Raw genomic sequence first — 144,179 nt, 5'->3', positions numbered from 1 at the left:
TCAGAAAGCTAGTACTTCCAATTAAACCTGTTGCACTATAATCTGCTGATTATAGTGTATGATTTTTAACTTTGTACACCCAGTCCAACACTGGCACCTCCGTATCATGTTAATCAATAGCATAAGCTAAGTGTAATCTTACTTGGGACTGATGAGTGCTGGGTAGAATATTCATCAGCTGATGATTTTTTTTGTTAATTAGTACTTACAAATGAAGTTTATAACTCATTGCATAGTATGTTTATTAATACAAGTTATCATATGTCTAGTTGGAGAGGGAAAGAGGGCAGTTATTGGTAGCAATGAATGAAATGTCAAAGTGGGAGCCAAATTGGAGAATAGCAATGGTATGTGAAGCAAACAAATACTGAGGCAAGGACTGGTAGTTGCATGATCAGAAATTGTAAGGGCAGAAGATTGAAACAGATGTAAGAAAACGGAGGTTGGCAATTATGGAGAAAGGATTTACAAAATGACACTTTCAATAATTCTGCAACCTTTTGAGTACCAACTGATTGGCACTCATCAGTCTCCCACACAGAAAAGGCATGCAACACCCATTGAGAGAAATTACAGTATTAAATCTACCCCACCTCAATCACTATCCCTCAAGTGCTAACTAACAAATTTTCAAACAAATAATTAACCACGTTTTTAACATATCACAAAGAAAACCCAGTTCTAGTTCAATGTTCAGAATAAAGTCTTACATTATATATAAAGCCACATCTTGGACACATGGATGGTTTATTAACTGCACAAAATGAACCGGCACTTCTAATACATCCTGTACAAGTAAAACACAGAAACACAAATAAGTAACTAACACAAATTGTGAAAATTTTTAAGTATAAAACTATTGTAAAAGAAATTATTTTATTCTGGTTTTCATAAAAGATTACAACTTAGTTCTCCTAGCACAGCATAATTCTATAGGAATGTAAGAGGAAGCCAATGCAACCAATTCATCGGCCACTCCTTGACATGATGTTCACTTTTATTCACTAAGAAAACACTAAGGAAGAAAAAGTACACTTCTAAGTAACAAACTATTACTGTCATTTCAGGCACAATAAGTTTCAATAGTTCTCCTCTGTTCAGGACTGGGTGAAAAGATGTTGGAAGTGATGTTGGATTGCTTCCTTATAAAGCTGTTATTCTGCAGGGTGTGCATACTAGTGCAGTATTGTCAATGGTTTTAAAAGGTAAGGAGGATACTTTCTAAGTTCTAGTTTCCTACTAAGGAATGTTTAGTCATGGTAATTTTTAGTTTGTTACAATAAAAATGTTTGTTTTAGCTCAGGAAACACAGGATACTTTCCAATGATTTCATACGGTTGCCAATACCAGTTTTGAAAGGGGAGGGGACAGCAAACTTATCGAGGTTTAAAAAATCATGAGGGCCAAGGATAGGATGTATAAAGAAGGTCTGTTTTCCTTGGGTTGGGGTGGGAAAAGGAGTCTAAAACTAGAGGGAATAGGTGTAAGGTAAGAGTGGAATGATTTAAAAAGTCCCTGCTGGGTAACGTTTTCAGAGAGTGGGTGCATGTATGGAATGAACTGCCAAAGCAAGTGGTGGAAATGGGTACAATTACAACACCATTTAAAAGGCATCTGGGTGGGTACATGCATAGAAAGGGTTTGGAGGTAAATGGGCTAAATGCTGGCAAATGGGACTAGGTCAGACTGGGATGTCTGACCAGCGTGGACGAGTTGAACTGAAGAATCTATTTCCGTGCTGTGTGACTCTGACTGTTGCCAATTCAAATGAGTTTTCTGGAGCCAATCCCTTCCCAAAACATTGGGACCTGGCCCTTGCACCACCATAAAAGGGAAGTCGAACTGTCTGTTGACCATGTGCAACAGGTTACTGCAGTCCCAATAATACTTGAGGGCTCCCCATTGTATGTGATCAATCTCTCCTTTGTGTCTCACAAGCTGTCCCACTGGAGATTCCTGAAGATTCACTACCCAACAATAGACAGAGGGACTAGAATCTACCTTCATACCTAGATAATCCTGAAGATTTTTTTCCTAATTGAGGCCACATTCGAGGTGGTGATGCAATTTAACTATCCCTATCCTCTGTCTGATTTATTTTGAAAGCCCAAACTTGTGATAACTTTGCCCTGGGTGGTAAAAAGATTTGCCTGTTTTGGTAGTCTTGTCTGAGGTGAACTGTGATCTCAAGTGCAGTATGGATGCTACTGTTCTTCATTGTATTATGGAGAAATTTCCCATTGATTTCTGGAACCTTTCAACGTTCAACTCCGTCTCTTCCTGGTCAACAAATAAAAGCTGTGATATTATCCACTGGGGACTTGGATCTATGGTATGGGGATCACTTAAGGTTGAGGACACTATTGTATGGTTCTTGAAGCTCTGAACCCCTTTTCGTACATTTTTGCAAGGGCCAGTTTTGTGACTTTCTGGAGGTCAAGATCCGATTCCATCAGTAGCTTCCCTTTGGTCGCAATATTATTAAATTCCACAAACTAAGTGATCCCTTAACATTTCCCAAAGTCTGGCTAAAAGTTTGGGCCCTACAGGCAGATAGAACAGTGACTTATTGTCAGTGGTCCCCTTCCATTCAGTTTGCCTGAAAAAAAATTCATTCTTTTGTCATACAGGAGCCAATCCTCCACATCATAAGGTTTCCCCAAATAGCAGCATTTTCAATATTGCCCTGATACCATCTTACAGGGTTTGTTTAAAGGCAAGGATGTCCAAAATTCCTCTGGACTCATCACAAATATAATAACTCAGGAAACACACCTGGAAAGGAATATCTAGCTTGTAGCACAGTGGTAGTGTCCCTACATCTGGACAAGGATGCCAAGGTTCAAGTCCAAACTGGTCCAAACGTACATACAGAGGAATCTCAATCCGGCAGGATCGCAAGATCCCAATGCTTGGCTAAACTATTATCTGGTATTCAATTATCTGACAAAATACTCCTGCCCGTGTTGTTGGGGTTCCGCTGTAATAACATCTGAATGGGTTGATTTTTTTTAAAATTCAAATTGTTTCTAAATATCATTTATTGTTGAACTCCAAATAGAATCACTACTTGTGGTATACATAGGCTTGTCCCAGCATGGGACAGACAATTCTGCAGACCACTTTGAGTCTGTTATTTCTTAAATCTACATCCAGAACTGCTCTTACACAACTAAATTCCCCCCACTCCCCAATTCATTTTTCTTCTATTAACCACCATTACTAAGATGTCCATGTTTCCAGTTGAATAATTTACACGCAAAGTCCATTAAAGGGCAATACAAACCATCAAAAAGATGAGGGAGAAGTAAGGAAAAAGTGGGAAGGGGCTAAGTTAAAATTAAGTTTGAAGGAGAAATAAAGCGCTATATACCCCATGCAGTGCCCATCCCCCTCTAAACTGGGTATTTTTACATCCAGAATTGTTATGACAATAATTGAATAGTATTTTCCCCCCATCACCAAGGTATTTTTCCCTCTTATAAAGGAAAAGGTAAATCTCACTGCTTCCAATTGAATAATTTACATGCAAAGTCTGTTAAGGAAAATGTAAATCAAAGCTGGAACTCATCCTCTGAACCCTTAATAATTTTTTTAAAAAAACAGGACCCAGGGATAGGTCTGTAGAACTGACTGCTCCGAGCTGGCATTAGCCTATGGTGTCAGACAGGAAGAGGAAGTAGGTTGCTACTGCTACCATGGCCATCACCACCTAGGGGAAGAGCAGATGCTGGGAGCGTGGGGCCTACAACTGAGAGGAGAAAGTGAGGACTGCAGATGCTGGAGATCAGAGCTTAAAAATGTGTTGCTGGAAAAGTGCAGCAGGTCAGGCAGTATCAAAGGAGCAGGGGAATCAATGTTTCGGGCATAAGCCCTTCTTCAGGAATGCCCGATACATCGATTCTCCTGCTCCTTTGATGCTGCCTGACCTGCTGCACATTTCCAGCAACACATTTTTAAGCCTAGAACTGAGACGAGAGCTTGAAGAAGGAGTTGGTTGTAATTGTGTTTGCAGGGAAAGGAGAGTGAAGTAACTCCATAGCGGCCAGTATTCTGCCACCAAGTCATCCTTTATTTACATATAGACAGTCCTGGAATTTAATACTTCCTCAGCATATTTACTGTGGAGATGAATTACAAGCTAGAGAACTTGGAGAAATAATGATACCTTGAAAAATGTCCATATAGAGGTTGTAGTGCTGGATATCTTAAAAAAAAGTGGATAAATTCCCCGGATCTGATCAGGTGCATCCCAGAACTTTGTGGGGAGCTAGGGAAGTAATTCCTGGGTCTACTATTAAGATATTTGTATCATTGATAGCCACAGGTGAGGTGGCAGAAGTCTGGGAGATGGCTAATGTGGTGCCATTATTTAAGAAAGGTGGTAAGGCAAAGCGAGGGAACTGTAAACCAGTGAACCTGACGTTAGTGATGGGCAAGTTATTGGAAGTGACTCTGAGGGACAGGATTTGCTCATATTTGGAAAGGCAAGGACTGATTAGGGAAAGTCAACATGGCTTTGTGTGGGGGAAATTATGTTTTATTAACTTGATTGAGTTTTTTGAAGAAGTGACAAAGAAGACTGATGAAGGTACAGCAGTGGATGTTGTCTACATTGACTTCAGAAAGGCGCTCGACAATGTAATACAGTAGACTAGTTAGCCAGGTTAGATCACATGGATTCCAAGGACAGTTAGCCATTTGGGTACAATACTGGCAAGAGCCAGAGACTTTGATATGGTACAGGTGGATCAAGTGATGCATTTCAAAACCAGTTCTGTGCCAGATATAGGCTTGATTGAATGACAGTGAATACAACAAAGTGGCTTGACAGGAGACAAAAGGTGGTGGTTGAGGATTGTTGTTCAGAATAGAGGCCTGTGACTAGCAATGTGCCACAAGGATCAGTGCTGGGTCCACTGTCCATCACTTATATCAGTGATACAGATGAGAATACAGCTGGCATGGTTAGTTAGTTTGCAGAATGATACCAAAATTGGTTGGTATAGTGTAAGGTGAAGGTGATTATCTGAAAATACAATAGGACCTTGATCAACTGGGCCACTGGTCCTAGGAATGGCAGATGGAATTTAATTAAGATAACTGCAGAGGTACTACATTTTGGTAAGACCAACCAGGGCAGGACTTATAGGCTTAATGGTAAGCCCCGGGGAATGTTGACGAATAGAGTCTGTGGGGTACAGATACATAGTTTCTTGAATGTGGTGTCGCAGGTAGAGAGTGGAGGTGGTGGTGTTTAGCACACCTACCTTCATTGGTCACAGCATTGCATACCGGAGGTGGGACATTATATTATGGCTATCCAAGACATTATACACAGTATTTCAAATGTGGCCTTACCAATATGCTTGCCCTGCTGTAGAAAGGATGTTATTAAACTGGAGAAGGTGCAAAAAAGTTTTACAAGGAAGTTAGCAAGCCTGGAGGTTCAAGTTGTAAAGAGAGGCTTGATAGGCTGGGACCTTTTTTTTCCCCTGGTGTGAGGGGTGAACTTTATGGGGGTTTATGAAATCTTGAGGGACACAGATAAGATGAATGGCCAAGGTATTTTCCCCAGGATAGGGATGTCAAGCTAGAGGACATAGGTATAAGGTGAGAGAAAAGGGACTAGAGGGAAAACTCCCCTCAGCCCCCCAACACACAAACACACACGCGCATGCACGCACACACAGAGGACAGTGCATATAGGGAATGAGCTGCCAGAGAAATTGGTAGAGGCAAGTACAATTACAACATTTAAGACATTTGGACAGGTACATGGATAGGAAAGATTTGAGTGATATGAACTAAATAGGACTACTTCAATCTAGGAAACCTGGTTGGCATGGACAAGTTGGGCTAAATGGTCTGTTTCTGTGTTGTATGACACTGATCAACTAGGCTGGGAGAAAAGAAACGTTCTTCTGTTGACAACACCATCATTAATGGATAGGAGTGCAGATCATGAGCTGCTAAGTTGTTGATATTGACACTAGATATCTTTATTGTGAAGGGTTGTGTTCCCTAGGAATAAACTCAATCTAATTAGTTTAAAATGTTATGCAACAATTTGGCTTGTTTACCTACCTGACCTTTTGGCATCTGAGCATCTTCAAAATTCAAAGAATAAGCAAGCTTCACCTCACTGTTAAGAAACCATAAACCCATACCATTTATATACAACATTTCAAAATTGAATACAAGAATTAATATGAATTCCTCGTTCTAACTACCAAAAGAAACCCCTTCAAAACAAGAAGATAGCATAGACCTGAAACTTTTGTCTTACTTAAAAGCAATTGTAAGGCACTGCATTCCAGGATTCCAGATGTTATTCAATTCAAACTACTGGGCTTTAAGTAAAACATCTCTTACACGACAGTTAAAAAAAATCAGAAAGAAACAAATTCGTATAACTCTAACTCTACTAAAAGACTTAACATAAATAAACCACTTAACTACTCATCAACTGTTCCAATATATCAACATCCCATAAACACATCTTTGGCAAAAGCAAATTCAGCAAGTGTGTTATTCCCACAATCTTCTCATTCTAATCCAGCAAAACAAAATACTGAAGGAAACAAAGTCGAGCAGCAGACAAAGATCAAGCTTTCTACAGCAGAGTGCTTCTCTGCCATTCCTAGATTTTAAAAATCCATAACTCATTGACACTTTTCTCAAAGCCCACTTTTCCACAGCAACTGTATCTCGCAGCTTCTACTCTAAAATGCAGCTTCAGCAACTGAAAGCAAAACTAAAACCCTGGGTCTGTGGGGGCCTGGCTCGATCTACACATGCTTCTTTGTCCAATTTTAAAACCCAAAGCTATTTACTCTGTTTTCCTCTGCACCAGGTTTACAACATCTCTCTTCGAAAAGAAACAAGTCAAAACAAATCTCTCTTAAAAGGCACAATTTGACACAACTCACTGTATAAAAAACCTTGTCTCATAACATTTTCTCCTTTTGCAAATCACTTTAAATTCATGTTCTCTGGTTCTTGATCCTTTTAACACAGTTTTGTCCTGATCACTCTATCCAGCCAATGATTTTGATCTGATCTGATCTTCTCTTAGCCATTTTCTTTCCAAACAAAACGCTGCATCTTCAATCTATTTTCATTAGAGAAGTTCCTCGTGTCTAGAGCCATTATTGTCAATCACTTCTGTGCAGTCTTGTGCATTCACATCCTTCCTCCTAGATGGCACCCACACTGCACACAATACTTCAGACATCTAACAAGTGGCTGAGATGATTCAACATCAGTTCCTTGCTCTTTTATTAAATGCCTTGGTTAATAAAAGCAAGGATACTGTAGGCTTAATTAACTACTCCATCCACCTGCCCTGCCACCAATGATTATGCACAATACACCCATGTCCCTCTGCTCCCAGTACTCCCTTTAGATGCGTATCCCCTATTTTACATGGTCTTTTAGTGTTCTTACCAAAATGGATTTCAACACTTTTCTACATTGAACGTCCTCTGCCACCTATCCACCCATTCCAACTTGTTTACATTTGTTTAAAATTCTGCACTGTCGTTCACAGTTTACAATTATTCCGAGTTTTGTGGCATCTGCAAATTTTGAAGTTTTCCCCTGCACACTAGATCACAATCATTAATGTACATCAGCAAGATCCAATACTGATCCCCGAAGAACTCTACAAGCTTTCCTCTAGCTTGAAAAATATCCAATGATCCACAGTAAATGCTGACACGACAGTTATTTAGTAACTCAACCATCTCCTGCTGGTCCACATGTAGGCAGCCATGTTGATCTTTAAGGGGCCCTATTCGCTCCCTAGTTTCTCTTTTGTACCTCCCTTTGATGCAATTATAGAATCTCTTTGGATTCTCCTTAACTATTTATCAAAGCTATCTCATGTCCCCTTTTTGACCTAGAGTATACTCCTGCTGTCCTTATACTCCTCTAGGGTCTCACTCAATCTCAGCTGACCATAGCTGGTATATGCCTCCTTTTCCTTGACCAAAACCTTGATTTCTCTTGTCATCCAGCATTCCCTACACCTACCAGCAATATACCATCTCTGAACTCTGGTTACCTCATTTTTAAAAGGCCTCCCACTTCCCAACCATCCCTTTACTTGCTCATAACCTCCCCCAATTAACCTGTCAACGATCCCATGTAATACCAACAAAATTGGCCTTACTCCCACTTAGAGCTCTAACTTTTTGATTAGGTCTATTCTTTTCCATAACTATTTTAAATATAATACATCTATGATCACTTGCACCAAAGTGCTCCCTGATTTTCACCTCAGTCACTTACCCTACCTTATTTCCCAACTGAAGGTCAAGTATTGCTCTTCTCTAATAGGTACATCCATACATTGATTAAGAAAGTTTTATTCTACCTACTTAAATTCCTTCCCACCCAAGCCCGTAATGCCATGACAGTCCCAGTCTATGTTTGGAAAGTTAACATCCCCTACCATCGCAACCCTATTATTCTTTCAAGTATTCAAGATCTCCTAATTTTCTGCTGACTATTGGGGGGGGGGGGGGGGGGGGACACCTATATTACAATCCCAACAAGGTGATCATCACTTTCATATATTTCTTAATACAACTCATATTACTTCACTGGACAATCCCCCAGGTCATCCTCCCCAAGTACAGCTGTAATGTTATCTCCAACCAAAAACATCACTCTCCTTCTCCCTGCCACCGCCCCCCACCCACCCGATATGATCTATACCGTGCTAGTCCTGTCCATCCCAGAGTCACTTTTCTGTAATAGCTATGACATCCTAATCCCACATTCCCAACCATGCCCCAAGCTCATCTGCCTTACCAGGCTCCTGCACCCAGGGCTTGACAATTCCATCCTTTTTTAATTTGCCTTAATTGCTCAAGCTATTGGGTTTAGGAGTTGACATTGTATAGAATATTGGTATGGCCTCTTCTGTGTACAGTTATGGTCACCCTGCTTTAGGATGGACGTTATTAAATTGGAGATGGTGCAGAAAACATTTCTGAGGATGTTACTGGGACTGGAGGGTTTAAGTTACAAGGAAAGGCTGGATAAGTTGGGACATTTTCCACTGGAGCATAGGAGGCTGAGGGGAGACCTTTTTAGGGGTTTATAAAATCATGAGGGGACATAAATAAGATGAATAGCAAGTGTGTTTTCTCCAGGGTTATGAAGTTCAAAATTAGATAGCATAATACTTTCTCCTCTCACCTAAAAATTAAAGGGACCTGAATGGCAACTTGTTTACAGACGGTTGTTCATATGTGAACTGAACTGCCAGAGGAAGTGGTAGATGCAGGTACAGTTACAACATTAAACATTTGGACAGGTACATGAATGGAAAGGTTTAGAAAGATATGGGTCAAATACAAGCAAATAGGACTCGTTTAGTTTGGAAAACCCGGTCGGTATGGACACCAAAGGGTCTATTTCCAATACCAAATGGTCTGTATGACTCTATGGCTATCACTTTCTATTTCCTACCAATCACCCTATTTTCTACCATTTTATTCTTTAGTCCATAACTTTCCTCACTCGCCTGTTGTGTAGTACTGTATCAAATATCTTCTGGGAAATCAATTAACACCATATCAACAGCATTACCCTCATCAAGCCTTTCTGCAACATCAAACAACTTCCAGGTTAATCAAGCATGAGTTCCCATTCAGTAGTCCATGCTGAAACTCCACCAATCAACCCACCTTTTTCCATGTGATTACTAATTCTATCTCAAAAAATGTTGTTTCAAAAAGCTTCACCACCCCTGAAGTTAAACTGACTGGTCTGTGATTGCTGGACTTTTTGTTACCATCTTTTTTGAAAAAGGCTTCAATGTTTGCAACTCTCCAGTTTTCTAGCACCTCTACTTGGTCTATGGATTATTGAAAGATTTAGTCAGTGCCCCTGAAAATTCCACTGACTTCTTTCAATACCTTTGGATACACTCATCTAATCATAGTACCTTGTGAACTTTAAGTACCAACAGTCGATCGAACAATTCTTTAATTTTGAATCATTCTAGAGACAGATTTCTGTTTAAACCACTCTTTCACTATTTATCTGCCCAAAGACAACTTTGGAACTCTATGTTGGTTATCAATCTTTTCTCAAATTTTGCTTCTTCACCACCTCTGAACGTTCCATATTGCTCTTGGTTCTCAATTGAATTAGGTACCTGATTTTGTCATGAGCACTTTTGGTTCTTAATTTCTAGATCCTGTGTCAGTCAGTGGGCTCTGGATTTGTTTGTCCTACATTTCTCATTTGAGAGAAGTTACCACAACTGTACCTGAAATATCTCCTTTTTGAAGCTGGTCCAATAGACTGTTTAGTTACAGTTTATCGTGCCCAGTTCTGTCCTTGCTCCATTGAAGTCTGCTGTGTGCAATTCTGGTCTCCTTCTAATAAAAAGAATGTTGTGAAACTTGAAAAGGTGCAGAGAAGATTTGCAAGGATGTTGCCAGGGTTGGACCTATAGAGAGAGGCTGAATAGACAGGGTCTATTTTCCCTGGAGCGGGGGCTGAGGGGTGACCTTACAGAGGTTTACGGAATCATAAGGGCTATTGATCGGGGAAAGATCTTGTCTATTACCCTGACATTTGGATGGGTATATGAATAGGAAGTGTTTGAAGGGATATGGGCCGTGTGCTGGCAGGTGGGACTAGATTGGGTTGGGATATCTGGTCGGCATGGACAGGTTGGACCGAAGGGTCTGTTTCCATGCTGTGCATCTCTAGGATTCTATGGGATCAAGGACTAGAGGGCATAGGTTTAGGGCGAGGAGGGAAAGATTTTAAAAAGGATCTAACTGGCAACTTTTTCACACAGAGGGTGGTGTGTGTATGGAATGAGCTGCCAGAGGAAGTGATAGAAGCTGGTACAATTACAACATTTAAAAAATGCACCTGGATAGGTATACAAATAGGAGAGATTTAGAGGGATATGGGCCAAGTGCTGGCAAATGGGACTAGATTAATTTGGGATACCTGTTCGGCATGGACAATTTATATTTCCATGCTGTATATCTTTCTGACTCTCAACTAATTTTTCTCACTCTGGATTATCTAACATCATTCTCTGCCATCACCCTGAACCTTTACAATTGATCACTGATTAGGTCAAAGAGCAAGGTCACCTAGACATTTCCCAACTAAATATTTCCCACTGACACTTGGCCCACATAGTTGCAAAGAACTAAGTCCAACAATGCATCCTTTCTTATTGGACTGGATACATACTGCTGTAGGATGCAATCTAGGAACACTTAATTATTATTAGCCCTTATACTACAAGTATTCCAATGAATATCTGGATAATTGAAGCTCCACATTATAACTACACTACATAATGTTCAAGTGCATCTGGACAATATTCAGTTTGGGCTGACAAGTATCAAGTAACATTCACACTGGACAAATGCCAAGCTATTACCATAAAGTCATAGTGTCACAGAGATGTACCATGTTCAACAAGAAACAATTAAACCTAGACTCTTTGACATTCAATGGTGTAACCATCACTAAAGCACCCACCATTCAACAATTCTTTAATTTTGAACCCTTCTGGTGACAAGAGATTTCTCCTCTGTCACTATGGCTTGGGATAGTTGGGGATTCAGTGATGATAACACCATTGACTAGAAACTCAAGTGGACTCACCACGTAAACACAGTGGTTACAGGAGCAGGTCAGAAGTTAGGAATATTGTAGTGAGTAATTCACACCCCAACCCCCCCCTCCCCGCCCCTCCCCAATTCCCCAAAGTCTGTCCATCATTACAAGGCACAAGTCAGGTCTGTGATGGAATACTGCCCAATAGCCTGAATGCATGCAGCTCCAACAACACTTAAGAAGCTTGAAACCACACAGGACAATGCAGACCACTTCACTGCTGCCGCATCTACTCCCTCCACCAATGCTCAGTAGCCGTGTGTACTCCCTACACAATATACTCCAGAAATTTGTGAAAGATCTTTAGGCAGCATCTTCCAAATCCATGGCTGTTTCCATCCAGAGGGAGGAGGGTAGTAGATACAGAGGAACACCACCTCCTGCAAGTTCCCTTCCCTGACTTGGAAAATATGTCATTTCTTCACTGTCACTAGATCAAAATCCTAAAACTCCCTACTCAATAGCATCGTGAGTTAACCCACAGCACATAGACTGCAGCGATTCAAGAAAGTAGCTCACCACCATTTTCTCAAGAGCCACTAGAGTCAGGCAACAAAAATACTCACCTTTCATACCTCAACTCTCTCCTGAACCAATATGCTATCCTTCCTCCTTTTATTCCTTTTCTAAACACCTTGTATCCAGGAATATTTAACAACCAATCTTGTCCTTTCTTGAGTCAGGTCTCTTATCAACACAGCATATTTCCACAAGACACAGTCTGCATTTGTAACTCCCATCTTACTTACAATACTATTTATATTCACATACATGCAGAGTAACCCTGCATTAGATTCTATTTCTTTCTGCCTTTCCCTGATTTCACTAGCTACTGTTATTTGCTATTCTACTAGTACCAAACATACATCATAGAATTTTGTGCTCCCAGACCCTTTCCAAATTAGTTTAAAGCCTTCCCATAGCAACCCACAAGGGTTTCAGTATCAGCTCTCTTTCAGGTTCAACTTGTCCAGTTTGTACAGGTACTACCTTCCTCAGAACCAGACATTGAGTGTCAGAAATCTAAATCCCCTTTTGCACCTCTTTCCAATGCTTTTTAAACTATTTAACTTTTGGGACAACTTAAGGAATAGTGGGGATTAAGTTTCAGTACACTATCACCATGAGCTATGGCAGCATGAACAAAGGATGTAAGCAGTTGCTACCCATAACTCCTTTCAATTAGATATTAAAACCTCATGCATAAAGTTGGACTCCCCACTCCAAAATCAAGAATCTAATTTTCCTAATTTCATGTGTTTTCCCAATTGGCTTGTCATTGTGCGTACTGATCAGGTCCCAGCAACACTGCAGCCCTGTTTTTCAAGTTTTATAACTGCGCTTCCCAAGTCCAGATCAACTATGTATAAAGAAAACAAAAGTGGTCCAACACTGATCTTTGGAATAAGTCACTTCCATTTTTTCCTAATACGATGAAAATCTTCTATTCTGATATATCAAAGAAATTGTCTGCTATTAAAGAAAGTGGGCACTATAAGTGATTAGGAGATCTAAAAAATAAAAAGCATGAAAGCACGGGAAGGGTTAAAGCATGAAGACTACTGGCAATCTGTGATCTGCGGAAGGCAAGATGGGATAAGAATAGTGGAATGCTCTTACACCAATTAGCAGAGTAAGGTCACTATGGCAAGATAAGATAACAGTTGGTAGAGGTAGTTTCCCTGTTCAATGTCATTGTGCCAAGATTGAGACCATAAATATTTGGGACATATCATTAAATATGTAATAAATAGTTTGCAGAGTCAGCTTGATACAGGAGATTATTGTAATAGATGGAATAGCTAAATATCTATCATGACTGATTAGGCTGGAATGGAAGATCACTGTAGCAGAGGTGATAATAAATATCTAACCGTCACATTAGAATAACATTTAGTAGAATGTACAACTAAAGAGATAATGGGAACTAACATCACCGGTTTATTGTGTAGCTAGAGTGAGATATTTTGATTAATATAGTTGGACATGCTGATAAGCTAACAGAAACATGATTTAAAAAATATAAAAACCACGGACCCTGAGATTCATGCATTCGAGAATCTGCTTTCTCAGTGTCACGGTTTTTGTTTGCAAATAAAAGATCAACTTCATGAAGAATTCTCTGCGTCTCCTGGTGATTCTCTACATTTTCTCCATGACAAATTTGGCACTACGAGCAGGGTCGTGCAGAGATCCACCCAGAAAGAGGGCGGCAGTAACGGCGCTTCTCGGTCCACCTGGGGCACTCCCAGGATTGACAGAATAAGGGTACCCAACAAAACAAAAGGTTAGCATTTTTGCTATGAATTTTGACTATCTTCTGTTGGCTTGGAGTGGTCCTTGGGGACTCTGAGGTGCAGAAACCTGCCAGAGCGTCTCTCCGATCCAAGATCCAAAGGCGAGGGGTAAATTGCGGCTAAAGGAGACTTGGAGAATTGGTCAAGAAAACTGTGCAGTGGGGCAAGGGGAGAGTAAGAATAGATTGTAGCAATTGTCTGAGTAAAATTCCACATGGTGAATATAAGACCCTATAGATATCACCTTGCAGGAAACGAGGGCCTGAACAAATAGGGCAGAATAAATAAGGGGAAATTGTTTTACTAAAAATGCTGATAGACCTGTTTAAAAAGCCAGCAGATTGGCAGTGGATGATTAAAAGGAAAATAACAGAGAATAGTCATAGTGTTACTAGACTGTTGAATGTTTTAGGTAAGGCCTGTTGGATAATTAGACTTTTGGAAATGAACAAAGGGTCTGTTTAGGGAGAGCTCTGGCAGAGAGAGAGAGACTTAATTGTTTGTTGGTGGCTAAATGTTTGTGTTTTATTTCCCTGGAGCTCAAGATCCAGGGCATTTTGATTTTATTTTCCACAGTAAGAATTTATGGTAGTTTTTTTTTGAGAAAGAAATTTAGACTGGTTTAGGCTCAATGAATGAGAATAGGTTGTTTATATTGAGGATATTTAGGAATTGATAGATTGGTAAGGGACAATGGCAAGTTATAAAGTTAGGGATTGCTCATACAGTTGACAAAGCCCTACCAGACTTGAATGGTATGAGGAAGTGATTTATGAGAGCATAGATAATACATTAGCTAGACTGAAATATATGTTAGGAGAAAGTGAGGACTGCAGATGCTGGAGATCAGAGCTGAAAATGTGTTGCTGGAAAAGTGCAGCAGGTCAGGCAGCATCCAAGGAGCAGGAGATTCCTGAAGAAGGGCTCATGCCCGAAACGTCGACTCTCCTGCTCCTTGGATGCTGCCTGACCTGCTGCGCTTTTCCAGCAACACATTTTCAGCTAAAATATATGTTAGGATGGATAAAGGGACTGCAGTTGAGATAATGAGCAAGAAATTTCCAGTGGCAAGAAATGATATTGTAAAAATTTCTGAGAAATGGGAAAAAAGAACTAAGGATCTATTGACTAAATGGCTAATATGTGCATATGTGGAATGAGATGGAAGGACTAACTAAGAACTATAAGCCGAAAGACAAATCTAAAAATAGAAACTAAAGGAGGGATCAGGAAATGGAAATATTGAAACTTTTCAGGAAAGAAGGTGACGAACTGAAGGTAGCTTGTCAGGTACCCGTGGTGACTGGGAAAGCTACAAAAGGACAAGCTGAGCAGATGCAGGAAACAGAAAAGCAGGAATCAGCAGTCTCCCCCTCCCCAATACCCAGATGTGGAGGAGTTCAATAGACCTCCTCCCTACTCGAATGAAGAGGCATTGAAGCAGTGTCCAGTAATAAAGGGAACAGTAGAAATACAGGGACAGTTAGAATGGGATGAAAGTGTGGAAGACCAAAATGAACTGAGGAAAACAAGAGAAAGAGAGAAAAGGTACAGGCAAGAGCAAGTAGAATCTATACAATGAGAGCAAGAAGAGCTGAAACATCAGATTAGTGTGCTGCGTGGGCTAAGGGAACAAAAAGCAATTGAGGAATACTCATGGCGATATAAAAGGAGGGCTGAAGAGAAAAGCAGTGAAAGTGACGCAGAGCAAGCAGAAAGGGATGATGAGAGACAGGGAAAGAAAATGGCCCCAGTAGCTAAAGAATGAGAGGAATTAGAAATAGCTTTGGACTCAGACCCCAAGGGGGATTTATTGACAACTAGTGTAGGTAAAGGGAAAAAGGGCCAACAGGGAAGGATGCTACCGCTCCTTATAAAAGAGGAGAGAAACCCACAATACATTCCTTGGGGAACGCAGGATCTAGAAGGACTGAAGAGTGCACTGCCCAGTTTACATGAGAGAGCAGGAAGGTGGATCAGGGCTTTTGAAGATGACACCACAGGGCGGTTGCTGGCTATAAGGTGACTTGAAGCCACTGCTGGTGAGGTTGGTAGGAGTCCCAAAGTTAAAGGAAATAACGGCCTCAGCCCATTTGAAAAATGCAGCAGACAATCCAATGATTGGGGTCGGGTTCAATCAAGTGAGGCAGAATGTATGGCAGGCCTTAAGAGGCTGTTATCCACCCAAAATAGATCCCCAGGCTTTGAGAGGGGATCCACTGGGAGAAAGTGAAAACCCAGCTGCCTACTTAGAAAAACAGTTGAAGTGAAGGCTAGTAACAGAGCAAGACATCGAGACTAATCAGTTGCTAACCACAACATTACGAAATTCCATCATTGAGGCAATGCCCTCCCAAGTCAGGTCAAGACTGGAGGAGGTGGTGGGTCTGACATCATCAATGAGCCATCAGGGAATTTGGAGATCATGTAGCTCATGCAGTTGAAAGGTTTCAAAAAGACAAAGAGAAACCGCCTGAACAGGAGGAGGAGGTGTAAAGGAAGCTGGCACAAATGCAGCTCAAACAGCTTAAAAAGAAAGAAAAAGAGAAGGCTAAAAAGATGTTGCCAGTAAGAACCGACACAGTAATCAACACTGGCGTGAACCAAATGCCAGCGCAAGGGGGATCCTATCAGGTAGCGGACAGGGGCCAGGAAGTCCCATGCCAGCAATGGAGATTTTTAGAGTAGCTTTCTCACGTGATGTATCCAGGGCAGGGCAGATTTAAACAACAGCTTAAACAGAACTGGAGTCCTCAAAGACAGGGATGTATGAATGGGGACTAAGGTACATGGTAAATAATCAGGTTCAAGGGGGATCAGAAATGATGTGCTGGGGATGCCATCGACCAGGCCACTTTAGGAGGAATTGCCCACAGCAGGCTTAGAAGGAATGAATCGCCAGTGGCCACTTCCCAGACACTTACAAGCCCAGCTGGACCTGTTAACCCATATGGAATGTGCTAGGGATACCCTGAGAACCTGGGTGGGAAGGGGAACTACCCTGTAGTAGCATGCGAAGCTGATCAAGAACCAGCAATACAGTAATAATATAGAATAGCAGCAGACACCGGTGACGATAGATCCTGGAGCTACATACACTTGTGTACAGCCGCAGTATGCCTCTCACCTTCCAATGTCAAGTAAATTTGTTAAGACTGTAGGGTTCTCAGGGAAATCACAGTTAACTCAATTTGCAGCAACAGTAAGAATAGAAATGGAAAATAGGGAGATAGTTCTTCCAACGTTAGTGTCTAAAGAGATGCCACAACTTGTTAGGTCGGGATGCTTTACTACAGTTAGAAGTAAGACACAGCTGGGCTTGGTCATAGAAAAGGCCAATACAAAATTAGTGATGCAAGAAGTTAAAGATGTTAATGTTTATTGGATAGGGGATATAGCAAGTGATAGCTGAAAATGAGTTGCTGGTTAAAGCGCAGCAGGTCAGGCAGCATCCAAGGAACAGGAAATTCGACGTTTCGGGCAAGAGCCCTTCATCCTGATGAAGGGCTTATGCCCAAAACGCCGAATTTCCTGTTCCTTGGATGCTGCCTGACCTGCTGCGCTTTAACCAGCAACACATTTTCAGCTCTAATCTCGAGCATCTGCAGACCTCACTTTTTACTCTATAGCAAGTGATATTCAAGACATTTGGGGGGATGTAAGAATAATAGGTGGTTATGGTAGGGGATTTTAACTTTCCAAACATCAACTGGGACTGTCATAGTGTTACGGGTTTAGAGTGTGTACAAGACAATTTTCTGATTCAGTATGTGGATGTACCTACTAGAGAAGGTGCAAAACTTGACCTACTCTTGGGAAATAAGGCAGGGCAGGTGACTGAGGTGTCACCTGGAGCACTTTGGGGCCAGTGACCATAATTCTATTCATTTTAAAATAGTGATGGAAAAGGATAGACCAGATCTAAAAGTTGAAATTCTAAATTGGAGAAAGGCTAACTTTGACAGTATTAGGCAAGAACTATCAAAAGCTGATTGGAGGCAGATGTTTGTAGGTAAGGGACGGCTGGAAAATGGGAAGCCTTCAGAAGCGAGATAACAAGAATCCAGAGAAAGTATATTCCTGTCAGGGTGAAAGGGAAGGCTGGTAACTATAGGGAATGCTTGATGACTAAAGAAGTTGAGGGTTTGGTTAAGAAAAAGAAGGAAGCATATATCAGGTACAAACAGGATAGATGGAGTGAATCCTGAGAAGAGTATAAAGAAATTAGGAGAATACTTAAGAGGGAAATCAGGAGGGTAAAACGGGGACATGAGATAGCTTTGGAAAATAGAATTAAGGAGAATCCAAAGGGGTTTTACAAATATATTAAGGACAAAAGGGTAACTAGGGAGAGAATAGGGCCCCTCAAAGATCAGCAAGGCGGCCTTTGTGTGGAGCCACAGAAAACAGGGGAGATATGAAATGAATATTTTGCATCAGTATTTACTGTGGAAAAGGATATGGAAGGTATAAACTGTAGGGAAATAGATGGTGACATCTTGCAAAATGTCGAGATTACAGAGGAGGAAGTGCTGGATGTCTTGAAACGGTTAAAGATGGATAAATCCCCAGGACCTGATCAGGTGTACCCGACAACTCTGTGGGAAGCTAGAGAAGTGATTGCTGGGCCTCTTACTGAGATATTTGTATCATCGATAGTCACAGGTGAGGTGCCGGAAGACTGGAGGTTGGCAAACGTGGTGCCACTGTTTAAGAAGGGTGGTAAAGACTAGCCAGGGAACTAAAGACCGGTGAGCCTGACCTCGGTGGTGGGCAAGTTGTTGGAAGGAATCCTGAGGGACAGGATGTACATGCATTAGGAAAAGCAAGGACTGAATCAGGATAGTCAACATGGCTTTGTGCGTGGGAAATCATGTCTCACAAACTTGATTGAGTTTTTTTGAAGAAGTAACAAAGAAGATTGATGAGGGCAGAGCAGTAGATGTGATCTATATGGACTTCAGTAAGGTGTTCAACAAGGCTCCTTATGGGAGACTGATTTGCAAGGTTAGATCTCATGGTATACAGGGAGAACTAGCCATTTGGATACAGAACTGGCTCAAAGGTAGAAGACACAGGGTGGTGGTGGAGGGTTGTTTTTCAGACTGGAGGCCTGTGATCAGTGGAGTGCCACAAGGATCGGTGCTGGGCCTCTACGTTTTGTCATTTACATAAATGATTTGGATGCGAGGTACAGTTAGTAAGTTTGCAGATGACACCAAAATTGGAGGTGTAGTGGACAGCGAAGAGGCTTACCTCAGATTGCAACGAATCTTGACCAGATGAGCCAATGGGCTGAGAAATAGAGTCAGCTTGAGACGGGAGACTATTGGAATAGATGGAATAGCTAAATATCTATCATGACTGATTAGGCTGGAATGGAAGACCACTGTAGCAGAGATGATAATAAATATCTAACTGTGACATTAGAATAGCATTAAGTAGAATGTACAACTAAAGAGATAATGGGAACTAACATCACTGGTTTATTGTGTAGCTGGAAAGAGGTACTTTGATTAATATAGTTGGACATGTTAATAAGCTTAAAAATGTGTTGCTGGAAAAGCACAGCAGGTCAGGCAGCAAAGGAGGAGAATCGACATTTCAGGCATAAGCCCTTTATGCCCGAAATGTCGATTCCCCTTCTCCTTTGATGCTGCCTGACCTGCTGCGCTTTTCCAGCAACACACTTTTAAGCTCTGATCCCCAGCATCTGCAGTCCTCACTATCTCCATGCTGATAAGCTAACAGAAATATGATTTTAAAAAAATATAAAAAACTACAGACCCTGAGGTTCATAGGCATTTGAGAATCTACTTTATCAGTGTCAGTTTTTGTTTGCAAATGAAAGACCTACTTCTTCAAGAATTCGCTGCATCTCCTGGTGATTCTGTACATTTTCTTCCACCAGAAAGTGAGGACTGCAGATGCTGGAGATCAGAGTTGAGAGTGTGGTGCTGAAAAAGCACAGCAAGTCAGGTAGCATCCGAGGAGCAGGAAAATCGACGTTTCGGCCGGAGTTTTATTCCTGATGAAAGGCTCCTGCCCGAAATGTCGATTTTCCCGATCCTGGGATGCTGCCTGACCTGCTGTGCTTTTCCAGCAACACATTCTCAACGCTATAAGTTATTGTCGCGGTGGTTTCCCCTCCAATCATTGTGTAGAATTAGCATTACGGACTTGCTGGTTGTCTAACCCCCTCAGATCGAGCAATCTGATTACCTAACGTTCACACATGGCTCAAATGAGACCCACTCAATTAGGTAATAGCTCCATCATAACATTTCAAAAGTACATTATGGCAATTACGTCCACGTACCTACAGTCTTTAGCCAGTGTCAAACAGGTAAAATACAGAATCTCTGATAAAAACACAAAAGCTAACATCATTGTGTTGAATAATATCCAACGCGAACAAATTGAATTTATATCTGCAACGGCCAACTCCGCTTTTTCCCGCATTCCTCTCCGAGCCCTGCCTTGAACTACAACTCCGATTGGTCGCTTTCAAAGCAACGGTCCCGCTCGAGAGCCAGCACGTGAGGCCACTTCTTCACTGCTTCGTCCAACCGCCTTTGCAGGCGCTGAGCCACTCCTGAAAGGGAGTTGGCTATGCAGCAAAACAAGGGAATATTAATCAAAGTGTGTTACAAATTGGTATAGACAGTTTGACACAAAGGAAATGGAAGTCAGGGATAATGACGTGAGCATGTAATACTGGGTTGGGGTGAACTTTCCTATTTTCCAGATAGGCCAATGGGCTGAGAAATAGAGTCAGCTTGAGACAGGAGACTATTGTAATAGATGTTGTAAAATTGTAAAATTCTGTAGTATTTTAAAAAAAGAACTAGAATGACCGTGGGGCCGGGTGTTAGTTACATTTGCCTCAGCATGTGAAGCTGTTAAGTCATTCAAAAACACCATCTACTTAACCACTCCCCTCCCATATTATGTCCCTATTCTTTATTTATTTCCCAAAATTCGATCAATTACTGTTTTAACTATGCTCACTGGGTCTCCATATTCCTTTGCAATAGAGAATTACAGATTTATAATTCAGACCAATTATTTCTGCTCAACTCAATCCAATCTCAGCTGAGACTGGCCCTTCTAGACTCATTCCTGAAGAAGGGCTCGTGCCCAAAACGTTGACTCGCCTGGTCCTTGGATGCTACCTGACCTGCTGCGCTTTTCCAGCAACACATTTTCAGCTCTGATCTCCAGCATCTGCAGTCGTCACTTTCTCCTTCTAGACTCATTGGTCAGGGAAAATATTCAGCATCTAACTTTGTCAATCTCTGAAGAATTTTTGTTTCACTGAAATCACCTCATTCTTCTCAACACAAGGGAATATAAATTTAGTATGTCAATCTGTCCTCATCAAACAATCCTTTCATCCCAGGAATCAGACTCTTGAACCTTTCTTTGTTGCATTCACTCAAGAATGAGTTATATCCATTGTCGGGTAAGGAGTCCAGGGGGTTCACAGCTGAATATCCCAGGATTTAGATGTTTCAGGTGTGAGAGAAAGGGATGTAAAAGTGGTGAGGGAGTTGTATTACTGGTGAAGGAGTATCACAGCTGTACTGAGGTAGGATATACCAGAGAACTCATGCAGCAATATGGGTAGAATTCAGGAATCGGAAAGGAAATCACAATGCTGAGGGTATACTATAGGCCTTCTAACAGCCAGCAGAAGATAGAGGAGAGAATTTGTGGACGGATTTTGGAAAGATTTAAGAACAGCAGGGTTGTTGTGGTGGATAGTTTTAACTTCCCCTATATTGATTGGGACTCACTTCGTGCTAGGGGCTTGGATGGGACAGGATTTGTAAAGATCATTCAGGAGGGTTTCTTGGCACAGTATGTAAACAGTCCAACCAAGGAAAGGGTTATACTGGACATGGTTTTGGGAAATGAGTATGGCCAGGTGAGTGAAGTTTCAGTGGGGGAGCATTTTGGGAGTAGTGATTATAATACCATGAGTTTTAAGATACTCATGGATAGGGATAACAGCAGTCCTTGGGTGAAGGTGTTAAATTGGGGGAAGGCAAACTACAACAATATTCGACAGGAACTGCAGAATAGTTGAAAGTGGATAGTCCAGATGCTGGAAATTAGAGTCAAGATTAAGAGTGGTGCTGGAAAAGCACAGCAGGTCAGGCAGCATCCGAGGAGCAGGAAAATTGATTGGAGGTGGCTGTTTGAGGGTAAATCTACATCAGACATGTGAGAGTCTTTCAAATGGCAGTTGATAAGAGTTCAGGAGTGGCACATTCTTGTGAGAATAATGGATAGGTATGGAAAGTTGCATGAACCTTGGATGACAAGGATGTTACTTCTTGGGCAAAAAGAAATAGGAGCACTTGCAGTATCTAAGGAAAGTAGGAAAAATCTTAAACAATGAATTAGAAGGGTTAAAAGGAGTCATGAAAAGTCTTTAGCAAACAGGATTAAGGAGAATCCCGAGGCATTTTATGCATATTAAGAAAGCAAGAGGGTAGCCAGAGAAAGCGTTGGCTCACTCAAAGACAAAGGAAGACATCTATGTGTAGAGCCAGAAGAGGTAGGTGGGGTCTTAAACAAATACTTTGTGCATTCACCAAATAGAAGGAATTGTGGGAGGATGATCTCAGGGAAGGGAGAGTCAAATTTCAAACCAGGTTGCTGTTAAAAAGGAAGAGGTGTTGTGCGTCCTAAGAAGTATTAAGGTAGGTAAGTCCCCTGATCCTGATGGAATCTATCCCAGAATATTGAGAGAGGCAAGAGAACAAATTTCTGGAGCATTGGCAGACATCTTTGCATTCTCTACAGCCACAGGTGAGGACTGGAGAATAGCCAACTTTGTCCCATTTTTAAAGAAGGATAGCAGGGATAATCCAGGAAATTTCAGGCCTGTGAGCCTCATGTCAGTGATAGGGAAATAATTGGAAAAGATTCTTAGGGACAAGATCTGTACGAGTTTAGAAGCAAATGGACTCATTAGCATTGACAGCATGATTTTGTGCAGGAAAGATCATACCTCACTAGCTTGATTAAGTTTTTTGAGAAGACAATGAAGATGATTGATGATGGAAAAGAGGTTGTCTTCATGGACGTTAGTAAAGCCTTTGATAAGGTCTTTCATGGCAGACTGGTATAAAAGGTGAAGTCATAGGGTATCAGAGGTGAGAGATGGCAAAATGGATATAGAACTGGCTTAGTCAAAGGAGACAAAGGGTAGTGGTAGAAGGAAGCTTTTCAGAACTGAGATTTGTGACTAGTGGTGTTCATAAACCTTGCTTGGGTTCCACATTTAAAAGATCGTAGACTCCCTACAGTTTGGGGCAGGCCATTCAGCCCATCTAGTCCACACCAACACCCCAAAGAGCATCCAACCAGAACCATGTCCTACCCTATCCCTGTAACTCTGCATTTTCCATGGCTAATTCACATATCCCTGGAGACTACAGGCAATTTAGCATGGCCAATCCACCTAACCTGCACATCTTTGGACTGTGGGAGGAAACTACAGCACCCAGAGGAAACCCACAAAGACTGCTAACCACTGAGCCACTGTGCCATCCCTGTGTTCCACAGGGATGAGTGCTAGGACCTCTGCTGTGCGTGATCTCCATAAATGATTTGGAGGAAAATGTAGTTTGTCTAATTAGTAAGTCTGTGGACAATACAAAGATTGCTGGAGTTTCAGATGATGAGGAGGATTATCAGAGGATACAAAACGATATAGATCAGTTAGAGGCATGGTCAGAAAAATGGCAGAATGGAGTTTAATCTGGGCAAATATGAGGTGATGTATTTTGGAAGGTAAATTACAAGTGAAAATTATGCAGTGAATGGCAGAAAGTTTAGGAGTATTGGTATGCAGAGGGATCAGTTTGTGCAGGTCCACAGATTACAAAGCAGGTAGATAACAGTAAAAAAGGCCTATGGCATGCTTGCCTTCATTGGTAGGGGCATTGAGAATAAGGATAGATAAGGTATGCTGTAGCTTAAGTTTTTTAGGGCACACATGGAATATTGCATAAGGTTCTGGTCACAACACTACTGGAAAAGATGTGGATGTTTTGGAGACGGTTCAAAAAAGGTTTACCAAAACATTCCCTGGTATGGGGGATTTTAGCTATGAAAAATAGTTCAATAGAATGGGTGTATTTTCACTGGAACGCAGGAGGTTGAGTGGTGACCTTAAAGCAGTTTATAAGATTGTGAATGGTGTAGATAAAGTGGAAAGTATGATGCTTATGCCCAGGCTGGAAGGGGTCAACTACTAGGGGACACAGATTCAAGGTGTGGGGGGAGAAGTTTAAAAGAGGTGCACCACAAAGAGTGGTGAGTGCCTGGTACGCTCTGCCAGAGGAGGTGGTAAAAGCAAACACAAAAGCAGCATTCAAGAAACACTTTGACGAATACATGAATGGGAAGGGAATAAAGCGATACAGTTCCTGCATGTGAAGACAGTTTTAATATGGAAGAGCAAAATGTGTCAGCAGAGTCTTGGAAGGCTGAAGGTCCTGTTCCTGTGCTGTATTGTTCTTTCTCCTTTGAACCCAAAACCACACTTCATGGTCTTTTGTGGCCATATACAATTGCAGTTAATCTAACACCTCAATCGTTTTTAAATAAAAGAGTTATTTACATAATTCCCTGTCATGTCTGAAGTTAGTTGCAATTATATTTATATTTACTCCAAATGGGCCTTCTTTTAGCTATCCAGACATGTTTGGCCAAATTGATAGCAACAGACCAGGGTAAATGAGAGCTAGCACTGCTGTTAATATCATTGGCTTCAACAGCAATCTATCAACTTCAGTGACAGTCTACCAGAACGGAATTTTCACCTAGAGAGTTTAAGTTCAGCAGTGGGCCTGGAAGCGGGATTCACTTATCTCAGTGGATGCCAACATTTCTCGAGTGATTTTCTGTTTTGTATGGATCATCACGTATTTTTGCACAAAAGCAATGGCATACCGGGGAGATATTTAGCTTGATGAGTACATCTACCAGAATAGACTTTAGATACAACCCAATGAACACATCTGGTTGTGGATTAGCATCCATCTGAAGATGAAACATTCTCTTGATCTTCCTAAACCCTGCACAACCCAATCACATTTCTTCATTCCTCGTACAGATTGTCATTCCAGTCTCTGACATTTAGAGAACTGCGGCTCAGCTCCATGCAGATGATGAGACTCTGTACTTGACCATAAAACACATATTGAAAATACTGTGGCAGGGGAAATCAGAAGGCTGCCAGAGACTATCAGCTAACTAGAGTGTTGGGTAGAAATATCATCCAAGTTCTGTCTACTATTATGGCACGCAAATTTGGCTGCTTCCATTGAAAAGATGATGGCCATCTTTTAAGACCCATTTCAAGCACATCATACACAGTGGCTGCTGGATATGTGTTCAGTTTTGCACAATCCATTGCTACATTACATTCCTATTCCTCCCTATGGATGAAGTACCTGATTGCCGACATTATTTGGTACTCTTGCTTGTGGCTGAGCAGTTATTTGGTTTTGATTTGACTTCTGAGTGTCTCTGGCCATGCACATTTCTTCCTTGATGCGTTGTGGAGCGTCTATAATTTTATGCTCACAAGATGTGTTCCCAACTTTTCTAAGACTGGCTTTTCCACTGAGGTGCTGGTGTCTGAAATAGTGGCGTGTACAGGAGGCAGCCTTGCTGAAACCTCCTCTGAGGACTCAACACTGTCATCCTCAGAGGCCAAGTAGGTGGCTTCTAGCAGAACCAGGCATTTTATGGACATCAAATTGGTACCACTAGCCAGACTGGTGTTGTTTTCCTTAGAGTTGAGGAGATTGAGAGGGGACATGATTGAGATGTGTAAAATTATGAGGGCCATAGATGGGATAGATTGAAAGAAACTTTTCCACCTTGATAGAAGGATCAATGATCAGGGGACAGATTTAACGTAAGGGACAGAAGTTGTAGAGGAATTGTGTGGAAAAGCTTTTTACTTAGTGAGTGGTGGGAATCTTGAAGAATCTTGCAGAAAGCCTCATAATATTGAAGAATCGTTTGGATGTGCATTTGTGATGCCAAGGCTATAGGCTAAGTGCTGGAAAATGGGATTAGAATAGTTAGATAGTTGCTATTAACCAGCACAAACTCTGTAAGCCAAAGGGCCTTTTTTTGTGTGCTATTGATCTCTATGATTCTATGACTCAGGTCCCTCTGATTCACTATGCCAAACCAACAGTCCAAATTACCCAGGATAGGACAGATGCATACTGCCTTGACCACCTTTCCATTATTGGATGATAGTGCTCCACCCTTCACTGAACAGTGTGCTTCTTTTACCCAGGACGTTGCCCAACCTACCCAGCCATTGCTCCCCTTTTCTCCACTAACTCTCTCACCATCTGTTTTTTTTTCGCTGTATCCCTGCCCTTTGGAACCAGTCAGCCTCCTCCCATTATAGAGTCATAGAGATGTACAGCATGGAAACAGACCCCTTCGGTCCAACTCATCCATGCTGATCAGATATCCCAACCCAATCTAGTTCCACCTGCCAGCACCCAGACCATATCCTTCCAAACCCTTCCTATTCATATACCCATTCAGATGCCTTTTAAATGTTGCAATTGTACTAGCCTCCCTACTTCCTCTGGCAGCTCATTCTATACATGTACCACCCTCTGTGTGAAAAAGGTGCCCCTTAGGTTTTTTTTTATATCTTTCCCCTCTCACCCTAAACCTATGCCCTCTAGTTCTGAACTCCCCTACTCCAAGGAAGAGACTTTGTCTATTTATCCTATCCATGCCCCTCATGATTTTATAAACCTCTATAAGGTCACCCCTCAGCCTCCGATGGTCCAAGGAAAACAGCCCCAGCCTATTCAACCTCCCTCCATAGCTCAAATCCTCCTGGTAACATCCTTGTAAATCTTTTCTGAATCCTTTCAAGTTTCACAACAGACCAGAATTGTTTGCAAAAGTGGCCTAACAATATCCTGTATAGCCGCAACATGACCTCCCAACTCCTGTACTCAATACTTTGACCAATAAAGGAAAGCATGCAAAACTCCTTCTTCACTATTCTATCTACGTATGACTCCACTTTCAAGGAGCTATGAACCTACACTCCAAGGTCTCTTTGTTCAGCAACATTGCCTAGGACCTTACCATTATGTGTATAAGTCCTGCTAAGATTTGCTTCCCAAAATGCAGCACCTCGCGTTTATCTAAATTAAATTCCATCCGCCACTTCTCAGCCCATTGGCCCATCTGATCAAGATCTTATTGTAATTTGAGGTAACTGTCTTCACTATCCACTACACCTCCAATTCTGGTATTATCCACAAACTTCCTAACTGTACTTCTTATGCTCACATCATTTATATAAATGATGAAAAATAGTGGACCCAGCACCGATCCTTGTGGCACTCCACCAGTTACAGGCCTCCAATCTGAAAAACAACTCTTCACCACTACCCTCTGTCTTCTACTATTGAGCCAGTTCTATATCCAAATGGCTAGTTGTCCCTGTATTCTATGAGATCTAACCTTGCTAACCAGTCTCCCATGGGGAACCTTGTCAAACGCCTTACTGAAGTCCATATAGATCACATCAATCCTCTTTGTTACTTCTTCAGAAAACTAAATCAAGTTTGTGAGACACGATTTCCCACAACAAGCCGTATTGACTATCCCTAATTAGTCCGTGCCTTTCCAAATACACGTACATTCTGTCCCTCAGGACTCTCTCCAACAACTTGCTCACCTCCGACATCAGGCTCACTGGTCTATAGTTCCCTGGTGTGTCCTTACTACCTTTCTCAAACAGTGGCACCACATTAGCCAACCTCCAGCTTCCGGCACCTCACCTGTAACTATCGGTGATAGAAATATCTCAGCAAGGGGCCCAGCATTCACTTCCTCAACTTCTCACAGAGTTCTAGGGTACACCTGATCAGGTCCTGGAGATTTATTCACTTTTATGCGTTTCAAGACATCCAGCATTTCCTCCTCTGTAATATTGGCATTTTTCAAAATGTTACCATCTATTTCCCTACATTCTATATCTTTCACGTCCTTTTCCACAGAAAACACTGATGCAAAATACTCGTTTAGTATCTCCCCAATTTTCTATGGCTCCACACAAAGGCCGCCTTGCTGGTCTTTGACGGGCTTTATTCTCCTGAGTTACCCTTTTGTCCTTATTGTACGTGTGTAAAACCCCTTTGGATTCTCCTTAACCCTATTTGCCAAAGCTATCTCATGTTCCCTTTCTGCCTTCCTGATTTCCTCATAACTATACTCCTACTGCCCTATTAAGTGAAGTAAGTTTCTCTCTCATACCATTTTACTCCACTGCACTCAATAGAACCAAGTGCACTCCCCTGTGTTACCTTTTGCTCCATTTCTAGGACCTGCACTCAACTCAGTCAGTCCATGTCATTGTAGAGATATATCAGTAAAAACCTGCTCTGAAGTGCCAGAAGGAGTTTCCACCAGCTAACATTTTATTTATTTACATTTGGGCACTTGAAAGCCTGTTTTTACCGAAAAGGTAGAATTTAATTGAGTCAAGGTACTTCGTTCCAGTGAGTACAGTTTATAATGAGATGCAAATACATTCCTTGAACCTTCAGTTGGGAAGGCACGCCAACATTTTAAGATCAGATTTTAGTCATCAACCAGGACCTCTATAACTACATGGTGATTAATTAACTCTCTTATTGCACAATAATAAATCTAAAATACCTTGATTCCAAGTTGGTTCCTCAACATACTGATCTAGAAAAATATTTTAAATTCTTTCTATAAACTTGTCTTCCACAATATGACTAAACATTTGAATTGCCTGGAATACATATAATTTAAACTTGCCCCACAGTACTGTATTACTCTTATTGCATGCACCTTTAATTTTATGATTCATATTCTAACACAGTTTTTTTTAGAGGGGCTAGTCTACTAATTGTTTTCTGGTCCCATTGTTTTTTAGCTCAAACAAAACTGATTCTACCTCTTAGTTTCATGAAAAAAAAATCATTTTCTCTGTCAAAAGATAAATCTTTCATTGCCAGGGCAATACCTCTTTCTTTTTCATTTTGCTCATTTTTTCTAAAAGTCATCTATCCTGGAATATTTAATTCCTAAGCTTTGTCACTGTACAACCATATCACTGCAATGGCTATTAGATTAAACTGTTTTATTTATTTTTGTATTGATTAGTTTGCTTATTTTGTTGCAAGTGTTTCACAGATTCATATGTATTGCTTTTAACTTCAACTATTTATTCTTGATGTCACCAGAATCATGATGCCACTAATGTCCCAATATCTTTGCTAAGCTCTCTGTTCTTTGCAGATTCACAGTGCTTATTTTTTCACAAATTGACAAAGGACAGTGGCATGGAGCAGTGAATGCTATTTTTCACTCTGGAGGGAGGAGTAAGTGGATAGTTTTACCAACAATTTTACACAGACACCATGGACTGAAAGGCCTACCACTGTTCTGTATCATTCTACAATTCTATGATCTGAATTCAGTACATTCACATAACTGGATTAATCACACATCACCAAATCTGCCTGAACTATAGCAAATACCAATAGGCTGCATATACCCCCAGGTTCATATTGAAATGCAAAGATGAGTCCCAATTTCTTTAGATCACTACCTACCTGAGAACCTCCTGCGTACCCATCCACTTTCATCTTCAACAACAAATACAAAAATCTCATGAATACTTTGTTACAAAGATTATGACCATATACTCAGCTATTTCTTTTGAAGTCCTACCTTCCTTTACCTCTCTTCTTGTCCAACAATCTAAATCTCCCTCTGGTTTCTCATTTGCTATGAATCTACAACTCTCTTTAATTTCTGTCGTAAGCCCTCACATGCCAATTTCATCTTATCTAGGGAACTAAATGTAATATCTGTAAATTTGCAGATGTGACAAACCTGGCTGGAAGAGTGCGCTGTGAGAAGGATGCAAAGATTTTGCAGTGTGATTTGAATTGGCTGAGTGAATGGACAGATGCATGGCAGATGCAGTATAATGTGGATAAATGTCAGGTTATCCACTTTGGTAGCAAAATTAGGAAAGCAGGTTATTATTTGAATGGCTGTAAATTGAAAGAGAGGCATGTTCAATTAGACCTGGATGCTCTTGTGCACCAGTCACTGAAAGTAAGCACACAGGAGCAGCAGACATTAAAGAAGGCAAACTGTATGCTAGCTTTCATCGCAAAAGAATTCAAGTTCAGAAGGATGTCTTGCTGCAATTATACAGGGCATTGATGGGGCCACACTCGGAATATTCAGTGCAATCTGGTCCCCATATATGAGGAAGGACATTCTTACTATAGGGGGAGTGCAGTGAAAGTTTACCAAATTGATTCCTGGGATGATAAGATTTATGCATGAGGAGATATTGAGTTAGTTAGGATTATACTTACTGGAGTTTGGAAGAATGAGATGGAAGCTAATAGAAATTCTAATAGGACTTGGCAGCAAGTGTGTTCTCCCACCATTCAGAGCCTGTGGCAACAGCATCAAAGTCATTCTCCTGGCATTCGGGGCCGGCAGTAGCAGCAGCAAAGCTACTGCAGCAATCGTGGATGGCAATGCTAACAGCAGCAGAGTCTTCCAAGGTGGCATCGCCACTAAGGTGACATCTGCAGCCAAAGTGGGACTCATGGCCCAGCAGTGGCCTGGCCTGGCAGTGGACCCAATGACTCTTGGTTACAAGGCAAATATAGGTACAGCAGCATCAGTGCCTAAAGTGGAACAACACCTACATTGGTGGCGAGGCAGTGGAGGTCACCCTGGAGGCTAGTTGCCAGCGTGGATTGGTCCAGAAAGACTGATATTCTGAAATTTTTACTTCTTTATTTTTCTAATGTATTCCTATGACCGGTAACGCTGGACTATTTACTTTTTTACTTTACTAATTATTTTTGTTTCCTAAGAATTGTACCTGTACCTGGGTACCTTTGTAACTAAGATGGCACTGTAATGCGTCGACTAAACTCTTCACTGTACTCATTTGAGTACATGAGATAATAAAGCCAATTCAATTCAATTCAAGACAGGTTAGGTGCAACAAGGATGTTCCTGATGTCAAAAGAGTCTGGATACAGGGGGTATAGTTTAAAGATAAAGGGTAAACATTTTCAGGACTGAAATGAAGAGAAATTTCTCCTTCCAGAGATTGGTGATTGTGTGGAATTCACAACCACAGCAAGTGATTGAGGCAAAAACATTATGTGTTTTCAAAAATAAGGTAGATATAGTTCTTGTAGCTAAAGGGATCAAGGGATATGGGAGTGGGTTGGATTAAGGTATTGAGCTTGATGATGAGTCATGATAATATTGAATGGTGGAGCAGGCTCAAGGGATTGAATGACTGACTCCTGCTCCTATCTTCCATGTTTCAATGAGATGAACATTATACTATTTTGACCGTACTTGTATTAAATTGTTGGTGTCCTAAATTCACTTCCATGCTAACTAACATTATGAACAGTTTCCTCACTTCAACTACTGTCTTGTTGTGTTCTGAAATTAACAGCATCAAACTATTTCCTCAAAACCTCACCTCCTTGCAAAATATTGTAGTCTCCCATCTCAATATTTCCTGAAACTTCCTATTCAAATGTCACAATTCAGATTTTGGCCCCTGTCACAGCACTAGAACCTCCATAATTAAAGTCAGAAATAACGTCATGCCTGGCTGTTACTTGCTGAATTGTGACTCTACATTCTTCTTACCCTCAACACCCTTTGACATAGCCATTATTATCATTCATCTCCATTGCCTCTCCTCTGATGTCTCGTTCACATAGTTCTCACAATTTATTGAATCATAACCAGAGCATCTTCAGCAATGGCTTCTCTTCTCACCCCCAGATAATTGTCTCTCATGTTCCCTAAAGGAGTTTTATTTTGTTCCTTTCATTTCTTCATTTATATGCTTTTGACATGGGATCAAGTACTGAAAACACACAGCTCCACTTCTTGACCTTCTGTCTTGATGTGTTAGTACTTCTGTACTGTCAGGCTGCTTCTTTAGCATTAAATGTTTCACAAATTATTCTAGTTAAATTTTGAATGACCAAATTGATCAATACAGCATCTGTCACAAACTCTACTGGTTTACCATTGATTCCAACAGCTATCCCACAGCATTGTCACAAATTGAATGAGACTGTTCACAATGGGAGCAACATACTTGACACTTAGTTGTGTTCATAGTATCATATATCGCCCATAGCAAACATCCTGCATCACTTCACTTCACCTATGATGAAGAGTCATCTCGACTCGAAACGTTAGCTTGCTCCTTCTCCATGGATGCAGTCTGACCTGATATCTAGCATTTGTTGTTTTCAGTAAAGCTTCCAGTATTTGCATTAATTTCTTCCTGCATCCCGGATCAGCACGTTTACACCCAAGAGTCATAGAGTCCTACAGCACGGAAACAGACCCTTTGGCCCAAGTTGGTCCATGCCGACCAAAATGTCCAATAACGCTAACCCCATTTCCCTGCACTTGGCAATATCCTTCTAAGTCAAAAAATATGGTGCTGGAAATGCACAGCCAGTATCCGAGGAGCAGGAGAGTCAATGTGGGACAGTGGCTGAGGGGTGAGCAATGTTGCCTCATAGCACCATGGACCCAGGTTCGATTCCAAACTCCGGCGACTGACTGTTTGTACATTCTCCCCCTGTCTGCATGGGTTTCCTCCCTTAGTCCAGAGGTTAGGTGAATTAGCCATGCTAAATTGCCCACAATGACCAGGGATTTGTATATTGGGTCCATGAGGCAGGGGTAAATATAGGGAATGGGTGTGGATGGGATACTCTGAGAGTGGTGTGAACTTGTTGGGCCAAATGGCCTGTTTCCACACTGCAGGGATTCAGCTTGAAGCCAGCTTTCATTTGTGGGTGGCACGGTGGCATAGTGGTTAGCACTGTTGCCTCACATCCCGCCTCAGGCAACTCTCTGTGTGGAGTTTGCACATTCTCCCTGTGTCTGTGTGGGTTTCCTCCGGGTGCTCCGGTTTCCTCGCACAATCCAAAAATGTGCAGGTTAGGTGAACTGGCCATGCTAAATTGTCTGTAGTGTTAGGTGAAAGAGTAAATGTAGGGAAATGGGTCTGGGTGGGTTGCGCTTCAGCGGGTCAGTGTGGACTCGTTGGGCTGAAGAGCCTGTTTCCACACTGTAAATAATTTAAAACAAATATTTCGAGTATAAGCTCTTCATCAGGAATGTGGGGGTCTCAAGGGAGCTGAGAGATAAATGGGAGGGGAGTGGGGATGAAGGAAGGTAGCTGGGAATGTGATAGGAAGATGAAGGTGTGGGGTGTTGTGATAGGTCAGAGCAGATGGTGGGAAGGAAGATGGACAAGTAGGACAAGTCAAGAGGGTGGTGCCAAGTTGAAGGGTTGGATCTGGGAGACGGTGGGGGAAGGGTGATGAGGAAACTGGTGAAATTGACATTGATCCAGTGTGGTTAGAGAGTTCCAAGGTGGAAGAGGAGGCGTTCTTCTTCCAGGTGTTGGGTGGCTAGAATTTGGCGGTGGAGGAGGCCCAGGACTTGCATGTCATTGGTGAAACAAGAGGGGGAGTTGAAGTGGTCGGCCACAGGGCGGTCAGGTTGTTTGATGTGTGTATCCCAGAGATGTTCTCTGGAATGTTCTACATGTTGGTGTCCTGTCTCACCAATGTAGAAGAGACCACATAGAGAACAGTGAACAAGTAGATGGCATGTGTCGAGGTGCGGGAAAATCTATGTCCGATGTGGAAGGATCCTTTGGGGTCTTGGATGGAGGTGAGGGAGGAATGTGTGGGTGCAGGTTTTACAGTCTGTGGGGATGGTAAAAATACGCAAGGCTAGGAGTGAGGACCTGGACCTAGGAGGAGTGGTGCTGGCATATCCTTTTAAACCTTTCCTACCCATGTATTTGTCCAAATGCCTTTTAAATGTTGCTAATGTATCTGCCTCACCCATGCCTGTCAGGAACTTACACATTTTTATAAGGTCCTCCCTCAGTCTCCTACACTCTAAAAAGAATGTCCTAGCCTGTTCAACCACACTGCCCTGTCTATCTGTGACTTTACTTTCAGAGAACTGTGCACCTGAACTCCAAAGTCTTTCTGTTCCACCACACTCCTTCAAGTCCTACCATTCACCATGAAAGTTCTACCTTGATTTGACTTTCCAAAATGCAAGACCACTTATCTATATTAAACTCCATTTGCTATTTCTCAGCCCACTTCCCCAGCTAATCAAGTTCCTGCTGCAACTCCTGATAACCTTCCTCATTGTCCACAATGCCTCCTATTTTAGTGTCATCTGTAAACTTACTAATCATGCCTTGTACATTCTCATCCAAATCATTGATATAGATAACAAACAGCAGTGGGCCCAGCACTGACTCTTGAGGCACTCCACTAGTCACAGGCCTCCAGTTGACAAGCATGCTTCCACTGTTACTCTCTGCTTCCTAACATTAAGTCAGTTGTGTATCCAATTTGCCAGTTCCCCATGGATTCCACGTGATGTAACCTTCCAGAGCAGCCTACCATGTGGAACCTTATCAAAGGCCTTACTGAAATCCATATAGACTATGTCTACCGCCCTGCCCTCGTCAACCTTACTGGTCACTTCATTGAAGAACTAACAAATTTGTAAGGCATGATCTCTCATGCACAAAGCCATGCTGACTATTCCTAATTAATTCCTGTCTTTCTAAATGCATGTATATCTTATCTCTCAGAATCTTCTCAAGTAACTTACCTACCATAGATGTTAGCCTTACTGGTCTGTAGTTTCCAGGTTTTACTTTGCAACTCTTCTTGAATAAGGGCACAACATTTACTATTGTCCAGTCTTGCGGACCTCACCCATGGCTAATGATGATGCAAAAATATTAGCCAGGGTGCCTGCAATTTATTCCTTAGCCTCTTCCACCTTCATACATTCTAATACATCCAACACCTCCTCTACTGTGATAGGGACTGTCCCCAAGATATGACCACTAACTTCCCCAAGTTCCCAAGTCTTCATGTCTTTCTCCATGAGGAGAAATATGCATTGAGGACCTCACCCATCTCCTGCAGTTCTCTACATCCATGTCTACTTTGGTCCTTGAGGAGTCCTATTTTCTCAGTAGTTATTCTTCCTTTAATATATTTAAAGAACTACTTTGGATTCACTCTAATCTTCTCAGCCAAGGCTATCTTGTGCCCCTTTTCACCCTCCTGATTTCCATTTCAGAAAACTCCCTATCTACATCCAGGGATTCCCTTGATCCCAGCTACCTGTATCTGAGCCATTCCTCCTTTTTTCTGGTCAAAGTCTCAATATCCCTTGTCATCCAGGGTTCCTTATTCCTGTCAACCATGCCTTTCATCATCACAGGAACATATTGACCTTGAACTCTAGCTACCTCATGTTTGAAGTCCTTTCACTTGATGGAGGTTCCTTTGCTTGCAAACAAAGTACTCCAATCAATCCCTGCAAGCTCCTGTCTAATTCCATCAAAATTCACCTTACCCCAGTTTAGAACTTTAACTTGTGGACCAATTTTGTCCATCTCCATAACTATTTTAAAATTGATAGAACTATGGTCAATAGTCCCAAAATGCTCCCCAACTGTCACCTCCATCACCAATCTTGCCCTATTTCCCAAGAGTAGGTTAACTTTTGCCCCTTCCAATTCGAACACTCTACATACTGATGAGGAAACTTTCCTGAATGCACTTAACAAATTCCACCCCTTTAACACTCTGGCAGTCCCAGTCTATGTAAGGAAAATTAAAATCCCCTACTATGACAACCCTATTGTTCCTGCAAGTCTTCCCAATCTCCCTGCATATTTGTTCCTCTAATTCCCTTTGACTATTTGGGGGGCTATAGTACAACCCCAGTAACGTCACCATCCCTTCTTATTTATTAACTCCACTCACAAAGCCTCACAGGATGATTGTTCAGCTATTTCATCTCTGATTACTGCTGTGATAGTCACCTTAACCAAAAATGCAACTCCCCCTCCCTTCTTTCCACTACCTCTGTCCCACCTAAAGCATTTGTACCCTGATACATTAGGCTGCCAGCCCTGTCCCACCCTTAGCGATGTTTCTGTAATGGCTATAATGTCCCAATCCCACATATCTATCCACACCTGAGCTCATCTGCCTTACTTGTCAGCCGTCTTGTATTAAAACGGATACAGTTTTAATCCAACAGGCATTCCTTGCTCCATGTCGTGTTCCAGCCTGACCTGTTCTTCACCTTACTATTTCTGATTATTGTATCTCCTTCCACTTGCTTTCCTGCTGTTGAGGATCCCAACCCCCGCCAATTTAGTTTAAATCCTCTCTTGTAACACAAGCAAACCTGGCTGCCAAGATATGGGACTCCCCGAGTTCAAATGCAACCTGCCCCAGAAAAAATCCCAATGATCTAAAAATCTGAATCTTTGCCCCCTGCACCAATTGTCTAACCACACATTCATCTGTCATATCCTCCTGTTCTTACCCTCACTAGCACGTGGCACTGGAAGTAATCCAGAGATTACCAAGAATTGTGCCCAGGAAATGCTTGAGGTCTTCGTGACAAGATAACGGTGAAGGAACTGGAATATGTACTGAGCAAATGTAGAGTCATTGTAATTAGTTAAAATTTATTTTATTTCTATGATTTGGGTTTTATTACTTATGCTGTTCAAAAAGACCAGTAACTTTGGCTTTGTTTAGTGATGCTGGAATGACTTTTTTTTGTTACCATGTAAAAATGTAGAATAGTATAGTTCAGATGGATACATGTTCACCTGACAAAGAAGCATGGCTCCAAAAGTTTGTAATTCAAATAAACCTGTTGAACTATCACCTGGTGTCATGCAACTTCTTACTTTTGCCCGAAACGTTGATTTTCCTGTTCCTCGGATGCTGCCTGACCTGCTGCGCTTTTCCAGCACCACTCTAATCTAGGCTCTGGTTTCCAGCATCTACAGTCCTTGTTTTTACCAACTTCTTACTTTGCCTACCCCAGTCCAACAACAGCACCTCCACATCAGAAAAAAAATCCTCATTGCAGTCCGAAGTAGTTTCCTTTTTATAGTGTTTTGCTTGTGCCCCTTTAAAAGTGGGCACTTTTATTAAAAGTAATTGGTTTGATGCTACTGGGGTGTGCGGTGGGAGGTGTGGTCATGGTCAAGGGGGCAGTAGGAGGAGGTGTCCGCGAGCTGGCGTTTAGCCTCAGCGGTGTAAAGGTCGGTGCGCCAGTAGGAGGAGGTGTCCGCGATTCCTAAAGAAGGGCTCATGCCCGAAACGTCGACACTCCTCCTTGGATGCTGCCTGACCTGCTGCGCTTTTCCAGCAACACATTTTCAGCCTTGATGCAACTGGGGCAGCCAGTGTCCCAATTGTCCCAAAGAGCCTGAATAGTGCCCCAGTTCATCCAGAGAAAATCATTCATCACTGATCAACTTTCCTTGTGTCACGAGTACAATTGTCTTAGGCAGGTTCAAGCTGACTTTCAGAAAAGAATGGAAGTTTTTATAAGGGTTGGGGAGAAAGGCGTGCAGTCAGATCTGACCATGAAGAATCAAAGAGAGTGCCCCAGGGCCGTGACCATTTTAGCCAATCAGAGCGCGGCACAGATTGTCTCCGAAGAGCAGCGGCGAGGTCACCGAGAGGCATTGTGGGAGTTTACAGATCAGTCACCAAGATGTCAGCCTACATGAGGCTGGGCTCCATCTCCCGCTGGTTTAATGGAGGCAGATCAGGCTATCGACTATTCGATACGGTCACGAGCTCTGCTCCAGCCGGGCGGAACGGCGTTGCTTCCTCAACAAAGCGGTTCCATTCGGTTGCCTGTGTGGGATGGCGGGGCTGCGGTCAGCGCAGAACGGTAACGAGGGTGGCAGGAACGGTATGCTGCAATGGCGAGAAATCCAGTCTCCCACCGCAACTTAACCCCCGATTGCAGCAAACCCGCACCTTCCAGGACTTCAGTGAGAAGAGCAGTGGTGGTTCGGTTAACTCGGGGGATGATGGTGTGGAAGATGGGTCTGGGGATGGTGGAGGTGGTGAAGGGGCTGCGGGTATGCCCCCTTCCATGACTGCGCTCTCCCCGATGATCGTGCCGGATGTCTTTCCCAATGTCCCCTTGATCGCCGTCAGTAGGAACCCCGTGTTCCCCAGATTTATTAAAATAATTGAGGTAAGAATCCCGTGGAGTCTTTGTGCACTTGCTGATAGATGGGAAACGTCACGAACGTGAACACTAAATACGAACATTCACATGCGTGGATTTAAAGGGGAAACTTAATTCCAAACTATTTATACCGCCCAAGGTTGTTTTCATTGCAAATTTGAGACTTAAGAGCAACTTTACTTTGATTATTCTAGGCAACAATTTGAATAATGTACATTTAATGACGCCATTTAACCACTTTGTGTCGCAAATGTACCTTAACGCTCGCCTCTAAACTGGCGATCCCAAACGCAGGCTGGGTGACTGCTTTGCGCAATATCTCTCTGACTACTGACCTGTTGCTCTCTTGCTATCAGTTCTATCTTAGGTCTGCTTCTGTACTCCAGCAAGCTGGAGGAACAACGCCTTAGTTTCTGCTTTGGGGCTTTACAGCCTTTAGGCCTCAGCATGGCTTTGAGTAATTTCAGAGCATGAATACTGCCCTCCATTTTTTTTATTTCATCCACCCCAAGGGTTGTTTGCATGCATTTGAGCTAATCAAAGCTAACCTATTTTTGACTGTTCATACCTGCCATTATGACCTATTTTCCTCCATATGCCTCCTTTACTACTTTAAAACACCTTTTATTATTTGCTTTGTTCGCCCTCACCATCAGTTTAACCAGTTCCTCACCTCTCATTTGTTAGCAACAGTAAACCATTATTTTCCAATAGCGTTCAGTTCTGAAGAAGAATAATGTCACACTCTCAAACTTTGTTTCTCTCAGCAGATGCCGCCAGACTTACTTGCATTTCTCCAGCTCTTTTCATTCTTATTTGAGGAATTCTGTTCACTGCATCTTACAGACAAAGCAAATTGTCATTTGAGACACAAAGTAAACATGATCATAGGTATTGTGGTGTTGCATGTTGGAGTGATTGGGAGTTGATCAGAAATGATTTGACTAGTTACAGCTGCAAATATGTAGAGATGCACAACACAGAAACAGACCCTTTGGTCCAACACATCCATGCTGACCAGATATCCTAAATTAATCTCGTCCCACTTGCCAGCACTTGGCCCATTTCTCTCTTAAACTCTTCCCGTTCACATATTCATTCAGATGCCTTTTAAATGTTGTAATTGTACCAGCATCCACTACTTCCTCTGGCAGCTCATTCCATGCAGGCACCACCCTCTGTGTGGAAAAAGTTGTCCTTTCGATCCCTTTTAAGTCTGTCCCTTCTCGTCCTAAACCTATGCCCTCAAGTTCTGAAATCCCCCAACATAAGGAAAAGACATTGTCTGTTCTCCCAATCTGTGCTCCCCTAGATTCCACAAACATCTATAAGGTCACCCCGGAAGGATGTTGTGAAACTTGAAAGGGTTCAGAAACGATTTAAGGATGTTGCTATGGTTGAAGGGTTTGTACTATAAGGAGAGGCTGAATAGACTGGAACTGTTTTCCCATGGGAGTGTCGGAGGTTGAGGGGTGACCTTACAGAAGTTCACAAAACAATGAGGATCACGGACAGGGCAAACAGACGAGGATTTCTCGCTGGAATGGAGGAGTCCAGAACAAAAGGGCTTGCTAACCAGTCTATTATGTGGAACATTGTCAAAAGCCTTACTGAAGTCCATATAGATCATGTCCATCGCTCTGCCCTCATCAAGCCTCTTTGTTACTACTTCAAAAAAACTCAATCAAACTCATGAGACATGATTCCCCATGCTATTGGAATAATACTTCACTATCCTGTTAAAAATAGTCTGTTGTAGTAGTCCGAACTCCAAAGCAGCAGTAAAATGCAGAACTCTTGAATATGAAGAGCCAATCTTCTTGAAGGCCACATACTTTCCAGTCTGGATCGCTGAGTCAAACAGTATTTTTCTTGATCCATTTGCTAGTGCTGTTTGTCAGATAGCTAGAAAAGGGCAGCCAGTCTGGTTGCATAAACAGTGGAAATTTCCTTTTTGCTGATTATTACTCTTTTACTAGAACCTTGAGAATGCAAGTGAGTTATGGTCAACCTTGTAAATAGATAATTTATCTGATCATAAAATCTATCTTGTTCTAAAAAAAATTTCTGTCATCTAAGATCAACAGTCCTGTATTCCTGATTCAAAATTAGCGTACCAACTGAGCATAAAAGTTAATTGTGCTTTCCATTTAATTGTAAGACAATAAACTTGAGAAAAAAAATAACTTGAATAAAATTGGTTTGAATTAATAGTGAATTGCTTAAGTTTACCCTTAGAATACTAAATAAAAACTGAAATAACTGTGGATGCTGTAAATCAGAAACAAAAACAGAATTTGCTGGAAAAACTTAGCAGGCATGGCAGCATTTGTGAGTTAAGATCTCAGGTCCCGTGACCCTTAGAAGCTTTTCCAGTAATTTCATTTTTTGATAGTTTTAGAATACCTTGTATACGTTCAAGATAGTTCTGCAAATAAATACATAACACTTTTTGCAACTGTTATGCAAACTAGATAGATACTGGGTTCAATCTCTGAGTAAACTGCTTTCACTGTTCCACGGTTAAGTGTGATCTTACTAACTGTTCAAGTGTGGCGATGACAGAATTATGATACCTCCTGTGGGAGAATAGCCTTTCAACTTGGGTGATGTGAAGATGATCTACTAAATGGAACTACTTGAAAGTGCTGAGCACTGATGTAGCCATCCCACAATATATATTCTGTGTATACACGCACACAGTATATCCTCCCATGTACAGTGATGAATGATCCTTAAGGCTAAATATGAGAAAAGCATGTTGCTATTCTGCTTTGATGTAAAAATTCACATCTTAACTACTAAAAGTTTAATAAATACCAGTAACTGCACAAATCTGAATGTTTTATCCCTTTGCATAGGTAAAGAATAAAAAGTTAATGGAACTACTTCGAAGAAAAATACGTTTGGCTCAACCATATGCAGGAGTGTTTCTTAAAAAAGATGACAAGTAAGCAATATTTAGGCTTTTAGTGATTTGTCCTAACATCTAACTATCTGCGTAGACATTGTATGGCACATCACAGTTTATAGAATATGTGTTAGTGAAGCAGCATTGCACTGGTTGTGCATAAAGAATAGTTAGAGTATACAAACGCTGAAACTTATAGGGGGAGAAAAAAGAGGAATTAATTTTAAGTTAATAGCTTTCAAAGTACATAGCCCCTTTCTGTGTTTATGATTCCAAGACTCCTAGAAAGGCCTAAGAGATAGAAAATAGATCATTGCAGCAGTATAGGACAATAAATAGTGCACTTGGAAGTTTAGACCACTAAATCCTGAACAGGGATGTCACCAGTTGGTTGGTCTACAAAAAAATACTCTACCTGATCATGGCCATTTAAATCTATCTTGTGCAAAGGCTTCTATGTCTTTAACTAAAATGAACAGACTTTTCCTGTTCTATTATTTCCTATTTAAACTCAGCTTATAGCTCTCCTTGTACAATGGTTATTACAACATTTAATATATAGTAAATGACAAATTTTCAATTAGTGTTTTCTGCTTTTTTGGCTCCCCTGATGGCCCAGTAACCAGTGAGTATCCTCGCAGAGTTTTAAAGAGCCCATGTTTTCTCCTTGTTCTGTGTTGCTGACATCGGTACTGAGTTGCAGTAACTGACTTAGATGAGGCTGAGGAATAAATTTGTAGGCTTTTGTTCCTGACCTTCATAGTTTCTTGATAGAAGGTTCACCATCTGTAGGTTAGGGACATAACTGAAATTGGTTTTGATACCAACCTTGCCTCTCCTTTCCCCTAACTTCCTAAACTCTACAGGAGCCAATAAAAATTTGTTAGCACTTAGTGTCCGGCTCACGTGCAGATTGATTCCTTGTTGACTATCATCTATTAAGAAGCAAGTTTAGTTCTGTGATTTTCTTGAGAGCGATAGGTAAAGGTCTCCTCTATTCACTGGACTAGTTTACTGAAATCACAGCTAAAAGCCACCAAAAAGCTAATTCAAGACAGGAAGGAAGAAAATTGTAAAAGTAAAGGAAAATGTGGCCAGTAATACTGTCCCTACTTCTGGATCTGGAGGCCTGAGTTAAAATCCCACCTGTTCCAGAGGTGTGTAAGAAAATCCAATAGGTTGATTAGAAGAATAGGAAAATATTATGACTTCAGTCTCACTTAATTCAGACTGCACCTCTTAGATGAAATTGACTTACAATCAGTCTTAATTGAAGAAGAGAAATTAACTTTTTTAAATGGGATACAGTGAATGATTTGTTTTGGAACCACTCTGAATTCTCCTGCCTTTTGGTCTGCAAGGATACTATAATGCAAAGAAATGTAATGTTATCTTTTTCTCTGTGAACTCACACAGCAATGAATCTGATGCAGTTGAAAGCTTGGATGAGATTTACCAGATAGGAACATTCGTCCAGATCCATGAGATGCAAGATTTAGGTGACAGATTGCGCATGATTGTAATGGGACACAGAAGGTAAGTTGGACATCAGATTGAGTTACTTGATTTCTAATTAACCAATAAACTGAGTTTGTTTTTTACAGTTTTGTTGCACGAAATGACATACCTTAAATGATCATGAAGTATGAATTGTCAATGTGGAAAAATTATAAATTTTAAAAACTAGTTAATTACAGGTGTGTTAATTTGGACCCAATCAATAACAGTTAGGATTCAACTAACATTCTATCTCCAACCAAGTTTGCTCAGTTGCTTGAGTAGACAGTGAAGTAAGTAGAAGTATTAGTGTAAATTGCATTATGCTCTCCAAATTAGATTACCTACAGTGTGGAAACAGGCCCTTCGGCCCAACAAGTCCACACCAACCCGCCGAAGCGCAACCCACCCATACCCCTACACTTACCCCTTCACCTAACACTATGGGCAATTTAGCATGGCCAATTCACCTGACCCGCACATCTTTGGACTGTGGGAGGAAACCGGAGAACCCGGAGGAAATCCACGCAGACACGGGGAGAATGTGCAAACTCCACACAGTCAGTCGCCTGAGCCGGGAATTGAACTCAGGTCTCTGGCGCTGTGAGGCAACAGTGCTAACCACTGTGCCACCGTGCCGCCCACAATCTAAGAACATAATACAACGAGTCAATGTTTAAAGTCACTTTTAACATTGTTTTCCTCTAACATAATTATGTTATTAGAACTAGAAACCTCTGTGCATTGCTGTTACAGCAGGACCTTACCTGACCAGGTTGGCACAATTTGATAGCAACCCCTCTCTCTCAAACTTGTTGACACTCCAGAGCATGTGATTTGCAGTCTGTCTTCATGCTACAGTGCTGTCTGAGGCCACAGGACCTGCCTGGACACAGTGGTGCTGGATCACAGGCTGCTAACCGATGCTAAGCTCAATAGAAACCCTAGCTGTCAAGTTTTACTGGGCACAAGCTGACATTGCCAAGTTCAGCAGCTCCTCAGTACTTCTCTATTCCTGTCACTTATCTTTCCTCTCCTTCTACATACGCACGTGCAGACAAACATCATTCTCTATCATTCTGTCTGCTCCATCCTCTTCGTATCCCCCACCAATTTTCCCATCCTCTTCTTTGTCCTGCACCTGTCCCATTTTCTTTTCTGCCTTTTACCTCTCTTTCCCCTGTTGAAACCCTTAATTTTAAAACTGTTTCCTAAAACCTTCAATTCATTTTCTTCCCTTGATGCTGTCTTAACAATTTTGCTACCTTGTCTGTTTCATTTGCAAGCTCCTTTTTATTTTGGAACATTTTCCCAGTCCTATAGGAATTTTAAGGAAGAAGATGCTGCACCTACAAAATGTCCTAAAACATTTTAAAGTCCAAAAAGTACTGTTGAATATTGAAGATGGGACTTGAATCCACAGCTATGTGACACAGAGGAGCGTGTTGGCATTGAAACAGGGCTGCAGCTTTTAAATTGTTTCTGTTTTTGGTGATTTTTATCAGTTTAAATAATGGACCCAAGATTATTTTTTATTTTGTTCCCTAGAATCCAGTTAACCAGGCAGTTGGAAGTAAATAGTGATGAAATGGTTCCTGCAGAATTTGAGCAAAATCAAGACAAAGCACAGGGGAAACAAAAACATCAGAGAACTGTTGAAGGAGGTAGCCAATCCTCAACAGCGGATACAAGCATTGAGTCGCTTGTTGCTCCGATAGGTGAACTGTTAATGGTAGAGGTGGAAAATGTAGTCCATGAAGACTTTCAAGTCACAGAAGAAGTTAAAGTAAGTTGTAAAAGGGTGATTTTTGTGTGATCCACTTCTTCCCAAAATTATTTTTGTTACTTTAATTTAGCACAGATTCCTATTTCAGTGCTTTTTATTTTTTTCTTCAATATAGAGCAAAGAAAGATCTTGGTACAAGGAAATTAACACTTTTTTTTCCTGGTGTTTCTGAAGTAGTGATGTCTTGTAAGTGAATTGGTAGTAACAAGCAATCTCCAGAATTTTGGACAAATTATGAACAATGCTATTGGGAGGCTTCTAGTGAAATCGTGTGCTTGGCCATTGTAGGTATCAGAGTCCATTTTTATTGCGTGCTTACTTTCTACCTACAAAGCACTGATCACAGGAACTCTGATTTGACCTGTCTTCCCCCACTAGCCCTGAGACACTGCAGACAGATGTAAATGTATGATTATATCCATGGTTGGGATTTTCTTGGTGTGTGTTTCCATGCTGTGCTCTCTCACATAAGTTATTAAATTGTTATGTGCATTGGTTGTTGTCGGTTTCAAAATATAAAATATAAACTTCCTGAAATGAGGAATAGCTGAATAATGTCTGCCTTTTCTTGACAGGCACTTACAGCAGAAATTGTGAAAACAATACGTGACATCATTGCTCTTAATCCACTTTATAGGTAAGTCATATGACATTTGGTGCTTAAACATTTTTAAATCAATAATTTTCTTCCTTTTGAGGTGCACATATTATAATCTAGATGAAGTACAAGTTTCAGGACTCCTCAGTCACTTCAAGAAATGGAGTTAAGTTGAGAAGCAAAATTAGATTAAAAATTTAGGCTTTAAATCTGGCAGTTTGTAGGGGGGAAATGGAGACTGAGGCGGAGACAGCCCCCAGAGCAGAATGAGGAATAAATAGCGTTAGAGCAGCGACAGGGAATCCCTGAAGCTGGGAGGTGAGAGTGAAGGTCGGTTGGGAGTGGGGTGGGTGGAGAGAGGATGGGAGGGGGTAGGGATTTTGTCCTGGGAGTGACTGGCAGTCTGCTGCTCTCCTTCATATCCTTCAGTCCCAAAGCAGCCCCAGGCACGGATGGCCAAGTTGTGTTTGACTTTGGGGGAAACACAAGCTGAAATATATTGTCTAGCGCCTCCTCACCTCTCCCTTACAATCCACCTGGATCCTCTCAATCCTCACTTTGGGAGTCACTGCACAGAACTGAACAGCCTCATCCCTGGTCCCATTCTGGGAAATGTCCCCTTGCACCATCCCTTCGGACATGACACCCTTCCGAAAAGGCAGGCCCAGAATTGGCTGCAGCTTGGTCGGGAGACCAGTGGGAATCCTGTTGGTGTCGTTTCCACCATTTCTGCTGGCTCACTGCTGGTTCAGTCCAGGAAATTCATCCCCAGAGAGATTCAACCCCAAGGGTTTCCATCAAACCAGACACACAACAGCAATTCTCCCTCCGATTGTATCTCCCTATTCTGGAGAGGGGGCAGGGGGAGTGCCTGAGGGGACATGAGCTCTCCATGAGACCCATTCTCCTTCACTTCAATGGGCACCGCATTCTCACCTCACCATCCAATTGTATTCACAGGCTGAAAGAGGATCTAGTGTCATGAGCAAGGACTTGTCAAAGTATCTGATGATACAAAGCTGGGTGGCAGGGTGAAATGTGAGGAGGATGTTAGGAGAATACAGGGTGACCTGGATAAGCTAGGTGAGTGGACAGATACATGGCAAACACAGTTTAATGTGGATAAATGTGTGGTTATCCACTTTGGTAGCAAGAACAGGAAGGCAGATTACTACCTAAAATGGAGTCCAGTTAGGTAAAGGGGCAGTACAATGAGATCTAGGTGTTCTTGTACATCCAGTCAATGAAAGCAAGCATGCAGGTACAGTAGGCAGTGAAGAAAGCTAATAGCATGCTGGCCTTCATAACAAGAGGAATTGAGTATAGAAGCAAAGAGTTCCTTATGCAGCTGTACTGGGCCCTGGTAAGACCGCACCTGGAACATGATGCGCAGTTTGGGTCTCCAAATTTGACGAAAGGCATTCTGGCTATTTAGGGAGTGCAGCGTAGGATCACGTGGCCAATTCCCGGAATGGCGGAACTATCTTATGCTGAAAGATTGGAGTGACTGGGCTTGCATACGCTTGAGTTTAGAAGACTGAGGGGATCTGATTGAGACGTTTAAGATTATTAAAGGAGTGGACACTCTGGAGGCAGGAAGCATGTTTTCGCTGATGGGTGAGTCCCGAACCAGAGGACACAGTTTAAAATAAGGGGTAGGCCACTTAGAACAGAGTTGAGGAGCAACTCCTTCACCCAGAGAGTGGTGGGTGTATGGAATGCTCTGCCCCAGAAGGCTGTGGAGGCCAAGTCTCTGGATACTTGCAAAAAGGAGTTGGATAGAGCTCTTAAGGATAGTGGAATCAAGGGTTATGGGGATAAGGCAGGAACCGGATACTGATTGAGGATGAACAACCATTCTCATAATGAATGGTGGTGCTGGTTCGAAAGGCAGAATGGCCTACTCTTGCAGCTATTATCTATTGACTTGGAGATCAGTGATCACCCAGGATCTCCTCAATGTACCAAAGAGCCAGCATCAGAGCACAGGGCCCAGGACTGCCATTCAGCCCAGGACTACCATTCAGCACAGCAGCCTTTCCCAGTCATGGGCTCAGTTCCCAGGAGGTTAGTGTTGTGGATCCTGCTGGCTCTCCTCCCACTGGACAGGTCCCTGGGAAACATTGCAGCAAACCAGGAGCCCATGGTGGCAGCTGGCTGTGCTCCAGACCCAAAACTAATCCTCCTCATCGGAGTCCTATCACCTTGGAACCAGAACATGTGTACCTCCCTGGAGTGAAATTCAATGCAGTTCTCGGAGCTGGAAGGAGAAGTCCATATTCTAACCCATTCCTTTCTGAAAACCTGGTTTTTGTCACCTGTTCATGAGTCCATATTGTCCACTCACCTTGTGCATCGCTTCAGCAACGGCTCACCATTCCTGCAGCACACTGCCCCAGACATGAGACAAGCTTTTCCCATGGGCGATTGATTAGCAAGGTTAGACCTCATGGAATACAGGGGGAACTAGCCATTTGGATACAGAACTAGCTCAAAGGTAGAAGACAGAGGGTGGTGGTGGAGGGTTGTTTTACAGATTGGAGGCCTGTGACAAGTGGAGTGTCACAAGGATTGGTGCTGGGCCCTCTACTTTTTGTCAATTACATAAACAATTTGGATGCGAGCATAAAAGGTACAGTTAGTAAGTTTGCGGATGACACCAAAGTTGGAGTTGTGGTGGACAGCGAAGAGGATTACCTCGGATTACAGCAGGATCTGGATCAGATGGGCCAATAGGTTGAGAAGTGGGAGATGGAGTTTAAGTCAGTTAAATGCGAGGTGCTGCATTTTGGGAAAGCAAATCTTAGCAGGACTTATTCACTTAATGGTAAGGTCTTAGGGAGTGTTGCTGAACCAAGAGACCTTGGAATGCAGGTTCATAGCTCCTTGAAAGTGAAGTCACAAGTGGATAGGATAGTGAAGGCGTTTGGTATGCTTTCCTTTATTGGTCAGAGTATTGAATACAGGAGTTGGGAGGTCATGTTGTGGCTGTACAGGACTTTGGTTAGGCCACTGTTGGAATATTGCGTGCAATTCTCGTGTCCTTCCTATCAGAAAGATGTTGTGAAACTTGAAAGGGTTCAGAAAAGATTTACAAGGATGTTGCCAGGGTTGGAGGATCTGAGCTACAGGGAGAGGCTGAACAGGCTGGAGCTGTTTTCCCTGGAGCGTTGGAGGCTGTGGTTTACACAATCATGAGGGGCATGGATAGGATAAATAGACCAAGTCTTTTCCCTGGGGTCTGGGAGTCTAGAACTAGAGGGCATAGGTTTAGGGTGAGAAGGGAAAGATATAAAAGACCTAAGGGGCAACTTTTTCACAGAGGGTGGTATGTGTATGGAATGAGTTGCCAGAGGATGTGGTAGAGGCTGGTGCAATTGCAACATTTAAGAGGTATTTGGATGGGTATATGAATAGGAAGGGTTTGGAGCGATATGGGCCGGGTGCTGGAAGGTGGGACTAGATTGGGTTGGGATATCTGGTTGACATGGACGGGTTGGACCGAAGAGTCTGTTTCCATGCTGTACATCTCTATGACTGAGGTATGTGAGAAATTCAGCAATATTAAGATCTTTGCAGACAATGAATCAAAGAATTAAGGCAGAAAGCACAGAGGAATAATGATCAAAATACATTTGTTATCAAATTTCTCCATAAGGTAAAAATAGATTTACATTATTTTTGAGCTTTGATATCCACTTCTGCCTAGTCTCATATTTGTCACAAACATTTAATTCACACTGTAAAATTCAATTTAGAATTGAAGGAAAATAATTACATTTTACTTCCTGGTTTGTTGCATTTATAATATGCCAAGATGATTGGCTCCTAGCTTCACTTGATGACTGCACTGTGCACCTGGATGTGCCCCAATTACCAGATTCAAACCAATGTCAAGAAAGGGAAAATATCGTTCCTGTAACAGAGTGACCAGCCTGGGCATTGGGGACCCTCTTCTGGTGTACAAAGTCCTGTAAACCTCAATATAACATTCAAACTCCTATATTCAAAAGTCTGAATAATGAATGCTAAACTATATGTGATGCAAACCTGAAAGAATTATGTAAATGAACCCCTAAGTCTCTCTGTCCTAAAACACTATTCAAGGCCCAGATTTTAATTGTACAAGTCCTGCCGTTTATTTGTTTTATTAAAATACACTACCTTGCATATGTCCAAAATTAACTACATTTGCCACTCTCTAGTTGATTAATTCAAATGATCAAGATCTCTGTAATCTTAGATAACCTTCTTCATAGTTCACTATATCAGCACGGTGGCACAGTGGTTAGCACTGCTGCCTCACAGCGCCAGAGACCCGGATTAAATTCCTGCTTCAGGCAACTGTCTGTGTGGAGTTTGCACATTCTCTCCATGTCTGCGTGGGTTTCCTGCAGGTGCTCCGGTTTCCTCCCACAGTCAGAAAGATGTGCAGGTTAGGTGAATTGGCCATGCTAAATTGCCTGTAGTGGTTAGGTGAAGGGAGTAAATGTAGGGAGGTGGGTTGTTCTTCGGAGGGTCAGTGTGGACTTGTTGGGCCTGTTTTCCACACTGAAGTAATGTAATCTAAAATCATCTTGGTGTCATCCGCAAACCTCCTAACCATGCCTTCTATATTCTCATCTAAATCATTTTATATAAATAACAAACAAAAGTGGACCCAGCGCCGCTCCATGTGGAACACTGTTGGTCTCAGGCCTCCAGTCTGAAAAACACCCCTCCACCATCACTCTATCTCTGGCTGTTAAACCAATCTAGCATGCAGTTGGTAAGCTCACACTGAATCCTGTTGTGATCTAACTTTACTAATTAGTCCACCATACGGAACCTTGTCAAAGGCTTCACTGAAGTCCAAGTAACCAACATCTACAGCTCTGCCCCTATCAATCTTCTTAGTCACTCCCTCAAAAAAAACTCAGTCAGGTTTGAGAGACTTTGTTTGTTGTCGTGGTGCAAATGTCAATACGCACTATCCAGAATTTTGATTAGCCTGTGATAGAACAATAATGCTGTTCTAGTTCAAGCTCATTTTTGAATGAAAGTAACTGCTGCTTTATACATTTTGTTTCAGAGAGTCGGTGCTTCAGATGATGCAAGCAGGACAGAGGGTGGTGGATAACCCAATTTATTTGAGTGACATGGGAGCAGCACTTACGGGTGCAGAATCGCATGAGCTACAGGAAGTGCTGGAGGAGACCAACGTAAGATGTCAGTTCAGATTGTTCAAATAGAAAAATCCATTACAGGTTTCCCATTTTCCTCATTTTGTTGCTGTGAATAAGGTATTCATAAAATTTCATCAAGAGTCCAGTGCAGCTCTGCTACCATATTGGTGCTTTGTAGATATACATAGCAGCAAAGGTGATTTCAGTGGAAATGAATTTCAGTTCTTAAGAACATAGAAGTCTTTTATTCTCTTACACACACGTACGCACACATTGTGTTTGTTGATGATTCCTGCCTGCCCTGAGCACTTGATTATGGGCCATCTTCTTGAACCACTATAATGGTTTGATCTAATGAAGCAGTTTGTTGTCCCATTTTTGATCAGAATTAAGCCAGATCTGTTGTTTTGAAATTGGAGTGTGTGAAAGTCACACTCTATAAAAATGGCATATGCCCTTCCCTCAAGGCTACTTATGAATCAATTGTGTTTTAATGCCAGGCAAATCATTTCCTTTTTTGTTAACCCTTCTTTGTGGTAAAGAGGAGCATTGAAACAGACCTTATTGAAATTATGATCAAGTTGTCATTGAAGTTCAGTTCTCATGAGACATGAGTTAACATGTTGGAGTTGTATGTAGGAAGGAAAGTTAATAAAAAGTAGTGGAGTTATTGTATTTGTGACCAGGGAAGGGCTTCGAAGTGGACAATATAATTGAGAATAATATGTATGTTCCTAGAGTGAGGAAGTGTTTCAGAAATGTGAGAAACGGACCGATTTTTCTTTAAATTTAAGCTAAGCAGCTGATATGATGAAGCATGGCCTATAAGACACAACATCAAGATATAACCACATCGGGCACTCAAGTAAATGCGGTAATAGTTTGGTGACACAATGCTTAAGTTTAGCAATCCAGGAGGATCTGAGCAGTTTTGTAGTTCTTGGAAAGGATATTCAGCATGGAGATCATGCAGTGCCCTTGTCTGCATCGCAAGGATATACAAAAGCTGAAATCGAACAATATATCATGATGAAGCTGAGAGATTCAATGTCTATTTTTAATATTGTTTACTGCAAGCTTACATTCTTGGAATTCTATATACAATGTGTGTGTTTAGGGTTAATAATAAGTCTTCAAAATTAAACATTGTGGTTTTTAAAGTGAAAGGAAGTTACTCAGACTTGGTAGGGAACTGAACAGAGGATGTAGTGGGAGGACATTCCAGATCTGACTTTCATTTTTAGTCTGTGCTGGAAGGTCATTCAGAAAAGAAACATGTATCAAACTCAAAGAACTGTGAAGCTTTCCAATTGAGGAACGTGCCAAGCTGTGTTCCCCAAAAAAGAGTTTCAAGTAGTGAAATTATCTTCAGATAAGTCATTATTAATCCCAAACTGAAGTATTGGCGACAGTGAGTGGAAAAGAAGTAAAGTTTTTCTATTTTTTTTCAAAAATAGAAAAAGAATTGAAGTTGTTGAGTTATGTAGTGTACAATTCCAGTTACAGTTTAAAATTTTATTTCAAGCCTTATTAAATAGAAGATACACTGTCTGGCGTCCTTTCTAAATGAGCCTCACTGGGTCATGGTAGAAGTACAACTCTGATGTTAGAAGTGCAATGGTTGTAAAGTGTTCTAATTGTAGTGATTGCAATACATGGCTGCTGTTTCTATTCAAACTGTAAAGAGTACATGGGTTATTTCTAGTATGTGGTTAAAAATATTTGATTCTGTGTTATCAGGTTATAACCTGTTTATTTCTGTTAATCTTTTTATGTTTATATTGTTAAAACAAAGGCTGTCTTGTTGCATGCTAATGTTTTAGTAAAAGTTCATTGTGATAAGGCTGTAAGGTTTAGGAGCAGAAATAGGCCATTGAGTTTGCTCCACCATTCACCTTGCTGCTTAGAAATCTATCTGTGCGTTAAATGTACTTTATGACCAGGCTTGACGACACTCTGCACCAAAGAAATCTCTGGATTCAGAACCCTCTAAGGGAAGAGATTCCTCCTCTTTGTCTAAAATTCAGATGGCACATTTATGTCTTCTGGTCCTAGATTCTTCCATGAGGGGAAACAACACTTCTACATCTGCCTTGTCAAGTCTCCTAAAAAGCTTGAATGTTTCAATAAGGTCACCTTTCATTCTTCCCAAGCCCAATCTACTGGACCTCTCCTCAAAAGACAATCCGTCCATTTCTGGTATCAAAAATAAAACAAAAGTAATTATAATCTATGTTTTCCTGTTGAGGATCTGACTTGTCAAATACTAAAATCAAATGGGCATTACCCCATCATAATTGAGTCCTAAATTATATTAAACTTGTGAGCAGATTTTTTAAAAGGCTTAATCGCTAGAATGTTTTTAGTCGAGGGTAAGTTGTACAAATAAACTTTTCTTTACATCACCTCCCACAACTGCAAGGAGGAAGATTAAGAATTTCTGAGAAATTGGAACAGGATTTTATAATTGAATTTTGAACAGTTTGGACAATAGACTTAAAGGTTAAAGAAGAAAAGTGATTGGTTGAATGCTTCACTGAAGGCTTTAAGGTATAGTAGATGCATACATGCTGGAAACAGGAATAGAAGGATTGGATGACAGAGTAGAAAGTTGTAGTTCGAGAACGTCTTTTGGGACTCCCGTGATAAATTCTATTCCTCTTCTGTTGTTTGTTCCTTTCCTTGCTACTTGTTCAGATGCAATTTAGCCATATATCTGTTCCTTCTACCCAAAAATGAGCTTAAAATTCCATTATCTGTCCACTACCCTCCAACATCATCTACTCCAGTCAGTGACTCCACTTCAGGTAATCTGACTTTTTCCCCACGGAGAAGAAAATAGTAATTGCCCTGTCCTTTTTCATGATATAGTTAGAATTGTCTTTCTACCATTTTTTCCAAAAGTAAACCCTACTGCATCTTGGTTTCAGACCAAAGATTGTAGCTCAGTAACTGGTTTTAAAAGTTTCACTCACTGCACGTATGTCTCCTTGCTTTTGTGCTTTGCAATGCCGACTGTTTCTCTTGTGATAATTGTCCAATAAACTTGTCTATCAAACTAACAACATTTTCCTTCCTTCCACTTCAAAACTGTCTTACTGAAATATTGAAACAACTTCTCTTTATGCTCTTTATCCAAACCTTCATAATTGTAAATGCTTATTAAAGGAGAACAACTCAAGGTTCTCCAGTCTAGCCCCATAATGATGATTCACCATCCTTGGGACTGTTCTAATAAATATTTGATAGTCTCCCCTGTAGCCTCACCATCCTCAACTTTTCAAACCTTCAACTTATTCAACTGATCTGTTATCCGTCATGCATTTTTGTTAACTATTTCTACCTTCTCCACAAACTTCTAGTTCCCCACCACCCCATAACTTGCTCATCTTTAAGTCTCTCCATGTTAGGGGAAGTGACAGCCAGTGGTATTATCCCTGTTCTTAATCCATAGACCAGGTAATGTTCCAGGTTTGAATCCTGCTACAGCGGGTGGTGGAATTTGAATTCATTAAATATCTGGAAGAGTCCAATGATGAATCCATTGTCAATTGTTGGGAAAAACCCATCTGGCTTATTAATGTCCTGAAGGGAAGGAAACTGCCATCCTTACCTGGTGTGGCGTACATATGACTCCAAACCGCTAGCAATATGGTTGACTCTTAACTGCCCTTTGGGCAATTAGGATGAGCAATAGCTAGCGATGTCCTCGTTCCATGAATGATTTTTTAAAAAATGTTGTTTACGTAACTTATATTTGGAAACCTCCACCATTCTACTCGTTCATTCCTAAACTCTTCAATTTTCCATGTTCTGTTAACATTCTTACCATCACTCATTTTACATTTTTAAAATATCTTTTTATATGTCAATTCCCAACCTCCCTGCCTTCAAGCCTGGTGAAATATTTGAAGGCAAATTGTGTATCAGTTGAATAATCTGCAAATACAGACCTGACAAATTTAGTGTTGCAGCATTTCACGTTTTATTCCCATGAAACCCAGTGAGTGGATAACTTGACCTGGTGTTTTGTCTTATGTTTTGTTTCTTTAGATTCCAAATCGACTCTACAAGGCACTCTCTCTGTTGAAAAAAGAGTTTGAATTGAGCAAACTGCAGCAGCGTCTTGGACGAGAGGTGACACTACATCACATTTTGTGCTTTGTTTTGCTTGCTTTCTTTGCTTTCTAAACATCTAATTGATGCTGTCTTTCGCTGTTACTGTTCAAAAGGGCTAATCACCTTCCAGATTGTTGCAAACGTGATCCTCCATTATCTGCAAGAATTGCTGATTGCTAAAGCTGTCCTGGATACACATGTACACATGAGATTTTTTGTTGTTGTTCCTGACTGGTAGACCTAAAGCCAATTGTGCCTCCTTTTGTATCTGACTTTGGGTTATTTTAGCCCAGACTGAGTTGGACCATGAGTTCTGGTGCCACAGAGGACAGACTATTTATACACACTAGGGATTTTTGCTGTGATGCTTCAAGGTAGCTTTGTAACCTTGGGTTTTCATTTAAAAGCATACATATGTTACTGACTAAAGCTCAATTTTAGTATCTGCTGTTGTTGTATTAATGAAATACAAAATTGACCCTACAGTGAAGCTAGTATTTGTTCATAATTCTTAGGTAGAAGAGAAAATCAAGCAGACTCATCGTAAATACTTGCTCCAGGAACAGCTGAAGATTATTAAGAAAGAACTGGGACTGGAGAAGGAAGATAAAGATGCCATTGAGGAGAAATTTCGGGAGAGGTTAAAGGAACTGGTTGTTCCAAAACATGTCATGGAGGTTATTGATGAAGAGCTGAACAAACTCAACTTACTCGATAATCATTCCTCTGAGTTCAAGTGAGAATCCTGTGGAAATTTACAAAACAACATTTTCTAGAATCGCACGACTAATAGTGTTTTCAGGAGGGAAGAAAGTTTCCTGAGCTCTGTATCACCTTTAGAACATTTTTTTAAAAAGTTGTAATTTAAAGTTTAAAACTAGCTGCCAGTGAAGGAAATGGAATGCTGTTTTTGCAAAATTGAAGTGCAGTTGGGGAAAAAGGGGTAGTTAAATCAAAGTCACGATGGGTTGAAATATTAGGAATGTTTGCAAAGCCCCTTTGCATGATGGGAAACATTTAAGCTGGCAGGTAAATGATATGAAGAGCATTTTTAAAACAAAGTTAATATTTATTTTCAATAATATATTATGTCAATATGTTAAGTGCAGTGTAGGATCAGTAATATTTTGAAGTAGCATCGCAGAATTAAGGTAAAATGATTATGCTGATATGATATATGAGAGCAAATTGTGATTTCTAAGTTAGGTCTGTTATTTCCCATGGAAGTATCTTGATTGTAATCGAATTTAATAGTATTTTATGCTGAATGTAGCTGTTACGTTACACTTAGCTTTTGAGGGCTGAGCAAACATTTACATTACTTCATACAAAAGAGTCATTTTGTAAAATGGAGACTTCTTGCACTCAGCTTCATTTTATGTGAATTGAGATTATTTATATCTTTGGACTAATTGTCTGTACTCAAAGTCAGGATAATCCATTTGTTTAAAAACTGGAGGAACTAATCGGCCAATTAGCTTAGACTAAGGGGTTATTTGGGGTACTGTCAAGGATCAGTAATCTCCAGCCACTTCATCAATTACATTCTATCTGTTATACGGCCAGAAATATGGATCTTCACTGAATATTGGCATGACTGATACCATTTGCAATTCCTTGGATCTGAGATTCTGCGCTCGTGTGCATCAAAATAGACCAGAAAGTGTTGAAGTAATAGATATCTCCACAACTGAGGATAGATGGGGTCCTTTGCAGTCACTAATGTACGTGGTTGCCAGAGCAAGGGATATCCCACAATGGCTGAAGAGAATTTGGTGGTGGGTAGAGATAATCTGTTGTCTTTCTTTCAAATCAGAACAAGCAATGTAAGTAGGAATAGAAAGGAAATCCTGTTAATGGAACAGCAGAAGTTGGGAGCCAAAATTTAAAAGTTGCAACTCCAGGGTGATGATCTCAAAGTTTTCAGAGTCATGTACAGACTGGCATAGAAACAAACAGCAAAATTAACATGGGTGTTGTGGGAAAGCAGAGTGCTGTGACAGGAAATCTGTGACCTGAACCGGGGCATGAATGTCTTAATGAAAAGTGTAAATAGGGAGGTGACAACAACTTTGAAGTAGTGAGGACCAATTGGAAAGGACAGGAATACAGCAGTACTATTTCTCTCTTCCTCCGCCGCCTCCTCCTCCTCCTCCTCCTCCCCCCGCCTCCCACTCCCACTCCCACTCGTTCCAGGACCTACCACAAATAGAAGCAAACTCATTCATTCTAATGGGAAATTTACCTTCCTGGCAATCTCGGAACGTTCCCTATAATATGATCTGGCCACGGTAAACCACGGGTAACTGAAACTGTGGCAAATGATTCCCCTGATACAGGCGTTGTCCTATACTAGAAATTAAATCCGCTTAAATTAAACAGAGAAGGAGAGAACAGAAACAAATCAATGAAGTGCAGATTTAGCTGGCAAGGAAATAAATCAGAAATGTGGAACAGGAGTGCCAAAATACTGTTTTTTTTTAAGAAAAGGAAATGAACCAGCATAGATAAAGTAAAAATGAGGAACATCTGGGAAATGGCAACTACAATATTATAAAAGCAAATTGCCAAAGAACTTCAGTAAACCTGACATCTGTGGAGAGAGAAACATGGTTAACATTTGAATGCTGTAGGACTATCCTTTGTAATAGTTCCAAACTGATATTAAAGGCTGTCTAGCCTCTGACCCTCGTCATTCAATGATGCTGCCGTCACTGATTTCCCAATAACAGCGTCTGAGCCAGGAGGCATGCGTTCATGTCCCATCTGCTTCGTAAGTATATCATAGCTCTAAATAGGCCTAAAATAATTAAAGTAAAAATCTGTTCTGTTATTTTAATTTAACCCTAATTGACTGTGCGCTTCTTATTTAGGGTAGATAGACTCTCAACTTTTAAAGGAGCAGTGTAACCCTTTTGGCAGATTAATAGATTGTGCTTATATTGTATAGTGTAAGACTAAAATAATAAGCAGCATAACATCCAACTTAACATGAGATCTGCTCAGTGTTTTCAAACTAATTTTTAGTGTGTGTGAAGCTTTGATTTTTAATTTATAAACAGTTCTGTAAAAGAGTCATTAACTGGTGGGCTGCATGATTGTAGTTTACTTTAGGTGTTGTTGGTTAATATTATTTTTATTTCACCTGGTTTAGTGTAACTCGGAATTACTTGGACTGGCTGACAACAATGCCTTGGGGAAAATGCAGTGAAGAAAATATGGATCTTAAACGAGCCAATGAAGTATTGGAGGAGGATCATTATGGCATGGATGAGGTCAAAAAACGCATCCTGGTATGAGCTGATCAGTTGTCAGTGCTATATACGTCAAAGAGGGATTGATCTGTGCTCTGATATAAAAGGTTTACTAGACGATCTCTTCAGCTTGGAGCAATGCTGACTAGATCCCTTCTATTTCCCTGGAGTGGGAAAATTGGATTAATTATCCCTTGATTTCCGTATCATCCTTCAGAGTTGTTAGGGTCAATTAGAGATTGTTTTGAGCTGCTGGCATACTGAGGGGCAAGTCTGTCTATATAATAAGAATTACTTTCTATACATTTAAAATTTAAACATTTTTAGGTCATCGTATAAGCACTTAAGTTAATTCCGCATGGGTTTAAAAGATGCTTGTTTTGCTTTCTCCTTAAATTCAGAAGTCAGATATATCCCAATGGAAACTGTTCACATTGATGCAAAATTTAAGGATATACAGTACCTAAATGGGCCATCTTGGCTTAAACAGTCCATGACTGTATTTATGCTCTCTTCTACCAATCTTCCATCTCAAAGTTTATCTGCATAACTCATTATTCCATTTTACTACCTCCTTATTGGGCTCTGCCTTAATTTGATCAACACTAATTACCTCAATTGTTCCCAATGTACTCTCTGGTCTCTTCAGTTAGTGAAATTCCTACTGATTTTAATGATGCTTTGTAAAACGTTTTCATTGTAATGATGATATGACACTCCTGTTAGGTGAGGTAAATCTGTAAGTCTAAATTTGTAATGGAACATCACTTCCATGTTTCCAGGAATTTATTGCAGTTAGCCAGCTGCGTGGTACAACCCAAGGAAAAATTCTATGTTTCTGTGGTCCACCTGGAGTTGGTAAGACCAGCATTGCTCGATCTATAGCAAGAGCATTAAACCGAGAATATTTCCGGTTCAGCGTTGGAGGAATGACTGATGTCGCAGAAATCAAGGGTCACAGGTATTGTAATCATCTGCACTTAAGTAATATAGTTGCTAAAGTCTTCCTATTTGCACCTGATTGTAACTGTGATAAAAGCTTGCAAATGGCATTCCATGTATAGCTGTTAATATTGAAATAACTGCAATTCTAGTGTTTTAAGTGCAAATTAGTCTTAAAATAATGTATCTAAAAAGTATAGATTTTTGTGATCATCTGTTTGTACTTCAGTCAATTTTCATCCCAGCTTAATTTCATGATCCTCATTGGTTAATGATCAGTAACAGGAATCCTGGTGGATTTCTTCTCCCTCATTCCACTTGTGGCTGTGCAGTACTGTAGTGTGGCTACGTGCTGTTTCACTTATGCTCGTTTTCTTTATAAATACCTATGTAGCATTGTTTATTAAATAAACAGTACTACAGAATTTCTGCAGGTACCATTGTTAATTTTTTTGCTATCGGCTCTGCTCCATTAGAGATATGATGACACTAATGATATATTAACATAATTGTGTTAATTTTGCATTGTGGTGTTTTTGGGCCTAACCTAAAGGGAAGGAGGTAATGTAAATAGCACTATTCTATTTATACTAAATTTTATGCATTTTTAAGTGTCTACATATTTGCGCACTCTTTACAAGGTTAGTAGACTAAGAAATTAATGCTGTGTATTCGGAGGTGCATCTATTGGTATCATAATGAATGTAAGAAATATTAGAGATAAGAAAAGCTATTTGAACATTTATGATACACTACAAGTGCAAGAGTTAAAATGAGATTGCTTTTGGGATGTGCTGCTGAATTCAGGATAAAGATCATGTTTTACACTGAGTTCAAAAGCTAACAAACCTCTTATAGCATCAGCTAGGAGGATTTTGATTTCTTAAATTGCTAATTAATGAGTTATTGATCATTAAAGATAAACTACTCCCTCACAGTGCATTACAACAGGTGACACAATGACCTGCCTCTTGCTGCTATCCACATTGTAATTATCATTGATTTTTCTTTGTGCAACATTTTTATACTTAGTCATTTATAGCTCACAAAGAGGCTTTTTGGTCAATTGAATTAGTGCTGGCTCCCTACAGAGCCCTGCTTAGTCCTACTTCCCTGCTTGGCCCTTGTGTTCATTCAGGTTAATTTTCTTCACGTACCTAGTCTAATTTTTTTAATCAAAAGATTTTTCCATATCCACCACCCCTGTGGGCTGCAAATTCAAGATCGGCAACTTTTTTAAAAATATCTTCCTCTCATACCCACTGGATCTCTTCCCAAGCCTTGCATCTTTGTTGGCTTGTCCATGTACGATCAACTAATAGTAGGAGATTTTCCTTGTCTACCTTTCCAAGCCCATCAATCTTGAACACCACTGTCAAATCGCCCCTCAATCTCCTTTTACTTAATTGAAAACAATATTGATCTAACCTTGAAACTAAACCCCTCAATGCCTAGAAGCATTTTGCTAAGTCTCTGTAAACTTTGCTTTAGATTTCTGCCCAAACTAATACACATGCGTCATCTTAAAAATAGTGCCATTATGTTCATACTGCTGCTTTCCATTTCTTCTGCCAAAATGCATCACTGAATTTTTATCTATTGAATTCCATAGCTATTTGTCTGCCCAGTTTGCTAGCCTAGACGTGAGCCATTGCGGGCTTGGTATTGATTTATTTCAGATCTTCTTGTATTTGTTGCTGTCACCTGTAAAATGTTTACATCGTTTACATAAAAAGGTGGTCAGCAGTAGTAGCAAACCATATGTTTTTGCTTTCCTTTTTCAAAGGAGAACGTATGTTGGAGCTATGCCTGGAAAAGCCATTCAATGCTTGAAGAAAACAAAGACTGAAAATCCATTAGTTCTTATTGATGAGGTAACGTTCTCTAAACTAGTTGTGATCAGCATTGGCCTGGTTTCTGAGGAGTTTAACTAACAAACAGATGGTGTTAAAACTTCACATTTTGACTGCCATTTCACATGTACAGATTTCATATTGTACTGAATTCAATTGGATCACTTATTAATGACCCAAGTGCTGCTTGTCCACTGTTAGTTACGTGATTGAAAATGTTCTTGCATGTCTAATTGTTTGTAATTTTTATTTGTGCCTATTCCAGATTGATAAAATTGGTCGTGGTTATCAGGGAGACCCATCTTCTGCACTCTTGGAACTTCTTGATCCAGAACAGAATTTTAACTTTCTGGACCATTATCTTGATGTGCCTGTTGACTTGTCAAAAGTATGTTTTGAGTTCCCTTCCTGTATCAACTTTTGCTCTCCTTTCTTGGGTCTGCTGCAAGATTACTGAAATGGAAGTTACTTTTTCTTGCCATTGATTCTAATTTTCAGTTAAAGTGTAGCCTGTCAATTCAAAGAGGCTGTGGCTTCACAATGTAAGGTAACTGGGCTAGTAGTCCAGCAGCTAAAATCCTGGAAACACAGGTTCACATCCCACCAATTCAGTTTATTCATTTGATGAATCGGCAAAATAAAGCCTTGGTAATAGCACCATGAAAACTCATCTGTGTCACTAATGTCCTTCAGGAAAGAAATCTGCCATCCTTAACCTGGTCTGGCATGTGTGTGACTCTAGATCTGTAGTAATGTGGGTCAGTGTTGAAATGACCCAGCAAGCAACTCTGAAGGATAATGCAAGAAATTTCATCCTTGCCAGTAATGCCCACAATGCAATTTTAGAAGTAGTTTTCAGCATGATAGCTTGGAATTTACCACTGAATTGATTTTAACGTCGTGTTCACAGTTGTGGTTTTGAAAGCTAAACTTATTGTCTCCTGTTCAGAATAAATAATCCAGCATGAAATTTTATACCATTTTTAGCTTGAAGCCATTTAATTCAAATTATTAATTTTAAGCACTGAACTCACTTTGTGGTATTACTTATATTGAATTAACTTATTACTTGAAATCAACATTTACAGGACAAGAAATCAATATAATTAGTTGTAAACTATAAGCTTTTTTTAAACTATTAATCAGATAAGGCTCCAAGTTTGGGAGAAGATTTGTAGCTTGGGTGCTCCTTGTTGTGGTTCTGTTCGCAGAGCTGGGAATTTGTGTTGCAGATGTTTCGTCCCCTGTCTAGGTGACATCCTCAGTGCTTGGGAGCCTCCTGTGAAGCGCTTCTGTGATCTTTCCTCTGGCATTTATAGTGGTTTGAATCTGCCGCTTTCGGGTGCCAGTTTCAACTGTCCACTGCAGTGGTCAGTATGTTGGGTCCAGGTCGATGTGCTTATTGATTGATAAGGTTCCATTTACCCCTCAGTTGCTAGAGAATCTGTACAATGATTGTTGCTGCTGCACATGGACGGTATTACAGCTCATTGAGGATATCACAACTAGACACAATTCCATCATCTTGGGTACCATCCTGCTAGATGGTACCTGTGATCAGTAGCTGAAAGCTTAACCTGATTTTTACTTTTTCACTTGCTTTTGCTTTTCAACATGTTATCATTAGTCCTCAGCCAATGTTGCATCATCAACTGCAAAACTTATTGAAATTAGTCCTGACTAAAACTTAAATCTTACTGGATGTAATTTCATAAGCCATCATTTTTTTTTAAATTGGGAACTAGTCATAAAATATGTTTGTATATTTAAAGTTAATATGTTTGAGAAATAACATTTTTTGATCAGTTTTAGAATCAGCGCTTGTTCTTGTGATGATGTGTCTTCACTATATTATCTTATTTTCATTGCCATGAAAGCTGAAGAACAGACATGTGATTTATGTGCAATGGGCAGACTGTTATTTCTTCACAAATATTGATTTCCTTCAGTCCCTCCCTCTCACTAGACCACATTTCCCAAGTGTGTGGGATATTACTTCTTCTGATCTCCATTGTGCAACAGGAGCAAAATATGTATTTAGTCTTCCATCTGTTTGTTACCATTCATAACTTTCATTGTTTCTGACTATAAGGGGTTGACATTTATCTTCACATACCAAAAGAAATTTTTTATAATCAGTTTGTACATTCCCCACGTGCTTACTCTTGTGTTCTATTTTTCACCTTGAACTCTCTGCCTATCGCCTTTCCTATTTCCCAGTTGGTCTTTTGTTTTGGCTCTTGTTTTCCCCATTCTATCTCCCTGTGTAGGTTCCCAACCCCCTGTCATTTTAATTTAAACCCTCCTGAACTGCTGTAGCAACTACTTTCCCTGAAACATCAGTTCCCGTTCTGCCCAGGTACAACCCAGCCAACTTGTTCTGGGGTTGGTGGAACCTATATCAGTCCAATGTCCCAGGAATCTGAAACACACCTCTTTCTACCATCTCTACAATCACATGTCAATCAGTTACATTTGGCTATTTCTACTCTGACTAGCATTTGATTCTGTTAGCAACCCTGATTTTTGATGTACTACTTTTTAATTCTAACTCCCTATATTCTGCTATAAGACTCTCATCCCTTTTCTTACCCTAACCACTAGTTGTTCATCTTCCTGCTGCAGAATGGAGCTACTTCAAGCCATCCTTGACCCTAGCATCTGGGATGCAAAGTCCCACCTTGTTTGCAGCCACACAAAGGTGTATCAGTTACCCTTGAATTCCCTATTAGTGTAACCTTCCCACACTACTTCTCCCATTCAGCAAAGCCAACCTAAGTGTAACAAATTTGGCTACTGCCACTTTTGTCTAAGAGGCCATTCCTCTCAACAATATCCAAAACACTACCTGTTTTGCAGGGGGATGGACAAAGAGGACACCTGCACACCTTGCCTAGTCTTCCTTGTTTGCCTGGTGGTCATCCGTTCTGTCCTTGCCTGTGGCATCTCAATCTACGCAGTGACCAGCGCTGTGTATGTGCTGGCTATGATACATTCAACCTTGCAGTTGCTGCAGTTTCCCTACCTGCCGCTCCAACTCCAATCTTTATCTGCAGCTAGACACTTCCTGTACACGTTTTAGTCCTGAGCTGTGGAACTGTGTCTGACTTCCCACACAGAAGGAGAAGCATATCATGGCTTTACACTATCTCCTTCTATGATTTGCCCCTTTAAATTAAACTCTTTGCCATTGAAATCAGATCCATTGCTCTAGCACCTCCTAGACTATCTGCAAATAAGAGTCCACTACAAATGACATATAAGCCCGAACAGGTAAGGATGGCAGATTTCTTTCCCTAAGGACAACGGTGAACTAGGTGGATTTTCACATCGTTCTTCAGTAACCATTAGGCTAACATTTATATTCCAAATTTTTTTACTGCAAGCCCATGTTTTCAAATGCCATGGTCGGATTCAAACACCAATGTCTTCAGGAATTGGCCTGGAGTTCTGGATTACTCGTCCAGTGACATTACTACTAGTAAAAGTGCAATATACTGTGTCTTGGAAAACCATAATAAAACTGCCTTTTCCATATGTTGTGTCCCACCAAAAAATTGAATAAAGAAATATTGGTACAATGAAGTCTAAATTTTGTGGATGAGATTACCAGAGATCGTTGGTTGCATATGGTCTGGGTTGTGGTTAAATATTCATCTGAGCAGCTCCAATCTGTGAAACTGTGCCTCGTGAGAATCTGAAAACTTGATAGGATGCTGAAAAAGGATATGTTGTGGACTAATCTGCTCTAATCCCATATCTCTCAATTTGCTAGGTACTTTTTATTTGCACTGCTAACGTGACTGAAACCATTCCAGAACCTCTCCGGGATCGAATGGAAATGATTAACGTGTCTGGTTATGTAGCACAAGAGAAGCTTGCAATTGCTGAGGTATATTTGTTCTTTAGAAGCCAATAGAGTAGATCTGAAGGACCATATTGTTTGAACATGATACCTTTTTGTATTGTGTGAGGGATTGTGAATGTGGGGCATCATGATAATAATGGTGCCTTGGCAAGTTGGATGCAAACAAATAATTTAGTGTTTCCAGAGTTTCATAGTAATCCTGTTCCAGTGCTGAGATAGTAGATCATGAGTTTCAAATCCCACTTTTCTTTCTTGAACAGGAAAAAAAAATGCATGATTTTTCAAATGCCATATTTTGGTTGAGACATTAATACCATGTCTGTTCAAATAGATTATGATATCCCATGGCACTGGTCATAAGATGCTAGGAAATTCTGATTGATTGTGCCCTAGACAACAATTATCATCTAAATAATGCTATCAAAAATTGATAAATCAGTCATTCATCTCATCACTGTTTGTGTGACAAATTGGCTGCTGTGATTGCCTTCAAGAATGCAATTAGTATACTTAAATCTCTACAATATTTTGTCTTTGGGTTGTAAACCTTGATTCTCACTTTATTGCAGCGTTACTTAGTTCCTCAAGCTCTGAATGCCTGTGGTCTGGAGAAGGAGGGAGTGCAGATTACATCCGAAGCACTTACTGTTCTCATTAAACAGTATTGCAGGGAAAGTGGAGTTCGCAATCTGCAAAAACAGGTGGAGAAGGTGAGTGCACTATGGTTATTGAGATATATGCTCCAACCTGGAGAGGGCTGCTCAGTTTATTATATATTCAATGTCAACTTTTGTTTTCAATATTCATTCATGGGATCTGGGCATCAATGGTAAGGCTAACTTTTTTCTTCTGTTGACTTGTGGGCATGGGTATTGCTGGCTGTCCAGCATTAATTGCCTGTTCCTAATTACTCTTGAGAAGGTAGAGGTGAACAGCCTTTTTGAGCTGCTGTAGTCCATGTGCTGTGGGTTAACACTCAATGCTGTCAGAGAGGCATTTGCAGTATTTCGACCCAGCAACAGTAAAGAAGTGGCCATATTTCTAATCAGGGTGGTGAGTGGCATGGAGGGGACTTTGTAGATGACTGTTTCCATGTATCTGCTACCCTGTTCTCCTAAATGGAAGTGGTCATGGATTTGGAAGGTGCTGTCTGAGGATCTTGAGTGAATTTCTGCAGTGCATGTTGTAGATAACACATTGCCAGTGCTGAGCGATAGTGGAGACAGTGGTTATGGTGCCAATCAAGTGGGCTGCTTTGTCCTGAATGGTTAGAAACTGCTTGAATGTTGTTGGACTGCATTCATCCAGGCTAGTGGGGAGTATTCCATCACACTCCTGGACTTGTGCCTTGTAGATGGTGGATGGGTTTTGGGAGTCGGGCTGAGTTGCTCACCACAGAATTCCTGACCTCTAACCTCCTATTGTAACTGTTTGTCATAGAGATGTACAGCACAGAAACAGACCCTTCGGTCCAACCCGTCCATGCCGACCAGATATCCCAACCTCCTCTAGTTCCATTTGCCAGTGCTTAGCCCATATCCCTGGAAACCCTTCCTATTCATATACCCATCCAAATACCTTTTTTAAATGGTGTAATTGTAGCAGCCTCGCCACTTCCTCTGGTAGCTGACTTCATACACGCTGCACCCTCTATGTGAAAACATTGTTTCTTCAATCCCTTTCATATCTTTCCCCTTCAATCCCTTTCATATCTTTCCCCTCTCACCCTAAAAATATGCTGTCTCGTTCTGGACTCTTTTTCTCATTTCTCCCCCCCCCCCCCCCCCCCCCCCCCCCCCCCCCCCCCTCCGGGCCCAAGGGAAAAGACTTTGTCTATTTACCCTATCCATGCCCCCCATGATTTTGTAAACCTCTATAAAGTCACCCCTCCGCCTTCAATGCTCCAGGGAAAACAGCCCCAGCCTGATCAGCCTCTCCCCATAGCTCAAACCCTCCAACCTTGGCAAAGCCCTTGTAAATCTTAGCTGACCCCTTTCAAGTTTCACAACATCCTTCCAATAGGAAGGAGACCAGAATTGCACGCAGTATTCCAAAAGTGGCCTAACCAATGTCCTGTACAGCTGAAATGTGACCTCCCAACTCCTATACTCCATGCTCTGACTGACAATGGAAAGCATACCAAACGCCTCCTTGACATCTTATCTACCTGCGACTCCACTTTCAAGGAGCTATAAACTTGCACTCCAAGGTCTTTGTTCAGCAACACTCCCTAGGACCTTTACCATTAAATATATAACTCCTGCTAAGATTTGCTTTCCTAAATTGCAACACCTCACATTTATCTAAATTAAACTCCATCTGCCACTCCTCAGCCCATTGATCCATCTGATTAAGATCCTGTTCTGGTGTCATCTGCAAACTTACTAACTATACCTCCTATGTTCATATCCACATTACTTATGTATATGAGGAAAAGTAGTAGACCCAGCACCGATCCATGTGGCACTCTACTGGTCATAGGCCTCCAGTCTGAAAAACAACCCTCTGTCTTCTGATTTTGAGCAAGTTCTGTATCCAAATGGTTAGTTCTTCCTGTATTCTGTAAAATCTAACCTTGCTAACTAGTCTCCCATGGGGAACCTTGTTGAACGCCTTACAGGTCCTTGTGCCTTAAATCCAACATTGAAAGATGCAGGGACTCCTGGGCTTCCGCTTGCTCCCTGATTACTGTTGCCAATACTCCTCTCAATATTTTTTTAAAGTAGAATCCCTATAGTGTGGAAACGGGCCATTTGGCCAACAAGTCCACACCGACCCTCCAAAGAGTTTCCTACCCAGACCCATTCCCCCACCCTATTACTCTATATTTCCCCTGACTAATGCACCTGAATGCTATGGGCAATTTAGCATGGCCAATTCACCTAACCTACACGTTTTGAATTGTGGGAAGAAACTGGAGCACCTGGAGGAAACCTGTGCAGACATGGGAAGAATGTGCAAACTCCACACAGACGTTCACCTGAGGCTAGAATCGAACCCGGATCCCTGGCGCTATGAGGAAGCAGTGCTAACTATTGAACCACCGTGCAACAATGTTCTGCTTGCTACAAATATTAAATGCTTTAGTGGGTGGCACAGTGGTTAGCACTGCTGCCTCACAGCGCCAGAGACCTGGGTTCAATTCCTGCCTCAGGCGACTGACTCTTGACTGTGGAGTTTGCACATTCTCCCAGTGTCTGTGTGGGTTTCCCCCAGGTGCTCCGGTTTCCTCCCACAGTCCAAAAATGTGCAGGTAAGGTGAATTGGCCATGCTAAATTGCCAAGGTGTTAGGTGCAAGGGTAAATGTAAAGGAATGGGTCTGGGTGGGTGCGCTTTGGTGGGTCGGTGTGGGTTTGTTGGGCCGAAGGGTCTGTTTCCACACTAGGTAATCTAATCTAATCCAAACCAAAACAAGCTTCCTAGCAGAAATAAAAACTAGCTTCACAGAAATTTCCCACCATTCTTAATAACCGACTATTTAAGCTAATCATTCTTCAACTGCTTTTACATCTCTGCACCTCATTTGCAGTTTTGTTTTGTACTTTATTTGTTAATTGGACCTCTACAGTCACAATTGACCTTTTTTCCCCTCTGCAGGTATTTCGCAAGGCTGCTTACAAAATTGTACACAAGGAGGCTGACGCAGTAATGATAACCCCTGGAAACCTCCAAGACTTTGTCGGAAAACCTGTTTTCACAGTGGATAGGATGTATGATGTTACTCCTCCGGGTGTTGTAATGGGTTTAGCCTGGACAGCTCTGGGTAAGTGGTTGAGTTTTGTATTGATTTTGAGTCAGAACAACGCCATAGCTGATTTTCATCTATTTCCACCTTGTCTATTTGACTATTCCAATGCTGTTTTGCGTGGACTTTTTTCAATCTCCATAAACTTGAGTTTATCCAAATCTCTTCTGTCCTTGCCCTAATTAATGGTGTGTACGTTTATCCATCAGCCTTGTACTTGCTGTCCTACATCTGCTTCAAGTTTGCAAACTTTTAAAACCTCCTGTGGCTTGTCCATTTCTTGTCTCTAACCCCTCCCATGCTAAAATCCCCCTAAGAATTCCTGTATTCCTTCTGTGCATCTCTGCCCTGCCCCTGACTTCACCACACCCTGTGTTGTCGATGTAATATTCTTCCAAGTTATTCTAATCTCAGGACATATTTACATGCTATAAAACTCTGACAGTCAAGAAGAAAACTCTTGACAAAATGTGTCATTGTTCACCAATTTGCAAATTATTATTGTTCAGAGAGAAACCTGTACCATCTGACTTTCTCCAACCAATTATTCCTCAGAAATGGTCTCATTGGTTATAAAATCAGTCCAGAATCCAGACAGATGTGGAAATCTGATTATTTACCCGCTGAAAATGATTTTTGAAATCTTGTTCCCCTTTTGCAAGATCAGTTGTTTTATGTCTCAATCAGCAATTTGCTGGATAAATATCCATGTATTTTCTAATTAATTTTTCTTTCCTTACCTGTGATTATCTTATTGAACAACTGTGTAATTTTCAGAAGTTATATGAAATCTGCCTCTTTTGTCTTCGAAAGTCATATTCTTGGGGATATATGATGCTGTTCATACTTGGTTCTTAAGTTCTGGTATTAGACTTGTAGGTGTATGATGACTCTTCTTCAATTAATGGTTAGCCTTTTGAGTTTTTAAAAAAAAATCAGACTTATTATGGATGGAGGTTTGCTTGCTTGGCTGGAAGGTTTGTTTTCAGACGTTTTGTCACCATACTAGGTAACTTGATCAGTGAGCCTCCAGATAAAGCACTGGTGGGTTGGCCCGCATTTTGTTTGTGTTTAGATTTCCTTCAGTTAGTGTGGTGTAATTTCCTGTTCTTTTTCTCAGGGGGTGGTAAATGTTTGTTGATAGCATTCCAACTGCTTGGAATTCTCGTGTGTCTCTCTGTTTGGCTTGTCTTAGGATGGATGTGTTGTCCCAGTCGAAGTGATGTCCTTCCTCATCTATATGTAAGGATGCTAGTGAGAGTGGGTCATGTCTTTTTGTGATTAGTTGATGTTCTCACTGGTATCTTACTTACAGATGAGGAAGGAGACCACCATCCTGTTTTGATGGCAAGATTTTACCAAATTTTAGAATTGCTGAAATTACTGCACCATCAACATCTGCATGTTGCCTTTGAACAAAAATCTGAACTGGGCCAGCCCTATAACTACAGTAGCTACAAAAACAGGTCAAAAGGCCAAGAATTCTGCAGAAAGTGTCCAAAGCCTGTCAACCATCTATAGCACAATTCAGGAGAATGGTGAAATATTCTTCACTTGTCTCTGAGTGCAGCTCCAACACTATCTTAGACAAAGCAACTTTGCTTGATTGACATCCCACTCAACACCTTCAATGTTCACTCCCTTTGTCACTTTTCAATTGATTAAGTAACCAGTGCTGTAATATTCCAAGCTTTCTCCTGCTCTGATATGTTAATTCTTTAGTATACATATTTCAAAGTACCTTTTCACTTCTGCGCGATCTTATGCACAATCTTGAACAACTTGTATTTCTCTATGTTCACATCTGTAATTTTCTTGTCTGCGTGTCTAAAGTTTTTAGTTCCTTCTGAATTAGTAAGAGTTAGTTAGAACTGCATATAGTTCTGGTCCCCACACTACCAGAAGAATGTGGATGCTTTGGAGACAGTACAGAAAAGGTTTACCAGAATGTTGCCTAGTGTGGAGCATTTCAGCTATGAAGAAATGTTGGATAGACTGAGTTTGTCTTCACTGGAATGTAGGAGGTTGAGGGGCAACCTGATAGAAGTTTGTAAGATTGAATGGTATGAATAGAGTGGAAAGTATGAGGCATTTTCTTCAGGGTGGGGGAGTCAGTTACTAGGGACATAGGTTCAAGGTGCTAGGGGAGGATTTTATAAGATATGTGCGAGGCAAGTTTTTCACACACAGGGTGGTGAGTGCCTGGAACGTGCTGCTAGAGATGATGGTGGAAGCAGATACAATAGCAGCATTCAAGAAACACCTGGACAAATGAGTGCATGAACAGGAAAGGAATAGTGGGATACAGATCCTGAAAGGGAGGACCGTTTTAATATGCAAGAGCAAAATGTGTTTGCACAGACTTGGACGGCTAAAGGGCCTGTTCCTGTGCTATATTGTTCTTTGTTCATCATTTAAATTAAATACCAGGCAATTTGAAAAAAAAAAGTTTCTTTCTTCATATTGCTGTTCTCGTTTGCTCACATTTAAATAATTACACTGGTTGAAAACTAGCATGGCACATCTGTAGTAAAAGTTGAACTATTGGCTCCTTGAAGGCTGAAATCACAAAATCCTAGTCACATCTTGTTTATGTTGATACTGATCCTTCATTTTGGGCTGCCTGTATAATAATTCAAAGCAGGAATAGGTGGCAACAAATTATTCTGTAAAAATGATGAGGCAATGGTGTAAACTTGTTACATTCATCCTTTTGAGAGTAAATGCACTATATTAATAACTCTTCTATCCATGTCTGAATTGTGGGGTTAGAGTTAGCAGACCTACTATCTTACTGCTATCACTGATCCTCAGTTGGTCACTGGAAATAATGTAAGACTAGGCTCTGGGTGGTTTCCACATTCCCACTGTGCAGAATTTAACTTACCTTTTTAATAACAGATTCTAAGGAGAACTTGGCAAAGTAACTTAGTTGAGCCATGTTGACTTCAAATTTCATAACACATCCACAGTCTCCATGAAAGCCATCAATCATGAGCTTCATTATGTTTTAGTACGTAAAATATCTGTAGTTACCCTTGCCCTTTAAGAAGAACTAGGTAGAAAATAAACATGACTTTGTATGTTACAACACGAGAAACTATCTAAATTAACCACTCAAATCTTCACAATCAGGTGGGTCAACTCTCTTTATTGAAACCTCTCTTCGTCGGCCAAGGGATAAGGAAAGTAAAGAAGGCTCTCTTGAGATGACTGGTCAGCTGGGAGATGTGATGAAGGAAAGTGCGAAAATTGCCTACACATTTGCAAGGGCTTTTCTCATGCAGAAAGATGATAGCAATGATTTCTTGATTCAATCCCACATACACCTCCATGTGCCTGAGGTAAGGTTTGAGTATATTGTTTGAGAATCTTTTTAATAATTCAAATCTGTGCATTCATTGAGGCCAGAATGAAGAAAAATCATGTGTTGCCATGATGCAGCACCATCTTGTTTGATCAGTGAAACTTTAGCTCAGTATTTCTTGCTGTTGGATCCCCAAGATGTCCAGTGGTTGAGCTCCCACCATATTTTGGTCCAAGCAGCCAAGAGGTAGCCTGTGTTCTGACATGTTGTAGCTTAACAAACATTTGTCAGATTACAGTATCTTCCTTCACAGTGCTAATATGCCTCTCATAGTTGCATTTTCTCATCCTTTGCTCCCCTGGTTATTATGAACCATAATAAAAAAAGCTGGTTGCATCAAGAGGCATCACTTTCTTCTGCTGTCTAAGATAAAAGCAATGCACAGATCAATTAAAATACCCCAAGTGCTTCTGTATTCACAAACCTTCAGGGCAACTAAACCGAATTAATTCATTCTCCCCTCCACTACTTTTTCCAGGAAAAAGTGCATTTATATTTCAGACCATAAGAAATAGGAGTGGAAGTAAGGCCATTCGATCCATCGAGTCCACTCTGCCGTTCAATCATGGCTGATGGGCATTTCAACACCACTTACTCACACTCTCCCCATATTCCTTGCTAGATTAAGAATTTATCAATCTGTGCCTTGAAGACGTTTAGCGTCCTGGCCTCCACTACGCTCCATGGCAATGAATTCCACAGGCCCACCACTCTCTGGCTGAAGAAATCTCTCTTCATTTCTATTCTAAATTGACCCCCTCTAATTCTCAGATTGTGCCCACTGGTCCTAGTGTCCCTACCTAATGGAAACCGCTTCCCAGTGTCCACCCTTTCTAAGCCATGCATTATCTTGTAAGTTTCTATTAGATCTCCCCATAACCTTCTAAACTGTAATGAAGACAATCCCAGGATCCTCAGTCGTTCATCGTATGTTAGGCCTCCTATTCCAGAGATCATCCGTGTGAATCTCAGCTGGATGCGCTCCAGTGCCAATATGTTATTCCTGAGGTGTGGGGCCCAAAACTGGTCACCGTACTCTAAACTGGACCTAACCAGAGCTTTATAAAGTCTCAGTAGCACATCATTGCTTTTACATTCCAACTCTCTTGAGATAAATAACTACATTACATTTGCTTTCTTAACCATGGACTCAACCTGCAAGCCAACCTTTAGAGAATCCTTTACTAGCACTCCCAGATCCCTTTGGCTTTATGAATTTTCTCACCGTTTTGAAAATAATCCATGCCTGTGTTCATTTTTCTAAAGTGCAAGACCTCACATTTGCTCACATTAAATTTCATCAGCCATTTTTTTTGGACCATTCTCCTAAACTGTCTAAAAATTTCTGTAGCCTCCCCACCTCCTCAGAACTACCTGCATGTCCACCTATCGTAGTATCATCGGCGAACTTCACCAGAATGCCCCCAGTCTCTTCATCCAGATCATTGATACATAGTGAACAGCTGTGGCCCCAACACTGAACCCTGTGGGACACCACTTGTCACCAGCTGCCATTCCAAAAAAGAACCTTTTATCCCAACTGTCTGCCTTCTGTCAGACAGTCAATCCTCAACTAATGCTAATAGCTCAACTCAAACACCGTGGGCCCTCACTTTCACTCAGCAGCCTCCTGTGAGACACCTTATCAAAGCCCTTTTGGAAGTCTAGGTAGATCACATTCACTGAGTTTCCCTGGTCTAACCTACTTGTTACCTCTTCAAAGAATTCTAACAGGTTTGTCAGGCATGACCTCCCCTTACTAAATTCATGCTAACTTGTTCTAATTTGACCCTGCACTTCCAAGAATTTAGAAATCTCATCCTTAACAATGGATTCTAGAATTTTACCTGCAACGGAGGTTAGGCTAATCGGCCTATAATTTTCCATCTTTTGTCTTGTTCCTTTCTTGAACAAGATGGTTACAACAGCCATTTTTAAATTTTTTTGGGACTTAACTGACTCCAGTGATTTTTGATGATTTAAGTGATTTAATGTAAGTCATCTTTTGAAATAGAGATGGAATAACGTGAAAGAAAATATACATACCCTGTATTTTCCAGCTAACTGCATAGTTAATCATTAAGTGCATTTGTCCAGGAAATGGTCTTCTGGTAAAGTTTTAACTGTTAATATTTTCAATGAAGAACTGAATTGGCAATAACATAGTCATAGAGCTGTACAACTTGGAAACAGATCTTTAGGTCCAGATATTCTAATTAATCTCGTCCCATTTGCTAGCATTTGGCCTATTTGTCTCTTAAACCCTGACTATTCATGTATCCATCCAGATGCCTTTTAAATGTTGTAATTGTACCAACCTCCTCCTCCACCTCTGTCAGGTCATTCTGCATGTGTGCCACCCTCTGCATGAAAACGTTGCCCCTTTAGTCCTTTTAATCTTTCCCCTCTCACCTTAAACCTATGCCTTCTACTTTTGGAGTTATCGATGCTGGGGAAATACCTTGACTATTCACCCTATCTATGCCCGTCGTGATAGAGGTTTACAAAATCATCTCTCCCCTCAACCTCTGACACTGTAGGTAAAGAATAGCCCCAGGCTATTCAGCCTTTCCCTATAACTCAAACCCTCCAACCCTGGCAACATGCTTAGAAATATTTTCTGAACCCTTTAATGCTTCACAACATCCTTCCAATAAGAGGGAGACCAGAATTGCATGCAGTATTCCAAAAGTGGCCTAAACAATACCCTTTACAGCTGCAACATGACTTCCCATTGCCTAAACTCCATGCACTGACCAGTACAGATAAGCGTACCGAATGCTGCCTTCACTCCACTTTCAAGAAACTACGAACCTGTACACCAAGGTTGCTTTGTTTTGCAACAGTCTGCAGAACCTTAGCATTAAGTATATAAGTCCTGCTCTGATTTGCTTTATTAAAATGCAACACCTCACATTTACCCAAATTAAATTCCAGTTGCCACTCCTCGGCCTTTTGCCAATCTAATCCATTATACTATGAGGTAACTTTCTTCACTGTTTGCTACTTCACTAATTTTGGTGTCATCTGCAAACTTATTAACCATACTTCCTGTATTCCATCCAAATCATTTATATAAATGACAAAAAGCAGTGAATCAGCATAAATCCTTGTGGGGTACTGCTGGCCACAGGTCTCCAGTTCGAGAAACAGTCGCCTTTACCATTCTCTGTCTCCTACATTCGAATCAATTTTGTAACCAAATGGCTAACTCTCCCTGAGTTCCATTTGATGTAACCAGTCTACCATATGAAACCTTGCCGAATGCCTTGCTAAAGTACCTTCATTTCAAAACAAATTTATCTTCTTTTGTATTAAATATATATGAATTATATTTTCAGAATTTTCTCGTAGACTTCCTTGTGTGTATATATACATGAAATTATTAAAAGATAGTTAGCACAAGAAACCTTCACTTAAATTTGTTGCATTCCTGAAAATTGGGACTATGGGCATCACTTTTAGTTAGCTTCTGGCAAACATGTTTTACTCTAAGAAAATGATGTATAGATTGAAGTACTGTGACGTGAAAGTTATTTTATTTTGAAACAACTTGCAAAATAGAATAATTACTGCATATAAAACTAAAGCTATGTAGTTAATATTTCAGAACCTTTCTCAAAAGTGAACCATTAAATTGAGAGAGTTTGGATGACTCATGCCTAAATTGGTTTTATTTTAAAGGTTATTTTATTTATGAATTTAAAATGTGCAAGGAATACTATATAATTACTTTGAATAAATGTTCAAAGTACAACCACCTCTTAAAATTTTAATTGACTAGACACCACCTAGGGTTGAAGCTGGTCAGTGCAGGTGGAATTACTTGCACTGACCAGCGTCTGCCACTAGATTGAAGCCAGGACATCATACCAAATTCAGAATGGCAGGCAGAAAACAAAGCAAATACCTGAGATTTAAAGCTTTAAAACTTCTTAAAATTTTAGACTTCAAAGAATGGGAGCAGGGTGAAAAGGAATTGAGGCTGGAGGCAGCAACAGGAAAGGGCCAGGGGCAACTGATTGTGGGATCAAAAACATGGGGAAAATTCTTCAGAGTAGGCAGGCCCAACAGAAGGTCAGTATGAAACAATGTGAAGCAAATCTTTATTTGTTTAAAGACTAGTTTATTAAAGACACAACTTGAAGTGAACGGCAGATGTCATTTGCATGAACCTTAGTAAAACAAGTTCCACGTGGTAGACTAATTAGTAAAGTTAGATCACATGGGATTTGGGGTGAGCTTGCCAGATGGATACAAAACTGATTTACTGTAGGAGATGGTAGTGGCAGAGGATTGTTTTTCAAACTGGAGGCCTGTGACTAGCTGTATTCCATAGGGCTCTGTACTGGGTCCACTTTCGTTTGTCATTTATGTAAACAATTTGGATGAGGATGTGGTTAGTATATTTGTGATGATACCAAAATATGTGAGACATTTATGGAGGTTTATAAAATCATGAGGGGCATAGGTAATGGAAATAGCAAGGGTCTTTTCCTTAGAGTGGGAGTTCAAATTGTGGGGCTTATTTTTAAGGTGAGGAGGCAGAAGTTTTTTTAAAAGATGTGAGGGGCACTTTCTCCACAGTAAGCTGATGAAGAAGGTTGAAGTCACATTGGGTCCAGAGTGTTCTAGCTAGATGGATAGAGAACTGGTTGGACATCAAGAGACAGTAGTAGTGGAAAGGAACTTCTCAAAATGGAGACCTGTGACCAGTGATGTTCCACAGGGATCTGTGCTGGAACCACTGTTGTTTGTGATATACATAAATGATTTACCATTAGCAAGTTTGCAGATGACACTAAGATTGGTGAAGTAGTAGATAGTGAAAGGGGCCTGTTGGAGAATACAGCAGATTGGAGAGTTGGGCAGAGAAATGGCAGATGGAGTTCAATCCGAACAAATGCGAGCTGATCCATTTGGTAAGATCCAATTCAAGAACAAACTATACAGTAAATGGAAAAGTCCTGGGTAAAATTGAAGTACAGAGATGTCTAGGTGTTCAGGTCCATTGGTTCCCGAAAGGTGGCAACGCAGATCAGTGTAGTGGTCAATAAGGCATACGGCATGCTTTCTTTCATCGTAAGGGGTATTGAGTACAAGAGTTGGCAGGTAATGTTACAGTTGTATTAGACTTTGGTTCGGCCACGTTTGGAATACTGCAAACAGTTCTGGTCATCACATTATCAAAAGGATGTGGATGCTTTGAAGAGGGTGCAGAGGAGGTTCACCAGGATGCTGCCTGGTATGCAGTTCTGAGGAGAAGTTGAGTAGATTTGGATTATTTTCATTGGAAAGAAGAGATTGAGGAGGACCTGATTGAGGCCTAAAAAATCATGAGAGGTGTAGACAGGGTGGATAGCAAGGAATGTTTGACCACAGTAAAGGACTCAATTATTAGGGGTCACAAGTTCGAAGTGAGGGGGGGAAAAGTTTAGGGAAGATGAGCTTGGAAAGTTCTTTATGCAGAGGGTGTTTGGTCCCTGGAATGCATTGCCAGTGGAGGTGAAAGAGGTGGGAATGATGCTGTCATCTAAGATGTATCTATACAAATACATGAATGGGCAGAGAGCAAAAGGGATACAGATCCTTAGAAAATAGGCAGCAGATTTAGATAGAGGATTTGGATTGGCACAGTCTTGGAGGGCCGAAGGGTCTGTTCCTGTACTGTAATTTTCTTTGTTCTTAGTGTGTAGAATGAAAGTGGTGGATGCAGGTACAGTTAGAACATGTATAAATGCCGGAGGAAACATCACAGAAGCGCTTCACAGGAGGCTCCCAAGCACTGAGGATGTCACCTAGAAAGGGGACGAAATGTTTGCAACAAAAACTCCCAGCTTGGCAAACAGAACCACAACAACGAGCACCCGAGCTACAAATCTTCTCTCAAACTTTGAACAATTAGAACATTTAAAAGACTATTGCATAAACACATGATTAAGAAAAGTTTGGAGGCATATGGGCCAAATGGATGCAGGTAGGACTAGTTTAATTGGGAAGCACGTTTGGTGTGGACTAGTTGGACTGAAGGGTCTATTTCTATGCTGTATGATACTGACTCCCACTGAACATGCAGGACATAACATAGGTTCCTATTAACCATATACATCACTACATATACACTACACTCTTGGGTATATAGATGCTAAGTGGCAAAATATTTATCTTATTCACTTAATAATACAGAGCTATGTCATTTGTGTGTTGCATTAAGAGTATAGAAATGTCCATCTTCACTGTGGCTACACCTCAGGTCAGATTGGTCAGCTCTCCATTGTTGTAACAAAATCATGAATATTTGTTTGGATTTAAAAGCTTACTAATACTCCATGCTTCAGTAATAAAGATAATTTGATTGAATATTTTAAAGACAGGAACTTCTCTATCTTGCCATCTGTTGACCTGACCCTTTTTGTGGTAAAAGTTCAAGCAGCTGATCATATGCTGATTTTGGAAAGAAAACGCTGCACAGAATTTGTTCCTTCCCAGCATCGTGAAATAGATCCTTCCTGAGTAGATACCTATCATTACATAATTATAGGTGGTGTGGGAGAGGAACATTTAACATGCATCTCTAACTTCCTAGTAAGTATAAGACAGAAAAGGCTGTAAATACTTGACAGATTGAGTAGTATCTGACAAAGAAAGGAATGTTGTTTTATATCTCAGATCAATGACCTTTCCTTAAAACTGGAAAAAATCGAAATATGTTTTATGCAAATGAAATTTGAGAAGGAGGGGAGAGAACAAAGAAATAGGTTTGTAATCAGGTGGAAGACAGAGTGCAGAAGTCACTGGTAATGGGAGATGATACAGTGATGTTAAGGTAATTAGACACAGAAACAAATGTTGACCTTGCCAGTGAAATCCACCTCCTATGAATAAAACCAGAAAGTAAAGAGGGTGTCTTCATATCCTCAGCAAAACAGTTTGTGATGTTAGTTACTATTTTTTTAAAACCACTTTTTTTCCTAATTAGCTTGTTCAGAGATGTTATTACACACCTCTAGAGCTGGTGGGACTTGAACCTGGGCCTCTTGGCCCATGGTAGGGACACTACCATTCTGCCATAAGAGGGACACTGTGAGTAGCTACGTACATCACCATGCTAATATAGAGCATCTGTATTCTCTATTTTAGATGTGAAGAGTGAGGTCAGTAAACACTGCAACTGTCAATAAATGAATAGTACAGGAGACTATTTAAACATTACTTGTGCTGTTTTTCCAGGGTGCTACACCTAAAGATGGTCCAAGTGCAGGCTGTACAATTGTAAGTGCACTCCTTTCTCTAGCAATGAATCGACCTGCGCGGCAAAATTTGGCAATGACTGGAGAGGTATCACTTACTGGGAAAATCCTGCCTGTTGGTGGAATTAAGGAGAAGACTATTGCTGTAAGTTACTGTGAAGCTTCTGAAATTATAGATACTATTGTAAGCAGGAAAACCAAAGGCCTGTTTTAGCTGAGCTATTTCATTTAAAAATTGTAAATAGTAAGAAAATGCTAAAATAATAGAAAGAAACTTTCAATTTTTGATTAGTTTAACACCCTTACAAACTAAAATTCTCAAATGCAGTGAGGGTAAACTTTAACCATAATCTGTGTTCAATGTGACAGGAAACCCACTCAACTTTTGTTTGCCATTTAGTGACATGATGAGTCTGAAACTAGTTTATTCACCCTGATTATCTTGGTGTATGTTTGTATGCAATCTGAAATCTTTAATACCATTATTTTAAGGAAGCCATTGTAACAATTTCTCTTCAGAAAAGATTTAAATTGAACTTTTTTTCCCCCCTTAGGCAAAGAGAGCTGGTGTTGATTGCATCATTTTACCAATGGAAAACAAGAAGGACTTTTGCGATCTACCAACATTTATTACAGAGGGTCTTGAAGTACATTTTGTTGAACATTACCAGGATGTGTACAGTACTGTGTTTCCAGATAAATGAAATTGAGCCATGCACCCATAATAGAACTGACTTCAACACCTTTTCTGGGAAGTGCATTCTGTAGAAGTAGAACCAGATGCAAAGTGGAGGAGCTGTCTGAATGCTGCAGAATTGTCATGATTGCAAAGCAAATGGAACACATTTGATCAGATTTGGTCATCGTACTAAAGTATTGTTGTAACCAATCCTGACATCATATCGTCAGTTAATTGATAGATTTTGATTTAAATAAATTTTATTAAGTAATTCTGGAATCTGCTGAACTCATGGAAACTAAATCAAATTGTTATGAGTTATTTCATTAAATCGAGTGGGTGCTGGTGTAGTCACATGGACTAGAATAGTGAATGTATCTGGTTTGTGCTGTTAACTGGGGTATAGCTTGAGTATTGTGTTTGGCTGTGGCATGACTAATTATTAAAATGGAAATTATATCCAAGATTCTCATCCCAATGGTCCATGCCCTGTACCAAAGCTGACTCCTGGCAAACTGAGTCTTGGCTAAAATACTTTTTCATCAAGTTCTGTGCCAATATTCATTGGCTATTTACGATTGAAGAGGGTTTATTGCTATCTGTAACTCAGTCCCAGCACAAATCGGTGTATTCAGTTCAGGTAAAATTGTTTGCAGTATAATATTATTTTACTTTCCACTTGGACAGATTCCAGCAATTTCTCGGCTTATTTTACAAGACAGACGAGGTTTCCACTGAAGTTACATCAGCCACACGTGAATTCTTTGAGAAATTCTCGGTGCAAGTGAATAGATGTATGAAAATTATGGAAGCTTATCTGTTTGATACTTTTGAATCATGTCTTCCCATTAATTAACTCACTTGGACAATACTGTTTCCTATTAACAAGCTGACAGTCCTCAAATTTCTGTATTGGTTTTTGTCATAAGTTGCCTAATATTCCCACAGGTATATCTTGCTAATTTTCCATATGGACATCATTTTGCTTACAAATTAATGCATGCTTCCTTTCTAACAGAGTGGAGGAGAAAGTATCAATTTGCATAATTATTGTAATAGAAGGCCAAGACTGTATTTTGTAATGCTATCCCTCAGGAGAACTGGAAGCTTGCAGTTAAATTTAAAGTTTAATCATTTCCTTCAAAAGGCTTGAAATCAAATTTTGAAATAGAACTATCATTGTGTACTAATGCCACTTTATGCTTGACAAATTCATTTACTTAAATTTATTTTTTCCACATTGACAAAAACCTGTGACACTGTTGAACATTAACCATCCAAGTTAACATCAAACACCTCTGGTATTGTGTAGATGTACAGCATGGAAACAGACCCTTCGGTCCAACTTATCCATGCTGACCAGATATCCTAAATTTATCTAGTCTCGTTTGCCAACATTTGGCCCATTCCTCTCCAAATCCTTCCTATTCATGTACACATCCAGAAGTCTTTTAAATGTTGTAATTGTACCAGCCTCCATCACTTCCACTGGCAGCTCATTCAATACACCCACCACCCTCTGTGTGAAAAGGTTGCCCCTCAGGTCCCTTTTTAAATCTTTCCCCTTTCACCCTAAACCTATGCCTTCAAGTTCTTGATTCCCCCACCCTGGGGAAAAAGACCTTGTCTATTTATCCATGCCTCTCCTGTTTTTATAAACTTCTGTAAGGTAATTCCCTCAGCCTCCAACACTCCAGGGAAAATAGCCCCAGCCTATTCAGCCTATCCCTGTAGCTCAAACCCACCAACCCTGGCAACATGCTTGTAAATCCTTTTTTGAACTCTCAAGTTTCACAATATCTCTCCTGTAGACCAGAGACCAGAATTTCACACACTATTCCAAAAGTGGCTTAACCAATGTCCTGCACAGCTGCAACATAACCTCCCAACTCCTATACTTAATGCACTGACCAATAAAGGTAAGTGTACCAAATGGCTGTCTTCACCAGGCCGTCTACCTGTGACTCCACTTGCAAGGAACTATGAACCTGCACTCCAAGGTCTCAGTTCAGCAACACTACCTAGGACCTTAGCATTAAGTGTATCAATCCTGCCCTGATTTGCCCTTCCAATATGTAATACTTCACATTTATCTAAATGGACTTGAAACTTAAGTGGCATTTAATGTTAAACCCTTGATCTTGGTGAGGGATTCAGTGGTGGTAACACCTTTGAATGTTAAGGGGCAGAAGTTAAATCAAATCCTATTGGAGATGGTCATTGCCTGGCATTTGTGAGGCTGGAATGTTAGTTGCAGCTTTTAATATAAGTTTGGAACAATTTCAAAGAACAGTCCTACAGCACAAAATGTTAACGGTTTCTCTCTCCACATATATTGGATCCTGATGTGGTCTTCTCAACAGCAGGGAGATCAAACTTAAATTAAGGAAACATTTGGCTGAGCATCTCAGCTGGGCCCACAGGAGCCAACCGGATCTCTGAGTCACTGCCGGTTTTAATTCCTCTTCCTTTCTGACATGACCACCCTTGGTGTCCTCCATTGTCATAATGAATCAAATGAAAATTGAGGAACACCTCCTCTTCTGCTTGGGCAGCCTACAGCCCGGAGGAAATTTCAAATGACCTCCCCCTTCTGCTCCTCTCAGCCACTTACCAGATTCATCCCTCCCTTCAACCAATAAGGTCGTACCCTCTACCTATCTCCACCTCACCACCTTGCCCCCTACCCCATTTTATCTGCAGCTCGTGTTAACCCGCGCCCAGTCTGAAAAAGGGTTACACGGTATGGGTAGCATGGTGGTTCAGTGGTTAGCACTGCTATCTCACAGCATCAGGCACCTGGGTTCGATTCAAGCCTTGGGCGACTGTGGAGTTTGCATATTCTCCTTGTCTGTGTGGGTTTTCTTCAGGGCCTGGTTTCCTCCTACAATCCAAAGTATGCAAGGTGAGGTGAATTGCCAATAGACAGGGGTATGTAGGTTAGGTGCATTAGTCAGGAGTAAATAGAGTGTAGGGGAATGGGTCTGGGTGAGTCGCTCTTCTGAGGGTCGGCGTGAACTTATTGGGCCAAATGGCCTGTTTTCACTGTCTAGGGATTCTATTTTACACCTGAAAAGTTGACTTCACCTCCTGATGCTACCTAGCTTGCTGTGTTCTCCCAGTCTCCTGCTTGCCAGCTGAGTTTCTTTGGCAGTTCACTTTGATTATAATATAGTTGCCATTCCCAGATGTTCCTTATTTTTACTCTATCTACTCTGGTTCATTTCTTTTTTAAAAATATTTTGGCACTCCTGTTGCATATTTCTAAATTACTTCCTTGCCAGCTTCATCTACACTTCATTGATTTGTTTATATTCTCTCCCTTCTGTTTAGTGTTTAAGTGGATTTAGTTTCTTATATTCCCTTCCAATTGGTCATCACTATTAGCAAAGCTGTTGTAACCTCTATTTACACTTTCAAGACAGTCACACCCTGGTTAGGTTACAGATTTCCTATTACAATATTTCCTATTCAGTCATCAGAAATCGTGTCAAATACCTTGAAATCCATACATGTCTACCACTATCTTCAATTTTCTTTTTGCTAAACAGCTTAAAGAAAAAACACCATATAGCTCAAGATATCTCCACTGTTCAATATTAATTAACAGCAACTCAATTATTATGGCTGCTCCTTTTATCCTATGATTTGAGAAAAATATTTCAGCCTTGATTTAATAATGCAGCATTCATATCTGGAGATAATTCCAAAGATTCACAACCCTTTGAACAACTTCTTCATCTTAGTCCCAAACAGTCTTCTTAACCTGATACTGTTATCTCATGTTCTAGATTCCCCAGGAGAGTGTGATCTTTAGCTACTCCATTAAGTCCTTTCAGAATCTTTTGTTTAATGTGATCAGCAAAAAAAAAGTCTACCTCCAACTCTTATCCCATCTTTGAATCCTCCAAACATCTTACTGAATGCTTCTTGCAAAGTATACATCTACTTTATCTTGCTTGATCCTTAAAGTCATTTCCCTATTTTTAGATTGTAGATTGATCATTTTATGACTGAGTCCATTAAATTTCTTTAGATTCCAGAATTTTTTAGACAACTCATAGCAAGTTAAATAACTTGTGCTTCCCTATTTTCTCTCTCCTTTTCTTGAGCAGTAGTTAACTTCCAGTACTTTGGGGCCAATATGGGAAATTTTGAAGTGTAACTAACCATCTTTGTTTTCCACCATGACAACAAAATTTGTTTTCAGCATCTCTATTTTCTCATTCCTTAAAATTTCTATGGTTTCTGTCTCAAGTTGAAATGTTTACTTTAATATCCTTGTAAAAATCTCTGGCAACAATAATTGAAAGTCTGGGAAAGAACAGGCCAAGATGGAGAAGGACTAGATAAATGGACATCAGAAACTAGACAAAGGAGTAGGACACAAAAGTGGGCCTTTGTGGACTACGGCTAATGTGAATGGATGGAAAGAAGCTCTTATTTCTGGCCTGTTTACTGCCTTATTCTGTTCTTTAAATTTTCCATTTTTTGAAAGCAACTTTTTGGTCAACCTTTTGCTGGTTTCTAAAACTTTACTCCTCAAACTTACCATTAGGATATAATTTCATTAAAACGTAAATTTCAATAAGCATGAGTCCAAACACAACAGATAACTTAAGAACTTTAATTGTAACTTTATACAGATTAATCTTTCTTTGCAGCCGCCTTTCTCATTGCTGCCAGCACATTGCTGAGTTCTTCTCTCTTCCTCTTTGCACGGATGTGAGTACCAACCTGAAAAACAAGCACTCATTAGTGTTCTGCTACCCCTAATGATAGAAAAATTAACTCAGTGATTTGCAATGAAGCATGCAATTTTTAAAAATTCCTTCCACTATACTGATGTATAAAACAGCAGCAGTCTGCTTGCCTTGCTAATATTTAGGTTCAGCTTTAATACTGCACAAGTTGCTTTTAAAAAAAAATACTTGGCTAATTCCTCACCTTCAAGGCAGGAGACTGACAATCAAACAAAGTCACCCACTTGCAACTTGTGCATTTCCTTTATGAAATACATCCTCACTTTTTGATTCGAATCACTTAAATATCACAAACAAACATACACCTAAAATATTAGGATAAGCTGTCAATCAACACTGATATACTTTTCGTCTGACACAAGTTTGTCCTAAAGAGAGTACATATTGGCATTTTAGAGCTACTAACATTACTATTGTTTGTTATCCTTCACTAAAGACTACCATCAACAAGAATCTGTTAAGCTATCACCATCAACTGGCAGCCTTCAAGTTTTTTTATGTTAGCTCGAGATGGAATTTACAAAGAGCAGACAAAATTAATACATTCAAAAGTGGATAAATAACCAGGCTGGATGGAAAGATTACATCTTATTCATACTTGCTCTCAGCACAAGTTGTTACTTACTCTCTTTTTGATGAATTTGAGTGCACGCTTGTCTTTAGAGACTTTCAGCAACTCCATTGCACGCCTTTCATAGGGAGCAAAACCACAGACCTCACGGATTAGATCTCTGACAAACTTGGTGTGCTTAGTTAGGCGCTAAGGAAATAGAGATTAAACCAAGAGTTAAGAGAATTCAGGATTTCAACAATTGTCAATAATGTTCAGGTGCAATTCTAGATGTCCACTAAAAACAGTAGTATTCTTCAGGTTATTCCTGGTTCCATGTCCAAGGACAGAAACAGGAGGATGGTGGAGGTAAGTATGTGGCTACAGAAATGGTCCAGGAAAGGAAGGATTTAGTTGTGGAGAGAAGGGATTGCTCCTAGTCAGAAGGGCTGCGCCTCTGTAGCACTAGGTCAAATATATTTAAGGCAATGTTTACTAGTGTTGTGGGGCTTTAAACTAGTTTGACAGGGAGTAGAAGCTAAATTTAGATTCAGAGACATGATAAGCAAAATTGAAAAGGAAATAACAGCTGAAAATTATGGACAAAACTAGTTGCACAATGATTGCATTTATCTACAACATCAATCTAGTGATGAAGGCAAATGGAGTAGTATAGAGATAGATATGGAAGTAGGATTACTGAAACAGGTCTTGACAGTACAAAAAAAGTGGCAACTCAATATTCCTGACATGATTTTGAGACACGACAGAGAAAGATAAAGTGACATGGTGTAATTTCAGTTGGAGCAGCCATTGTGATGGAGGTGAAACAATATGATAGGAAAAACACAGAACAAAAACAGACAGACAATCATGCTGCTGGGAATGTACTGAAAGATCCCAAACAGTTAAGTGGAGGTAGAAAAGCAAATAAGTGGACAAATTGAGTTTATTTACATTATAAAATGCATTTAAATGAATCCTTAGCCAGGATCTAGCAAGACCAAATGGAAAGTCCGGGTTTAGTTTTAGGGATTAATCTAGAAATTGCAAAGAGGTATCAGTAGGAAGTCATTTTCTAGATTAGCGGTGATCATAATTCAGTCTGAGTAAATATGGAAAAGGTCAGCCAAAGGAAGAAAGTTAGCTTGAGATGGAATTTACAAAGAGCAAACAAAATTAATACATTCAAAAGTGGATCAATAAGTAGGCTAGATGGAAAGATTACATCTTATTACTACTAGCTCTTTCTCCATGTTTATCACAGACAGTATTTCAGCTGCATTACCCTGTCTTTTATAAAGATGAATACAAAGGCAAATACAATGTCTGGGCTTACCTTTATTTTGATTGCAAATATTCATAAGTAAAATCAAAAAAAGGCCTGACTAGTATGTGAAAAACAAGAAAAAATACGTAGGACCAATTAAGGGACCAAAAGGTAACAGCACAGAAACAGGCCCTTCAGTCCATTTCATCCACACCAACCAAAGTTTCCCCAAACTGAATGAGTCACATTTCCCTGTATTTGGCCCATATCCCCAAAACTTTTCCCATTTATGTATCTGTCCAATGTATTTTAAAAATGTTGTAACTGTACCTGCATCTATCACTTTCTCTGGCAGTTCATTCCACACATGAACCACCTAGAGAGAAAAGTTGCACCTCAAGTCTCTTAAATCTTTCTCCTATCACCTTAAAAATATGACAGCTAGTTTTGAACTTCCCCCATCCTGGGGAAAACCCCTTTGCTATTCATCTTATCTATGCCCTCCTGATTTTATAAACCTCTAATGTCACTCCTCAACCTCCTCTACCCTGGTGAAGAGAGCGAGGCCCATCCTATCCTTAGAACACAAACCCTCCAGTCTGAAAACATCCTGGTAAATCTTTTCTGAACCCTCTCCAATTTAATTATATCCTTCTTATAGCAAGGTGACCAGAACTGTACTCCAAAAGAGGCCTCAACATCCTGTACAATCTCAACTCTTATACTCAGAATAATGAAGACAAATATGTTAAACACCTTAATGTACTTTCAAAGAACTTGTACCTGAACCCCAAGGTCTCTGTTCAAAACCACTCACAACACTACGGTCAACTGTACAAAGTCCTGCCTGGTTTGTTTTAACCAAAATGCAGTACCTCACATTTATCTCCACCATTTATTAGATCAGTGGCCAGAACTTAAAAGGTGCTAAGGAGCTTTAAGAGAGCAGGGGCTTCAGCTCCTGTGGACATCAGACAAGCTGCAATTGTTCTCCTTACGGCAGAAAAGCTCGAGGAGTCAGACAGAAATATTCAAAATTTTGAGTGAATAGGAGAAAGTAGGAATGGAAATGATAACAGAAAGACAGATTCAAATTAACTGACAAAAGAACTAGTGGGAGAATTTTTTTTATATAATGCAGTGAATTATCTATTATTCACTCATGGGATGTGGGTGTTGCTGTCTCGGCCCAGCATTCATTGCCTGCCCCTAGATGCCTTTGAGGTGGTGGTGATGAACGCAGCAGTCCACGTACTGTAGGTAGACCCACAATATTGTCTGGGAGAGAATTCCAGAATTTGACCTAGCAACACTGAAGAACAGTGGTATATTTCCAAGTCAGAATGAGAAGAGGCTTGATAGGTTGTGATGTTCCATATATCTGCTGTTAACCTTGTCATTCGTGATGCATTTAAAAGGCGCTTTGGAGAATCTCTGTAGTGCATCTAGTAGATGGTACAAGGAGTGACCGTGGAAAATGACGGATGGGGCGTGAATTAAGTCAGGTTGGAATTGTCTTGCTTAGTGCGTACAGGATGTATCTGGGTGGTTTTCCACATTGTCAGGTGTTGCAGCTGTACTGAAACAACTTGGCTAGGTGAGTAGCAACTTCAGTGGCAAGTCTTCAGGAATATTCCAGCCTGTAGTCTTTCCAATATCCAGTACATCCAGCCATTCCTTGATATCACATGGAGTAAACTGAATTGGGTGGACTAGCATCTGTGATGCTGTGTATGACTGGAGGAGACCAAAATGGATCATCCACTTCGTGCTTCAACCGAAGCCTTTTCAATTGATATGCTAGGCTTATCCCCTCCCCCACCAAACTGAAATCAACATTGAGGATGGAGCCTTTTCCTTCAGTGAGTTGTTTAATTGTTCACCACCATTCACAACCGGATGTGGCAGGACTGCAGACCTTAGATCTGATCCATTGATTGTGGAGTCATTTATGTCTGTCTATCACTGGCATGCAAGTAGATCAGTGTTGTAATTTCAGCAAGTTGAGACCTCATCTTTGGTATACCTGGTGCTGATCCTGGCATGCCTTTCTGCATTGTTCATGAAATCAGGCTTGATGGTGGTGGTTGAGTTGGGGATACGCTGGGTCGTGAGGCTGCAGATTGTGGTGGAGTACATTTCTGCTGCTGTTGATGGCCCACAGTGCCTCACGTGTGCCCAGTGTGGAAATGCGCGATCTGTTGGAAGTATGTCCCATTTAGCAGGGTGATGGCGCTACACACAGTAGAAGTTATTCCCAAATGTGAAGGCAGGACTTCATCTCCACAAGGACTGAGGGGTTGTCACTCTTATCGATTCTATTATGGTCAGATGCATCTGCAGCAGACAGATTGGTGAGGATAAGGTCAAGTACGTTTTTGCCTCACCACCTGCCACAGATGCAGTCTAGCAGCAATCTCCTTTAGGACCCGACCAGCTCGATCAGTAGTGCTGCTGCCCAAACCATTGTGTTCAACACTTAAATCCTCATCCAAAGTACATTCTACAGCTTACCAAGCTCGATGATTCCCAAGTATTGGCCAATGTCATTCATCAGCCAAGTGAGGATGGCAACTGGAAATCAGATTTCCTTGTCCATGTTTGACCCGATGCAGTAAGATTTCATGGGGTCAATGTTAAGAACTCCCAGGGCATCTCCCTCCCACCTGAATTAGAGAGAGCAAGAGAATTTGAGAGAGAGGGAAATGTAGAGACTTACAATTCAAGAGGATATGGCAAAATTACAGGGCAACTATTTGGATAATGATATCCAGAGTGGGACAGAAAGGGACACTACATTTAAACATAAATAAAGCAGATAGGGTCAATGGGAAAGTAATAGTAAAAAGAAAAAAAAGACTTTCTTTGAATAGGAATAGTATTCAGAACAAAACAGATAATTATCAGCATAAATACAGGTTAATGGATATGATCTTCTAGCCAATAGAGACATGATAACAAGGAGATCAAACTGGGAAATAAATATTCAGGGGTAGGAAACTTTTTGAAAAGGATAGATAGGAAGAAAAGGATGATGGGGTAGCATTTTTGATACAGGATGGAATAACAAGATCTGGTCTTGGATCAGAAGATCTTGAATCCATGAGTGGAAGTTAGAAATAAAAAGAGAGGGAAAGAAGATACTACTAGTAGTAGTAGTCGTCATCTATAGGCCCCCGAGCAGTAGCTGTTCAGTAGAACAGAGAATCAATCAGGATTGAACAAGGGCTTGTCAAAAGCAGTACTTTAATCTTGGGTGACTTTAATCTTCATGTAGATTGGGATGGTCAAATTGGCAGAGATAGCAATGAGGAAAAATTCATAGTGCATTTAAAACACAGTTTCCTGGATGAACCAAAGGGCCTTTGGTCATTGATAGAGTATCAATGACTTTATAACAATATGCTGTGGATTCAAATAGGGAATCAAACTATTTTGGATCTGGTAATCTAGCATGAGGAAGGTTTAATAATTAATGGCAGGATAAAACGTCACCTCAAAAACTGCAACCATAACGTGGTAGAATTTAGCAATTAATTTAAAAGGGGAGAAACTTGGGTCAGAAACAGCTGTGTTGAGCTTAAATAAGACTAATTGCAAAGGAATGAGGGCACACCTGACCGGAGTAGATTGAATAAAGACTTCAAAGACAACGGAGGGTCAATGGCAGACATTTAAGAAAATAGTTTGTGACTCACAACAAAGATAGGAAGGACTCCTGGAAGCCAAATCAACCAGGAAGTTAAGGATAGCATCAGATTGTGTGCGTTTTCTTTTAATGTGGCCAATATTATTGGTAAGCCAGAGGTTTAGGAGTTTTAAAAACCAATAAAAAAACCCCACCAAAAAAAAATTGAGGGTAAACTTGAAAGTAATATCAAGATGGACAGCAAGTAATTCTTTAAATATATGAAAAGGAAGAGAGAACCCAAAGTGAAGATAAGCCCTTTAGTGAGTGAGGCTGGGGTAAAAGTAATAGAGAATCAGGCAATGGCAGAGTTAAATAAATGCTTTGCTTCAGTCTTTAATGGAAGACACTAATAACATCCCAAAATTACAAAGTATTCAAACAGCAAAAGGACAAGAAACAGTACAACTATCACCAGAGAATAAATGCTAGGGAAGCTCATGAAGCTAAAACCAGTAAGTCCACTGAGATGGGATGCAAAATAGGATATTAAAGGAAGTGTCTCAAGAGATTGTGGACGTACTGTACTAATTTTCCAGGAATATCTAGGTTCTAGAAATGCCCCAGAGGATTGGAAAACTGCCAATCTACCTTCATTTAGCAAGGGAAGGAGTTAAGGAAAGCCAGCATCCAAGTTCATCAAGTAACAGGGAAGGCAAAAAGAAATATTGGCCTTTATTTCAAAGAAAATAAAAAGTAGAGGCTTTGCTAAAATTATCCAAAGCACTAGTCAGTCAACAGCCGGACAACTCAACAGTTGTGGGCCCCTTATCAAGGCAAAAATATACAGGCTGTCCAGAAAAGTTTCACTACGCTGGTATCACATCTGTCGAGACTACTTTATGGAGGCAGGTGAGTTGTTTGAACCTGTACTCATGGAATGTAGAGGAAGGAGATAATGTTACTGAAACATACACAATTATTAGAGGATTTGATAGGGTAGATAGGAAAAAGTTGTGTTTTTCCTTGCGTCTGGCACCAAAGGTCACATCACAGAATCAGAAGTCACAAACAGTTATGAGGTGGAACTTCTCAGAGGGAGGGCAGTCAATCTGTGAAAGTCATGACCACACCGAGGCAGGGTGAATTATATTAAAGGCTGAGGTAGACATTTTTAATGCAAGGAAATCAAGGATTATGGGTAAAAGGTAGGAAAGTGGAGTGAGGATTATCAGATCTGTCATAATCTCACTGAGTGAAGGATCAGACTTGATGGAACAAATGGCCTACTTCTGCTCAACTTGTGAGCCAAGATACAAGATGTGGTCGTCATTATTAATGGATATTATGGTCTGTAAAAAAAAATTATCCTTTGGTAAAGGGAGATTATGAAATATTGACAGGATAAGTACACTAATAGAGGCATAATTCTTAGCATCCTTGAAAGAGGATATTATCTCAAAGTACAACAGAACCTTGATCAGTTGAGCCAATGGGCTGGAGTGGAAGATGGAGTTTAATTTACATAAGGTGTTGCATTTTGATAAGGCAAACTAGAGCAGGACTTATACACTTAATGGTAGGGCCCTGGAGCTTGTTGCCAAACAAAGAGACATAGGGGTGCAGGTGCATAGCTCCTTGAAAGCAGAGTCACAGGTAGATAGGGTGGTGAAGGTAGTGTTTTATATGCTTGGGTTCATTGTCAGTGCACTGAGTATAAGTTAGGATGTCATGTATGGCTGTATAGGTTATCAGTGTAGGCACTTTTAGAATACAGTGTATAATTCTGGTCATTCTTCTATCGGCGAGTAACACTGGCCAAATAAGGAGAGGCTAGTCAGCCCAGGCTTGGTTATGGGCAAGTTACTGGAAAACAAATTCTAAGACCACATAAACCTGTTAGAAGCAGAAATTAAGGACAGTTAGGATGGATCTCAAAGGATGGCAATGCTGGACTAATTTGTCTGATCTTTGTTTAAAAAAAAAGTTACAAATGAGGGTAAGTGAAGGTGCTCAATATAGTCCACATGGAATTCAGCAAGCTTTTTGCTAAGATTCCACAGAGAAGACTAGCCATAAAATTAAAAACATATGGGATCCAAGCAAGGGTTAAAATGTTTTATTTTTCTTGCTTTGGTTTTCAAGGGCTCCTTCATTATCAGATATCATCACAGAGTAACATTACCTTCTGCATTTATAACGATATATTCTCAAAAGCAAAATTAAAATTCAACAATACTCTCCATCTCCACTAAAAAGTTAGAAGCTACAATACAACAGGTGAACATTAATTTTGAAACATCACATGATTAAATAGGCACAAGATAACCAAGCATGACTTCAACCTGTGGCATTCTCACTTCATCTGGTCACTTCCTCCAGTCTTGCTGCTCTTGGCAGACTTGCCCACTGCCAGCATTCAACTTTCATACTTCCCTAATCCTAGTCTGCTTCCCACTTGCGTTTGTTGCTTATAGTTCAGAGTGAACTCTCCAAATTTCAACTGCTCCAGCTAGGAGTGCAAGTTTTCTCTGATTAATCTCACCCATGGTGGAGTTTTCCAAGGTGATTTTGCCACAATTAGGGCAAATTAAGCTTACGCCCATTTGGGTTCTGCGCATGGTTCACAAGTCCCCGAAGTCCTTTTAGTTTGCACCAAGCCAATAACAGGAACAATCTTTAGGACTATTGCCATTATGAAAACATTACCATCTAATTTCAAAAGGACCATCTTAAGAATTTTTTCAAAACTCTTCAGAAAATTCATGTGGTTGGATAGATGGTTGCCAATCCTGAAAAAATAACATCCATGCATTTGAAAATCTCATAGGTCATTTATCTAGATGCGTTTTACTTACCCCTCTTCGTCGGCACTGTCTTGGCCCAGTCTCATTCTTGGTAACAGGGTGACCTTTGCGCAGGCCAACTGCCATAGGATAGCGGATTGCCATTTCTATACAGAAAAATTAGAGCAGGGATATGTAGTAGTTAGCACATTTGAATAAGTATAAAGTGAAGATTTAATCTGATAAACTACAGCACATGTGCGCAAATTCCATGGACACCTCATGTGGTACTGAGGGCTTGCTGCAGTCTACTGGATGTTACATTTGATGTGTAGGTGAACATGAAAACTTGTCAGAGCAGGGAGCTCTACCACGTACTAACAAACATTCATCCCTCAACCCAAAATCTTTTGAGAGATCAAATGCACAAACTGGCATCTATCAAAGACAGTGGCTTCCACTTCAAACACATCCTTGGTCTCTCTATTCCTACATACACACACGCGAGGTGGAACACTTGGATCAACTTCATAATAATAAATCAGAATCCCTACTCTTCAGATAGAAGCCATTTGGCCCAAGTCTGCACTAACCCTCTGAAAAGCATCCCACCCACATTTACCATAAGTCCACCTATCTACACAACCTAAGCACTATGAGACAATTTAGCATGACCAATCCACCTAAACTGTACATCTTTGTACTGTAGGAGGAAACAGGAATGCCCAGCAGAAATCCACGTAGTCATGGGGAGAACGTGAAAACTCCACATAGACAATCTTATATGATTGTCTTCGAATCTATATCTCAAGCACTGGAAAGCAGCAGTACTAACCACTGTGCCATGCTGAATTGCAGACCAGATCAGTTCAATAGGATCTCTGCTGAGTGCACAAGACTCCTAAAGCACTGCACTAAGGACTAGCTTAGATTATCTACCAAGTCTTCAAAAATGAGGCTTCAATCCATAATAGTCAACTCAGTGATGACAGAAATACTTTTCCTTCACTCATAGTTGGAACTGAGCAGAGCGTGCCTGTGATGATCTTCTAACTTTTATATTTGTTATTTCTATACAGAAAAATCAGAGCAGGGACATGTAGTAGTTAACACATTTGAATAAGTATAAAGTGAAGATTTAATCTGAAAGTATATCTACTTTCAGTCTTTAACACATCCCTAAAATCATCCCATTTAACCCCCACCCATGCCTTCAATATTCCTGTCATATTCGATCTATTAAGTGGAAATTATTTAAAACTCTGCTGCCTGCTCCTATCATCAAAGATATCACTTGTTATCCTTCAGGCTTATAGTGGCTATTATTTTGCAACGCTTCGTCACGGTTTGCAAACCCTTTCACACACTTGCTTGTGAAAACACAAGCCCCTCAATTCTACAAGATTCCATCCTTACTTGTAACGACTTCAGCTCTATCTTGAGCCGTCCACATTGCAAACTCTAAATGTCGCCACAAACCTCGTTCCTCCTTTCAGACACCCCCTCAAACGTTCTTTGACCAATCAATTTATCATTGTCTCCCAACGTATTTCATTGATTTACGCGCGGCACACAGTTGGACCAGAATTTAGCAGCAGTGGTCAATGCTCTGGTTTGCAAACGCAGAACGGGGTCTCTGCGGAAATTTCCGGAGCCGTTAGTAACAGCACCCATGCCCAGTTAAATGAGGGCCTTTAGTAAATGACTGGGTTATTCGGAAGTATCACATAGAGCAGCACAGAGCCCAAAGTTCTCATTACGCTGCGTAAAGATCTCCTCTAGATATCCGTAAATGACAATTCGGCATAAAATATTCAGTCCAACAGCCACAAAAGATGCAGTTCTGTCCATTCCTACGTAAAAGGAGCCATCCAACCCCAAGATGGTTGAGATAACAACTAGATTGAATTTGATCTAACCAGCATTTATCTCTGTACCTGTAGCTCAGTTATGGCGACGGTAAGGAAAGACTGGAGCAGAGAGAATGCTGGGATACCAGGCCTTCCTCCCAGAGCCGCCTTGAATCACGTGACTCAGCTCAGACTGTGACGAAGGTCATGAAGCCATGTTGGGTTTTTGATATTTGTGTTTTGTTAAGCCTATCTCACTTAATTTACATACACTGTTTATTTGAGAAATGAGTTTTGATTGCAATAGGTTAAAAATCAAATTGTTGTTGCTGACAGTTGAAATGAGCAAAAATCTGTTGGTTTTTCAATTAATTATATAAATTTAATCACATCATTTTATATTTTCATAGAACTAAACGAGAGAATTCCTGATTAACATTACACAATTGGAAATATTTTTTAAAATAATTAGGTTGGAGAACTTTTATTTGTCTACGTCTGCTTGAGTGAGATCCATTGTATTGTTTTGATGGTTTCAAGTTCCCTTTGTAAGCAGGGTTGGCATCCAAAAATGTAAAAGGCTTATTTCTCACTGGCACACTCCCTTGATTTTGGAGGCTTTAACTGTGTGGGCAGGCCAAAATATGGTTATTTTGCTATTCTAATTTAGTGTGAGACTGTATGGCTTAAACTGTGTAACCTAAACCAAGACATTGTTTGCTTCAGGCTTTTCTATTTTTTCTGTACTTGTATTTTTTTCTGTTAAAGGATATCTTTGCAAATTAGTTTAAATTATTTGCTTCAGACTTTTGTGTCTTTCTGTATTGGTTTCCTTCTGTTAGAGGATATTTTTGCAAGTTAGTTTATATTAAGATCTGTATGCAGAACTGAATAAAACTCAAAACAAATTAATGCATTTCAGAATTAAGGAATTGGTAAGAAAGTACTTGGAGTACTGGCACTGATTACATGTTTTCTAATCATTCCGAACAGAAATGTTATTCCCACCTCAGCAGCAGGTGGGACATGAACCAGACCCTTCTGGCTCTGAGGTAGGGATACTACCAGACTGCCACAAGAGTCCCACTGTGGTCAATTTAAGTCTTTTTTTGTTGTTTAGAAAGGACATACTGTAATTGAATTAGTAGCAGTGTAGAGAATGTTTGCTCACAAGATGCTTGGGTAGAAAGTTGTCTCATGAGGAAAGGTTGGACTTGTATCCACTGGAATGCAGAAGAATGAGATGGTTTTAAAGAAACATCCAAGAAGACTTGACCGGTGATGGTGAAAATTTGTTTTGCTTTCTGGAAACTGTTACAGTGAGGTGTTTTTAGAAATGTGATCCTTGACTTTATAAGTAGAATATTTCAAAAAGCAATCATGTTATGCTGAAATTTTATAAAGAGTTCTCCATTTTAGTGAGATGAGGTTTTTTTCCAAGGGTTTTTAAATCTGTGGAAATCTCTTCCAGAGAGAGCAGTTGAGGAAGCTTAATTGAATATTTTTAATGCCAACTGAGACAAATTCTTGATTGATGATGGAGTTAAAGGGTGTGTCTGCATGGGTTACAGACAGGTGCTCCAGTTTCCTCCCAGAGTCCAAAGATAGTATGCTTTCCTTTATTGGTCAGAGCATTGAGTACAGGAGTTGGGAGGTCATCTTGTGGCAGTATAGGACATTGGTTTGGCCACTTTTGGAATATTGCATGCAATTCTGGTCTCCCTGCTGAACAAAGGATGTTGTGAAACTTGAAAGAGTTCAGAAAAATTTACAAGGATGTTGCCAAAGTTGGAGGGTTTGAGCTATACAGAGAGGCTGAATCAGCTGGGGCTGTTTTCCCTGGAGTGTCGGAGGCTGAGAAGTGACCTTATAGAGGTTTGTAAAATCATGAGGGGCACGAATAATGTAAATAGACATGGTCTTTTCCCTGGATTGGGGGAATCCAGAACTAGAGGGCATAGCTTTAGGCTGAGAGGGGAAAGATTTAAAAGGAATGTAAGCGGCAACTTTTTCACGCAGAGGGTGGTGCGTGTATGGAATGAGCTGCCAGTGAAGTGGTGGAGGCTGGTACAGTTACAACTTTTAAAGGACATCTGGATGGGTACATGAATATGAAGGGTTTAGAGGGATATGGGCCAAGTGCTGACAAATGGGACTAGATTAATTTAAGATGTCTGGTCAGCATGGATGAGTTGGACCAAAGGGTCTGTTTCCATTCTTGTACATCTCTATGACGGTATGTATTTTGTGCACATTAAATGGATTGTCCTTACTAAATTGCCCTGTAGTGTCCAAGGATGTGCAGACTAAGTGGGTTAGTCATGGTAAATGCAGGTTATGGGGATACGGTTTGAGGCATGGTCTGAGAAGGATGCTGTTCAGAGGGTCATGCAGACTTGATGGGCTGAATGGCTTCTTTCCTCACTGTAAGTATTCTATAATGTAGACAATAGATAGGAAAGTAGAGATGAGGCCAAAATCAGATTACTTGTGATCTTATTGAATGGAGAAGCAGCTCTAGAGACGAAATGGCCTACTCATGCTCCTAATGCCTATGTTTATATGAACATCAATGTGGTAGCTGGAATTGAGTCTAATACAGCAGCTAAGTTGGACTAACCAGTGTTTTATAAAATTTCAGCATAACATGATTGCTTTTTGAAAAATTCTACTTATAAAGTCACGGATCACATTTCTAAAAACACCTTTGGGCAACACAGTGCCTCACCGCACCAGGGACCAGAATTCAATTCCACCCTCGGGCAACTATTTGTGTGAACTTTGCACATCCTACCCTGTCTGTGTGGATTTCCTCTGGATGCTCTGGTGTCCTCCCACAGCACAGAGATGTGCGGGTTAGGCCATGCTAAATTGCCCATAGTGTCCACAATGTGCAGGTTGGGTGGGTTAGCCATGGAAAACGCAGAGTTACAGGGATAGGTCTGGATGGGATGCTCTTCAGAGGTTCAGTGTGGACTCGATGGGTTGAATGGCCTGCTTCCACACTGTAAGGGATTCTATGATTCTCAGTGCTCAGCCAACTTCAAATAGATATGTCCACCGAATCTTGGGTCTTTTTTCATCTCAACTTCTGTGAGATTTTGGGTTCAGAAGTCAAAGATAGATAATAATGAACCAAAGTCAATGATTTTAAAACTGACAGATTAGCCAAGTAGAAAGGAAAAATATACAACCCATGACATCTTGACAGTGATTCACTGATATCAAAGGACAAAAGGCAGTGGCACAAAATGTGTTGCTCTCTCTGCCTGAGGAAGGAGCGGGGCTTGTGGTTGCATATAAACCTGTTGGACTATAACTCAGGATGAAGGGCTTTTGCCCAAAATGTTGCTTTTCTTGCTCCTCGGATGCAGCTTGACCTGCTGTGCTTTTCCAGCACCACTCTAATTTTGACTACAACCCAGTGTTGTGTGATTTTTGACGATCTCAGTATTGTAATGGCATTGTAATTGTAAACATAAAGGGGCATGTAAGTGCAAGAAGACTCCTGACAACTTTTCCAAAATGTAGTGACATCAATACCAGGTGCATGGTTTTTGTGACCTTTTCTCTATTTTAGGAGTTGTTTGTGCTTTTCTAGAAAGAGGAAAGATTATGCTGCACCAGCTTTTTCTTAACAGTTCTGTTTTCAACGCTGAAATTATTATTGAGTCTGTATTTCTTACATCTCACCTTTAAACTTGTACTGTTTCATTTGTGTTGCCTTTTATGCCAAATGTCATTTCACCAGTCCATGTTCTTTGGAAATTTGTTGCTCTCTTCCTCATTGTTTACTATATTTCAAAGTTTCATAACATCTGCAAATGTAGAAATTTGCATTTTCCCATTATTTAACATAGAAACTAGTTAAATACTTTTCATTGAGCTGTAAGTTTATAAATAGTTTTACAAACATTATTTTCCCCTTTCTAGTTCGTAATAGAATTAACTGATCTTACTTTGCAATAACCATTTTCTTTGCCTAAAGATACCACAATCTGTGTTGCCAAGGTGCTCAGCCTCAACTTGCATTCAAATATTGATGTGCTATGGATGTCACTGTACATGTTTGTACCAGTACTTTTCCACTCCTCAAGTCTGACTTTCATCCAGGCTGTCAGAAAAAGTCATTCTACTTGAGCCCTGAAACTACTTGGTATAGAACAGCTTTTAAATCATGATATTAAGAATGGCATAACCCAGACTACTTTACAAGCAGTTCACTAGTTGTTGAAATGTAGTCGTTGTTATAATGTAGATATTACTAAGTGATGTAACTAGACATTAGCAGGCAATTAATCTTTCCTTATTTTAGAACATGTGACTGCTGTATTACCATTGATGTGACTCTTCTGATGGCCTAATATGCAAAGGTATCAAGATGAAAAGAGCAGAGGTTGGAAATATTGTGCTACGTTAGGCCAGTAGTTCTCAACATGCTGACCCAAAATGTTAGCCACTGAACTACAACACCATGGCCAAGTTTATACAAGAGAACAGACCAAAAGCCTCCTCTCTATCACTCACATGATGTCACACAACAGGTCAGCTCCTCCATGCATGGCATAAGCTTGACCAACAATATTGTTTTATGAGCAAGATTTATATTACTTTACAACATATAAATGCAAGACTGGATTTTCAAATCGTTATGTGCTGAAAACGAAGATGAACTGCTGCATGTAGAATCCAATTAGAGACTGAAGCTCTTCAGCTTAGAGCCAGGTATCACCTCTTGGAAATCCTATCAAAATAACAATATACTTCCCATTAATTTTGCTGAGTTTTATTGAAATGGCAAACAAAAGCAGATGGGATAGGTGATCCATGTTCATAGGTGCTCAGACAAAAATGTTTGAGAACCACTGAACTAACATCAAAGTCCTATCATTTGTCTGGGCTAGGAGGGCAGGGAGCAGAGTATGGATTGGCAGTAAAAAGTACTCCTAGGTCTTTCTCCTGGTCATCACAATGGTCCAATGACATACCACAGGAATCAGTGCTGGATCCTTATTGTTCATGATATACAAATGATGTAGATGAGAGTGCGCGGGGAATGATAAGTAAGTTTTCAGATGACAAAGATTGGTGGTTACTCATGAGAAATAAGATCCTAGATTATAGGAAGATATAGACAGTTGATAAAATGACATAAACTATATGAGCAGGGAGGTTATGCTGGAGCCATACAAAACTTTGGTTAGCTCACAGCTGAAGTACTGGATGCAGTTCTGGTCATCACACTGTAGGAAGGAGGCGATTGCACTGGGAGATGTGCAGAGGATATTCACCAGGATGCTGGCTGGTTAGTGTTTTGCTTTGAAGACAATTTGGATTGACATTTTTTGGAACAGGGTGGGGAAACTTAATTGAGGTGCATAAACAGGATAGATAGAAAGCAGCTATTCACCTTAGTTGAGGGGTCAATAAGAAGGGAGCATAATTTTAAGGTGAAAAGTGGAAGGTATAGAGGGGATTTGAGGAATTTATTTTCATGTAAAGGGTGGTTGGAATCTGGAATGCACTGCCTGGGAGGGTAGTAGAGTTGAGAAACCTTGCAAAGTTAACAAGTTTCTGAATGAGCACTTGAAATGTCGTAACATTCAAGTCTATAGGCCAAGTTTTGGAAAGTGGAATTAATGTAGATTGGTTGGAAAAGACTTGATAGGCCAAAGGTCCACTTCTGTACTACGTGACTATGAAGTGGCTAGTTTTGAAAATGCATCAGTGAAAACAGGATATTGCTAGGCCTTGACCCCAAGACAATTAGCACATCTGTTTAGCAGAAATACCAGAGGGTTAACAATTAAAAATATACATCAGCAACTGTCAGTAACAAATGGAGAAAGGTAAGGATTGATAAAAGAATATTTTATATCTACAGCAAACTTTTGGTTTTTTGCCACAAGAAGTTCCTCCAAAGCTAGAAACCACAAGTAAAAGATTTTTATGTTCACAAATTTTTATTTTAGGATGTTCATTACTAGTCAGTGCCAAACCACATGAAATTGACAAAATATTAACTATACTGACCACCAGAGGGCCACAGATGTACTTTATATTCAAAACAAAATGGGTGAACTTCTTTGCAAACATTCCCTTTTTAGGATAAGTTTCCAACAATGATTTCGAATGCGACAAGCTCACTTTTTTTAAAAAAAGGGACTCCTGATATAATAAAACTAAGCATTGTTTCAGCAAATAGAGTAAATAACATTCCAATTTAAAAGGAAATATACTATATCGTGAGATATATTACCTTCACCTTTTTAAAAAATTGCTCCTCAATTTTTCCAGTCTTCCTAATCTGAAGGTGTTGACGCTTGCGGTTTCAGGGCGTGTGCAATGTTTGAACATCAACGGTACACGGTAGGTTACAGACGGAAAGATTCTGTTATCATGCTGGAGCTATAGAAGCATTTTTAAATTTTCATAATATTTTCCCCCTATCCCTGTCACACTCCTTTTTAAAATCTCGTCAATATTGAATTGAACCAGGCCAAACGGCGATTTCCCTCCTCTTTTCCAACTGTTGTTTCCACCCATTATAGTTTCTCCAGAAGACATCTGAATTGATCACTAGATATTTGGACAACTCCTTCCAAGCTTTTCTGGAACTAACTTGGGTACGAAGAAAGTTGTAATGAAATTGTGACTCCTAAACATGCACCCACTTTGTTGTTCTGATTTTAGCTAGGTTCGTCGCTTATACTGGATCACATTAAATGGATAATACAAAGGACGAATGCAGAACAAAATTGAAGCTGATGCTTGATTCCTTATTCTGTGCTGTATCTCAAAAATAAGTTACGTACGCGGAGCACCCAATTCTTGACAGTTTGTGAATAATGCATTTTAAAGATACGGGGTCAACGCATACAAACTGCAACATCGTGTTCGTTCCAGCACATTGTAACTATTTCCACAAAACAATTTATAACTTGAACGTCAAAGGATGAGAGGCGACCTGATAGAAATCGACAACATTATGGGAGAAATGGGTAGTCAGTCATTTTGGCAGGGTTCTAATGTCAATTACTAGGGAACATAGGTTTTAGGTAAAAGGTGATATCAGTGGAAGTTTGTTTTTACACAGAATGAGGTAAGTGACTGGAATGCACTGCCAGATAAGGCTGATACAACAGCAACGTTTAAGAGGCAACTTGACACATACATGAATAAGCAGGGGATACAAACAGCAGAGAAATAAAAGGTATTAAGTTAGAAAGGTATTATGTGTAGGTGCAGTCGGGTGGGCTGAAGGACCTGTTCCTTTGCAGTATACTTTTTTTTGTAGTGAAGACTGAACAATAATGCATTCACCCCAGTAAATTACAGTACAAGTAGGCAAGTGAGTCTTTAGAAAATCACAAATAGACTAAAATTCTCAAAAGTTAAATTATAAATCTCGACAAAAAAACTTGTCAGAACTGTGCACAGATTTCATTTTTAAAAAACTTCAAAATCAAAGTTCCCTAGTGGTTGATAAGGAGCTGTTGATTACTAGTTTGTGGGGAGGAAGAAAAACTCATTGTTAACGTGTGGTTTCTGCTCTGTCGCTTTCTGTTTTGGTCCAACTTTTTCAGTAATTAAATTCTTAGGAATCCAATGACTTATTGGTTGCATCCTCACTTCTGATCTGGTTTGATTTTAATAAAGTGAGTTGTCCCAGCACTGTGGACACTGTGATACAAAACTTGACACAACAAGCACACTTTTAAGAGCTTCACAAATACAAATTAAAGTGATAGTTTAAAATAAAACAACAAAACTAAAATAACTTGCAGTTACTAGCATGTATAAATTATCTTTTTATTTTCCACTGCTTGGTCAGTCATTTGGTTCACACCAGGGAATTGGGATTAAGTATGAAGATTGGGCCACGTAATAAGTATTGACAAAGGTACAATTTCAAGATTTTATAACTACACTCCAAGACTTGAGTGCTCATTCCAGTGTAGCAGTGATGCAAGTGTATGGTACCTCAGACAGTACCATATTTACGATGAGATTTTAAATTGAGGTTGTAATGTATTTTTATTTCAGTTTGAGCAGCTGTAATATTTTGCTTTTTACAACTCCAGGCCATAGTTTGAGGTTTTAGTGACTGCAAAATATCTGTTTTTTTGAGAAGTTCAGCAGGGTATTTTTCATTTACTTAATTCAAAAGCAAAATACTAGGTGTTTGACATCTGAAATAAAAGCAGATAATACTCAAATGGCCTGGCAGCATCCATGAATAAACAGTGTTAGTACATGGTCAGTGACTTTTCATATGGGAATTCCACTCCCACCAAGTAATTCTAGCATTCTCTGGTTTTATTTCCCTTTTGTCTGTCATTGCACAGGTGATTCATAATCATTCAAAGTTGCAAGAAAAAACAATAATCAGTAGAACCGATCTGTGTTCCTCTAGTTTACCATTTTTGTGCTTTTTCTATAGGACATGTTCAATTTAACAAGATTAATTTCAATTCGAATAGTGCTATCACTAATGCAATATGCTAGAATTACATAAGTGAATTTAACTAATTTCAAGTGAAATGACATCAAGGAACAATTATTTTGATCTCCTGAAAAGTTATTGCAGTCAAATGTTCCAATTTTAAAAAGTCAAATTTTAAAAAATGGAAAAATGGATTTCAGTGGTTGAGAAAATTAGTGGCACCAGCTCAAATAGATTGTGTTATTGATAACCAGTTGTAACTTATCATACATATTGGAGATTGCACCTACATGACAAAGGGCATCGTGGGCGGCACGGTGGCACAGTGGTTAGCACTGCTGCCTCGCAGCGCCTGAGACCCGGGTTCAATTCCCGCCTCAGGCGACTGACTGTGTGGAGTTTGCACATTCTCCCCGTGTCTGCGTGGGTTTCCTCCGGGTGCTCCGGTTTCCTCCCACAGTCCAAAGATGTGCGGGTCAGGTGAATTGGCCATGCTAAATTGCCCGTAGTGTTAGGTAAGGGGTAAATGTAGGGGTATGGGTGGGTTTCGCTTTGGTGGGTCGGTGTGGACTTGTTGGGCCGAAGGGCCTGTTTCCACACTGTAAGTCTAATCTAATCTAAAAAAAATGGACAAATCAAAACAATGAGATTTGATTTAATGTATATTTGCTATTTTTGTGATTATGTCATGATCATAGCCCGACCAACAGTTAAACTGTATGACTAAAGACATCATTTAGATGCTGACTATAGAGAGAGTTAAAGGAAGATTGATGTAGTTTGTAAATCTAATTTGCCACAAATATCAAATTTAAAATGTTATTCCCTTTGCAGGCTTCGTCTAATAAGCCAGAGGTGATAGACAACTTTTTTTTTCTGGTGTGGACAAACTAAGAGATGGGAGGTTAGGAAGAAATAATCACAGAATTGTTATTTGTAGGAAGTCATTCTGTCAATCTTGTGTACAGCAGCTCTCTGAACAACAAAGGTGTTCCAGAAAGATTAGGTAAGGGAGGGGGAACTCGGTTAAAAAGAACAGATATCCTAAATTAATCTAGTCCCGTTGGCCAGCACTTGGCCCATAAGCCTCCAAACCCTTCCCTATTCAGATACCCATCCAGATGCCTTTTAAATGTTGTAATTGTACCAGCTCCCACCACTTCCTCCGGCAGTGCATTCCATACACCCACCACCCTGTGAGTGAAAAAGTTACCCCTTCGGAACATTTTAAATCCTTCCCTTCTCCACCCTCAACCTATGATCTCTAGTTCCGGAGTTCAGAATGAGCTGAAAGTAACTAATCGGTGGCGAATTGAATTTATTCCGTGTAGAAGAAAATTTTAAAACTTCGATTTCACCTTTTGCATTATATGAAAAAGGGACTGATTAGCAACGGGGATTACTTCATAATTTTTATTTAAAAGGGGGAATTACCAACAACCAGTACTTTAAAGCTGGCGATTTTTAATATTTAATTTTTCCCTTACAAAAAAATACTTGTTTGATCAGATAATGACCTCACCTCCCTCTCAAACTGCACATTAATCCCGAGACAATTCCTTCAATCCGTTGCGGTTTGTCGAGGCGCGCCAAAATTTGAAAACCGCGCTTTCCGTTAGGGCGCGGGCAGCCGTGGGGTGAGCGCTGCACAGATGATTGACAATTAACCGCCTGCACAAGAGCCAATCAGTGCTGGAGGCGAGCTGCAACTCCGGTTCTGGGCTCCGTGTACAAGCACGCTGGGATTTGTAGTCCACTTGGCTTCAATCCTCGGTCCCAGAATGTAAACCAAATTATCAGAGAGTGTTCATCGGTGTAGATAAAGCAGGAAACCGGACATCGCTACTTGAGGCTGGTTGTTAATGTCCTGAGAAACAGTCAAAAGGGTGGGCTTTTATCGGACTACAATTCCCGGTCTGCGTGGTATCTACTTCCTTCCGTCGTCCACTCCCCTGGCGGAGCGCCGCATGATAAGGGCGCCATTTTCTAGTTCATTGAATAAAAGGGATTTGGAAGCACAGGTTTTTGCGGATCGGTACGAGCCTAAATTTTTATTGAGTAGGTAGTTAGCAAGGAATTTTAACCATGTCAACTACACCGGCCCAGAAACACACCCGGGCCAGTGGGGCCCAAACGCCTCTGAGTCCGACTCGAATTACTCGAATCCAGGAAAAAGAAGAGTTGAAGAATCTCAATGACCGCCTTGCCGTTTACATCGACAAGGTGCGTTCCTTGGAGTGCGAAAATAGCGTTCTGCAATTTAAGATCTCCGAAAAAGAAGAGGTGACGACCCGTGAGCTGACCGGCATCAAGGCCATGTATGAGACGGAGCTGGCCGACACTCGACGGTTGCTAGACGAAACAGCGAGGGAAAAGGCGAAGCTGCAGATCGAACTGGGCAAGAGTAAAACGGAGCTGGACGAACTCAGTAAAAAGTAAAGTAGTATATGTTATACCCACGTTTTAATATAAACCTGACTGATTTGTTCATAAATTGTTTGTTTATATTGATTGTGAAGCTGCGTTTTCACACGTGCCCTTTTTCCATGTTGGTTGTTAAGTTTCAGTTGTCAATCTATTCAACGCCTCTTTTTGGAGGGAGATAATTGAGTCAATGTATCTGTAAAACCTTTGATTTTCGTGTGTGCATATTTGATGTACTAAACCATCATTGCCCCGTTTCACCCGACTATTTACTTTTTTTTGGTAGTAATGTTTACATTTTAAAATTACTAATATCTTACCAGTTTGTAGTTGAAATTGCGCTTTCCGTTCTAAGCAGTCCTGTCCATGTAAAACGTTTTTCCCCCAGTTACACTTTTACTGTGGTCTTCAAGTGTGTAAGTTAGCTTGTTTATACTTTGTTACAATCAAAAATAAATTACTTAGGTTGAATTTACTTTTAACTACATTCTAGGAATGTTTTTAATGCATAGATTGTCAAGATCAAAGGAGAGCTATTGATCAATATTAGTCTTTTGTTAAATGTTACTCATGACTTTGTATTTGACACATTAAGAAATAGAAATATGAATAAGCTATATAGCTGCTTTAATGACATCATTTCTGATTCTCTGTTTCACATTCCCACCCTTTTTATTCCATTGGTGCCCAAGTATTTTATTGATATCTAGTTTTTAAATATATTCATTTGACTTTCCACAGTCTTCTATGTTTAGTAATTTCTCATCTTCAGGTCATTGATTGTGTAGTAAATCACTTTATTATACTAAATGACAGAAGGATTGTTAATGAGGTGTAGGTTATTAGCAATGAATAGCCTGGAATATACTTAGTGTGTTGATTATAAATTTAATACAGACCTTCAAGTATTTGATGAACACTGAAAGAAAAAAATTACAGGGATGTAAAGGAATGAGGCTAACTGGATTGATCAGTGAAAACTGCCACAAGCCTATGAATATAACTTGTTTTAAGGATTTAAATTGTTTGACAGCAAATCATGAGTCAAATAAACTGAATTAATTGTTAGTTGATTGCCTGCTTGTCGTTTCTTGTCAGCAGCATGTTCTATATTAATTTGAGCAATATGAATTTTAATGTTTTTGGTTTAATTTTGTGGGATTGAAATGTCAAGGCTTGAAGTGTGCAGCATCACATGGTATCAAAGCAGTGATAATAGAGCAGTAGAATACTGTTTTCTTCATTTTGGAGATTGACTAAGCTATTAAGTTTCTGGTCCATCTTCATAAGGAAGATGTTGGAATTCTTTAGATAATTCTACTTTTCATGGAGTCTTCTGACTCTTCAGCTGATTTTTAAAATGTCAAAATAAATCCATGTGAATGATTCTGAAAATGTATTGTTTAGCTCTTTACCATTTGTGAAGGAAAACATTAGAACTACAATGCAGAAACCTTTCTTTTTCATTGAAGTGACTATTCTTTGGTTACTCTGAACAATAGGTGTTATCAAGCTATGAAGGCAATGGCTGATACTGTAGAACCTGATAGGAAAGAAGGATAGATTTCAGTTTTTTTTAAAAAGATATACTAGTCTACTTGTTGAATTTCCTCTTTGATTTGAACATAAAGTTGATCAATGTGGAAGTTAATGGGAAATCAGTTTTCAATTAATGTGAAGGAAGTTTCTTTGAAAGTAAAGTTGCTGTTGGACAGCATAGAGAATGTTTGGCATACTTGCCTTTGTTAGTCAGTGCATTGTGTAGAAGTTTGAATGTCATGTAGTTGTACAGGAGATTTGTCAGGCCACTTTGGGAATACTGCATTCAATTCTGGTCTCCCTGCCATAGGAAAGGTGCTATTAAACTTGAGAGTTCAGAAAACATTTGCAAAGATGTTGCCAGGATTGAGGGTGGTTTAACTTTTTTATAGAGAGGCTGAATAGACTGGGGCTTTTCAGAAGTTTATAAAATCGTGAGGGGCATGGATAGGATGAATAGCCAAGATCTTATTCCCAAGGTAGGGGAATGGAAGACTAGAAGGCATAGATTAAAGTTGAGGCAAAAGATTTAAATGGGACATGAGGGGCAACATTTTTGCAGAGGGTGGTGCATGTATGGAATGAGCTGCCAGAAGAAGTGGTGGAGGTGAATATAATTGCAAATTTTTAAAAAAGGCATCTGGATGGGTACACCTCTGGTAAGGGTATAGAGCAATATGGGCCAAATGCTGGCAAATAAGACTGAATCAGTTTAGGATATCTGGGCAGTGTGGATGAGTTGGATCAAGACTTTGTTTCTGTGCTGTATAAAACTCTGACTGTATGAAGGTGGGTGATGGGTCTGGGTTGTATAAAATTTCTTGTACTATCTGAGTATAGTTAGAGCTTTTAAAATGTTTTTAATAGTTTGAAGTTTGTTTAAATACTTTGCACACTTTTTTATTTTGGGTCTTGCTGTAAAATGTTCTGAATTTAATGGCAAAGCTATTAGCATCTGGGACTTGTACCCAAAAGCTTTGGTTTGAAATGTCAGTCTGGTTCAAAAGCTTTTTCCCTACCTCAACATTTTAAGTCTTTGCACCTCCTTTGTTTTATCAGTAACATCTGTGAACTGGAAGTGATTTTTTTTTTCTCTCTTTCTTTCTGCTGGTGAAGCACGTTGATTCCCCACATATGTTATATCAGTTCTCTCCTTGGTGAACAGAGTGCTTCTGAACATATAAATCACGTGACTCTTATAAAGGGTTTCCATTCTTTCCAGTATGTTTGCTTCCTTTTTTAAAAGGATAGATGTTCTGATTTCTGAATCTTCTGGGGGAAATGATGAGCTGTAGCTAGGTGTAAATTTACGAGAATTAACTTGCCTGCTCTAGCCAGCAAGATTAGGAGTCCTAGAAACAAAAACAAATACATAATCAAAATTTTTTTATTGAGAACGTCTTATGATGTATTTGTCAATATTGTACATCAGGTTATGAAGAGCTGCAAATTAAAGTATGCTGCACTTTTTAAAATTTATTAGGACAATACTTTTTGATTTTTCTTTTACTATTTCTGCCTGGAAGGTTAAAAATACTATCCAGTGGATAGGAATGGAAAGCTACTAGTTTTGTGGTGCTATCATTGAATCCCATTAACCAGTACTACAATTTTATACTTTCAAAGGCAGAAATGGCCACCCTAGTTGCAATTTGGTTTTTCCTTTGCTTCTGCAGTCTAGCTGGCAAGTTTGCTGATTGTATGCCCTTGCATAACTCTGTTGTAGTAGTCTTCTCCATGGACCACCTTTGACAGTTTATTTTAAAAGTCCTTCATTGTAATTTGAATGGAAATTGCAAGTGCTGGAATCTCTTGTCCTAATGATAAAGTTGTAAATATGAAAATAGGACTGCTGTGGAAACGAAGGTGATGGTTTTATTGGTTTTGAATGTGGGAATTGATGGATGGATATTTCTCTCTGAACTGAAAATGTATTGTTCTTAAAGTGCTTTCATTCATTACAAATGGAGAATGTTTTTGTTTTTGTACCTGTATTAACATACTGAACCAGCATGGCATCTTTTAATTTCCTGATATAAAGCCTGCGAGCTTTCCATCAGACTTTATGAAAATTGCATCACCATTTTGTGGTTGCATTGTAGATGTACATCTGTTTTTCTCTAGCCTGATCGTGATGGGATTTATCTTGAAAATATGAATCCTATTCTATTGGGATGAGAATATTTCCTTTTTTAGCTTTAACCAAAATCTGTCTTCCATTAATTTTGGGGTAGGGGGAGAACACATCTGGATGGCTGCTATAAATTTCACTTGATTTGATTGGCCTTCGTTTTAGCTGTCCTGGAGGACGTGTGCGGGTATTGGTTTTGTTATCAACGCCCCAATCCTTTGTGCTCCAGGCGCCTAATGTTCAGGAGAAACGTATAGTCACGCCCAATAATTCCGCGCTGGTTAGAACAATACGTGTAGAGAGGAATCCATCACATTTTAGTGTTAGGGAATAACTGCATATATCTAAAACTGATGGAGTTGGCGACCTAAATTCGCGCGTTACCGACTTTTATTAGTTCTTTCGCTTTATCATTGAATACCGCCGTGTGTACGGAGGTGGGGCGTTCTTTTCCAATTTTTTTTCAGTTTGAAATGTTGGCTGCGGCGAGTGCATGACTCCATTATATCGAGCTGGATGGAATAGCCATTGTGAGACGACTTGGCATTATCTTCTCAACACAATTAGAATTTTTCTCTACTGTATTCTTTTTCTGAATAAGATGCCTTTTTTTTAATCTGCTGCAAATTCGACTATTGTGTTCGTGGATTTAATGTCGGGTCGATAACGCCATAACAGGAAACGCAATGAAACTGAGATCGGTCCGCGGGTTACGGCTTTCTTTCGGGGTGGGGGGAGTGGACGTTCTTCGGGAGGGGGAGGAGTATCCTTGTATTCTAAGTCGCTAAACACGCATATTTTAAGATGCAAGTTTTTAAAAACTGGCTTCAAAAGTCCAAAAATGTTGCAGGTACCTTTCATCATGCAAGTGAGCAGCCAATCGAGTACTTATCCAATCAGGATCAACATTGAGATTTCTCGTTAATTGCGCTCCTGACAAAGGTGGATCCCGTCTTTGAAAGTACATTGGTACTGGATAGTTTGAATCAGGAGGGCGGCTGCAGTAGGATTCAAATCCCATTGCGGTTTCCCGTGTCTAATTTTTCGCTTGCGAAAAGTTTTTTTTTAAAAAATTGAGTAGGTTAGTTATTTGTATCAACTGATTTTGACATTTGGAAATGCGCAGATCATTCATTCCAGTTGTGTTAACATGGAAAATCGTGATTTTTTTAAAAAAAAATTCTTCGGATTCTAAGTGCACGACTGACATATGGAATGCCCAAGATACTCTAAAATGGAGTTTAAATTATTTGAAAACGAATGTTGAGTGAATTTGAGACCTTTGGGGAAATACAAATTATCGTTGATAATTCAAATCTGTTGCATATATGATGAAAGGTGTATAATTTTCTTTTTAAAACTCCCAACATTATAAAAATAACATTTTTGAATAGTGACCTAAAAGTGGATTTGTTCCAAGGCACATGATTGTAATCAAGTTCCAGACAGACCCCTGTAGTGTTAATGGACGTGATACTGTTGGGTTTATGAAGGTCAGAAGAATTCCATGTCACTGGAAATGAGAATGTTGAGGCCATCTGAATTGTGAAAGATTGTGCCATCAGACTCTGAAAGGAGTAATAACATTGTCTCTGCAATTGAAGGAAAAGAAACTAGGCTGCATCTATTAATTCGCTTTTCTCAAGCTGAGAAAGGAGTGGGTGTGATATTTCATTGGGATTGAATCTCTGAAGGATGGAGTTGGGAGATAGGGTTGAGTTTTTTTTAAGTGTGTATGTAGAGCTCTTTTTATGAAATAAACCTGTCTTCTGTCGCTTCATGAATGTTTGTTTGTGACTAACCACAATTAACCAATTGCAAAAACTTAAATTTAATTCATCAAAAGTAGAAAACATTTGAAGATTGGAGTAGCCTATTCGATCTAGAGTCTGCACTGCCATTCAACATGGCTGATCATAAGGCTCCAAACTGTAACTTATCATCTTTTTCTCCCTTGCTTTCAAGTAACAAAATAACCCTTTAATCACAAGCTAGATCCACCGCCCTCTCGCACAATATTTTGGTCTCAACCACATTCACTATAGTGAATGCTGCAGGCTAGCCACGCTCTCTCTGGGTGAAGAAATGGTTCCTGATTTCCGTCCTAAGAAAGATTTGTCCCTTATCTTGAACTATGGCACCTGGTCTGGAGTCCTCATTATCAGGAATTTCATTTGTACATCTAACTAGTCCTGCTTTAAATGTTTTTAGGTTTCTATGTGCACTCCATATCTCAGCCTTCTAAATCCTCGTGAATGTAATCTTAGCATAATCTCTCTTGCCCCAAGTGTGGCCTCACTGATGTCTTTACAGTTGCAATAAGAATATCTTGTTCCTGTACTAAAATCCATTTTCTATAAAGGTTATGGACCAAACCAAACTCCCTCAAAATATATTAAAAAGGTAGCCATGACACACACCTTTTTCTTATTTTAGCCTTGCATTCTGAATGTGATTCAATTGGTCAAACTAACTTGAGCAAAACATAAGTAAAGGAATTGACTTAGGTTTTCCAGTTGAGTTACAGCTAACAATAATACATTCATTAACTTACTAATTAACCAACCCAATATAGTAATATCCCATAAACCACCTTGACAAAAGGCAAATTCAGAAAAGTATCTTGCATGCAATGCCAGCAGCCCAAGAAGAAAAACAAAAACAAGTGTAGAGTGTAGCTGGAAGAGATGTACTGCAGCAACAACTTTTTTTTTTAAAAAGTGAAAATCTTGGTTTGGAGAGCTTCACCACATCCATTCAGATTGTGTTTCTATTGTTCTAACTTTTTTTTAAAAAAAGAACAAAAACCCAAAGCCCCTTGAGCTGTTTGCTTCAATGACATTTCAAATAGACAGGTCAACACCTCTGTCTTTAAGCCTTTTCCCTTTTTTTAAAAAAGAAAAGGACAAAATAGACCGCTTAAAGTTACATTTGAGAGTTTTCTGTCTTGCAGGCAGGATATGACAATCTAATCATACTCTAAGCACTGTTTTTAAGGAATAACCTAAGGACACATTGTTTCTGGAAATAATTTAATCACTTCTACATTTTGTTTTTGGGTGGCATTTGACTATAGGGGAGTAGCGAGGCAGGGTTGTATCTTGCATGCTTGACTGACTGATGTAAAACCCTGTATAAAAGGAGGACGGCTCCCTTGTTCAGGGAGTCTTTCTTGACATGCTCCACAAGCGTCGCAAAGAGCTTTGCATGATCCTCCAAAAGCTTATATTTGCTGAAGTAAGTTGTGGCTCTTAACAGAAGTTGGTGTATTGCAGTTAGATCAAGTGTGTAAGAATCTCAAGGGAACCTAACAACACCACCTCAATTGCATGTACATCAAGCCAGGTTTCTTTCTGTGGTCTGACTTGCCTGTTATTGCCACCATATGGGACCGTAACTTTACACTCAAGTTTAAAAAAAAAGTGGCACTTTTTTTTTAAACAAATAGGAAGACTGGCAAAGACAGCGACCACATGACCAGAGAAAGAAACTTACACTGCTGTCTGATACAGCAGTGAATCTGCACAGTTACTGCCTGGTTGATGCCTTAACGCAAAAAGATGCATAAATCCTCAGGACCTGCTTAGGTGGACATTCTTCTAGAAAGCTAGGGAAGTGATTTGCTGGGTCCCTTGCTGAGATATTTATATCATCAATAGTCACGGGTAAGATGCTGGAAGACTGGAAGTTGCCTAACGAGGTGCCACCATTTAACAAAGTTGGTAAGGAAAAGTCAAGGTACTATAGACCGGTGAGCCTGACATTGTTCGTGGGCAGCCAATGTTGTTGGAGGGAATCTTGAGGGATAGGTTTTACATGTATTTGGAAAGGCAGGGACCAATTAGGGATAGCCAACATGGTTTTGTGCATGGGAAATCGTGTCCTACTAACTTGATTTGAATCTTTTTGATGAAGTGCTGAAGAGGATTGATGGACGTGATCTAGGTGGACTCCAATTAAGCTTTTGACAACATTGGTCAGCAAGGTTAGATCTAATGGAATATAGGGAGAGCTAGTCATTTGGATTCTGATCTGGGTGAACTTTAGAAGGCGGGGTGGCGGAGGGTTGCCTGTCAGACTGGAGGCCTGTGACCAGTGGTCTGCCACAAGGATCTGTGTCGAGTCCACTGCTTTTCATTTATATAAATGATAGGTATAGTTAGTAAATTTGTAGGTGACCCCAACACTGGAGATGTAGTGGACAGCAGATAACCCTATCTCAGTACAGTGCACTCTTGATCAGATGGGCCAAGGAGTTGCAGATGGAGTTTAATTTGGATAAATATGAGATGCTACATTTTGGATAGGCAAATCGGGGCAGGACTTGAAAGGATTCAGAATAGATTTACAAGGACGTTGCCGGGGTTAGAGGGTTTGAGCTACAAGGAGAGGCTGAATAGGCTGGAGATTTTTCTTCCCTGGAGTGTTGGAGGTTGAGGGGTTTATAAAATCATGAGGGGCATGGAGAGAGTAAATAGACTTCTTTTCCCTGGGGTAGGTTAAATGGACAGTCATTTCTATGGGGTGGGGGAGCCCAGAACGAGAAGGCATAAGTTTTTAGGATGGGGGTGTAAGATTTAAAAAAGACCTAAGGGGCAACTTTTTCATGCGGAGGGTGAAGTATGGAATGTGCTGTCAGAGGAAGTGGTGGAGGCGGTACAGTTATAACATTTCAAAGGCACCTGGATGAGTATATGAATAGGAAAAGGTTTAGAGGGTTATGGGCCAAGTGCTGGCAAATGGGATAAGATTTGGTTAGGATGTCTAGTCAGTATGCACAAGTTGGTTCAATGGGTCTGTTCCTGTGCTGTACATCTCTATGACTCTAACAGTATGAATGCAGGTTGTATCTTCCTGTTCTAACAAATTCAGTTTGACATCTAACGTGGAGGTGAACCCTGCAGTACCTCTTAATTGTACTGGCAAGCACCAAAGTAATCTATGTTCCATTTCATTTTGTTATATAGTACTCTTCTGTTGAATTCCACTGCTACTCTGATATGTCAACAGCTATGATCCAACAAATTCTATGATCTGGCCAAGGCTGGCACTTTATAAAAGTACAATCTGTATCTTGTCTTGGTCATTTAGAAATTTACATCATATTTCTAATGATGTGGAAGTCTGAGTGCTGTGGGAAACTTGAGCTTTTGAAAGGTATGTATAAAGTCAGTACTGTAATCTGAAGTTTGACCCACTGTTGCGAGTCATCAAACATTGTCATTTGATGTGTCATAATTTACCTACTTTCAGTTGGGCTGAAAGGACTCTTCTGGTCGCCTTTTGTATGGGGTTGCAAAATGGTTCAGTAGTTAGCGTTGCAGCCTCAGGTGACTCTCTGTCTGTGTGAGGTTCCTCAGTGCTGCAGTTTTCCACAGTTTGTAGTTTGTGAATAGGGTAAATAGACAGTCATTTCCCTAGGTGGATTGGCCATGTGAAATTGTCCAGGGGTGTTTAGGTCAGATTGATTAGCAATAGGGAATGCAGGATTACAGGGATTGGGCACATGATGGGTCTAGGTAGTATCTTCCTTGCAGGGTCAGTGTAGACCATTGGGCTGAATAGCCTGTTTTCACCCTGTAGAGATTCTATATATGCAGCCAAATCGTAAATTAGGACACAATAAAAGAACAGTTTGTAAGTATAGAAAATGTTTCCATGTCGGATCTTTTTAAAATTTATACCCTAGTGTGGATCATGTTTGTCAATTCGAGGGATAGTGAGTGTAATACTTGTAAATCTGAGAACCCTTGTCCACGCCTCAATCTTTTTGAAAATTGTTAATTACAGATTGTTCTGCTGTAACAACAACCTGTTTTGTCAACACATTCGCTAATTTGACAAACGGGGACGTTATTTCTAAAGTGCAGGCTTTTCAAATGTGCATTGGCTGCAACGTAACTACATTGCCAGCACTTTAATGCTGTTTCTAATGCACAATTTTTCTATAAAGCTAGTTTGCACAAGAATGCAACCATCGTATTATGGAAAAAGCTGGCATGTACGCTACCATTTATCTGGCACCCTTGAGCCACCTCACAACTACTTGTATTTTGTTACCATCTACATACGTATTCTATGGAACATGGATAGAATGTCAGTGGCAGGTGCCTGTTTCTCTAGCCCATTTTATAGTGAGAGAGAGTACCAAGCTTGGGATAAATAAATGTGTGCAGTACCAGTTCCTTTTAACAATTGTTGCTGTGGTTTGTTTCTGCATCAACTATTGTGCAAGGACTTGCACAGTGCAGCTTTGTTATATGGCCACCTTGACTTGCTACCAACTGTGCTTAATCCATGTTTTCCATGATGCTGACATTCTCTTTTTGGGCATAGCCACTTCAATTGTAGTTTGGGAAAGCTTATTATGTTGTAGAAAACTTCTTCCAGTTCATCTTGCAATTGAACCATGGATCCAGGTGGATTGAAGGAGAACTGTTGAGGCATATTTTGGATTGTTTGAAGTTTAACTGGCTTGGATACTGACGAATATTGATGGAGACTGCAGCCTTTGGCTTAGATCTTTTATGTTGTCATTGTCGACAGGAGTAGTGCGAGAAGACTGGAGGATAGCAAATGTTCCCTTGTATAGAGTCCCTTGTACAGTACGGAAACAGACCCTTCGGTCCAACCCATCCATGCTGACCAGATATCCCAACCCAATCTAGTCCCAACTGCCAGCGCCCAGCCCATTATCTCTCCAAACCCTTCCTATTCATAGATCCATCCAATGCAATTGTATCAGCCTCCACCACATCCTCTGGCAGCTCATTCCATCCCACCTACCACCTCTGTGTGAAAAAGTTGCGCCTTAGGTTTCTTATCTTTTTCCCCCCTCACTCTCTCAACCTATGCTGTCTAGTTCTGGACTCTCCGACCCCAGGGAAAAAGCTTTGCCTATTTATCCTATTCATGCCCCTCATAATTTTGTAAACCTCTATAAGGTCACCCCTCGGCCTCTGACGCTCCAGGGAAAACAGCCTCAGCCTGTTCAGCCTCTCCCTGTAGCTCAGATCCTCCAATCCTGGCAACCTCCTTGTAAATCTATTCTGAACCCTTTCAAATTTCACAACATCTCTACTCCCCTCCTTAAACAACCCTGGTAACTATAGGCCAGTGAGCCTTACTTCGGTTGTGGGTAAAGTGTTGAAAAGGGGTATAAGAGATGGGATTTATCATCTGGAAAGGAACAATTTGATTATGGATAGTCAGCGTGAAGGGTAGGCCGTGCCTAATTAACCTTATCGAGTTCTTTATGAAGGTGACACATCAGACGGATGAAGGTAAAGTGGTTGATGTCATGTATGTGGACTTCAGTAAGTTATTTGATAAGGTTCCACATGGTTGGCTATTGCACAAAATATGGAGTTTCGGGATTGAATGTGATTTAGCGGTTTGGATCAGAAATTGGCAAACTGATGGATGGTGGTTAATGGGAAATGTCAATCTTGAGCTCAGGTACTAGTAGTGTGCCACAAGGAACTGTTTGGGGCCACTGCAGTTTGTCATTTTTATAAATAATCTGGATGTGTGTGTAGAAGGATGGGTTAGTAGATTTGTGGATGACACTAAGGCAGCCAGAATTGTGGATAGTGCTGAAGGATGTTGTGGGTTACATGGAGATGATGCAGAGCTGGGCTGAGAGGTGGCAAGTGGAGTTTAATATGGAGAAGTGTGAGGTAGTTCACTTAGGAAGAAGTAACAGGAATGCAGAGTACTGGGCTAATGGTAAAATTCTTGGTAGGATAGATGAACTGAAATCTATGTCCAGGTGCATATATCCCTGAATGTTGCCACCCAGGTTAATAAGGTTGTTAAGAAGGCATATGGTGTGTTGGCATTTATTGGTAAGGGGTTTGCGTTTCAGAGCCTCAGTCATGTTTTAGCTGTACGCAGCACTGGTTAGGCCGCACTTGGAGTATTATGTACGGTTCTGATCACTGCATTATAGGAAGGATGTGAAAGTTTTGGAAAGGGTTCAGAGGAGATTGACTAGGAGGTTGCCTAGTATGGAAGGAGGGTCTTATGTGGTAAGTCTGAGGGAACTGAGGCTTTCTGTTGGAGAGAAGAATGTTGAGAGGAGACTTAATCAAGACGTGTAAGATAATCAGAGGGTTAGATCGGGTGGACAGTGAACCTTTTTTCTCTCTGGTGAAGGCTAACATGAGGGGGATAGATTTTGGACATACCAGGGGTAGTTTCTTTGCTCAGGGGTGTGGAATGACCAGCCTGCAATAGTAGTATACTCACCAATGTTTAAGGGCATTTAAATGGGCATTAAACATATCTATACAGATGATGATAGAATGGTGTAGGTTATCTGGGCAGCAGATTAATTTTACAGGTTGGCGCAACATTGAGGGCCGAAGTGCAGTACAGGCCCTGTAACATTTTAAGTGTTTTTTGCCCCTGGTCTTGAACTACTAATTGAGGGAATTGATAAGTGAATATAAACTTTAGGGTGGAAGTGTTGTGCCCCCATCAAAGCAAAAAAACACAGACACAGTATAGTTTTACGTTTTTTTTATCTTTATTCCAGGCCCTGGAAGGAGAGAGAACGACCGCCCATGTGCACAGGGACATGAGTTTGCGGTCTTCTCTTGAACAGCAGTTTCTTAACGAATTAGTCATTTTTACAGGGAGGAGCATCCAGATAAGGTAACATATTAATTGGGTGACCATTACAGGCAGAAAGTGTCAATAGTAAAGATTAAGCCACTTGCTGTTACGCCAATGAATGTTCTTAACCTGAATTGGCTTCACGTAATGAATACTTTTGACCTCTTTAAACTGACCTTACTGAATGCATCCAATATTGTTCAATGGCTCTACATAATGAATGTTTTTCCTCCTTGTTAACCCATTACTCTTGCCTCCAGCACCCCATTGTTAACTGCAAGTCTTTTTAATCTGATGAGTCAGGCTCCTCCTCTCTTCTCTCTTTCCCCCCCCCCCCCCCCCCCAACTTTTAAAAGCATTATATGCCTCCTAGTGTGGACACCCAACTACACCACCCCCCAGAAAAAAAACAATGCTGGTAATTCTGGAAGGGGAGGCGCCATTCAGAGTCCACCTATTACGTCACATCAGAATCTTGTAACTTGAAATAAAATCACCTCTTGTTCTTCTAAACTTATGGTCAATGATGCAACCTGTTTGACCTTTAGTAAAGGAGCAATATGAAAAATGCTTTGATCAAGTCTTATACATAACCAGAGCTGAAAAATGTTGCTGGTAAAGCACAGCAGGTCAGGCAGCATCCAAGGAGCAGGAGAATCGATGTTTCGGGCATAAGCCCTTCAGCCATTTGGATACAGAACTGGCTCAAAGATAGAAGACAGGGTGGTGATGGAGGGTTGTTTTTTCAGACTGGAGGCCTGTGACCAGTGGAGTGCCACAAGGATCGGTGCTGGGCCTTCTGCGTTTTGTCATTTACATAAATGATTTGGATGCGAGGTACAGTTAGTAAGTTTGCAGATGACACCAAAATTGGAGGTGTAGTGGACAGCGAAGAGGCTTACCTCCGATTACAACAGGATCTTGACCAGATGGGCCAATGGGCTGAGTAGTAGAGTCAGCTTGAGACAGGAGACTATATATTGTAATAGATGGAATAGCTAAATATCTATCATGACAGGTTAGGCTGGAATGGAAGGTCACTGTAGCAGAGGTGCTAATAAATATCTAGCTGTGACATTAGAATAGCATTAAGTAGAATGTCCAACTAAAGAAATAATGGCAACTAACATCATTGGTTTATTGTATCGCTGGAAGGAAGTACTTTGATTAAGCTTATCAGCATGTCCAACTATATTAATGTGTCGCTGGAAAAGCGCAGCAGGTCAGCCAGCATCAAAGGAGAAGAAGGAGAATCGATGTTTTGGGCATAAGCCCTTCTTCCTGAAGAAGGGCTTCTGCCCGAAATGTAAATTCTCCTGCTCCTGGGATGCTACCTGACCTTCTGCACTTTTCCAGCAACAGATATTTCAGCTCTGATCTCCAGCATCTGCAATCCTCACTTTCCCCCATCCATAACCAGTACTAATTTTCTGTCCTTTTAAATCCTAGCTAAACAAGTGTACAGTGCTGTGATTCTGTTTTTCTCTTTTGATATAAACTTTTCTGTTCAAATTTAAATTTCCTGAAAAGTTTTTGGGTAAAAGATTAAAGTTAAAGCATTTTCTATTTTTTTAAATCTTTTGAGGGGATGTTTTGGAGTACGTAAGTTGCAGTATGTTTCAGAATTTAGTACTAGAGATAACATGCTTATCAGATAATGTGAATCATTTTATAACCTGGAGTTTGCTTAGTTGAAGATGGTAATTTTTGAAAAGGGGTATGAGCAATCCTTGTTCGTAATGTTTGGTGAAATTTGCATTTGAAGAATGTTGACAATGCTGGAGGCATCAAATCCATAAGTATCTAAAACCAACTTTGCTATTCCCCATAAAGAGCCAACAACATTGGCTTGGTCTGTCAATGTAGCCTCAACTGGTTTGTGATTGCAGATTTTGCATCCCAAATAATTATCTTGCTGTTGTGTGCTTTTGAATGCTTCCCATTCTTTCACTTGTCTTTGCCTTTTTTGTTTTAAGAGCTATTGCCATAATGTGTATCAGTTTATTTTACTTGTACTTTTCTGACCACCTATCAGTTTGCTCAGTAATTCTTTTTCTCAGTCACTTTTCTCCCCATCCCACCCTTTATTTTTGAAGTTATTCTGTTTTACACTTGGAAACATTTTATAAGTGTCCTTTTTGATCTGTGGATATGAAGCCCTCCCCCTCCCCCTCTCTCATACACCCCCTCACACTCCCTCCCCCTCTCTCATACACCCCCTCACACTCCCTCTGTAACAACATCAGGTATTTGGTCATGCATATAGGGTTTTTTCTTAGTTATGATTTGAAGCTATATTGAGATTAATTGACTGTGGAGTGATAATTAACCACTAACAGCTTTCTAACCTCTCGTATACAACAACTGCTACACTCTATGTAGTGATGGACAGGCAGTCTTTCAACATTAGTCATGTCATCTTGGAACTAAATATTTCTATAATGACATTTTGAGGTTGCTGTGCAAATATTTCTCTATAGATGGCCAGCAATATGACCAAGAAGCCATCTGGATTGTAGCAAATGGATTTATAGTGATTATTGATGATTACTATGCAATCTGAACTGTTTTGGTAGTTTTTTTTACCAATACAACTTACTGTAGCATGTTTTAATATGATAGCTCTGAAATCATTTTTGTCGTCTTTTTTGTTTCTTTTGGATGGGCCAATATTGCAAGGCCTTGCTTGAAATATGCTACTTTCGACCAATTGGAATTAACATCGTTGTGGTTCTGTTCGCCGAGCTGGGAATTTGTGTTGCAGATGTTTCGTCCCCTGTCTAGATGACATCCTCAGTGCTTGGGAGCCTCTTGTGAAGCGCTTCTGTGATGTTTCCTCCAGCATTTGTAGTGGTTTGTCTCTGCTGCTTCTGGTTGTCAGTTCCAGCTGTCCGTTGCAGTGGTCGATGTGCTTATTGATTGAATCTGTGGATGAGTGCCATGCCTCTAGGAATTCCCTGGCTGTTCTGTTTGGCTTGTCCTATAATAGTAGTGTTGTCCCAGTCGAACTCGTGCTACTTGTCATCTGCGTGTGGCTACTAAGGATAGCTGGTCGCGTCGTTTCGTGGCTAGTTGGTAGGACAAGCTAGATTTTCAGAATTGTTTGAATTAGAGAACTGCTTTGCATTCCATGACATTGACCTTGAGCATCAGCTGACTTTTCTCTGCAGACACCAAGATCAAGTTCCAGCTAATGATTTTTAGGAACTTTTAAAGACTAACTATTGATAACCCAAAAATATCTATCAGGGCAATTCCTAAAAGCAAGAATACAGCCCAGCTGTTATAGAAACCTCCTTCATGTTGAAGGTATATTTTAAATGATGATTAGAGCCACAGTCACTAATAACTGTGTGACGCATTTTGAGAACAAAGGAGCAGGATATAGCCAAGTAATCAAGTGAGGTTCTTCTGACTTTGCTATTGTAGGCTAGCATGAGAATTCCAATGTAAACTGGATGACTCCATATTCTGCGATGGATCTTAAAGATAAGTTTACCAGGATGCTGCCTGGAATGGAGGGCTTGCCTTATGATGAAAGTTGAATAAGTTCAGACTTTTTTCCCTCTGGAGAGGAGGAAGAGAGGAGACCTGATCGAGGTATACAAGATGGTCAATAGCCAGAGACATTTTCCCCAGAGCAGGTGACTGGTACAAGGAGTCATAGTTTGAAGATATTAGGAGGAGGATATAAAGGAGACGTCTGAGATAGGTTCTTTATACAGTTGTGAAAGCATGGAATGTGTTGCCAGCTGTGGTGGTGGAAGCAGAGTCATTGGGGACATTTTAAGCGACTGCTGGACATGCGCATCGATAGCAGTGAGTTGAGGGGTGCGCAGGCTAAGTTAATATATTTCACATTTGGGATTAAACCTCGACACAACATCATGGGCCAAAGGGCCTGTTCTATGCTATATTTTTCTGTGTTCTATAAGGTGGTTTGTAGATGTAGTATGTATGTCAACTGAGAGACTGACCATCCTGAAGAGTCAGCTGTTTGAATGCTGGCCTGCATTTTGTCTCCCGCTCACCTAACTTGCAAAAATTATTGAGATGCTCCAGGACTTCACACTTAATTTCTTCAGTACAACATTTAATTCCCTCTACAAACGTGCTATGTAGGGGTTTCCTGTGCAATTTTTCAACTCTGCTGAAGATGTTTGGTAGATTGATCCCTGTGCTTTGGCTTGTAATTTTGCTTTTTTTCAAAAAAAATGTTCAGAGAAATAATGAAACATCGACTAGTTTTGCTTTACAATATTATTGACACCTCCTCATTGTATTTTGTTCTTGCAGTTACAAGAAGAAAGATAATGATCTGATAACAGCACAAGCTCGGCTGAAAGATTTTGAATTAACCTATCATAAAAATGAAGCTGCTCTTAACACTGCTCTCAGTGAAAACCAACGTATGGAAGCTGAGCTGGCTGATTTACGCTCACAGCTTGTTAAGGTACTTTAGTGAAATAATGTGGTGGGAGAGTTCCTCAGTGAGGGGAAAAAGGCTGGCATGGGATGTTGGTTATCTTTCTTTTGAAAATGCTGAGTCATAGAATAAGAGACTGTGTATCTGTATTTCCTTCAATTGTAAAAGGTGTTTTAAATATTGAACTTCAACAGGCTTTAGAAGTGTGCTGTGTCAAGGCAAGATTGGCTGCTTGCTATTAATTTTGCATACCTTCCTTGTCTTTAATAGAAACACTTATTTTTGTTAACCAACTGTCTGATAAATTAAGTTTTGATGAGCCCAAGCACAACTAACTTTTGCTGTTGCGAGTTGAAGTATACATACAATGTATGTTCATCTGTAACTAGTCTCTATTAGCTTACTCAAGTTACAATTTTCAACATTGAACTTTTTTAATATTTTTAAAAAATTACAGATGAACTCCATCCAATTCTCATCTTACCAGCCTTCCACTAAGGTTCCCTAGATGGTTGAGTAAGTTTAGAAATTTGTAGGTTTTTGTTTCTATTGTTACAGACCAGATCAGACCCCTTCCAAAATATTTGAAGAAGGTAACCTTGACATTTTTTCTGATTTTTAAATACAAAATATAAGGTGCTGAATTCCAAATGTAGTTGAATTGCTGAAACCACACAACGTTAAGCAACACCATTTATTTAAACACCCTCCAGTTAAAATAAAACAAAAGCAAGAGGACTATTAGAATAATTTAACTCTATTGGACTATTAACTGTATTAACCAAATGGATACAGTAACTACAATAACTATTCCAAAATGTCTCATAAACACACCCCTTAGCAAAAAGATAGATGCAGAAATCAGATTTTCTCATCTATACAACCCAGCAGCACAGGGAAAAATATCAACTGAAAACACAACAGCCAGGAGATCTTTACTGCTGCTTCCAACCTGGTTAAGACTCCCAACAGCAACTGATGCTGAATCTTTAAAAGTAAAAAAAAATTGGGAATCTGCTCTGACCACTAGTAGTACCTATCCAGGCTGCTTCTATTGTTCCAACTTCTCTTTTAAGAATCTCCGCAGCCACATGCTGTTTACTGGCTTTCCAACTAGATAGTTTGTCACCTCTGTCTTAAAGCCTTTTATTTAAAAAAAAAAGCCAGGACAAAACAGCTTCTTAAAGCCACAGCATTGTCACACTATCCCAGGAGTGCAATTGTAGATTTGTCTTTTGATCTGAAATGCCTAACTCAAATTCAGAATCGTACTGTGGACAACTTTGTGTGTATATATGGTAAGGGATTGAGGAAGCATGCCATGAACCTTTTGACTCTTGCTGTTTTGTACACTCTCTTTACTGTTTTGACTGAATAAAGATTAATTTTTGTAACTAACTTCATAGGCTGAAAATTCTCTGGCTGCTGCCAAAAAGCAGTTGGAAGGGGAGACGCTAATGCGAGTTGACCTGGAGAATCAGTGTCAAAGCTTGACAGAGGAACTGGCATTCAGAAAAAGTGTGTTTGAAGAGGTATGAATATAAGCTGTCAAAAAAAACTTTGCTAGTCACTGACTATTGCTTTTAATTTTTTATTTAAATGTCCACGTAAATATTATTTATACCTTTTTTATGATTTGGCCCTGTTTTTGGAGCACAGGTTAATCTGGATACATCAGGAAGTATTTGCATTTGTGAAAACTCGCTTTTTATGCATTTTTAAACTTTTATTTTACTTCAGTAAATTTGGAAAGTTTTTGTTTTTAAAATTGCTGGTCTGTCCTGTGAATAACTAATTTATTATGGATTCAGGTTTATTAAGCTCCAAACCCCCTGCAACAAATACACAATTTATAATGCTCGTTTTAAAAATAGAATTCCTGTTTGATCTATCTGTAATCTTTCATTTCAAATATTGCACAAATTTTAATACAAACCTAATGAGCATATCTTAATATAGGAAGTGCGTGAAACTAAGAAGAGACAGGATCGGCGTGTAGTTGAGGTTGACTCTGCACGAAAGGTTGACTATGAATCCAAATTGGCAGAGGCCCTTCAAGAACTTCGAAAACAGCATGAGGATCAAGTGAGACAATACAAGGAAGACTTGGAACAAACTTTCCAAGCCAAGGTAACTATGCTTACTCCAATCTGGTAATGTAGCTAACATTTTTTAATCTCTTGAATCTTACTTTGATCTGTTGTATTTTTGATTAGCCAATAGATTTGTGAAAGTCAGTTCCAGTTTGATTCTTTTGATTTGACTTTGCATATTTTAAACTTTTAATAGCTGGAAAATGCTAAAATAGCATATGATAGAAATGACAAAGCAATGGGCACAGCAAGGGAAGAACTGCAGGAGGCATACCTCCGAATTGAGAGTCTTAACTACCAACTTGGAACCCTGCAGAAGCAGGTAAGCAATTAACAATAACGCATATGGTATAGTTTGGATTTTTAAAAGGAGTTTGGTCAAGTTTTTTTTGTGCACTATTCACAAGGTTGCACTTACAAGTCAGCTTTAAGATCGACTCTTGCCAAATGTGAGATACTGCATTTTGGAAAGGCAAATCCAGGCAGTTCTTGTACACTTAATAGTAAGTTCCTGGGGGAGTGTTGCTGAATAAAGAGACCTTGGAGTGCAGGTTCATAGTACTCTGAAACTGGAGTCGCAGGTAGATAGGATAGTGAAGAAAGCGTTCGGTATGCTTTTTTTTTTGTTGGTCAGAGCATTGACTGTAAGAGTTGGGAGGTCATGTTGAGGTTGTACAGGACACTTTTTTGTTGTGTGGAGTATTGTGTGCAATTCTGGTCTTCCTCCTACAGGAAAGATGTCGTGAAACTTGAAAGGGTTCAGAAGAGATTTACAAAGATGTTGCCAAGTGTTGGATGATTTGAGCTATGGGGAGAGAATGGATAGGCCAGAACTCTTTTTTTTTTCCCCTGGAGCGTCAAAGGCTGAGGGGTGACCTTTATAGAGGTGTATAAATCAAGAGGGGGAAAATTTTGAAAGGGGCCTAAGAAGCAACTCTTTCACACACAGGGTGGTGTGTGTGTGTGTGTGGCATGAGCTGCCAGAGGAGGTGGTAGAAGCTGGTACATTTACAGCATGTGCCCATCCAGATTCCTTTTACGTGAATAGGAAAAGTTTAGAGGGATATGGGCCAAGTGCTGGCAAATGGGACTAGATTGATCAGCATGAGCAAGTTGGTCCGAAGGGTTTGTTTCCATGCTGTACATCTTTGACTCTGACTCTATTCAAAACATTGTCAAGAATAGTGTAGGATTGGCATTTTGTATATACCAACCTGGAGAGAGTGCCAGGTTCTCTTCTTTTCTCAAATAGCTGTTCACTTTTTCATAATTGCCCCTTTTAGGATTGTGAGGTGTTATTTTGGTATTGGCTTTGTGAACTAGTGTTTGTAAATTAACTAATTGTTTTTGAATTGTTAAAATTGTGTCGTATGGATTGCTGGTTCCAGAATCATAACTTGTATACAGAGAGAGATATTAATGGCCTAATGCTAGTTTTTGTTTCTGTTGAAACACTGAGCTTTAGCATTTTTATATTTGTTTAGAATTCAGCAATCTGAATTTAATCGGACTAAACCTTGCTACAAAGTATGTTGTGCTGCCCTATTGGCAATTTTCCTACACAAGCTCACTTTTAAAACATATGTAATCCTGTTGTGGTTCTGTTCGCCGAGCTGGGAGTTTGTGTTGCAAATGTTTCGTCCCCTTTCTAGGTGACATCCTCAGTGCTTGGGAGCCTCCTGTGAAGCGCTTCTGTAATGTTTCCTCTGGCATTTATAGTGGCTTGTCTCTGCCGCTTCCGGTTGTCCGTTCTTGCTGTCCACTGTAGTGGCTGGTATATTGGGTCCAGGTCGATGTGTTTGTTGATAGACTCTGTGGATGAGTGCCATGCCTCTAGGAATTCCTTGGTTGTTCTCTGTTTGGCTTGCCCTATAATAGTAGTGTTGTCCCAGTCGAATTCATGTCACTTGTCATCTGCGTGTGTGGCTACAAAGGATAGCTGGTATACAGGAAAGCCACACACACAGACCAAGTCCTGAACTATGAAAGCAACCACCCCAACACACAAACGAAGTTGCATCAGGACATTATTCAAAAGGGCCACAACACACTGCAGCACACCAGAACTGCAAAAAGAGGGAGAACACCTATACAAGGTATTCACCAAAAACGGATACCCGCGCAATTTCATCAACAGATGCCTAAGGGAAAGACAGTGGAACGAGGACATGCCGCAACCCAAAGGACTAGCCACAGTCCCATACGTCAGGAGCATTTCCGAACTGACAGCCAGACTGCTGCGACCACTAGGACTCATAACAGCACACAAACCAACAGCCACTCTCAGACAACAACTCACCAGAACGAAGGACCCGATGCTTTTGCTCATGCTGGGTAATGTAGTGTACAAAATCCCATGCAAGGACTGCACAAAACACTACATAGGACAAACAGGAAGACAGCTAATGATCCACATCCATGAACACCAACTAGCCACGAAACGTCACTATCCTTAGTAGCCACACACGCAGATGACAAGTGACATGAATTCGACTGGGACAACACTACTATTATAGGGCAAGCCAAACAGAGAACAACCAGGGAATTCCTAGAGGCATGGCACTCATCCACAGATTCTATCAACAAACACATCGACCTGGACCCAATATACCAGCCACTGCAGCGGACAGCAAGAACGGACAACCGGAAGCGGCAGAGACAAGCCACTATAAATGCTGGAGGAAACATCACAGAAGTGCTTCACAGGAGGCTCCCAAGCACTGAGGATGTCACCTAGAAAGGGGACGAAACATTTGCAACACAAGCTCCCAGCTCGGCGAACAGAACCACAACAACGAGCACCCGAGCTACAAATCTTCTCCCAAACTTTGAATAATGTAATCCTGCTGACCTTCTAAATGCTACACCTAATGCTGTTGCAAGTGGTCATTGTATGGTAATTAAATACCACAGACTGTTGTTTTTGGGAGCTTTTCATTGAAACTCAATTTTGGATATTGAGGGACATCTCTTACATTTGTGTTAATGGCAAATTATTCTAGTCTAATTGTTTTTCAATAAAACTTTTTCATAGTCTGCTGCTTCTGAGGCTCGAATTAGGGAGTTGGAAGAGATGCTCGCTAATGATCGTGATAAATATCGTAAGATGTTGGAGGCAAGAGACCGAGAAATGGCTGAGCTGAGGGATACTATGGAGGTGCAATTGCAGGAATATGAAGACCTCCTTGATGTCAAACTGGCACTTGACATGGAAATTCAAGCCTACCGTAAACTCCTGGAAGGCGAGGAAGAGAGGTAATTGTAGCTATGATCTAACTGAAGTATGGTGGTAAAGGTTTGATTTTTTTTTCTTTTAAGCCAAACATTTTTTATATTGGAGTTGAAATAAATCAAAGTTGAGACTAAGAATAAAAAGGTGTGAATATTTTACATACATTATATTAGTAAATACTGTGAAATAAGTTACATTTTTCCTAATACCTTGTTTTTGAGATTTAGCTTCAACCACCCCCTAAATCTGGACATAAAGTCACTGACTTTAAGCAGCAGGGAGAACCTCTGAAGCATTTACCCTTTTTTTGTTTTTCTTGAACTAAAAAACTTCGCAATTTTAATCCATTGGATTTTTTGATTTTCTGGTGTAAGTGGAATAGACACTCAGCCAAAGAATTTATTAGGAAGCTGGTCTCCTAAAATCCAGCATTGACCGTGGAGGGAGAGGTGATTGGAAGGAATTTCAGCATGTGATTTGAGTGATAGTAGAGGAAGCACTCCTTCAGGCGAAGGAAACAAATTCCAAGGACTTGAGGTGCAGTGAGAAAATGGATGTTATCCTAAATTGATTTTTTTTTAAAGTGCTATGATTATTATGCTGACAAAAGGGAACTGTCCATATTCCTAAAACAGTTGGAGAGGAATGTTATGTCCTTGGCTGGTCCAGCAGATTAGGCTAAATGAGTTGGGTAACATGAGCAAGGTCAATACTGAACCCTGATGGATTGAAAAGGTTTTATCATTTCCTTTTCAAGAACAGGGCATTCTTTCTCTCAGGAATCCTAGGTAATAAATCTTGAGGATCAGAGGGATTGAATTTGACCTGATCAGTGATCAATGCTACTGGTAATGCTGACATTTTAAAGGATGTGGGTATGAAAATGTTTGTAATGAGTGTCCTTTCTGCTCTAAGAAGTGTCAATGGTACAGTAGAAATTGGAATTGGTAAAGATGAATAGTTGGTGCAGATTAAGGAAGGGACTAGATGAGTAGTGAGGGGCATGGAATAGTTAGTTTTATGAAGGAGTTGTGGTTGAGTGACCATAGTGCAATTTTAGTCATGTTCATATCAGTGATGCAGTAATTTAGCTAATTGATGGAGTAGGTGGCCTGGTTTGGAATACCATGCATACAATCCATAGCCCAACTTCTTAAATGAAGTCCTCATAGTAAGATGGTGAACAGTGTAGCCTTCTTTTTAAAGAGTAATGTATATTCCTGACAGATGTCCTTTGACTGACTGATTTTGGTTGCTCATGTCACCAGAAGCTGATTTGAAATATTGAATTAGTAGAAACACTGATGTATAGTGTGGACCATTGGTTATTAATTAACTGTCAAAACTGTCATTATCATTTTTGTAAAAATCTTCACTCCTTGTCATGAACACATGCACCTTGTCACTGATGTCTCTAAACTCTCTCTCTATCGTCCTGAACATGCTAGCAACTCATCTATATTCTCTCCCCTCTCTCATTGTTCTGTAGTACACTTCATTTCCCAAATAATAAACATGTGTATCTAATTGTCAATGTGCACAACTACTCCACATTCTGTTTGACTTAAGCCCCTGCTTGATTCCCATCTTTTTCATAGGACGTAGAAAGTGTTGTATAGTTTTTTTAAAAAAAAAATTACCTCCTTTTAAACTCCCCAACAGCAGTCAGAGCACCTCTACAAATGGCTTCTCTATCATTTTGAACCCTGCCCCCCCCCCCCCCCCCCCCCCCCCCCCCCCACCCCCAAAATCTGTATTTAGCCACGACCTGTGGAGCTAGGTTCTTTGTGAACATAGGTACCTGGTCTTGCCTCTTTTTTTGAATGTCTGCCTTTCTAATTCTTCCACTGTTTTATGTTTATCAATTTTTAAAAATTCAATCCTGGAGGACTTGTAACTCTTGCTCTTAAGCATTTGAGATAACTGAAGCCATTCTTTTTTTTTTAAAACTGTGTGTGTGCGCTCAACTATTGTCTCTGGTTGAAACATGTTTGCAATCCACTTGAACCCAAAACTGCATCACTACAAGGCAACCATGTACTTGCAGACTATGTTCATTAGTTCCAAGATGAAATTTTAATTTTAATCCTGTGTTCAGACTTCTTTGATCTCTCCATCAGATAGAAATCTAATCTTAAACCAACAATATTTGGGATTCCATTATTTTCCCTGCTCTGGCCTTTTTTGTTTTGTGTATCCCAATATTAACTTGTTTACAATGCTTTTAGCTCTGCCTATTTAACACACTTTTTTTTTTCTCTATTTCCTAGCTTTCTCTCCTGGTTCTCAGTGCAAAGTACTTTAAGCCTTTTGATTAGATTAGATTAGACTTAGTGTGGAAACAGGCCCTTCGGCCCAACAAGTCCACACCGACCCGCCGAAGCGCAACCCACCCATTCCCCTACATTTACCCCTTGCCTAACACTACGGGCAATTTAGCATGGCCAATTCACCTGACCCGCACATCTTTGTGACTGTGGGAGGAAACCGGAGCACCCGGAGGAAACCCACGCAGACACGGGGAGAACGTGCAAACTCCACACAGTCAGTCGCCTGAGTCGGGAATTGAACCCGGGTCTACAGGTGCTGTGAGGCAGCAGTGCTAACCACTGTGCCGCCCACAAAGCGGGCGAGGTGTCATGCTAAATTTTGCTGTTGTGGCTTGATAATAGAAGGTAGAGTAGCGATAGTTTGAGTGGCGAGACATTTGACTTTTATTATGCCATTTTTAAAAAACGAGAGTGTGCACACTTGGCCCAAATTGAGATGCAAATAATGGGGGTCAGGCCTGAGCTTGTATGAATGTCAGTCTGAGGAAGATGAATGAATCAAAGCCATTTTTCTGTTTTCATTTTCAGATTGAAGCTGTCTCCAAGTCCTTCCTCTCGAGTCACAGTGTCCCGTGCTACATCTAGCAGTGCTGTTCACACATCCCGAGCCAAGCGCAAGCGTGTAGAAATAGAAGAACCTCGGGAAAGTAGCAGTCGTATACAGCAGACTCATTCCAGCAGTGGCTTGATAAGTATTGAGCCAACTGATCTTGAGGGAAAATTTGTTTGTCTCAGTAATAAATCTGAGAAGGTCAGTTCCAAGAGAAGCGTGAAATCTTCTGTTTTATCTTTTTTTATATATAAAAACACTAATGTGTTGACTTGTGATGTGTTGTTGTAGACTTGCAATTGACCCTGGTAGCATTTGGATTCTTAGATTCTCCTAGGTGCTGTGAAAAACAGTGCTCCTCAGTGGTTCAAAATGTTACTCACCTTCCCAGGTACATGACAGTGGTTAGGCCACTTTTGGAATACTGTGTGCAATTCTGGTGACCCTCCTATTGAAAGGATGTTGTGAAACTTGGAAAGGGTTCAGAAAAGACTTAGAAGGATGTTGGAGGATTTGAGCTATAGGGAGAGGCTGGAGTTGTTTTCCTTGAGCGTTTGGGGCTGAGGGGTGACCTTAAGGAGGTCTATAAAATTGAGGCACGTGAATAGGGTAATTAGGCAAGGTATTTTCCCTGGCGTGGGAGAGTCCAGAACTAGAGGGCATAGGTTTCGGGTGAGAGAGAAAGATTTAAAGGGATGTAAGAGGCACCAGTTTCAGACGGTGGTGTGTGTATTGAATGAGCTGCCAGAGAAAGTGGTGGAGGCTGGGATAATTACAACATTTTTAAAAAGCACCTGGATGGGTATGTGAATAGGAAGGGGTTTAGAGGGATATAAACCAAGTGCTGGTTATCTGGTTAGGCATGGGTGAGTTGGACCAAAGGGTCTATTTCTGTGCTGTACGTCTCTAACTCTAAATTAAGAATTCGATGCAGTTTCTTTTAGTGGTAATGTCACTGGCCTAGTATTCCAGAGTCACGGACTAACGTTTTTGAGACGTGGTGGTGAGATGGTGATATTTAAACTGAATAAAAATCTCACATTAAAAGCTAGTCTGATGATCATGTAACAATTACTGTTTCAAAAAACTGAATCTGTTTCCTTTTTAGAGATCAGAGATATGACTTTTGCATGGTCTGACTAATATGTGAACCTACAACAATGTAGTTGGATCCTAATTGCTCTCCATTGCAAGCCACTCCAGTTGTCAGTCCATCTGCTACAAGACTCCTGAAAACAGTTTTAAACTAGTTGAACACTCTGACACTAATCTTAGTACCAGATACTACAATAGACCCCAGCCATGCTGACAAAGACTTCCTTGTTAGTCTCTGAGGCCTTGTGCCAGAATTAGAGCTGACCCACAGACTAATAAAGCAGCATCTTTATTCTGTGTGTAAAATACCACTTGGTGTGTGTATGTCTGTCTGATCCATACTCCCACTGTCACTGTCCCTGGGTATGTCCTTTCCCATTAGCAGGACAAACCTACCAGAGATGGCAGGACAACATACAGTGGGGATGGAGTTTTCACCAGCATCTTCAGCATTGACTCCAGACTTCCATTATGTTTCATGGCATCAGCTCAAACTTGATCAAGGAAATCTCTTGACTATTACTTATTGCACCTCCATGGCTCATTTGAGGAAAAGTACTCTATGTACACCATTTAAAAGCACAGAGGATGCAAGGACTGTAGAGGACATTCAGTATTCACACATTACAACACCACAACTGACCAAGTCCTAGAGGATCAAGCTAATCAACTGAACCTGTGACAACAGGAGGGGACCAACAAGATGGAAAATGTCTCCTATCTTCTCCAGTCTACCTGTTTGTAGGTGCACCTGTCCACGACTTTATAATGGCTGTTTCTAATGTTGCTATCATTGTGGAGACAAATTCCTGTCTGCACTCTCGGGATGCTCTCCTCTGTTGCACTACGCCATCCTAAGTGGGAAAGACTTTATACTGGGTATAATAACTAATTCACTGCTACTCTTACATACAGGATCAACCACTTGGTGGCTGGAGACTGAAGAGGCAAATTGGAGATGGGGAGGAAATGGTCTACAAGTTCACTCCCAAGTACACTCTAAAGGCTGGTCAGGAAGTCAAAGTGAGTTGCACATTTGTAGTATAAAACATTTTTAAGTATGCAGAATTACTTGTCAGAAATTGGATTGGCACTATAATACTGAGACGAACAATACTAAAATGGTAGTGTACCTGCAGGAGAGATAAATACTGGAATGTATGTAAAACAATGGATATGGGGCTAGCATTCTTTGCAAATATTTCAGCAGTTGTGGAAAAGTGTTGTTGGGGGAGATAAATTGCATGTTTGACTAAATGTTGCTGTTTGGGAAGTGACTTGATGAAAGAATCACAAAGTAGGTGTGATTAATTTCAGGGTACCTTTCCAATATAAAGGGACAATTAAAACATCATGACCTTGTTTGCTTCACTAAAGTGATTCAGTCCCTTAGTTCGAAGGAAAAAACTTTTTTGCAACAGTTTGCCATTGTCCAAAACGTGTTAACTTTTGTCTTGTCTAGATATGGAGTGCAGATGCTGGTAAAGCCCATAGTCCTCCTACTGACCTTCTGTGGAAGAATCATAGCTGGGGCACTGGTGATGAGATTAAGACTGTCCTTGTCAACTCTGACGGAGAGGTATAATTGATAGACATTTTCTACTGGTGTTAAATTCTGAATTTTCACGTGCATAAATTTTATCACATTTATGAAAATGTGTTCTTGTTTGCTTAAATTTGTAGCATGAATATGAAATGAACTTCAGATCTTATTTCCCTTGCATGGTAAAGACAATTCACTTAACCTCTGCAGCATTGCCCAGTTCTGTCTCCATGAAATTTTTGGTATTCATTATATGCACTGTTCAAATTAGCAACTTCTCCAAGATATTGTTTCTCCTGTGTATGTTGTCCCTGTCAAGGTGTGGTTGTTCCCAGGTATGGTCTTATCATTATCTAAGTAGTTATTTTGATTGGAACTGATCAATGCATTATTTGGTGAATAGCCACATTCCTGACACTTTTTTAATTTATGTTTGAAGGAGTACAGTAGCATTTTTTTTCCACTGAAGACCAAGAACCTTCTGCATTGATGAATGACCATCAATGGGCTGCAACATCTAATTCATGAACTTTGAACTTCTCTCTTTTTTTCTCCCTTCCATTTTGGTCTCTTTTGGAATGCTCAAATGAATTTCATTTTAGCACTGCTAACTTTAGTTAATTTCTGATGGGTCTTAAATATGAAATGTCATCTCTTTGAATAAAGGTCCACTTTGGATATGTCATTTCTGTTTATCTCAATATTACTGTAGTCAGTCACCATGTGGTTGGTTTTTAAATCCCAGTTTTTATGCATAACCACAAAATATTTTGATTGCAATTACATCCATTTCCTGTAATGAGCATTTTGCACACCAGGCAATAAATACATTGGAGTTCTTGTTAACTCTTCAGTCAAGTTAACAGTAATGTTGGTGCAGTTGCTAATGAAATAACTTTTTTTTTGGCATCTATTTAATGCAGATTTTTTCTGAACAAAATGCACTTTTAAAGAAAAACACATAATTCTAGATTAATGGTGAGTTACTTAAAGCTTTAGTCACCCAACTTGAATTTCCTCCTTGCACAGGATGTTGCAGTAAGAAATCTCCGAAAAACTTACCATGAAGATGTGGAGGAAGAAGCTGAATTTGGAGAGGAAGATCTTTTCCATCAGCAGGTAAAGTGAAAACTTTTTGTTTTTAAAAAGAAATTGCTGACAGCCCTTGGGTTCGAAAGAGATCATCATCAGTTTGAAACATACCCACTCTCTGAGAAATCTGGACCAATCTGTGATCCACACCATTTTAACAGAAGGAATTTCTGCATTTCTGAGGACATTTGAGCTCCAGTTTCCTTCAGAAATGCAGGGCCATGCTTCCATTCTGACACTATCTCTTATAGCGTACATTGGTCGTCAGAAAGAAAAAAACACAACCCCTTTACATAGCAATCAAGCTGAAATATTCTGAAAGTTAAAGATCATGCTCTCAAAGGGTGTGTATATAATGTAATGTGTTGATTCTAGTGTGTCAAGTTGGAGAGATTGAAGGTGGCCAGGTAAGTGTTTTTTTTTGTTTTTATTATGGCAGATTGAGGCAGACTGGAGATTTGGGTGCAGTGTTGGCTCTTTGAGGTATTGTATAAGTGGTTGGAAGTGGTGTGGCTCAGGGTGTGTGAGACAAGTATGTGATCTCTAGAAGAATTGCACAGAGGAAAATTCAATTTCTAAGGCAACCTCTCAAGTCTAAGAAGTGATTCTAGAGCCTCCCCACGTGCAACTTCTATCTGTGCTGGCGTAATTATCACCTAGCAGAAAACCTACCCCATTAAACTTTAAATGTGAACCCTGAAACATAAGGTTTGGGGTTAGAATGAGTGACCCACACATCTACTTGCCCAGCTCTTATTGACCAGTATATTTCAATTTCCTTTTGAAAATAGGTAACACTTTAATTATTTTGTTATTGACTGCTTAAAATCAAAAACACTTAGACCAAATTACTGTTCATATCTGCTTGATTTTCTGAAGTTCCAGTTTCTTTTTTAATTTGGCTTTCCAGAATCTGCAATATTTTTAAATTATCTATTAAGTAACATTTTTTAACCGAACATGTTCAGAAATATTTTTCTGAACTGTATGCTTTCATGACCACCTCCACTCAATAGCTACCATGTGTCCTGGTTTTCCATGCAGAATTTCAATCTCTCGTGTGTAGTGTGATTTGCCTATCTCACTACCAACCATGTAGATTTGGATTGGAACTTAATATGGCATGAATACAAATTTATATTTTACTCACTGGTTTGAGTAGATGTGGGAGCTAAAATATAAACTTATTTCAGTTACGATTTATTATAATGTTTTTTTCAACATTTCTTTTTATTTTAGGGTGACCCAAGGACCACTTCCCGGCAATGTGCAGTCATGTGATCAAAATTTACTGTTCATTTCAGGAGAAAACAACTCCCTTTTATCCAGAGCCACTGAGAAATATTTTTGTACACTGTTTTTCTTTAATGTTTCAGAACCATTCTAGTTTAGTACTTTTATGACTGTTTTGTTTTAATTTGTAAAACCTGAGTTCTGAAGGGGTATTTTTAAGATTTTTTTGGCAAAACACTTCTTCAAATATGTTTAAAAACAGGTAACTAAAATTTTACATGGGGGTGGGAAGGAGGTGGATTTTTTAGTCATGTGACCTTGTGTACAGGTATGGGTTCATACATCTGGGATTTAGCCATGGAACTGCATCACAGACTGTGTGTATTAATCAGAATTTGGTTATTCTGCAGTTTTTCAAACCCAAAGGGTTGTAAAAACTCCACCAAATTGGTGCTAGCCTAATACCCAGACAAAATTTAACATTAGGAGTTTGAAACTCCTTCAAAGCTGTAGGTGGAGTATTCTGTACTCCACTGCAGAATTCTCAGGTGTTTTACAGAAATCATGCAAAAAAGATTTCTACTGTGATCCTGCCCATTTATTTGGCTATTCTGTACAAATACTGCCACACTGAAACTGGTATATGTAATCCATAAGAAGTTATAATATGGAATGTGAACTGCTGAAATGCCTGAATAGTCACTGATCTAGAAATGAGCCGAGATGATGATGATGATGATGATTTAATTGGATGAATTGTGTGATCATGTGCATTTATTAAATGGAAATGTAAGTGTTGCATGAAAAACAGCAGAATACACCAAAAGTTTTGTTTTTAATCTTAAGTGCTGCATTGCTCTCATTTTCATAGCAAAGCCTGAAACTTGTTAGTGTCATTGAAGTTATTTCTTTTAAGTGTCTAATTATTTGAATCCTTTGTTTTAAAAGTCATTTGGGTACTTTTACTGGCTGGTGTATTAATATTTGGATGGTGGCTTATGGAAGCTTTTTTTAATTGCTTGATGGCTGGTTAGTACTTAACTGACAATTTTGTATTAGCTTGCTTCTTTAGTAGCTTATTAGATTGCCTTCTAACTGAAAATTGAGTGAAAAATGTTTCTCAGCACAGGGACAGATATTGAGCTTAATTTGACAAGATAGTTTAGTAGTTCAGAAACCATCTTAATCTGAAAACTCATGTTTAATAAATCATTATAGCCAGTATCCAATGTAATAAATAACAGCAAAATCATAAATTTTGGCACTATTCAAGATCAAAAAATGCTGTAAAACTAAAGTATTTTAAAAAGTAGCGCAATCTTGTACAAAGCAAAGTGTTTATTTCACAGGAAGCAAAGTTTTCAAGGAATGTGACTACTTAACTTCTAAGCAATAACATAGTGGAAGCCAATTTGCAGTTAACCCTTGAATATTCCTCTTGGTGTCATTTGTCCCATGAGTTTTCAGTTATGTACTTTTTGTGGGGAGGGGATTACAAAAATCATCATTGTACTTTTTAAGAATAGACAGATTTGAAGTACTGTACCTGTACAGTTAGTGTATGGAGGGGTGGTGGGGAAGTTGTCATGCTCACACTAATGTTTTATCCAACATACTTTGATTTAATATATCATATATATGGTTAAATTTTATGCTTATCCCTCATTTTTATAAACTTAAATTCTGTTTCTCAGATACTTTTATAGGTTGAATACAAATTGAATGTTAAGATTAAATTAGAATTTCTTTAAATACGTGTATCTAATAGTTCTAGTTTAAAAAAATTAGTGGCTTTTTCATAAATTTATGGTTGTCTTAGTATATTAGAATTGACTGTGAAAAGTAGAATTAAGTGCCCTAAATTTGATGTTGCTGAGAAACTTATGGCCTGAGAAACAGAATTTTAGATAAAGCCTTATGCTTTAATATTAAACTTTTGAACTATAGTAGATAGTCTTAAAAAAAATCATGTGCACACTTTCTTAAACAAGGTATAATATACTGATGAAAATCATGAAGCACATTGCTGTGAGGTTTCTTAAACCTTTTTTGAAAGGCTTCGTTGCAAGGTTTCTGGTGTTTCCCTTGTAAAATCAAACACTTTTTCCATTGATTAAAAAGAAACCCATAAAGCACACATGGAATTCAGTTTGATTCATTTTGAGGTTTTACATTTGAATGTTTGTAATTTCTCTGTCCCTCTCCTTCCTTTCTTTAATGCCCTTTTTTTTTCCCCCCCTCCGATTTCTTCCTGTCTCACCAAATTGCACAGCAGCATAGTGGTGAATTTGCCAGACTAGTATTTAGGAAATATGCCGTACTTGTCTGGTTTGGTATGTGTGGAATCACTCCAGACTCTGGGTAATGTATTTGACTCTTATCTGGTCTAAAATTATAATTCTAAAAAGTCACTTGGGGGCAATTGGACATGGTTAATAGCCTTTCCAGCAACATTGAAGTCAAAGGATTTAATCCTAATTTTACCAGAGGCACAAGTTTTTTTTTCAAACAAATAAACTACAATCAAATGGAATGCCTAAACTTTTTTTACACTTGACAGAAAAGTAGACCACTCTACTTGTTTTATAATAAAAATTCATTGGTCATCAGAATTATTAATGTGTTGGTATTTTTGAGCAATGAAAGAGAATATCATTTCACTTTTTGTGATAAAATACTGTCTAGATTATGTGATTTGAAGGTGCGGTATCTTTTTGGCCTAGGTTAGTTTGAGTTGTATGTTAGTGATCTACTTGAGTATCAGCTACATCAGGAACTGTTGCTGCCATTAGTATATGAAGTACCCTGAATAGACTAAACTCTCAATGAAAAAGGTGCTGCACCTAGAACACAATCAATAGAATTGACACTCTCATGAATATTACTGCAAGTGGACCTTCAATTTGCCCTTGTAACGTAAGTATTTGCTTTTACTTGAGTAAAGGTAACTTAAATTTGCATTTTACTCTTGGATTGGAAAATGTTGTCTCTGCACCAAATAAACCAGTCTCATTACTCAGATTATTTGCTGGTATGGCAATGACATGCCAAAATACAATGTTCTGTGTGAAACTTGTAAGCATTTTATAACTGGAATTTTTTTTGAGCATTCAATAAATGTGATTTTGCTTATTTTGAAATTGTATGTTTTGTTATTGAGCAGTTTGTGTCTTGAGTTTCAAAACACGTCTCCATGATGTTTTATGGCAGGATGATTGATTGAGAAGTGATCATGATACAATGAGGACAAGACTGAACATTTTTTATTTTCAAAATAAGATTTTGCATTCTTAGAGCCATACAGTATGGAAACCGGCCCTTTGGCATAACTTGTCCATGCTGACCCAGTTTGCTCAACTGAACTAATCCTATATGCCTGCATGTTACCCATATTCCCCTCAAACTTTCATCCATGTATCCGTCTAAATGTCTTTTGAATGTTATTGTATTTCGTTCTACCACTTCCTCTGGTAGCCAATTCATATGCACCACACTGTGTGACAATGTTGCCCCTTGAGTCCTTTTTAAATCTTTTTCTCCTCATACCTTTAAACCTGTGCCCTCTAGTTGTGCACTCCCCTACCCTGGGGAAAAGAACTTGGATATTCACCTTATCTATCCCCCATGTGATTTTGTAAACTGCTAGAAGGTCACCCCTCGGTCTCTAGCATTTCAGGGGAAAAGAAATCCCAGCTTCTCATAACTCAAATCCTCCAGCCTTGGTAAATCCTTAAATCTGTTTTGCACTTTTCTAGTTTGATGTCACCTTGCTATAGAAAGGATGCTCAGAATTGTACACAGTACTCCAAATGTGGCCATACCAATGTCTTGTACAGCCATAACATGATGTCTCAATTCCTAAACTAGATGTTCTGATTGAAGGCAAGCGGGTCAAATGCTTTGCTCACCACCTTGTCTAACTATGACACCACTTTCAAAAGAGGAACTAATGTACCTGTACTCCTAGGTGTCTGTTTGACAGCACTCCTCAGTGCCCTATCATTAATCTGTCCTGGTTTGTCTTAGCAAAATGCAATACCTCACACTTAACTGAATTAAATTCCATGTGCTATTCCTTGATGCACTGGCCCAGTTAATTTTGCTTTAATATAATGTAAACTGAAATATTTTGAGTAAAACAGTAAGCTTTGGTTTAGTAGCAGCTGTCTTGCCTCCGAGGATCATTGGTTCAAACCTCGCTCCAGAGACATTGTACATAAGTGAGTTGATGTTTTCTGTATTATACTATCTGAAATGTTGTAAATAGTTGTCCTATCATCCTGACCAATACTCATCCCTTCACCAATATCTTGCATGGGTGTTGGCATTAGCTACTACACTTTATAAATGATTACTATGCTTGTGTCTTTAAAAAAATTGAAGTATTTTTACATGGTACAAGCATGTGAAATTCATACTTTAAATGTTTGTATTTAGTATGCTTTTTGAAGATTTGGGGTGGGGGCAGGTGCTCCTAGGATTGGATTTTGTGCCGTAAATGATGAGACTGAAGCCTGATTTAGAACATTTGAGTTGTCAGCATTTGGTTTCCAACATAACTGCTAACTCTCTTGTGACTAAAATTCACAACCATGGTTTGTATTCAACCCTGAAGTGACCATTTTTTTAAAAAAGGTTGTATTCACATGAGATTTCTTGTATCCATCTCTAAAATATTGCCTGATTTCACCCACCTCAACTTTATTTGCCAAAGGCTTCAACCACTTTGAAATTTCAAAAAGAAAGTAAAATTTTTTCATGGGATCCGAGTGCATACATTTCAATGATTGGTAACCCATAAACTGGATCGTCCAAAACTCTGCTGCCTTGTGCCTCCTTCCAATTGTTCACTGAATTGTTGTTTTGACCAGACACCATATCCTCACTTATTTTTTTTTTCATCCTTCCTTCCTTTTTCAAATCCTCCTTGTTCCTAATCTATCTTTTTTAATCTCCTCCAGCTCTTGGACATGTATCCATTTATTCTGTTTTTCTGGAGTATCCCTGGAATAGCTCCATCACTAACTTTTCCTTCAGCCAGTGATGTCTAAAGCTGCCTGGAATTATCGGCTGATTTTTTAATTGCTTTCTTCAGTTTGTATGCTTTTTGTAAGCCTTTGCTCATCCTTAATGTTGCCTTCTAGTTTTGTTTTTAAATGCTCCTGTGAAGCACCTTGGAAACTTCCTTTTCCTAAGGCAACAAGTTGACTGGAACTTCGTCACATCCAGTTGTAACTAATTTTTTTTTCAATCTTTTTGTCCTATTCTCTCAGACTTTTTAAAACAAAAATCTCTGGCCATTGTTTGGAGGTGTGTGGGTTTTGTTTGACTTGCTTAATGATATTTTGATCATTTGAGTTTAACATCTTTTGGTGAAGACTTCATCCAGGATTTAAGCATGCAGGTCAGGCTGATATTCAAGACAAATGTTGAGAATGAACTAAGGTGCTATCTGCCAGTCAGTCAGATTTTTAAAAAAAATCTCCATAACTGAGCTGGAATCTGGCACTTAAGTATCTTGGCCATCTTTAGCCCATCACAGTAACTATTTGTTTCCTTTTGAAAAGATTTATTATTTTAGCTTCATTGGCATTTCCCTTTAAATTCATCTGTTTCCAGCAATCCAGAATCTTCCCATTGCATCAATTTGTGATTTTAAATAATGGCAATACCCAAAGATTATTAATAAACAATTACTCATGTTGCTTTTTTTCTGCTTTTAAAGGATAATTGAATATACAAATAGGTTTTGAGCTGGAAAGAATGTGTAGTTATGCAAATGTATAAGAAAATGATCTTGTTGGATCAAGGACAAACTGTCTATCCTGATTCCTTTATGGGTTAGGTGGCAGTATAGTCATGTTGACAGTATTAATTTGAACTGCATAAATGTTTTTCTATTCTACTCTGCATGAAACAAAATAGTTGTTTACATGCTTAACACTAATTTAGTCTTAACTCCCTGATTTTACTGGCATCAATTTTGAGCACTTCAAGTAACACTTTTTTTTCCAAATGTCTTCCCATTGTGATCCTATTTGAAGGCCTGAACACTATCGGGTCTTCAGTGAGAACTGCAAGAGTAGAAATGGAGGTCTGCTAACTGGGATTTCAGCTATTATAAACAGTCGATATTCCATGGTGCTACTGCTTGTGATCTGATTTGGGGACAAGACAGAGTTCTGGGAGAACAGAAAAATCCACAATTCAACAGTAGATTTCTTGGATCCAGGAAGGGTTTATTCCAGAAACGTTGGTTTTGTTCAGGTGCAGCTTGACCAGAATGAATGATTCTACATTTTGTGGGACTTCAGATTTTTGATAATTACAGTAGTTTGCTTTTGGTCCTGATCTCAATGTTTCAGATGACTAGCCTTTTTTTTTTCTATTCCAAACAAATTACACATTTTATTTGTTTGTTTAAGTGATGGCTGTGATAGCTTTCGGTTTAGTCCATGAATGGCACTTTTAGTGAGGAATGGATCCTACTTTTGTTTTGTGATTTGTGTGCCATTGTGAATAAATAACTGAAGAGCAAGAAGTAAAGTGATTCAATGTGCCTCAAAGCAACTGAGCAGCTTAATCATCTATGCTTCGATTAAGTTTTCAGTGACCGCTTTGGCCAAAAAAAAGTTCTGAGGAAGGGTCACTTGACCTGAAACATTAATTTTGATTTCTCTTTACAGATGCTGCCAGACCTGATGAACTGTTTGTTTTTTTTTCCCCCAGTTTGGTTCATATTTGTGTGTGTATTTGCGTGTTTTTAAAAAATGCCCACAGTAAACGCTTGGGTTTTGAGTAACTACTTTGAACTGATGGATGGAAAGAGGACATAAGTAAAACATTTTTTCTTGCACTCATCTGAGCTGCATTTTTAACTTGCATAGTCATTAGCTAGAATAAAATAGGTGGCTACAAGATATGGACTATGGAAAAATGTGGCAGAGTTGTATGAGAAATCCAGCAAGGCATATTTAGAAACAAGTTGCTGCACCTTTTCTGGGCCTTGAGGTGAGATTCTTGCTAGGCAGCAGCAAATTGCCTATTAAGGAGAATTGTTGCTTGTAAATCATATCTGCACATCTTGTTTCATTTACTATACAGTATTTTGTTGTACTGCAAACTGGTTGCTTAGCATGCTCAACGTGGAAGATCGAGGAGGTAACTGGTGACTTTAGCTTGCTGCTTGCTCCAAAATCCTCCATTTTGGTCACCATGTAATTGTATCTTATGGCACAATCAAATGGCACCAGCCATGCACCTTCATGGATATTGTATCCAATAACTGCCAAATCCTCAGGTACTATGGCACATCTCTAACTCACTTGCAGAATGTTTAGGAACTACAGGCCACTGCATTGCACACTGATGACCTGCATTGATGGGCTGCTGCAAGGGCTGAATGTAGGGACAGGCATTCAGCTGATGGATTGGTATGGCTGCTTGCTCAATTAGTTCCTTTCCTTGACTATTCATGCAGTCATCTGAGCAGGAAGCTTCCCTTGCTTATTAGTAGTCCTCCGTCAAAGGGTCATACATCTTGCTGTTTGTGGCCTTGTTTCAATCTCTGGCCCACACCATGCACCTGCAGCATGTGTGGCAAACACATTGCCTATGCAGCAAGCAAGCAGCCATATCTCTAAATCTTAAAGTAGTAGACCTCACTGAAGTCTATCGAGATATCCATCCTATGAGATCTCTGTGTAGTAACTTGAGATCCCAGGGATGGTTCACAGCTAGTCCTGTAGCTCTATATAGCAGCCAATTCAGAGTATAGGGCTAAAGCAGTTAGGGAGGTGTGCAGGTATCAGTCAGGTTTCTGGGTATTTATTGTCTGATGGTGGATAGTGAGGTAAGTCACTCAAGGTGGCTAGACTCTGGTCAGTCCATCCGGTCCGTGTAGATAAATTACGATGGGTAAAAGCAAGACAGTCTTAAGATCATAAGACATAGGAGTGGAAGTAATCCAATTGAGTCCACTCTGCCATTCAATCATGGCTGATGGGCATTTCAACTCCACTTGGGAACCTATTTAAGGTTTGCAGGCTGGGAATAAGCAGGATGGCAATTATGATGGGTGGGACAATTCCTTTTGTAAGGGATAAATACATTGCAGCATGGATAGAGAAAGAAATAAATTAATACTAACACTAATTGATGGAATTTATTTGGGACACAGGTTTTCCTATTGCACAAAAGAATCCTTAGATAAGGATGCATTGGGGGAGAAAGTGTTGAGATCGATCAGGAGTACATTGTGGAGCATGTATCCTCAAAATGTAATATGAAGGGGGAGCTGGCTCAGGACACTAAAGAACATCTCAATAGATAAAGATATAGCCAGACTAATGGAGGTTCTGGTTATTTTACTTCAAAGGGAGAGGTGTTTCTTTGCACTTCAAATTAGAGGGAAACTATAGCGTCACAACTGGAATGAATATGCTGATAATTGTACTCTACAAGCCATCTCAACGTTTAAATGTCCCAATTAAACCACCAATTGACCGATTTTTATCTATCTGACTATGATTCCAAGCAAAAGCAGTTTGCATCAGTCATTGAGATGTACAGCATGGAAACTGACCCTTCTGCCCAACTCCTCCATGGCAACCAGATGTTATATCCTAACCTAACCTAGTCCCATTTGTCAGCACTTGGCCCATATCCCTTAACCCTTCCTATTCCTATAGGAAGCGGCACGTTGGCTCAGTAGTTCGCACTCCTCACAGCACCAGGGTCCGAAGTTCGATTCCAGCCTCGGCGACTGTCTATGTGGAGTTTGCACATTCTCCCTGTGTCTGCGTGGCTTTCCTTTGGGTGCTCCAGTTTCCGCCCGCAATCCAAAGATGTGCAGGTCAGGTGAATTGGCCATGCTAAATTGCCTGTAGTGTTAGATGTATTTGTCAGAGGGAAATGGAATGGGTGGGTTACTCATCGTAGGGTCAGTGTGGACTGGTTGGGCTGAACGGCCTGTTTTCACACTGGAGGGAATCTATACCCATCTTGATGCCTTTGAAATGTTGTAATTGTACCAGCCTCCTCCACTTCCAATAATAGCTCATTCCATGAGGCACCGTCCTCTGCATGAAAAAAAATTGTCTCTTCGGGTTCTTTTTTTAAATTTTTTTTCTCTTAAACTTATGCCCTCTAGTTCTGGACTCCCCACTCCAGGCAAAAGGCATCTATATACTCTATCCATGCCCCTCAAGATTTTATAAACCTCCAAAGGTCACCCCTACCCTCCAGGGAAAACAGCCCAAATCTAATCAGTCTCTCCCTTTTATAGCTCCAAACCTGCCAATATCCTTGTAAACCTTTTCTGAACCCTCTTAAACTTTCACAACATCCTTCCAATAGGAAGGAG

General features: G+C 40.1%; 3 protein-coding genes and 1 long non-coding RNA gene across 4 annotated transcripts; 2 read left to right on the top strand and 2 right to left on the bottom strand.

The window, feature by feature from the left end:
• The first annotated feature begins 37,688 nt into the window (after positions 1–37,688).
• On the top strand, positions 37,689–79,486 carry lonp1 (lon peptidase 1, mitochondrial). The gene is made up of 18 exons (XM_060845887.1): positions 37,689–38,186; positions 41,042–41,130; positions 42,508–42,627; positions 44,137–44,374; positions 44,950–45,011; positions 50,044–50,173; positions 54,191–54,274; positions 54,772–54,992; positions 57,411–57,549; positions 58,293–58,471; positions 60,239–60,326; positions 60,571–60,693; positions 64,081–64,197; positions 64,743–64,883; positions 67,772–67,937; positions 71,055–71,263; positions 78,517–78,681; positions 79,091–79,486. Exons 1-18 carry the CDS (start codon positions 37,692–37,694, stop codon positions 79,238–79,240), a joined length of 2,916 nt encoding a protein of 971 aa, XP_060701870.1. The 5' UTR covers positions 37,689–37,691; the 3' UTR covers positions 79,241–79,486.
• A 4,342-nt stretch (positions 79,487–83,828) lies between these two features.
• rpl36 (ribosomal protein L36) lies at positions 83,829–94,231 on the bottom strand. Its single transcript, XM_060846081.1, has 4 exons — positions 94,150–94,231; positions 92,285–92,379; positions 84,604–84,738; positions 83,829–83,952 (listed from the first exon to the last, which is right to left on the bottom strand). The coding sequence occupies exons 2-4, from the start codon at positions 92,375–92,377 to the stop codon at positions 83,863–83,865; spliced, it is 318 nt and encodes a 105-aa protein (XP_060702064.1). The 5' UTR covers positions 92,378–92,379; positions 94,150–94,231; the 3' UTR covers positions 83,829–83,862.
• Positions 94,232–98,734: 4,503 nt separating this feature from the next.
• Positions 98,735–104,481, bottom strand: LOC132828892 (uncharacterized). Its single transcript, XR_009646173.1, has 3 exons — positions 104,031–104,481; positions 100,322–100,470; positions 98,735–98,806 (listed from the first exon to the last, which is right to left on the bottom strand). It is a non-coding gene; the product is annotated as an uncharacterized LOC132828892 (long non-coding RNA).
• On the top strand, positions 104,473–137,955 carry lmnb2 (lamin B2). The gene is made up of 11 exons (XM_060846080.1): positions 104,473–104,943; positions 121,518–121,674; positions 123,054–123,179; positions 123,607–123,777; positions 123,937–124,062; positions 126,775–126,995; positions 129,831–130,053; positions 131,863–131,970; positions 132,410–132,526; positions 133,520–133,609; positions 134,822–137,955. Exons 1-11 carry the CDS (start codon positions 104,594–104,596, stop codon positions 134,861–134,863), a joined length of 1,731 nt encoding a protein of 576 aa, XP_060702063.1. The 5' UTR covers positions 104,473–104,593; the 3' UTR covers positions 134,864–137,955.
• The last annotated feature ends 6,224 nt before the right edge of the window (positions 137,956–144,179 follow it).

Source organism: Hemiscyllium ocellatum, chromosome 28 (assembly GCF_020745735.1).
Source record: "Hemiscyllium ocellatum isolate sHemOce1 chromosome 28, sHemOce1.pat.X.cur, whole genome shotgun sequence".
NCBI lineage: Eukaryota > Metazoa > Chordata > Chondrichthyes > Orectolobiformes > Hemiscylliidae > Hemiscyllium > Hemiscyllium ocellatum.
The sequence above is the reverse complement of the archived record's forward strand: the minus strand, read 5'-3'. Positions and strand labels throughout refer to the sequence as shown.

Excerpts from the sequence above, each read along its gene's own strand:
- lonp1 (XM_060845887.1), top strand. The coding sequence starts at position 37,692 with ATGTCAGCCTACATGAGGCTGGGCTCCATCTCCCGCTGGTTTAATGGA. Across the intron at positions 42,628-44,136 it reads ATTGTAATGGGACACAGAAG|AATCCAGTTAACCAGGCAGT; the intron begins GTAAGTTGGACA and ends TTTGTTCCCTAG. Across the intron at positions 64,884-67,771 it reads TGCAAAAACAGGTGGAGAAG|GTATTTCGCAAGGCTGCTTA; the intron begins GTGAGTGCACTA and ends TCCCCTCTGCAG.
- rpl36 (XM_060846081.1), bottom strand. The coding sequence starts at position 92,377 with ATGGCAATCCGCTATCCTATGGCAGTTGGCCTGCGCAAAGGTCACCCT. Across the intron at positions 84,739-92,284 it reads GACAGTGCCGACGAAGAGGG|CGCCTAACTAAGCACACCAA; the intron begins GTAAGTAAAACG and ends CTATTTCCTTAG. Across the intron at positions 83,953-84,603 it reads TCAAATTCATCAAAAAGAGA|GTTGGTACTCACATCCGTGC; the intron begins GTAAGTAACAAC and ends CTTGTTTTTCAG.
- lmnb2 (XM_060846080.1), top strand. The coding sequence starts at position 104,594 with ATGTCAACTACACCGGCCCAGAAACACACCCGGGCCAGTGGGGCCCAA. Across the intron at positions 121,675-123,053 it reads TACGCTCACAGCTTGTTAAG|GCTGAAAATTCTCTGGCTGC; the intron begins GTACTTTAGTGA and ends CTAACTTCATAG. Across the intron at positions 133,610-134,821 it reads AAGATCTTTTCCATCAGCAG|GGTGACCCAAGGACCACTTC; the intron begins GTAAAGTGAAAA and ends TTTTTATTTTAG.